The sequence below is a fragment of the Pinus tabuliformis genome, chromosome 7 (assembly GCF_031772625.1).
Source record: "Pinus tabuliformis cultivar Carrire ecotype Pingquan chromosome 7, CPIR1, whole genome shotgun sequence".
Lineage (NCBI taxonomy): Eukaryota > Viridiplantae > Streptophyta > Pinopsida > Pinales > Pinaceae > Pinus > Pinus tabuliformis.
In genome coordinates this window covers 604,686,199-604,830,377 of record NC_142293.1, presented here as the reverse complement: position 1 = coordinate 604,830,377, position 144,179 = coordinate 604,686,199, and positions in this window count along the sequence as shown.

Here is a 144,179-nt window from a genome sequence, read left to right as displayed (position 1 = left end):
CTAAAGCTCTACCTGTTGCTGACAAGTGCTCCCTCTATGACATCTGCGCTACTGCAACATCGCCATGTATCTCGCACCATTGCACACCTCTCTGTGCCACCTAGCACTGTGCAAAACACTTGTGCCTCTCGCATTGCTGTAGCTTGCTAGCTATGCGTTGTCCTGGGATTCCCTACACTGTCGCTCTCTCTGCTGCTCCATCCGCATCTGTCTCTACCCAATCAATCAGTTCCTGCTACTACACATTTGGGGCTCCCGTAGCAAGGTCTCATCCAAGAGGCTGGGTACCTCAAGGATCTTGCCCCTCCTCCTTGGGACAATCAGTCCACATCACCCCACCTCCTACCTGGAGGTATGGCTGCATGCGATCCCTTAGCCCACCTGGCTCAAAGTTTCCCCCTACTGAAGGTCTCTGGATGAGTAGATGTCTCTACTTGATCTCCTCTCAACTTCCCTTGTTGTGGCTCTCCAAAACCTCCTGAAGCTGCTGCACCAATCGTGGCTCCTCCACAATCGTCTGAGACTTCTTCTGGCTCTACATGTTGAGAGGTAATATACGCTCCCTCTCAATCACCAAGTCTCCATCAGTTTCCTCGCTGCTCAAGGCTTCGCATGCATCTTGAACCTCAAGAGCATACAGGTTCCTGACCCGTGAACCAATCTCATGACAACGAAAGCATCTCACCTTCGACTTGTCAACCTTCTTCCCATCACTGGAAGAACTGGATTCGGAAAGAGAAACCTTCTTTCCCTTCTTCGCCTTACTCGCTAAGGCAAGTTCTCCTCATCATGCATAGATGAAGAACTGTCTCTGGTGCTCCGTCTAATCTCCTCTTGCATCAAATCCGACCATAGTCGTTCCCAATTTGGCAGTTTCTCCCTTCCATTCACCAAGTCCTGGTAGCTATGCCAACTCTTAGGAAGGTCGAGGAGTGCTAGACTCACCATCCTCATCCGACAGTCACCCCCACACTTCCCAGCTCATCCCGGCATTGGGTGAACTTCGTGAGATACTAGGGCATACTGTCTCGATTCTCACACTGAATGTTTCTGAGTTTTATCTCTTGCTTTGGAATTAAATTCGAATTCCACCAGCTCAAAACTCAACCGCTTCTGATCTAAAATTCTTGAGAACAAAGTATTTTTCGTACAGAGATCGACTGTATGGGCATTCACTGGATATCTCACCTTCCAAAAGAAGGATGAATCCAGAGGCTACCTGGCCCAATTACAGACTCTGCCTGAAGAAATAAAATGTAGTCACTTTCTGAATAATAGATCCGATGATCAATCCTCGCTTGATATCCTGTAAAAATCACTTCTACAAATCAAGCACCTCCGATACCATGTAGAAATTTTGAATAATATGACACATATTCACAGAGATTATCCTGATTATACACTTATAAGTGGAACATGCATAATACATAACCTCCTCTACGTTGATCATCAATTTACAGAAGCAGAAACATTCATAGGCATACATAGAAGCATCAATCACACATATCAACACAGTATTTTCCCGGGGAAAGCATCTCGCTAAAAACCCCAACTATTTGTATATTATATTGATTGAATCATGTAAAAATACATAGTACAATACTCATCCCAAGTACTCAGTACTATCTCCTCATGCTACACACAATACAGCTCAGATTTGATCTCCAAATCTCCCCCGCTGCTTGCCTGCCTCCACAGCTCAATACCTGCTCAAGAACTGATGAGAATGGCTCACCAGACTCATATTTGACCTACAAATAATCACTCACACTCTGTTGGACGTGAGCACAGGCTACAATACTGGGAAAATACGTGAGCAAACTCATTGGCATACTCAATCCCTTGATTGTGCAAGATCTGGTGCACAACTATAGTCACAACTGATAGCAATCTGATTCTCTACCACCTGTCCCTGTTGAACTGAACATGCACTGACATGCAACTGAGTTAACTGATGTATTCTATAGTTGCATTATGAGTTAATAACTTGTGAATTAATTAATAAATAATTCACCCAACTCATCTCTAGTCTATTGATCAGTTAGACTAAATACAACTAGTTTAACAAAGCTAAACTGAACACAACTCCATCAACTACACAATCAACTCCACCAAACTCAACTTATTGAGTTCTAACTGAATTCATGCATGCAACAACTCAACTGACTCATAAGAAAAGCGTATTTCCTTCTGACAACTGCATGTGCCACCTCTGTAGCTAAAACTGAAGTGCTCCAAGAGAATAAGATCAAGTTTATAGTCCAAATATTATTATGAGACAATAATATTTAACTTTTCTATTTTTGACAGCCAGTCTAAAAATAGACTTTGATCACTCACACTGTGATCACTCACACTTTGATCAAAAATAGAAGTCCATCTATTTTTCCCAACTTGACCAATCATCCATAAACAGCAACCTGCAATCCATAGACATGATCCACACTTTTCAACACACTCCACATATCTCACTCACGCATTGAAAATAAAACCATTCACATGCTTATGTTTAACCCCAACTTCTCAATCACATCCTTTCCCAAAATTTCTTTAAGTCGTTTATCATATTTCTTATAATTTGTCTTAACAAAAATATAAATTAATATAAGAAGACATTCTTTTTCTTTCACGAGTTTCTAAATGACATAATAATAATAATAATATCCTTTATGCAACCAATATGCTTCAAAATCAACATACACAACAATTCATCATGCATGCAAAATAACCATTCATGCATCAACCTACAACCAAGCATATCAGCCCATTAGGCCCTAGTGTTACGTGGCTCTAATAACATATGTAAGGTCCCACCTTACCAACCATCAATATTATAGAGAAGTAACGATCACATCGAATACTATTACTGAATTTTTGTTTTTTGTTTTTTATGTTTGTTTTACTCATAATATGAATAACTTAGTTATCATGTAATCATGTTACTTCATCTATTTCAATGTAAGAATATAACATAAGAAGTCGGGGATAAATTTATCTTAATATCACAAAATATATTGACCCAACAAAATTTCCAAATTCATCAACTAAAATTCCCAATCCCAATTATTAAGCTAATGCTTCAATCGTGAGAATTGTACAATGAATGTTGCAGCAAGAGAAACCAATGTTACCATTCATAATCATATAATTCTTCAAAACGTGTCAACTAAAACAATGGACCTACATAAATTGGGCACACATAGTTGTTTTATAGAGTCATTGAAGCACAAGAATGCACCCATGAACACACCCAACTCATACAAAATTTATTATGCTCATTTGAACAAATTCCTACTGAATTAGTCATTGTAAAATTATTTCCAACAAGAACAATTTTTTTAAATGAAAGATTCAGATAATAAAAGTAACAATTTTCTTATTCTCTATTCACACTTCACCAACTTATTAAATTCATTTTCAAATTCATACAAAAGCTTGCAGACATAGGAAGCCACATCTATTAAATAATATATTCATAAATTTTCTTGTGCATGAAAGCTACAATAAGTAGGACATTTACTCTAACAATTTGTATGCACGAAAACTACATCCATTGAAGTTTTGACAGACACTTTGCAAGCATGCAATCTAAAAACTACATCCATTGAGGACTTTTTAGAAACACTCTGCAAGCATGAAATCTACAGCCATTGAGGCCTTTTAATAAACACTTTGAAAACATGCAATCTACAGACATTAAGGCATTTTATCAAACACTTAGAAAACACAATCTCTTGAGGAAATATAAGATTCTCGCTCAACCTATTTAGATCATAAAATTTATATATTTATTCTTCAAATGACAAAATCTTAAAACAATGAGTAAATCATCTTATTCTTTCACCTAAAACTTGACAACAAATGCATAGAGTTGGTAGAAGTAATCTGAAAAAGCACCCAGATTTATGATCTGGGCTTTGAAAAGTGATTTTTTGGAATCAAAGTGGTGGTACAATTACAAAGACATGGATACCCCCTGATGTTGTCCTAAATTGGTATGGAACAATGCACAAATTAATTTTTAAAAACAACAAAATATGTTGACTCCCAGAATTTAATTTACAATTTTTCTGAGACCAATGGCATGCAGGATTGAATATACACCTATGCAAAACAAATGACAACATATAATTAAATTATAATTACTTATTTATTGTTTAAATGACTTTCAAAATCATTTCATCCACTATAAGTGAATTGAAGGGCTTTGAGATTCATCAACATTATTTTCATTCAATCATTCCTACAAACCCATGGCAAGCATCTTGAACTATTGCAATACATAATGATTGAAACTTACCTCAACGAGTCTCTTTAAAACTCTTGTCTTCCATCTTTTCTTTTAAACATTTTTATTTAAACGACTGATCTAGTGAATCCTCCTCGTATATTTTAGATCTGCACCCATTTCGTACTGTGGTATGCTGCAATTTAACGCTTATTCATGCATAATGATAAAAATAATAATAACATTTCTCATTCACAGATTTTGAAAAATAATTTGCAAAATATCCACAAACCTTTTCTAAAACATTTCTCTAGTTACATGAAACAAAACCAAAACTCATGAACTCTTACCAAAGTCCTTTGGAATCTCTTTATTTCCATTACCTTCAGCGATATTTGTCTTTCCTTTATCAAATTCTACAATACCAATATTAGTACAATAGAATACACCAATAATAATTCCATAACATATTGAGATCTAAACATCCATTCATATAGACCACTCTTAGTCTTGATTTTCAAGTATCCAGTAAGATTGCAAAAAACATAATCTTAAACCAAAATTAGATTCTTACAACAATTTAAATTTCTACATTTATTTTATGCTAAAGGTGTTTTAGGACAATAAAAACTATAACTAAAGAGATATCCAACTACAATCACTAAGAGTGTGATCCACCTTTGATCCCTTAATCAACTCATTTGAACCATATGGTTTTCCACCCAACCATATCTAGGGAGAGCTTCTCCCCTTCGAACCCCCAAGCTGTAAGAGCTCACAGAAAGTACCAAAATATAGTAGTAGAGAGATATCCAAGGTTGAGGAAGATAAGTTTCACTTCCTCCCAACACCACTCATGGTTAGCTCCACTAGGTAGAGCTACTTGGTAATTTAGTTTAGGAATTTCAAAATCATTTCCAAAGCAATTGGCTACTCTTCAAGTCTATCACTCTCATAATGTTTTTCAAATCTCTCCAACTTTTGGCATCACAATGCACCTCCCTCTCGACCGCAAAGTGAGAATACGCAAGACATATATATAGGACGAGCAATAAATTCTTGTCATAAAGGAGTAATATGCATGCCTTGTATTTCATTTAGGGGAGTGTAAGTTATGCCATTAAGGAGAGGTGTGCATTTCTTAGTTAAGGAGAGTGTAAGTTATGCATTAAAGAGAACATAAGAGGAAGCTTTTATGACATGTATTTAATGAGTGTAAGAGGAATATGTCATTGTTTGAAGAGTGCATAAAATAGGGTGTAATGTATTATTAAAAGAGAGAGATTTAGATAGAGCCATGAGAGTCATCAGGTGTGAAGTGATTGAGGAGATTAAGGTGACTTGTAATTTATTTTTAATAATAATATCATAGTCTCATAAAAGATAATAATAATATTAATAGTATTAATAATATTGAGGATTAAGTTGAGATTGAACTATTAGGATTTATTAATGACACGTTAAGTGATTTTCCTTCAGCTATACTTGATTGCCAATTTATGCAAGGTGACTTACTGTTTTTGGAAATTCATGCTTGAGATGCTGGACATGACTTTCTATTTTTAGAAAGTCACTCTACATTTGTTAGAAAATCAGTTTTATTAAGGAAATTCATTCATGAGCTGCCCATGAGTGGTATTTTTCTTTAGAAGAATAGGTATTGTGCACCCCTATTTTGTGCATCTATGTGCCTTAGTAGATTGAGGACTCCGAGCCCTAATCTACTCTAAAGATCCAAGATTGCACACCTTGATCTTTTGAAATATTTAGGACTTCACGCCTTAAACATTTTGTTATAGATACAAGACTCTGCGTCTTTATCCTTCATGGATTTAGGACTCTGCGCCCTAATTTACATGGCTTCTCATATACTCTACTTTGAACCTCCATGCTTCACCTTAAGGTACTGATTATGCACTCATACCCATCTGATGGTTCGTTGGTAGGGCCTTGCTCCAAGACTTGCAAACATCAAAATCTCATAGATCAAATGAATCAATGAATTTCATAATTAACTTATTCACATTTTACCAAAGATTGTGCATGACTTCCACAACCATTTTGGTTCTAGAGAAATGACATCCATAGCCATTTAAAATTTTAACATCCTTGTTCGAAAATAACCACGTTCCATATCACATCTTTCTCAATACAATATTAAGCATTCAAAATCATAGAAATCATGTATCATGACGTCCTTAGTCACTTATAATTTGAGTGTCTTTGTTTGCAAATAACTAGGTACCCTGTCACATCCTACTTAATACAAAATTAAGCATATATAATCATAGAATCATGTATCATGACTTCCACAGTGATTATAATTTGAGCTATCCTTATTTGCAAATAACTAGGTCCCCTGTCACATCCTTCTCAATACAATATTAAGAATATGGAATCATAAAAATAATGTATTATACATAATTAACCATATGTTCCACATCACCACGATCGTCCATGGATCTATGTGCCTCAATCCAGAATCACCATCCATTGTGATACAGCGATGTCTAAGCTAGGATACAAAAAGATAAAACATCATTAATATGCTCTTAACCAAAATCATTTCTTAAAGACACAACCATAGATATTATACTAAGCACACGCCAACTAGGTGACACAAACCAAGTCTATAGGATATAAGCAGGTACATAAGTCTGTCATGCATAATACTATATTATTGTATCAAAATCACCCTCTCTAAGTGTCATCAAAGTTATCTCAACAAGAAGGGACACTACAAAACATTAGAAATAATTATCACTAGAATCACATCATCCAAGTATAATACTCATTATATATCTTCTAATTTAGTGATAAAGACTTTACATTGACAAACCACCTTATTATATATAACACAGTTAAATTATTTTCTTAGCTTAAGGTTTTTAATTTCTTGCTCTTTATTTTCACCTTAGTGTTGGTGATTTAAGGTTTAATCTTAACACTTGGGTATTGCTGTTAATATTTTTTATTGATTTTCCTCATCATGAGGGGATTGATTATCACTATCGGTTAACAAATTTTTCTCAGTATTCTTTACACAAAGATATTATCAATATAAAGAAAACATTATTAAAAAAAGTCAAAAAAATCCATTTGATAGATTTTCTCATTTATTAATAATCATTTTAAAGATTGTGGATATCAAGTTGGAATTGTCATTTTATATCTTAAGAAAAAATGTTGAAGGGTTGCCAAACTAATGACGGAGGAGAAAATCACAATAGTGACAAATGATAAAACAAAATTAACCACGCAAATAACTTATGGAAACTACCCAATTGAGTTGTAGTTCTCAAATTCAAATTTATTCAATTTTTTAACAACAAAAGTATGAGTAAACAAAATATATTATGCAGAGATCGTGTAGGATGATCTTAGTATGGTAGTCATAAACACACTCTATAATTTTAGCTCTTAAATGCATACTATATTGTTTCATAAATTTAGGCTCTATGCATCTACATGTGAGTTGGGAGTAATTATATCTAATGCACTCCCTCTTCATTACAACTATGTGAGTTCTATAAAAACTATAGAATTCCACGTGAGTTCTATAAGAAGTATATTCAAGAAAGACGAGTAATAACAAAATTTTAATGATATTTCTTTTGAGAAAGGCTTTTATACGTTTAATATAAGTGTGACTTTATGAAGTTTGTTCTTCAAATGAAATAATTATGATACTATATAGAAAATTGTATTGAAAATGTTGTAAACATATTAAATAATTTGAATTTGAATTATATATTATAAGAAGTATATTCATCAAAGATGAGTAATAACAAAATTTTAAATGATATTTCTTTTGATAAAGGCTTTTATACGTTTAATATAAGTGTGACTTTATGAAGTTTGTTCTTCAAATGAAATAATTATGATACTATATAGAAAATTGTATTGAAAATGTTTTAAATATATTAAATAATTTTAATGTGAATTATATATTATAATTAAAAAAAATTGAAATAGAACTTAAAAATAATATTGTCATTCATTCTCCATAAATATTTTGTATATTTTGACTTTGTTTTATTTAAATCAATTGACATACTAGAAATAATAATTAAATTTTTATTTAATCAAATTTTTATATGGAATAAAAATTTAATCCAAAAAATACATACTTATCAACGTAAATCCTTTATTATTGAAGTTTTTATCCAAAACATACATACTTGTCCAATTAAATCCTTTATTATTAAATTTTTTATCCAAAACAAGCATACTTATCAATTTAATTATTGTGAAAAATTGTGAAAAACAATTATTTATATATTTGGAAGTATTACAAAATAAGAAAGCCTCAAGGAGAGGTTTTGTTGGTATAGGTTGTTATATGGGGAGCATTGTTTCCTGTCATATCCGACTTCATAAAACCGACTACTCCGATTAGTACATTTGGATCGAGATCTCTGATTCTAGAATTAATAGGATCTTTCTTGTAATCCGCTATTTTGCTGCTATCAACTCTACAAGTTATAATAAAGCAATCTGGATAAGAGTTGTTCTTTCAATAGAAAATTATATCTACAACCCAAGGAATGAAGGTAATATCATTTTTCCTGGGGACTTTAGTGCTCTAACTACTACTAACCAAGCAATTATGTTAAGTAACAACTCCAACCTTGAACCCTTATGGCTTGATGAGGATGGTAACTTAGATAATTGATTCAAGACAAACTTTAAAGACATTATCAAGAACTTATTCAGAAATGAGCTCCTCAAAGTTTCTACTTCCCATGACCTAATTATTTGTAATGGTATTAAGATGTGGCCTCTCTTTGATTAGATGACCTGTTTCAATGGGATGGGTAGTATTGTTGTAGATTATGTGATTTCTAACAACCATGTTCATAAAACTAAAGATAATCATTCTATCCCCTTATAAAATTTGGATAACTATCTTAAGAAGTTGTATAACTCTCCGCAAACCATGGGAACCATCTTAAACGCTCTTATTAAGGAAGGTATATTTTCTCTGGAAGATGTTGACTCTCATATTAATAAGCTCGCTAATGGGAAAGCTAAATATAATGGAGGATACCAAGTTGAGATCTTTAAAATGGAAATATATATCCTCATTCGTGATCTCCAGAAGCTTCTCAACTTGGTTGTAAAGCATGTCTTCCCCAAGCTTTGGACATAAAACCTTATATTGCCTATCTTTAAAAATGGGGAAAAAAGTGTTCCCTCTAACTGCATGACCATTATGATTAGCCACATCCTAGCCAATCTTCATGGGCTCAGTTTAGAAAAGAATCTTAGCCTTTGGCTTGAGAATCAGGGAAAAATAGCTAAAGGGCAAGTTTTTTAGGGAGACAACACTCGACTATTGACCACATTGTCACTCCTAGGATCATTGTACAAGAATGTCACAATAGTAAAACGAGTCTCTTCTACTATTTTATGGACTTTAGAAAAGCTTTCAACACTTACCCTCAAGATAAGCTTTGGGAGAGACTTGAAAAGATAATGGTTCATCCTGAACTGAGGATTATTGTGATACTATCATTTCCAAGCTTACGAGCAACGAAGGGTGATATAATGATATTAAATGTTTAGATAATAAATGCAATATCATGGTTAATCAAGGGCATCCCCTATCCCCTACTGTTTTTTGTATTTACATCGATAAGCTAGTGGGGTGTCTAGAAACTGAATGTTGCAAGGGCATTGAGCTCATTGGAATAATCATTACTCTTCTCCTTTGTGTTGAAGATATCATTATTCTTGCAAAAATCCATGATTACCTAGACAAGCACCTTAGGACTCTTCATGACTACTTCTCCAAGATGGGTGTGACAGTTAATACCAACAAGACTAAAGTCATGATAATTAAATCCAAAAACATCAACCATGGTAGTTTCATCTATGATAATCATTGTTTAGAGCAGGTTTCTTTTATAAATATTCAGATATTGATTTTCCTCATCATTTCAACTGGAACTATAACATCGAGAAAAGAATTATTGCAGGCTAGAAAGCTTATTATGAGTTTGGAAATAATTGTAATTCAGTCAATCTTTACATTTGGAGAAAAAAAGGTTCCTCTTTGAGACTCTCATCACCCTTATTGTCTTATATGGATGTGAATTTTGGGGTCGTGATATATCTAGAGAGTCACAGAGAAATATGGAGATGTTCCAAAAACAATTGATAACCTATAACCTCAAGATATTAAAGGGAAATAATCTCTATCATATCCTCTTGATCAAAGTGGGTTTGTCCCCCACTAAAAGTAGGACTATGTTTAGACATATGATGTATAAGAAGAAGCTTTACAACATGGAATCCAAGAGGGTCCCAAATATTTCTTCTAATTTTAGTCAAAACCCCCACCTGCGCCTCAAGCGTGGGTGGCATAGGGATGCCCAGTCTTGGCTCAAACATTGGAGGATTAAGGAGGAGCTCGTCATGGGAAGAAAGGATAGTGTCAAAGATAATATTAACTCCAATTTTAAGGACAATATGTTGAATGGTAAGGGGTTGGAAGGTAAAATGAATCTAAGATACTCTAAGGAGGTGACCATCCCCACCTTTGATAACCAAAATAATCTCTCTATGTTTACCAACACTAAGAAGAAATGAACATTGATAGGATAAAAAATATTTCCCATGGGCTTTGAAGTGTGACCTGGCAGTGCTCTACCTCCAAGACTCCCTCTGACGATAGAATTTGTTAGATTTGTGATATGAAGAAGGTGGAAGATCAAAAGCACTTCCTTTTAGACTTCCTAACTCTTTCCCACATCCGATCTCAATTCCCTATCATCAGTTGCACCTCCAATCTTCTTGACATATTAATCCAACCAAATTATAGCGATCTTCGAGTGCTTCTTTCCCTTCTCCTTGATCACATAAACATGATTTCGAAGGATCACAATTAGACTATCTTTTTCTTTGAGGGCCAATAAACCACATTTGTCTTAATGGACGTTAATCATCATCATCATCCTCATCATATATATATATATATATATAAATTAATGTGACATAAACCAGCATATGATTACCTTTTAATATATAAATTTTTTATATAAAATAAATATATTAATAAGAATAATAATAATATTATGAACATTTTAAATAAATAAGCATATTTTATTAATTATAATATTTATAAATTTAAAGAAGAGTAATTACATAAAAAAATTTATATCTTAATTATAAGTATTATAATATCTGATAGCATTAAATATTAATTTAACCATCTTTATATTCATTTATTAATATTAATTAATATGTTTATATTAGAATTAATATTAAAATTAATTATTATAAATAAATAACCTTAAATAGATTATTTATATATAATAAATTATTTTATAATTATCATAACTAAATTATAATAAGTATTAAGTAAACATTATATATAATATTTAAATTAAGTGAAATATTAATAAATATATTGATATATTAATTTAAATAATATTTTAAATTTTTTTAATAATGATAAAAAAAGTTCAAAAAAATTTAAAATAATATACTAATATTAAATGATTGCGCCAAGAGGTTCTCTCCAACCTATTATGGTAGCGATGATGTAATGTAATATTTAACATTTTGATTAAGTCAAATTACATAAAAATAAGAATAAAAAATAAAATAAAATTAATGTAATGTAAACATTTTAACTATGTCAAAACAAAATAGAAAAAGTAAATAAAAAAAATAACATAAAAATAACAATAAGAATGATCCATGTTATTGAGGACCCATGGTTTTCATGTTGAAAGTAGTCGATTTAAAGGGAAAAATCAAAACCAATGTAGATCCATCTTAACTCCTGATCTACCAAGTTCTGAGAGGGATCAAATCTCTTTGATATGCAAAGCTCTTTTTAGAGTGAAAAGAGATTTGATCCCTCTCAATGCTTGACAGATTTAGAGTGGAGATGGATCTAGATTGGTATCAATATTAATTAATTAGTATTATCATCATTATTGTTATTGTTATGAAAAGGGTATTATTAATATTAATATTAAATAATATCAACATTAACATTGGTATTATATTATTATTATTATTATTATTATTTAATATTAATATTCATCCCTTAATATTAATTAATATTTTTGGTTTATTATTTCATTGGGTTTATTACCTCTTGAGTTTCTAATATCAATCTATTGGGTTATTAATCTAAGGGTTCATATTCCTAGGACATAATATTATTAATGATGTTTATAATATTAATTTAGGGTTTAATATAAATCCCTTGGGTTTATAATCATGGTCAACCATTGTCCAATGTTGCATTGAGAAAAATATTGTCTCAATATCAAAATCAACGATGTTAAACCATTGTCATCAATCCTCAACCATGGTCGAATGTCACATTCTGACAAAGATTGTATTAGTATAAAAATTAACTACATTCAACTACGATATAATGTCGCATTGTGATAAAGATTCTCTCAATATGAAAACAAATCATTGTCAGCCTAAGTTAACTGTGGTCCAACGTCACATTGTGACAAATATTGTCTCAATATGAAATTCAACAATGGTCAACAATTTTTATTTTACCCTTTATAATATTTATCATATAGTTTATATACCTTGGTTTATAATATTTATCTTAGGGTTTGTGAAAGGATTTTCTCATTGTGAAACTCAACTGTGGTCAATCATGGTCAATCATGGTCAACATTGGTCTAACATGGTTGACCATGGTAATTATGGTGAATCATGGCTAACCATGGTGAAAAATGATCCAATGTCACATTATGAAAAAGATTGTCTTAATATGGAAATCATCCATGGCCAACCATGGTCCAATGTCACATTCTTACAAAGATTGTATCAATATAAAAATAAACCATGGCTAATCAAGGTCCACCATGGTCCATAATATGATCACATTGTGACAAACATTATCTCTTTTTCTAATGCCGCACTGTGACAATAATTGTCAACCATAATCCAACATCACATTGTGACAAAGATTATCTCAATATAGAAATCAACCATGGTGAATCATGGTCCAACATCGCATTGCGACAAAAAAGATCTCAATATCAGAATCAATCATGGTCAATCATGGTAAATCATGGTCAACCATGGTCCAAGTGCACATTGTGACAATCATGGTTAACCATGATCATTAAACATGGTCAACCATGGAGCAACATCACATTATGAGAAGGATTGTCTAATAAGAAATTCAATCATGGTCAACCTGATGGTCCAATCCTATATTGTGACAACCATGGTCAACCATCGTCCAACATCACATTGTGACAAAGATTGTCTCAATTGGAAATCAACCATTGTGAACCATGGTCCAACATATGATTGTGGCAATGATTTTGTTGATATGAAAATCAATCATTATCAATCATGGTCCAATGTTGCATTGTCAAAATGATTTTCAAATGAACCATGGTCAAGCATGGCCATCCATGTTTATTTTAGGGTATATAATATTTATCTTAGGGTTTACATATGTTGGGTTTATATTATTCCCTTAGTTTTATAATTCCTTGGGTTTTTAGTATTAATCCCTTGGGTTTAATAATATTTTGTTGGATATATAATTCCTTCACATTTTAGTAGTAATTCTTTGGGTTTACTATTCTCATCGGTTTATAATATCAATCCCTTGGGTTTATTTATCTAAGGGTTCATATTCATAGGTTATAATATTATTCATAGGTTTTAATATAATAATGTGTGTTTATAATTATAGTGAACCATAGTCAAATATGGTCGTGACAAAGATTGTCTCAATGTGAAAGCCAACCATGCACAACCATTATCAACCATGTTTATTTAATAATTAACATAGTGTTTATATACCTTGGGTTTATATTATTCCATTGGGTTTATAACCCCTTGATTTTTTAGTATTAAGTCCTTGGGTTTATTATTCCCTTGGGTTTATAATATCAACCATGGTCAACCATGGTCCAACGTCACATTGTGACAAAGATAGTCTCAATATGAAAATAAACAATGGTTAACCATCTTTAGTTTTGGGTTTATAATATTTTTCGTATGGTTTATATACCTTGGGTTTATTCATACGATTTATATACCTTGGGTTTCTAATTTTAATCCCTTGAGTTAAATATTATTCCCTTGGGTTTATTAATATAATGGTTCATATTCTTAGAGTATAATATTATTCCTAGGTTTATAATATTAGCTCTTGGGTTTAAATAATTAACCATAATAGATATATATATATATATATATATATATATATATATATATATATATATATGATATATAGATAATAAACAATATTAATAATTTATTAATAATTTTTATTTAATTAATTAACTAATTATTATTATTAAATAATAATAGTAATGAACTATTAATAATAATTTATTATTAAATTAGAAAAATAGTAATAATATTATTATTATTATTATTAAAAAATATAAATTTATATTTTTAATAAGTAATAGTAAAAAAAGTTTATTATTATTATTATTATTATTATTATTAATAAATGAACAAATCAAGTATTTAATATTTGTTAATTTATAATGATATTATTATATTGAAATAATAATGTTATGTAATAATATTAATTAATAATAATCATCATAATATATTAATTAAGAGTAACAATATTTATTTTAAAATGACTATAATAATAGTTAACAATATTTATAATAATAGTTAACCCAAAAAAATATAAAATTTTTAATATAAACTAATAAAAAAATATGATAATAATAATAATAATAATATTTTTATTATAATAGTTATTTTTGTAATATTGTTATTATTTTTATTATTATATATTTATCAATATGAATATTAGTGTTATGATTAATATTAGATCGATACCATTAATGCTTATTGACCTTTTTGAACGACATTTACTAATATAGTTGTGAACCTGATTAATATACGCATGTTACCATATATCAATAACATTTATTAATATAAACCTATTAACCTATATAAACAATATTTATTAACATAATTGTTCTAGTTTATTTATAATCCATTGATATAATTTGAAATACATCATAAATTCACTATTTCCAATTTTTTAAATGGATAAACAAATATAATGACTATATCATTGTTTGAGTTCAAAAAAGATTTCAGACGTAAAACCATTTTCACCTACAATTAAGTCAATGATATTTTGTATTAAAGTTGGATTTTCTATTCTCAAATGTGAAAGTTCTAAAAACATGGGAATCTTAATGGGGAAGTGGCCAAGTAAATTTCAAATTAAAAGAAAATAAAGAACAATAAAAATAAAAATATTATATTAACTAAACTAATTTTATATATCCCATTAAAAATGTTTTTCTATAATATATGTTTAAAATATTTAGATTAATTTTAATTTAAAATTTATTTATAAATATATTGATTGAAATGTAAACTTCGAATGCATAATATATATGATCATAGTATATCTATATATATATATATATATAAGTTTAATTTAGTTGGTAATAAGGTATATTTTAAGAATATATAGTTGACTCACATCTCAATAACTGTAGTAGTCTATATTTTAGTATAAAAGTGATATGTAATTTCTTATATTATCATTAAAATACATATTGTATTTTTAAACCTATTAATATAATTAACATATTTTCACTTTGCGTCTTAATATTTAGGTTCATTGCTGGTAGGGTGCATTTTTAAGCTAAGTAGGTGGTCTAAACCTCAACTATCTGAGTGTGGATAGGCATAGAATAGAGGTTACTGCGATGGGAGGATTATAGAAGCATGTGTAATTTCCATGGTGACTCATCTAGAGTTGACATGTATTTCATATATATTTATTTTAAATTAAAAAATAATATCAATTATAATAAAAAACAAAAATTAATATATATGTTTAGTCAGCTAAAATATTATAAAATTTTAATATAATATAATTGTACACTATTAGAAAAGATGAAATTAAAAAAATATATTTTCATTCTTAATAAGAAATAAATTAATTTATTTTAAGATCAATTTTCTATGTATATATAAAGAAAAAGAATTATAAATAATTATGTTTTCATGTTAATTATAATAAAATATTTTAATATCTCTAAAAGAATTAATTTTAAAAGTAAATGATTTAATTGTATTCTAATGAGAATAATAAGAAAAGTATGTGCCATTCATTTTATTTTCATATAAAATTAATGTAGCATTAAAAAATTATTAGTAATAAGAAAAAAAACCAAAGTAGGTTATAAGTGATATTCACATATATTTAAAAATATATTAATAGCAAAAAAAAATCTTTTTCAGGAAGTGATTCATAATAAAATATTTCAATATCCATATTAACTAAGGTGTTCCAATGTCAACTATGTACATATTATATATTGTAAACAATGTGGTTTATAAAAAATTATTTTAATACTCATGTTAAGTATATATATATATATATATATATATACTCTTGTGCTTTCTCAATTAAATATTATTAATTATTATATAAATATACTTAAATATTTTCCTTCATATGTTAGATCAATATTCATTTATATTTAAAAATATATTAATAACAAAAAAAATGACAGTAAATCTCATATTAAAATATTTCAATACATATGTTGAGTAAAATATTTCAATGTAAATTATTTATATGTTATATATAGTGAACAATATAGTTTATAAATAAAATATTTCAATGCTCATGTTTATAAAAATATTCCAATCTCAATTACATATATGTATGGTAAAAGAAAAAAATTATGTATATATATAACCAATTAAGAAACAAAATTCTTACATTTTCTCAATTAAATATTGTTATATATAAATGTTTTGCTTTAATATCTTGAATGGATGGAGGTGGTTTATCGACACATTCAAATGAAAAGAGGGTGACGGCGGAGTGATAACAGTGAGAATGTATAGAGTGCCCAGAGATAATGGAGGACAATCGAGGGCGAGGGAGTCAATGGAAAGAGACCCAAAGACCGGCGAAGCTATACTGTGTCCAAGATAGGAAACCATCGGCATAGAGCTTGACTAAACATAGATGGATGGGGGAGATGAGCCTGAAGCTAGTGAATATAGGTTAGGGTTTCTAAAAATTACGCGGTTGGGAAATGGTTCCTCAGAGTAATCAACCTCCTCAACCTCCATGACATCACCGATGCTTATAGTTGTTAACTGCCGCAGATGGAGTCAGCTGCGGTTGAAACAGGGGAGAAACGGAGTATTGTGAGTCATCCGGGTTTGGATGCCTGCAGGAGGTGCGTCGTGCTGCAGTAAAACTAGGGTTTTTCACCCTAAACCCTTATGGTGTCTTCTAACCTTGCACTTCTTCCACGAATTGAGACATGTTATTTTTAGAATAATTTTTTTCTAAATTATAAAACAATGTCAACTATAATAAAAAAATAACATTACTATTTTGTTATTATTAACATAAGGAATTATAAAACATCAATAATTCCACTCTCACTCTTCAAAAAAGGTATATTAAAATATTTTACTTTTATTTCCTTTTAAGTGTGAGAAAGATATATAATTCTTATAGTTTTAAAATATTTCAATACATAATTCAAATAAACTATTTAAATATCTATATTAATTAATTTATTTTAATATTAACATTGCTCTCTTTTATGTATATGTATGTATGTTTTAATGCGAAAGTAATAAAACTTAAAAAGAAAAAAAAAATTGGTTTGTAGTGATGATGATGATTATAATACATTAAAATTATTAGATAGATGTGTAATTCATTAATTCTTAATATAAAATTAATAGATGACATAATAATAATAATAATAATAATAATAATAATAATAATATTATAATAATTATTATTATTATTATTATTATTATTATTATTATTATTATTATTCGGTAATAAATAATATAATTTAGTATGTAACGTTCAGTGATAATAAAAATGAATTCAATATAGACCATAAATAATGTGATTAAATTTGAAAGATTAAGTAATATCGATGTGTATTGAAAGTTATAGTGAAAATAAACGAAAATGTTAATAATATAATGTAGGTCATAAATAATATAATTCAATATAGAAGATTAAGTAATGATGTGTATTTAAAAATATGTTAATAGCAAAAAAATATTTTAATGTGGACAAGACAAAATATTTCAATACCCATATTAAGTAAAACGTATGAATGTCTACAATGTATATATTATATATGATTAAATAATACTATATAGAGAAAAAATAATTAAAACTAAAAGATTCAAATTTTTCTAATAAGATTAGTTAATGTGTATATGAAATTCATTTAATTCTTCAAATAAAATTATTATGTGGCATTCAAGAATTATTATTATTAATGTTTTAATGTATGTAATAAATAATGTAATTTAATATGCAAGATTAAGGAATATTGACTTGTATTTAAAAATACATCAATAACAAAAAAAGCTTTTAAATGTAGAAAATGTGATTTATAAATAAAATTTTTGAATGCATATGTTAATTAAAATATTTCAATGTCAACTATATATATTTTACATATGGTAAAAAAATAATGTATATATTATAAAAAGCAAAAACAATATATTTAAAATGTGTTAATAAAAAAAATAAAAAAGAATGTTGTGAATGTGGTTTATAGATAAAATATATCAATTCTTATGTTAAATAAAATATTTTAATCCTAACTATATATATATATATATATATATATATATATATATATATATATATATAATAAAGTAATTGGGAAAATAATATATTTCACTCTTAGATATTCTTGACCATTTTTAGGTATATCTCTCAATCAATTTTGTCTAAAATTAGGCAAATAATTGTTGGAATTGCAACCTTAAGTTGTATAGTATACAGAATCCAAGAGACCAAAGGATTTTGAAGGTGTTGAATTCATTTATATATCTAAAATATAATTCAAATAATAAAAAAATGAATATGGTGTGTGTTCTTATTTAACAAAGAATTTGCAAGGTTAATTTATTAGAGGGATGAGATATGTGGAGGTCCAAACCTCTTTTTAAATTCTCTAAGTTTTCACCACAAGAGATTTGATCCATCATTTTTCTTACCTAATCTATGGTAAACATGGACCTATATAAATAATAATAGTGGTATGAATGAACCACCCTAATACTATATATATATATATAAACACATTGGAAGAAAACTAATAATAACAACATTAATAAAATTAATATGCTTACATTCTTGAATTAATGCTTATTTTGTAAATACTATAATTTAATTTAAAAGTCATATACTTATTAGCTTTTAGATTCAAATCCCTTTAGCAAGTGCTTTGAAAATGAAGTGTTATGCAAGGGATTCAAGCTCATATCTCTCAACTTGTGCTGGCTCTCATTATAATGGTAGTCATCAAAGACAAGTACCAAACATGTCAATTCCCCCCACTAAAAAAACAAACAATTGTGACCTAATGTCTAATGCTATGATTTTTTGGATGCTACCTCATGAGCTCTAAGCTTCTGCTTCATATGCCACTGAGTTTGATTGCACTCTTTATTTCTTTTGGCATCTTCTTCTCTATTTTTTCATCTACCTTTTGCATATTCAAGCTTAGGGTATTGTTTCTATGTAGCTCCCATTGACACTTCTCCACACTTAATGTTTCCTACTTCCACATGTATTTTGTGGTTTCTAATTGGTGGTTTCATCCTGAATGGCTGTAAACTTCTTTTGGGCTAATTCCCCCCTCCTTACTAATATTGTCATTTCTTGTTCCTATGTTAGTTCTTCTACCTTTTCCTTTCCCATAAATTTGAACTGTCCCCCATGTTTGAAGTAGTGTTTCTCTTTGCTCTCCCCTCTATAAGGTCAGTTTAAAGTTCTCTCGTTGCTTATATGGAAGTAATTCATGAGATATTTACAAAGATCATCTCTAAGGTGGGAGAGGAAGTTCCATTTCAACCCTAAATCAGGTTGTGAGAGATACTAGGAGTTATATGCTTGATAATGGCACCTCTACTAGATGTGGACAAAGTTCATCAAAGTCATTCTCTATTAGCATGTAAAGAATGATCATTGGAATATTACTTATCTCTATTAAAACAAATTGTCATGGGAAGAGTCCTTATTGAAGCATCTAATACTTAATATGAATCATTCTTGGGCATTACCGATATTGTTAACAAAATAAACAACAAATATTAGGAATTGGACAAGAACATAATAGCTATAGCCTTCACTCTTACGAGAAAGAAAATGACTCACAACCACCCATCAAGGTAGACTCTCCTTCTTGATTACACCATAAGAGGAATAGGCATTTGTGTTCTAGTTTTTTCTAACTACTATTTATTTTTATCAATTATACTTATACTTTAGATGATAAATTTATCAATAGATTAAAATAAATTTTGAGATCTATTACTTATATGGGAATTCCCATATAGAAAACCTATTTTTTTTAACAAATTAATATAAATTAACTACATAAATTTATGTATAATTTTTAATATAAATATTGTTAACTTGTAATAAAAAAAAAAAAATTAACAAAGAATTTAACATTCAAATATATTAGCTCTCCTTTTATAGTATAATAAATGGTTTAACAAGGGACATAAATCAAGAGACATCAAAATGATAGCTCAATAATTCAACCCAAGCGCTTCCATATCGATATTTCCCTGAATGGAAATAGAAATAAAGCGTCAAACAAAAATCATTTAAACCCAAAAAGGAAGTGGAATTATACGTTACTGGAGAGCTGAATGATAACGTAATTTTCTTCAGCAGGGATAGGGCCAAATTGAAATAATTCTATGTGAAAGTTCCTTTTTGGGCGATATACACCAAATTCAACGTGCTACATCAAAGCAAAACCTAAAATAATGTATTCAAGAGATTGACATCCATCATCGCTAAACCCCGGCTTGACTCTGTCAGCGTTGAAATGACCTATCGGTGGGCTTACTGCCACTCAGAACTCTCTTGGATTCATTAGCGTAGGCCCAGCCAAAATTCCAACAATATGTCATTCTTGCTTGACTACGACAGACCGAGAAGATGTTATGTCCACACTGCTGTACCGGAGGAGAATCCCCATATTTTATATCATATTATGCAGTGCAACCCTATGCAATTTTTGCTGTGGAATATTGTAATATTTGAAAAAAAGATTCAAGCGCATCACATGCATCCATGTAATGACCAATGAGGCAATTATCACGCCTTTCATTTCTTTATCATTTCCCTGAAAATTTCAACGGAGATTTTTTAAGAATGCCGACCAGGACAGACAGGTGATTAAAAAAAAATTAGAGGGCTCGCAGGCGTGTTCGCTCACGCCATATCCGTCCATTGAACTAGTGGCATTGCACAAAAGCCCGTGCTAGACACAGGAAGAGCACGCGCGATCCCTGGAATAGCACGCGGGCATCCAGGTCGGCGGAAGAAACTAAGGTAGCATTTTAATCGCGTGCTGAAGAAAGGAGGAGCAGGTGGAATCGCCGGCAGACACGCGTACATCGAGTTGGACAGCAAAAGTTGATGTAACAAAAGGCAGAGTTTTAATCTCGTATTAAATTTCCAGGTTTGTATGCTCCGGTAAACCTACAAAAAGCGTTTCAATCTATTGGGATTTTGACTCTTTGTTAGGGCTTGGGTCAATTTAGAATTTGGTAGAGCTAGTGTTTGAATCGTTTTGGAATTTTTACGCTTTGTTAGGGTTTGGGTCAACTTAGAATTTTATGACTTTTTGTTAGGGCTCTGGTCAATTTGGGATTTTGACTCTTTGTTAGGGCTGGGGTCAATTTAGAATTTGATAGAAGCTTTATTAGGGGTTGGTTCAATATAGAATGAGTAGTTTAAGGAGGTAATCATAGTAGTTTAAAGAGATGTTGTCTTTGTTAGCTAAAATAATGGAATAGAATTTTGAGTAATATTTTGTTAAAAATTTAGAATTTTTTGGAATTTTATTTATTAAGGTAGAAGATTTTAGGTGCCCAGGGTTCTTTATAATGATAAATCTATTTCTATAAATATTTTTTTGAAAAAATGATCACATAAATTGTGACAAAAAAAATTTACCATCGAGGAAGCCTATGGATCTAGTTGAAGGATAATTGAACAAACTTGCAAGAAATTGAAAAAGGAAATTAGAATCGAGAATGACTTTAATTACACAACATTGGTTTGAGAATCAATACATCAAGCAACCACTGTATCTTAGTTGTACATGCAATAACTATGGATAATTAAAGCTAACTGAAGGTAAGTGTGCTTTATGTTCTGTTAATGTGTACATGCACCACATGCAAGCACTAGAGTTAATCAAGTAAAGTTAAGTGCACACCACACGTAACCACTCGACTTAACTAACTAAAACCAAGTGCACATCACATGCAATGACTAGAGTTGAACTGAAGCTACTTAAGACTAACTAGGCACATGTACAGCAACATGCCCCCTTAAGCATAATCGAAGTGAGTGTGATACCAAGTGAATGAGTCCCAGCAACAAGGCCATTTTAAGTACCCATATACAATGCATGAAAAGAGGAAAGAGGGAAAACCTAGTGGGAAGAAACCCCTCCCCCCAAAAAAAATATAATGCAAAAAGTAGAGAAAAGACAACTATTAGGTAGCCGCATCCTTCACCCCAAGACTATCTCGCAGAAATCGAAACTTTTACTTTGTGAAGTTCTTGGTGAAGACATCAATAGTGTTCTCAGAACTCGGACAATACTAAAGATTGATGATCCCATCATGAATTACTTCTCTAATGAAGTGCATGTGCATCTCAACGTGTTTGGTGTGTTGTCGCTGCACTAGATTTTTGCAAAATTTTAGTGTACTTTTATTATCGAACTTGATGACAGTAAAATGATGGACACTGATAGCAAGCTTGGATAGGAAATGTTGTAGTCAAATGACCTAAATAGTGGCATTGACTCATCCTTTATACTCGAACTCTACTCATGATAAAGCAATGGTAGCCTACTTCTTGATTGACCAACAAATTGAGTTGGATCCCAAACTAAGTACATAACTAGAACTGGACTTGTGACCAATGTTGTCACCAACCCAATCTAAATCTGTGAACCCAATGAGATCCAAAAAATAATTTTTTGCATAATGAATCCCATAGGTGATTATCCCATGGACATATCGAAGGATGCTCTTTGCAGATTTCTATTGTAACTCATGTGGCTTCTGCATATATTTGGAAACTGCTCCTACGACATATGAGAGATTAGGACAAGGGTGAGTTAGATAAAGAATACTTATCACAAGCTAACAGTACAATGTGCGATCAACTAATGGTGTGTCTTTGACATTCTCCAACTTTATCCCTGAAAAGAAAGGTGTGGTTGCTAGCTTGCAATGAATCACATGAAATTGTGCCAAATGATATCTATCATACTTTGGTTGAGAAATGGTAATACCATAACCACTTTGATTGATACATATAGTTCAAGGAAGAAATTTATCAAGCCCATGCCTGTCATAGGAAACTGCTTATGCAATGCAGTTTTAATCTTAGCAATGGGAGAAGTTGAACCACATGTTATTAAAAGGTCTTCTACATGAAGTACTATGATCAATAAGGAGTCAACCTTCTTCAGAAAATAGACATTGGAATCATATTTACAGCATACAAAATTTTGAGATAACAAATAGGAATCTGTCTTTTCATACCACACTTTAAGTCCCCGCTTGAAGCCATACAAAGACTTCTTTAGTTTGCATACCATAGATGATTTTTGCATGTATCCCTGTGGCTTCTCCATGTAGATTTCCTCATCTAGAACACCATGAAGAAAGACATTAGTCACATCCATATGATTTGCCTCCCATCCTCTTGCTCCTATGATGGAGAGAGCTAGCTGAATGGAATTCATTTTTGCCACTAGAGAAAAATTCTCATCATAGTCAACACCATGCACCTGTTGAAAGTCTTTTGCTACCAACCATGCTTTATATTGATTAACTTGGCCATCTGCTACTTTCTTGATCTGGTAAACCCACTTGCACCTCACAAGTTTACGATTGGAAGGTAGCTTAACTAGATTCAAAGCCTGATTCTCAATGAGAGAGTTTTATTCCTCATCCATTGTTGCTTCTCATTCAGGATGGGCAACTTCTTTTACATAAGTTTGTGGATCAGACACATGCATCATATAAGCATGCATGGTCATGCATGGATCCATAGCTAAGAGTTCTTGTGGATCTTCATCAAACTAAGGTATAGAGGCAGGATCATCTAAGAGATCACTCATGTTGTGCCATTTTTGTGTTAAAGGTGGTCTAGAATCTTCCGAACTACATGAAGAAGTATGATATCGACGTTCAAAAATTGGTGGTCCAATAGCTGTCACAGGCAAAGGTTCATCGAGATTAGAATTCTCGTCTAAGGTATCATCTACATACTCATCAATCAGTCGTGATGGAAACTTCGTAACAAGTTCATCTAGTGGTACATGTAAAATATCTTCGTCAAACTTTACACTCCTTTCAATAAAAATCTTTTCGATGTTGATATCAAGCAATTTGTACCCTTTGACTTCATTAGAATATCCAACAAACATGTATGTCTTACTCTAAGGCTCCAAATCCTTTCTCTTGTATACAGGAATACAGGCCCATGCTTGATATCCGAAAATGTTGAAATGACTCACTTCATGTTACATGTCAATCTAAGCCTCAAAAGGTGTTTTTCCAGTGACAGATTTATGTGGAGAGCTATTCTAGATTTATGGGGCACAATTGACAGTTTCAGCCAACAATTTTCATGAAAGTGATCTTGCATGAAAGATGAAGTTGCCCATATATTTCAGAGATCTTTCTTCCTTTCCACCACCGCATTTTGTTGCGAGGTGTAAGGAATTGTATGCTATGACTGTATTTATGCTTTGTTACAAGGATTTTGGATATCTTTGTTGACATATTCCTTTCCATTATCTGTGCGGAGTATCTTGATGAGTTTTCCAGATTGATTTTCTGCATGTTCCTTCAAAATCTTTAGATGTTGCAAAAATTCATACTGGAGTTTCAAGAAGTAAACCCAAGTGAATCTCATGTAATCATCTATAAATGACAACACATATCTTGTTTTTATCATTGAAAGTACTGGGAATGGACCCATGAGATGACTATGTACAAGCTCCAAAGGTGAAGAGTCTCTCGATGCATGCCCCTTCTCAAACTTTTCTTGTGGATTCTTTACAAGAGAAAATTCATTACAAACACCATTTGAAATTCAATTGTTTGCAATCCTTTAAACATCCTTTTCTTTCTAATTTGTTGCATATATCTGAAATTCAAGTGCCCAAATCTCTCATTCCAAATCCTACTTTCTTCATTTGTGTGCATATGTAGCAAAATACAATTTGATTGAGGAACAAAATCAAAAAATGTATACATACAAGATTGATCATTTACCTTGCTAGATGCAACCTTTAAGTTGCTTTGCATATTATAAATTCTCACGGAATTAGGGGTAAATTTCACTTTCCTTTGGTGCATGTGTATGCCATCTGATACACTGAAAGAAGATTCAGAGAAAGCCTTGGAATATGCAAGACATTCTAAAAACATCCATCTTTCAATTGCACTCTTCCTTGTCTAGTTGCTTCAATTGCAAAATTGTCCCCCATGAGAATAGGAGGTCCCAAGCATGCATGTAGAGAAGAAAATGATTCCTTCAAAGAAGTCATATGATGCAAAGATCTTGAATCTGTGATCCACTCTTTTGGTATAGAATGAAGGGCAATAAAACCATGACCATTACCTCTTGTTTCTGATGGTTTGTCCTCCATCTTCTACTTGACACTTTGTGGAAATTGATGACCAAGATTATTTTTCTCAAGAGTCTTTGCCATTAGATGAATAGTCTTCTACATGCAAGAGGATTCAGGATGATAACCTCTATTAAAATAAGGAAACTTGGATTTTCCTTTCTTTCCCTTCTTACCCTTAGAGCTATGAGAATCATCTGGAGATTTTGTATTTACTCCCTTTCTTGTATTAGGATCTCTTGCCTTTCCTTTGCCTTTGGATTACTAATTTGGTTTCAAGTTGGAATTTCCTTTCTCATGCATGGCAAGTGCCCGTGCATTTGCAAACTTTAATAAACCCATTTTGATGAGCTTATCTTGCTCATGAATGAGAGTTTCAATAAATGCATCAAGTTTGAGCATTTTCCATTTATCTCCTGTTGCAATTTAATTGTATGAAATGTAGAAACAAAAACAACACATTCAGGGCCTAATTTGGACAAAATAGAAGGATCACTTGACCTTCCTATTTGGACTTATTGATCCTGCAATCATATAATTGTATAAGTAATGATTTCAATTTCGTAAAGAAATATTGAATGTTCTCAAAGTTGTTTGGATCTAAGGAATTTACCTCATTTTTAGAATATGAGATGCATCTCATCGTGTTTTCCAAATAAATTCTCCAAGGTTTTCTAGACCTCATTCGGAGTGTTGCATGTGTCCACATGAAAACACAATGCTAGAAATATGGACAACAATAGAATACCAAAGCTTCATCGATCCTGTTGAATTATTTGGATTTTTCAATGGTGGAATTTGGTTCAACTTCTGTATTCATAATTATCCAATACAAGTCTTTGCCTATGAGGTGAAGCAAAATGTCTCACTTCCATTGGAAGTAGATATATGGAATAAGAATATCTGAAGATGAGAACCTCATTATTGCACCTTGTAGCCGTAGCAAAATTGTGGTAGTTCTCTAATATTTTCATCTGCAAATCAAATCTTCAAACAATTTCCAATTCTTTGATCTTCAAACCTGCAAAACATTGTTCATGCGCATTTTCCAAGCCCATGTAGCTTAGAGCACAAATATGGATCTAGCTGAAGAATAATTGCACAAACTTGGAAGAAATTGAAAAAGAAAATTGGAGTCTAGAATGAATTTGATTATACGATATTGGTTTGAGAAACAATACATAAAGCAACTAAGTTAAGCTTAGTTATACATGCAATAACTATGGATAATTAAAGCTAATTGAAACTAAGTGTGATTTATGTTTTGTTAATATGCACATGGACCACATGCAAGCAATAGAGTTAACTAACTAAAGCTAAATACACATCACATTCAATAACTAGAGTTGAACTAAAACTAATTAAAACTAACTAAATATACATAGTGTACACTCCTTAGACAATATCTTTTACAATTTCTATCATACAACTTACATGATAGCACCTACGTTGAGCACAAGTGTTCATGAAACAATAAACATAGTTAAAATTCATATATATTCTTCAGAAGTGTGTTCGTAAATTAATAATTGTCGGTGGCAAAAGGTTTGCTTTAACGCAATTGATTTACTCGATAGGGAAAGCAATGGGTTTTATATTGAGTGATACGACCGGTGTGGTGCAATGAACATGGATGTATTCATTTGTTATAGTGTTTGTATTTGGAAATTTTTAACTCCAAGTGTGAATGTAGACCTGTTCATGGAATCTTCTTGCTCCATCTCTGTCCGCAATAGCAAGGACCCACTATGCGTCAATACTTGACCCACCATATGCGGGGCCAGATCTAGAGAAATTGGAGACCATTGTGAAATAGTGGCCCTACTAAGGCAACAATCTGATCAGAAGCCCAAGTTTAAAAAGAAAATATTCGGCTTTGACTTCAACATGATTTCCATGTGCACATTGACAAACAATCGGCACCAGAAAGATTCTAGGATAAAATCAATGGCCATGTCTGTGTTTCCTCGACCAGAGTCGTTCGAGTCTTAGCCTCTAATGGAAGGGTGCGAGTAATAGAGAGAAAAAGTTGAATATTCTAAGCCTCCTTGCAGCATGATAGAATATGGCAAGAAATTCTTCCTATCAGGTTTCAATTTGAGCGAGGATGTAACATCTCCCATTTTCATGAACTTGAAACATTATGGAATAACTCCAAAAAGAACATATGCTAGTAGATGATAAAAATAAGTGTGTAAATGTTTATCTTTTGATTAATATAGATTGTTAATATGATAATTATGAATTTTGGAAAATTCATGGGCTGACCCCAGAAAAGAGGATGAAACTTGCCCGAATTTGAGAGGTATCAGATTCACCATGATTTCCTTCCTAAAGAAAATTATATATAGAAATATGTATAGTTGTGTTAATTCAGTGGGAGATAAAGATTGGTAATAAAATCACTGCAAGTGGAAAAGAAGGCTTTTAGATTAAAGGAAAAGAAAAACATGGAAAAAACCTAGGCTGAGGGGAAACAGAACCCTTGAAGGTAGGACACTGCTAGGAAAAAAATCTGTGAACAAGATGATGTTAAATATGCATTATCAAAGTAGAGAAAAGGTTACTCATGCAGGAGGAAAGTTGTTATAGCTCAGGGGGAAACAGAGGATTCATGGTTGGGAGGTCTGGTGAAGTTAGCTAGTGATTTTCCGAGTATAAGAATTCTTGTCAGAAAATTCTTACTATGCCTCAGAAATTTATTTCGATACATGTTAGGGTTAATATGTTTGATTTATAAATCACATGTTTTATTCATATGGTGACTCATGAGTATTTCTTGTAATGGAAATATTCTTGTGCATCATAATCAGTAGGTGATATTACTAGCAACATATGTTTTAGTATTCTCCTTAACATATTATGTTTAAGATTATTTTATGTGTGAAGAATTATTTTCCTATCGAATTATATAAGAAAAATAGTTATGTTATATAAATGGATAAACATGTCTCATGACTTAACAGTTACAAAGGAACTTTAGCTGTGTTCTTATTGAGGTTACCAATTTGTAATGGATGATTCACTATTACTGAAATAGACTGTTGAGGTTTGTATACCTTATATTATTCATATTATTATTGATCTTATAGGAGAAAATTCTTTTTAGTTAGCGTGGAATATTATGAGTACATTGGATGTAGTTTAAGCAAAATAGGGGGGAGTATTATAATAAATCATAATATGTGTGAATCCTATGGGAAGGAATTAACAACTTCTGGCATTAAGAAACGTATAGTATGTACTCGCTGGTTAGTAGAGCTATCCATAGTGGTGATGTATATAAATAAAAAAGAAGTTGAAATATAGGGACAACTAATTTTTTATAATCCTGTAAACAAATTAATGTGCCGTGAGGTCAGGGTAGATAATGTTTTAGAGTCGAGAAGAATCTGATCCGAGATCTCACCCCCAACCAGAAATCGTGGGTACAATCCCTCAAGAAATGCATATGCCAGATTCTCTAAAGGTTAAGAGAATCGGGCCAGTGATCATAGGATAGATAAAGGTATACGATATCAACATTTACACAAGAATTGTTTTACTCATAAAATCAAATAAATAAAGAAATTCAAAATGATAAATATGAGCCTTTCCTAAAACCTGTATATAGTGCCAGAGCCTTAGATCATAGAAATCAATGCAGATATTCCTAGATGAAACAATAACACATGATATGTTCTAAACCTTTTAAATGATAAGCAAGACATTGAAGTTGTTTTAATCCTAGACGTGCACTGACAATCATGAAACATAATAAAAACAACAGAACAAAGTTTATATATATGAGAGCGTACCCTAATAGGAAAATGTGGTATAATGATAAACTTCCAGTTGGCAATCACATGCCCCAGTCATAAGCATGAACAAAATTGAAAACAACTAACACATATAAATTAATATGGACTCAAGTGTATTAAAGATTCATTATGGTTTCCAAGATACATAGAGACTTTAAATAGGGTACGAGCATCTATGTGCTTTTCGTAAATAGTCATATACAAATGTCTTATTAAACTATTGAGTCCTTCAGTCGAGGGTTAATAGAATTCAATACGAAGAAAAGAAACTAAAGATTCCTGATGGTGGTAGCTAAGAGCCCAAAATGGATTGCCTGGGCCATGGCCACCTTGAAGTCTGCCAGCTACAGAATGAACGAAAACATGGCAAAATCCGCAAAAAGAGTCGTCGGTGTGCGGAGAACACCAACCTGTGCAATAGAAAAATGCATAAGGGTTAAATGCCAGCAACCAACACACAGGTATCTTGGGGACTTTTGAGATTATGATTATCTATGTGAGAAGAAACCATAGGAATTAATGTTTTATTTAATATAATGCTAAACATTAAACACACCGTATTTAATAATAAAATGAGAAATTGATTACCTATGAAGGACACAAAAGCTAGAATCCAACACCCAAACCTGTTCGCATATTTTAGGGTAAATAATAGTATGTTAGGGGAAGTAGAAGATGAGTATAAGTGCAAGGAAATCAATAAATCAAAAAAAAAAATGTGATCCAAACTGTATCATAAGGATTGACCTGGGTCAGAACAGATCCCTACCTGATGGTAGCATGAAGGAAGAATACTAATATACCCTCTGCTATGATGGAAAGGAGAAGTTCATTAAATATATGCAGGAAAAAAATAAATATAAAATTATGAATTAATTAACCTCAAGAAAGATACTACATTAAAATGGCAATTTCGTCAGTCATAGAGAAACTTACCAGTGTAGAGGTTGTTGTTCGCATGGTTCCAACACCCAACAGGCTGCATACCTTAACACCCATATTTCTCTGTAGGGGGGCTGAGGTAAATGGTCGACGACCTTCTCCCTCAGGATGACAAAGGTGAAGGGGACGAAACCCTCTTGCCTCTAGGGCTTCCATGAAAATAGACTAGAATGAAAGTAGCAGAGGTATGGTTTGAAGTGGGAGGGTAGAGTAAAGAGATGCTTAGGGGTCAGTGAAAATATATAGAACTGGGGATCTTAGAATGGATCATCTAGAGCATTGATCAATTTTTGAATACCAAAAATAAATATGGAGGTGTGTGCCATGTTAGGTGTGTATAGCCAGGGTCTTGTTCAAATTAAATTAAATGAAAACACAGGTGTCGTGCGAACTCCAAGGACCACAAGTCATAAATAACTACCTCTATGACATGAAAAGGAGTATGAACAGTGTAACTTTATACTAGTGTTAACGCTCGGAGATAATCGACCTGAGTTAAAGTTCGGAATCACGTGAGCCTTAATATTTATTATCGTATTAAATGTTGAACAGTCGTATGGGTAATATATCCGTGTCATAGGATTATTGTAATCATTGTACACAAATCGAGATCCATATGTTAAATCCAATGTTGAATAGATCTATGGTTCTCAATACTTAAAGAATTGACATCAGGACATTATTTATATTTGTTGTTTAGAAATCAAATGTGAAACATTGTATTTATGAACAGTCCCCATATGCATATACCCAATAAATTGATATGCTAAATAAAACCGTAAATGGGAAAATGCACTAACGTTGTGATGCTGGGATATTAGTAATACATTGCTTACTAAGAACACTTAAGGAAGGTCGGTTAATGCACTAAGATGTGACCTTGCCTCTATAGTGGAATGATCAAGATAGGTATGAGTAAATACCTTAGATATTTAGGTATGTTGTCAACCAAAAAAAAAAAATTTAAGGAGTTAAGAAGTATGAAATTAGGTTCGTTACAAATGGTATCGGAGCATAGTTCTATGTTGAGCTTGCATGGGCACAACCATGATAAAATGAACTATGCAAAATAAATAAAATATTATGTAAGAGTGTGCTAAGTTGTTGTTATATATCCGAACAATAAATGTTGTTGTAGGTAGAAAAAGTCAACAACAATGGAAGGGTCTTTGCTGCCAAGTTCTGGAAATGAGGAATTATATGAGGATCTAGGCAAGGTTGGCATTGTTGCTACCATGAACTCTTAGTTAGTAGAGATGGTAAAGAAACTACACACGAAGATTGTTTAGCTCTGTGAAAGTAACCAAAAATTGTTGAAGGCTAGCGACGATCGGGAGAAGCTCATCCGAGAATGGACAGAGAAGTCCAACCATAAGAGTGTAAATCAAGAAGGTACAGGGAATATAGGATCTGACAAGTCATGGAGCGAAGAAGAAACTAATCCTGAATCGTCAAAAACACACAAGAAATGAAGGAAGGTCAAATTAAAAGCAGAATGTAGAAAAATCAAGCCACCAATGTTTGATGGAGAAAAAGAGGAAGATGCAGAGGCATGGCTTCTAAATATGATAAAATACTTCTAGGTATACGAATATGAATGAAACCTGAAGGCACGATTCAAAATTTACTGATTGTAGGGAAATACTACTCTATGGTGGGTAGAGCAGAAGAGTGTCCAAGCACTGGAAGAAAAATAATGTCGTGGGAAGAATTTTAGCAGCAATTCAAGGCTAGATTCCTGAGTGAAAGATATTATGACGACAAGACTAAGGAATTTCATGACCTGAAATTGGGGCAACTAACTATGGATGAATTTATAAACAAATTTACCAATTTGGTGTATTACGTGCCTTATCTAAAGGATGAGAAATCAAAATTCAGCGCTTTCTGAAGTATTTTTTAATCCCTTACAAGGAAAGAATCGAGTTTGATAACCCAAAAAATATGGACAAAGTAATTAGAAATGAAAGGCTATCGCATCAATAGCTTAAAATGGAAAGGGAAGGTGGCAAACTATGGAAGAATAAGGATGGTGGAAGAACAGGTGGAGGAATGAAGAAGAAAAAACCACTTTATTTGAAAAATTATCAAAGAGATCATAAGAAGAGGAAAGGGAACAAAGAAGAAACATTTCTACCAACTCAGTCTCACATAGGTTCAAGAGTGAAAAAATAGAAAAACAAAAATAGTGACACCACCAAAGAACCATTAAGATGCTCAAGTTGTGGGGGACCTCATATGATGAGAGACTGCCCACATAACTCTCTATCAATGCATAACATACAAACAGTGCGGGAGGCTACCACAACAAATGATATTGTAAGAAGCATGCCAAGGATTAGCTCTGCCCTGGAAAATTGACAAGAGGATCATCAATCTACTATGTTAGATATAGAAGGTAAAATCTCAAACCAGACTATGTCCATTTTAATAGATCCTGGAGCTACGTTAAGTGATGTTATCCCTCAAACTATAGAGAGACATAGATTGAAAACATAAATATTTAGGAATGCATGGATAGTACAATCAGCCACGGGTACTAAGAGAAAAGTTATTTAGTATGTGAAATAGTGCCCTGTTGATCTGAATCGTTATTTCTCAACAATAGAATTGAACCTCCTTTCACTTGGGTTAGATGAAATACTAGTGGGAATGGATTGGTTAGAACAACAAGCTGTTGTTATAAACTATCTAGAGAAAATAGTGACCTATTTAGGAATTGATGGGGTTATGATGGTCATTAAGGGAAAAGAAAAACCACTGAAGGTTAGACAAATTTCTGCCTTATAGTTGAAAAGAAGTTCCAGGAAAGGTTACTAATTGTATTTGGTACAGGTGGAGGGAAACCATCAGAAGTCTGAGTTAGAGAGGCTAGAAATGATCCCAGTCATTAAGGAATATCTGGATGTTTTTCCAGAAGAAATTCCCGGACTACCCCCATTTCGGCATATAGATTTCACAATAAACTTGGTGCCCATGGCTGTTCTGGTTTTTAGGACTCCTTACCGCATGAGCACTCCTGAACTATTAGAGTTAAGAATGCAAATGCAAGAGTTATTTCACAAGGAATATATCATACCGAGCATATCCCCTTGTGGTCACGAGTTCTTTTTGTAAAAAATAAAGACGGTGCATACCGAATGTGTATATATTACCTTCGGTTGAACAAATTAATCGTAAAAAATTGATATCCCTTACCAAGAATAGATGACATGTTTGATCAAGTCGGAGAGGCCTCAGTTTTCTCAAAAATTGATCTGAGAACGGGGTATCACCAATTACGGATTAAGGAGGAAGATATACAGAAAAACAAATCAGAACACATTATGGTCACTAGGAGTTCGTGGTGTTACCTTTTGGTCTCACCAATCCTCCAGCAACATTTGTGTGTCTTATGAACAATGTGTTACACCAATACTTGGATCAATTTGTATTGGTTGTTGTAGATGACATCTTCGTATACTCCAAAAATGAGGAGGAACACCAAGAGAATTTAAGAATGGTACTACAAATCTTAAGGAAGAATAAATTGTATGCCAAGGGAAGCAAGTGTGAATTTTTCAAAAACAAGATATAGTACCTATCCAAGAAAGGATTATTAGTAGTTCCAGAAAAGATCTTAGTGATTTTGGAATGGCCAGTACCAAACGATGTTTCTATGGTTCGTTCTTTTATGGGGATTGCAGGATACTATCATCGATTTGTGAAAAATTTCTCCAATATATCATATGCCCTCACCTCATTACACAAGAAGGAAACAAAATTTGAATGAACCGAAAAGTGTCAGGAAAGTTTTAATGAACTAAACATAATGTTGACCACAACTCTAGTGTTACAGATAGCAAATCTGGAATAGGAATTTGTGGTATGCACAGATGCATACCTTGAGGGTGTAGGAGGGGTATTACTACAAAATGATGTTGTGATAGCTTATGAGTCTCGTAAATTGAAAAAAGATGATAAAAATTATGTTGTGTATGATCTCGAGTTGGTGGCAGTGATCCATGCGTTAAGAATGTGGAGACATTATTTTCTAGGTAAATTTTTTTTCTTAATGACCAACCACATCAGTCTTAAATACTTTTTTCGTCAAGTTGATCTGAACGCGAGACAAGCAAGATGGCCTACCTTTCTCAGTGAATTTGAATTTGAAATTAAACATATCAAGGGAAAGGAGAGTAAAATTGATGATGCTTTAAGTTGACATGCCCATGCTAAAGTCGCACATATAGGAGTGGGAGTAAACTTAGATATTGAGGAACAAGTGAGGTTGGCAAGACAACATGACCCGAAATACAAAGAATTGCATAAACAGATACATTAAGGTAGGACAACAAGGTATGTGATCAACTTAAAGGGAATGATCACTTGCTGAGGTAGATGGATGATTCCAAATAGCACAGCCCTCAAATGATAGATATTAGATGAACAACATAAAGAACCATATGCAGGACATCCTGGATACAAGAAAATGGTAACTACATTAAAGAAATAATTCTACTAGGGTAGAATGAAAAATGAGGTAGTGGATTATTTGGCGAAGTGTCTGCAATGTCAACAAGTCAAAATAGAACACCAACACCCAGTAGGGTTGTTGAATTCACTACCTATTCCAAAGTGGAAATGGGAAATGATTTCCATGGATTTCATTACCGGACTACCAAGAACCTGGTATCAACATGATTCCATTATGGTGGTAGTAGATATGCTGACCAAGGCAACTCACTTCATTCTCATACAATCAACTTTTGGGACAATACAAATAGCAAATATATTTATGAAAGATATATTCAGATTACATGGCATACCAAAAAAAATTGTATCAGATTGGGACACCAAATTCACTTTGAAATTCTAGAAGTCCCTATTCAGGAATTTTGGTACCAAGCTAAATTTTAGTACAACATACCACCAACAGACGGATGGAAAAACTGAGAGAACAAATCAACTCTTAGAGGATCTTTTGCGAATGTATGTGATGGACAGACCTAAAAGATGGGTAGACTATTTACATTTAGCTGAGTTTGCTTATAATAACGGCTACTAAATGTTCATCAAGATGAGCCCATTTGAGGCTCTATATGGCAGAAAATTCCATACTCCTCTCAGTTGGAGTCAACCAGAGGATAAGTTAATTCTTGGACTCGAACTGTTGAGTGAAATGGAAGAGATGGTGAAAAGAATTTAGCAAAATATTCGAAGAGCTCAAGCGAGACAGAAAAGCTATGAAGATGAAAAAAGAATTGTTAAGGAATTTCAAATTCGGGAACATGTGTATTTAAGAGTTAGACCTCGCAAGAGTACCTTTAGTACTGGCAGCTGTGCTAAATTAGCACCACGGTACTGTGGACCATTCGAAGTGTTAGATCGAATAGGTCCAGTAGTTTATCAATTAGCTCTACCAGCTCATACTAAAGTGCATAATGTCTTTCATGTATCATTATCAAAAAAATATGTATATGAGAGCACTCATGTAATTGATTGGCATATTTTACAAGTGGAGCTTGAAGGAGATTTATTTCCCGAACCACTCCACGTGCTGGAGCAGAGGGGAACCATACTACAGAATCGGGTCATATCTTAGGTTAAAGTGCAGTGGCGACACTTTACTCCTAAGGAGGTAACTTTGGAAAAAGAAGAGGTTATAAGGGATGCCTACCCTGATTTGTTTCACACTGAATAATAACACTGTGGATGGTGTTAAGTTTAAGGGGGGGTGATGTAATATCTCCCATTTTCATGAACATGAAACATTATGGAATAACTGCAAAAAGAACATATGCTAGTAGATGATAATAATAAGTGTGTAAAAATTTACATTTTGATTAATATAGATTGTTAATATGATAATTATGAATTTTGGAAAATTCATGAGCTGACCCCAAAAACGAGGATGAAACTTGCCTGAATCTGAGAGGTATCAGATTCACCACTATTTCTTTCCTAAAGCAAATTATATATAGAAATATATATAATTGTGTTAATATGGTCAGAGATAAAGACTGGTAATAAAAGCACTGCAAGTGGAAATGCGGGCTTTTATCTTTAATGAAAGGAAAAACATGGAAAAATCTTATGCTGAGGAGAAACAAAACCCCTGAAGGTAGGACATTGCCAGGAAAAAAATATGTGAACAAGATGATGTTAAATATGCATTATGAAAGCAGAGTAGAGGTTACTCATGCAGAAGGCAAGTTTTCATAGCTCGGGGAGAATCAAAGGATTCATGGTTGGGAGGTCCAGTGAAGTCAGCCAGTGATTTTCAAAGTATAAGAATTCTCATGAGAAAATTCTTTCTATGCCTTAGAAATTGGATTTGATGCATGTTAGAATTAACGTGTTGGATTTATAAATCACATGTTTTATTCATATAGTGACTAATGAGTATTTCTTGTAATGAAAAGATTGTTATGCATCATAATTGGTAGGTGATATTACTAGCAACATATGCTTTAGTATTCTCCTTAACATATTATATTTAAGATTATTTTATATATGCAGAATTATTTTCCTTTCAAGTTATATAAAAAGAAAATAGTTACGTTAGATAAATGGATAAACATGTCTCGTGAATTGACAGTTACAAAGGCACATTACCTGTATTCTTATTGAGGTTACCAATTTGTAATGGATGATTGAATATTACTAAAATAGACTATTGAGGTTTGTATACCTTATATTATTCATATTATTATTGATCTTATAGGAGAAAATTATTTTTAGTTGGCATGGAAGATTATGAATACATTGGATGCAAGTGAAGTAAAGTAGGGGTGGTATTATAATAAATCATAATACATATGAACCCTATGGGAAGAAATTAATAAGTTCTAGCATTGAGAATCGTATAGTATTTACCCGCTGGTCATCGGGCTATCCATAGAGGTGATGTATATAAATAAAAAAGAAGTTGAAAAACAAGGACAACAAATTTTGTAAAATCCTGTAGACAAATTAATGTGCTATGAGGTGGGGGTAGATAACGTCTTAGAGTCGAGAAGACTCCGAGATGAGATCTCACCCCCAACTAGAAATCCTAGGTAGAATCCCCAGAGAAATGCATATGCCAAATTCTTTGAAGGTTAAGAGAATCGGGCCAGTGATCATATGTTAGATAAAGGTATATGATATCAACATTTGCATAGGAATTTTTTTACTCATCAAATCAAATAAATAAATAAATTTGAGCCCTTCCTCAAACATGTATATAGTGCGAGAGCCTCAAATCATAGAAATCAATGCAAATATTCCTAGATGAAACAATAGCACATGATATGATGTGAACCTTTTAGATGATAAGAAAGATATTGAAGTATTTTTAATCCTATATACGAAATGACAATCATAAAATAAAATAAAACAATGGAGCAAAGTATATATATACAAGAGCATACCCTAATAGGCAAATGTGGTATAATGATAAGCTTCCAGTATGCCCCAATCATGAGCATGAAAAAAATTGAAAACAACTAACATATATAAATTAATATAGACTCAAGTGTATTAAAGATACATTAGGAATTCCAGGATACACAGAGACTTCAAATAGAGTATGAGCATCTATTTTCTTTTCGTAAATAGTCATATACAAATGTCTTATTAAACCGTTGAATCCTTCAGCCTAGGGTTAATAGAATTCAATATGAAGAAATGAAACTAAAGATTGATGTTGGTGGTAGCTAAGAACCCAAAATGGCTTGCATGGGTCGTGGCCAGCTTGAATTATGCAGTTGTAGAATGAATGATAATGGGGTAAAATCCTCGGAAAGAGTCTCAGCTGAGCGGAGAAGACGAACTTGTGACCCGGAAAAATGATCGAGGGTTAAATGCGAGTAGCCAACGCACAGGTATCTTGGGGACTTCTGAGATTAGGATTACCTACATGAGAAGAATCCATAGGAATTATTGGTTTATGTAATACAATGCTAAACATTAAGCACACCATATTTAATAATAAAATGAGAAACTGATTACCTGTGAAGGAAGCAAAATATGGAATCTGGCACCCAAACCTATTCGAATAGTTTAGGGTAAATGATAGTATGTCAGGGGATGTAGAAGTCGAGTATAAATGCAAGGAAATCGGTAAATCAACAAAAAAAATGTTAAGGAAACTATATCATAAGGACTTGCCTGGGTCAGAACAGATCCCTACCCGAAGGTAGCATGAAGGAACAAGACTAATATACACAGTGCTTTGATTGAATGGTGAAGTTAATTAAAAATATGCAGGAAAAAGAAAATATAAAATTATGAACTACTTAACCTAGGATAAGATACTCCATTAAAATGGCGATTTTGTCAGTCATAGAGAAACTTACCAATAGAGAGCTTGTTGTTCGCATGGTTCCAACACCCTACGGGCTACATACCTTAACATCCATATTTCTTTGTAGGTTGGCCAACCTGAAGGGCCGATGACCTTCTCCTTTAGAATGACAGAGGTGAAGGGGATGAAACCCTCTTGCCTCTAGGGCTTCCATGAAAATTGACTAGAATGAATGTAGCAGAGGTATGGTTTGAGGTAGGAGGTTAGAGTAAAGAAACTCTTAGGGGTTAGCGAAAATATCTAGAACATGGATACTAGAAAGGATAATCTGGAGAATTGATTGATTTCTGAATACCAAAATTAAATATGGAGGTGCGTGCGACATTAGGTGTGTACAACCAAGGTCTTGTTGAAATTGAATAAAATGTAGGCACAAGTGTCATGTGAACTCCAAGGACCACAGGTCATAAATAGATACCTCTATGACATGAAAGGAGTATGAACAATGTAACTTTACAACAGTGTTAATGCTCAGAGATATTCAACCTGAGTTAATGTTGGTAATCACGTGAGCCTTAGTATTTATTACCGTATTAAATGTTGAACAGTCCTATGGGTAATATATATCCACAGTATCATAGGTTTATTATTATAATCGTTGTACATAAATTGAAATCCATATGTTAAATATAATGTCGAATAGACCTATGGTGATCAAAACTTAAAGAATCGACATGAGGATGTTATTTATATTTATTGTTTAGTAATCAAATGTGAAACATTATATTTATGAACAATCCCCATATGCATATACCCAATAAATTGATATGCTAAATAAATTCATGAATGAGAAAATGCATTAACGTTGTGATGTTTTGATACTACTAATGCATTGGTTACTAAGACCACTTAAGGAAGGTCGGTTAATGCAGTAAGATGTTACCGTGCCTCTATAGTGGAATGATCAAGGTAGGTATGAGTAAATACCTTAGATATCCAGGTATGTTGTTAACCAAAAATAAATTAAAAAATTAAGGAGTTAAGAGGTAAGAAGTTAGGTTCGTTACAAATGGTATTAGAGAATAGTTCTACGTTGAGATTTTATGGGGATAGCCATGTTAAAGCGAATTGTGAAAAATAAATAAAATATTAAGAGTGTGTTAAATTGTCATTATCTATCTGAACAATGACTGTTGCTGTAGGTACAAAAAATAACAACAATGGAAGGTACTTTGCCGCCAAGTGGTAGAAATGAGGAATTATATGAGGATCTGGGTGAGGTTGGTAGTGCTGGTGCCACAAACTCTCAGTTAGTAGAGATGGTAAAGACGCTACGCACGGAGATGGTTCAACTTCGTGACAGTGACCAGAAATTGTTGAAGGTCAACGAGGACCATAAGAAGCTCATCCGAGAATGGACAAAGAAGTCAAACCATAAGAGTGTAAATCAAGAAGTTATAGGGAAGATAGGATCTAACAATTCATGGAAAGAAGAAGAAGCTAATCCTAAATCATCAAAAACACACAAGAAATGAAGGAAGGCCAAATTACAAGGAGAATTTAGAAAAAATCAAGCCACCAGTTTTTGATGGCGAAAAAGAGGAAGATGCAAAGGCATGGCTACTAATTATGATAAAATACTTTTAGGTATATCAATATGAAAGAAATCTAAAGGCATGATCAACAATTTACCAATTGCAATGCAAAGCTACTATGTGGTGTGAGGAGCGGAAGAGTGTCCAAGCACCGAAAGAGAAAATAGTGTTGTGGGAAGAATTTCAGCAGCAATTCAAGGCTAGATTCCTGAGTGAAAGATATTACGATGATAAGGCTAAGGAATTTCATCACCTGAAATTGGGCTAACTAACTGTGGACAAATTTGTAAACAAATTTACCAATTTGTTGCGTTACATGCCTTATCTAAAGGAGGAGAAGGCAAAAATTCAATGCTTTTTGAATTGTTTATCAATCCCTTACAAGGAAAGAATTGAGTTTGATAACCGAAAAATTATGGACAATTTAATAAAAATGCAAGGCTATGCCATCAACAAATTAAAATGAAAAGTGAAGGTGGCAAACTATGGAAGAATAAGGATGGTGGAAGAACAAGATGAAGAAGAAAAAACCACTTTATTTGAAAATTTTTGGCAGAGATCATCGGAAGATGAAAGGGAACAGAGAGAAAACGCTACTACCATCTCAGTCTTGCACAGGTTAAGAGTGACATAATAGAACAACAAAAATAATGACACCACCAAAGAAACATTAAGATGTTGGGGGTGTGGGGGACCTCATATGATGAGAGACTTCCCACATAACTCTCGATCAATGCATAACATATAGATAGTACGGGAGGATACCACAGTAAATGAAATTGGAAGAAGCATGCCAAGGATCAGCGCTGCCTTGGAAAATTAGCAAGAGGATCATCAATCTACCATGTTAGAAATAGAAGGTAAAATCTCAAACCAGATTGTCTCCACTTTAATAGACCCTGGAGATACTTTAAGCTATGTTAGCCTTCAAACTGTAGAGAGATGTAGATAGAAAACATAAAAAATTAGGAACACATAGCTAGTACAATTAGCCATAGGTACTAAGAGAGAAGTTATTCAGTATGTGAAACATTGCCTTGTTGATCTTAATGGTTATTTCTTGATAAGAGAATTGAACCTCCTTCTAGTTGGGTCATATGACATACTAGTGGGAATGGATTGGTTAGAACAACAAGCTTCTATTATAAAGTATCTGGAGAAAACAATGACCTATTTAGGAACTTATGGGGTTATGATGGTCATTAAGGGAAAAGAAAAACCAGTGACAGTCAGACAGATTTCTACCTTACAGTTGAAAAGAAATGCTAGGAAAGGTTGTCAATTCTATTTGGTGCAAGTGGACAAAAACCTTCAGAATTTCAAGTCAGAGAGGTTAGAAATGATCCCAGTCATTAAGCAATATGGTTGTTTTTCCAGAAGAAATTCCAGGACTACCCATGTTTTGGGATATAGATTTCATAATAAACTTGGTACCTAGGCCTATTTCGGTTTATAGGACTCCTTACCACATCAACAGTCCTGAACTATTAGAGTTAAGAATGCAATTCGAAGATTTATTACACAAACGATATATCAGACCCAACGCATCTCCTTGGGTGGTGACAGTTCTTTTTGTAAAAAAGAAATATGGTACATATCGAATGTGTATATATTACCGTCAGTTGAACAAACTAACCATAAAAAGCCTATATCCCTTACCAAGAATAGATGACCTATTTGATCAAGTCAAAGATGCCTTAGTTTTCTCAAAAATTGATCTAGGAATGGGGTATCATCAATTACGGATTAAGAAGGAAGATATATAGAAAATGGCTTTTAGAACATGTTATGGTCAAGAAGAGTTCGTGGTGTTTCCTTTTGGTCTCACCAATGCTCCAGAGACATTCATGTGCCTTGTGAACAATGTGTTACACCAATACTTCAATCACTTTATATTGGTTTTTATAGATGACATCATGGTATAGTCAAAAAATGAGGAGGAACACCAAGAACATTTAAGAATGGTATTGCAAACCCTAAGGAAGAATAAATTATACGCCAAGAGAAGCAAGTGTGAATTTTTCAAAAATAAGATGCAGTACCTAGGACATGCCATATCCAAGGAAGGATTACTAGTATGCAGAAAAGATCTCAGCGATTTTGGAATGGCCACTACCAAAGGATGTTTCTGTGGTTCTTTCTTTTATGGGGATTGCAGGATACTGTCGTAGATTTGTGAAAACATTCTCCAGAATAGCATACCTGCTCACCTCATTACAAAAAAATAGAACAAAGTTTGAATGGACCAAAAAATGTCAGGATAGTTTTAATGAACTAAAAAGAATGCTGACCATAGCTCCAGTTTTATAAATAGCAGATCCGAAACAAGAATTTGTGGTATGCACAAATGCATGCCTTGAGGGTCTAGGATGGGTATTGCTACAAAATGATGTTGTGGTAGCTTATGAGTCCTATAAATTGAAAAAACATGAGAAAAAATATGTTGTGTATGATCTAGAGTTGGTCGTAGTAATCCATGCATTAAGAATGTGGAGACATTATTTGCTGGGTAAAAAGTTTATCTTAATGACTGACTACATCAGTCTTAAATACTTTTTTAGTCAAGCTGAGTTGAATGTGAGATAGGCACGATGGCTCACCTTTCTCAGTGAATTTTAATTTGAAACTAAACATATCAATGGAAAGGAGGATAAAATTTATGATGTGTTAAGTCGGCATGCCCATGCTAAAGTCACACATATAGGAGTGGAAATAAAAATAGATTTTGACGAACAAGTGAGGTTGGCAAGACACCATGACCCCCAATACCAAGAATTGTACAAAGAAATATAGAAATGTAGGACAACAAGGTATGTGATCAACTCAAAGGGACCGATCACCTACCGAGGTAGACAGGTGACTCCAAATAGCACACTCCTCAGATGATTGATATTGGATGAACAACATAAAGAACCATATGCAGGACATCCGGGATACTAGAAAATGGTAATTGCATTAAGGAAACAATTCTATTGGGCTAGAATGAAAGACGAGGTAGGAGATTATTTAGCGAAGTGTCTGCAATGTCAACAAGTCAAAATAGAACACCAACATCTAGCAAGGTTTCTGAATTCACTACCTATTCGAGAGTGGAAATTGGAAATGATTTCGATGGATTTCATTACTAGACTACCAAGAACCCAGTATTAGCATGATTCCATTATGGTGGTAGTAGATATGCTGACCAAGGCAACTCACTTCATTCCTGTGTAGTCAACCTTCGGGACAACAGAAATAGAAAATATTTTTATGAAAGATATATTCAAATTACATGGCATACCAAAAGCAATAGTATCAGATCTGGATACCAAATTCACTTCGAAATTATGGAAGTTCCTATTCAGTAATTTTTGTACCAAACTGAATTTTAGTACAGCGTACCACCCACAAACAGATGGAAAAACTAAGAGAACAAATCAAGTATTAGAGGATCTTCTACAAATGTATGTGATGGACAAACCCACAAAATGGGAAGACTATTTACATTTAGTCGAGTTTGCTTATAACAATAGCTACCAAGCTTCCATCAATATGTGCCCATTTGAGGCTCTATATGGTAGACAATTCCATACTACTCTCATATGGAGTCAACCAGAGGATAAGTTGATTCTTGGACCCAAACTGTTGAGTGAAATGGAAGAGATGGTAAAAAGAATTTAGAAAAATATCCAGATAGCTGAAGACAGACAGAAAAGTTATGTAGATAAAAAAAGAAGTGTTAAGGAATTTCAAATTGGGGAACAAGTGTATTTAAGGGCTATACCTTAGAAGAGTACCTTGAGTACTCATATCTATGCTAAATTAGAACCACGGTACTATAGACCGTTCAAAATGTTAGATCGAATAGGTCCAGTAGCTTATCAATTCGCTCTACCAACTCATATTAAAGTGCATATTGTCTTTCATGTATCATTACTAAAAAAATATGTTCATGATAGAACTCAAGTAATTGATTCGCATATGTTACAGGTGGAGCCTGAAGGAGATTTGTTTCCCGAACCACTCCACTTGTTGGAGTGGAGGGAAACCATACTGCAGAATCGGGTCATATCTCAGGTTAAAGTGCAATGGTGACACTTTACTCCTGAGGAGGTGACTTGGGAAAAGAAGAGGTTATAAGGGATGACTACCCTAATTTGTTTAAAACTGAATAATAACACCAAGGATGGTGTTAAGTTTAAGGGGGGGGTGATTTAATATCTCCCATTTTCATGAACTTGAAACATTATACAATAACTGCAAAAATAACATATGCTAGTAGATTAAGACAATAAGTGTGTAAATGTTTATATTTTGATTAATATAGATTTTTAATATGATAATTATGAATTTTGGAAAATTCATGGGTTGACTGCGGAAAAGAGGATGAAACTTGCCTGAATCTAAGAGGTATTAGATTTTCCATGATTTCTTTCCTAAAGCAAATTATATAGAGAAATATATATAATTGTGTTAATCTAGTGGGAGATAAATACCGGTAATAAAATCACTCCAAGTGGAAAATGAGGCTTTTAGCTCTAAGGAAAAGAAAAACATGGAAAAAGCCTAGGCTGAGGGGAAACAAAACCCCTGAAGGTAGGACACTGCCAACAAAAAAATTTGTGAACAAGATGATGTTAAATATGCATTACCAAAGAAGAGTAGAGGTTACTCATCCAAAAGGCAAGTTGTCATAGCTCACGGGGAATCAGAGGATTCATGGTTGGGAGGTCTGGTGAAGTCAACCAATGACTTTCTGAGCATAAGAATTCTGGTTAGAAAATTCTTACTATGCCTTAGAAATTGGATTAGATGCATGTTAGGATTAATGTGATGGATTTATAAATCACATGTTTTATTCATATAGTGACTGATGAGTATGTCTTGTAATGGAAAGATTTTTATGCATCATAATGGGTAGGTGATATTACTAGCATCATATTTTTTAGTATTCTCCTTAAAATATTATGTTTAAGATTATTTTATATATGAAAGATTATTTTCCTATCGAGCTATATAAAAAAACGGTTATGTTAGACAAATAGATAAACATGTCTCATTATTTGACAGTTAGAGAGGCACTTTAGCTGTATCCTTATTGAGGTTACCAATTTCTAATGGATGATTGAATATTGATGAAGTAGACTATTGAGGTTTGTATACCTTATATTATTCGTATTATTATTGATCTTATAGCAGAAAATTATTTTTAGTTGGCATGGAAGATTATGAATACATTGGATGCAGGTTAAGTAAAGTAGTGGGGGTATTATAATAAATCATAATATGTGTGAATCCTATTGGAAGGAACTAATAAGTTCTGGCATTAAGAATCATATAGTATGTACCTGTTGGTTAGCAGAGATATACATAGAGGTGATGTATATAAATAAAAAAGACGTTGAAATATAGGGACAACTAATTTTGTATAATCCTGTAAACAAATTAATGTTCCATGAGGCAAGGGTAGATAACATCTTAGAGTCGAGAAGACTCCAAGCCAAGATCTCACCCCCAACTAGAAATCATCAGTACAATCCCCGGAGAAATGCATATGCCAGATTCTCTGAAGGCTAAGAGAATCAAGCCAGTGATCATAGGATAGATAAAGGTATATGATATCAACATTTACAAAAGAATTGTTTCACTCATAAAATCAAATAAATAAAGAAATTAGAAATGATAAATCTGAGATTTTCATCAAACCTATATATAGTGTGACAACCTCAGATCATAGAAATCAATGCAGATATTCCTAGACAAAACAATATCACATGATATGTTCTAAACGTTTTAGATGATAAGCAAGATATTCAAGTCTTTTTAATCCTAGATATGGAATGACAATCATAAAACAAAATAAAAACAACAGAACAAAGTATATATACGAGAGCGTACCATAACAGGAAAATGTGGTATAATGAAAAACTTCCAAATGGCAATCACATGCCCCAGTCATAAGCATGAACAAAATTGAAAACAACTAACATATATAAATTAAAATAGACTTAAGTGTATTAAAGATTCATTAGGATTTCCAGGATAGATAGAGACTTCAAAAAGAGTATGAGCATCTATGTGATTTTCATAAATAGTCATATACAAATGTCTTATTAAACTGCTGAATCCTTCAGCCGAGGGTTAATAGAATTCAATACGAAGAAAAGAAACTAAAGATTCATGATGGTAGCAGCTAAGAGCCCAAAACGGCTTGCATGGGTCACGGCCACCTTGAAGTATGCCAGCTACAGAACGAACACAAACAAGGTAAAATGCTCAAAGAGAGTCTTAGGTGAGTGATAAGACCAACCTATGCAACGGAAGAATGCATAAGGGTTAAATGCCAGCAGCCAGCGCACAGGTATCTTAGGGAATTCTGAGATTAGGATTACCTATGTGAGAAGAAACTGTAGGAATTAGTGTTTTAGTAATATAATTCTAAACATTAAACAAACCATATTTAATAATAAAATGAGAAACTGATTACCCGTGAATGATGCAAAAGCTGGAATCCAGCACCCAAACTTGTTCAGATAGTTTAGCTTAAGTGATAGTATGTCAGGGGAAGTAGAGGATGAGTATAAACGCAAGGAAATTGGTAAATCAACAAAATAAATGTTAACCAAACTGTATCATAAGAACTTACTTGGGTTAGAACAGATCCCTACCCAAAGGTAGCATGAAGGAAGAATACTGATATACCATCTACTCTGATGGAAGGGCGAATTTCGTTAAAAATATGCAGGAAAAAAATATAAAATTATGAACTTCTTAACCTCACACAAGATACTCCATTAAACATGGTGATTTTTTTAGTTATAGAGAAACTTACCAATGTAGACGTTGGTGTTCTCATGGTTCCAACACCCTACGAGCTGCATACCTTAACACCCATATTTCTATGCAGGTGTGGTGAGGTAAAGGGCCAACGACCTTCTTGCTCAGGATGACAGAGGTGAAGGGGACGAAACCCTCTTGCCTCTAGGGCTTCCATGAAAACAGACTACAATGAAAGTAGTAGAGGTATGGTTTGAAGTGGGAGGGTAGAGTAAAGTCATGCTTAGGGGTTAGAAAAAATATCTAGAACCAGGGATCTTAGAAAGGATCATCTGTAGCGTTCATTGATTTCCGAATATCAAAGATAAATATGGAGGAACATGCCATGGTAGGTGTGTACAGCCAAGGTCTTGTTGAAATGTTGAAATTAAATAAAATGCAGGCACAGGTGTCGTGTGAACTCTAAGGGCCACGGGTCATAAATAAATACCTCTATGACATGAAACGAGTATGAACAATGTAGCTTTACAGCAGTGTTAACACTCAGAGATAATCCACCTAAGTTAAAGTTGGGAATCATGTGAGCCTTAATATTTATGACCGTATTAAATGTTGAACGTCAGTACTATGGGTAATAGATCTCCAAAGTGTCACAAGTTTAGTTTTATAATCATTGTACTTAAATTGAAATCCACATGTTAAATCCAATGTCGAATAGACCTATGGCGATCAAAACTTAGAGAATTGACATGAGGACATTATTTATACTTATTCTTTAGAAATCAAATGTGAAACGTTGTATTTATGAACAGTCCCCATATGCATATACCCAATAAATTGATTTGCTAAGTAAATGCGTAAATGGGAAAATGCACTAACGTTGTGATGTTGTGATAATAGTAATACATTACTTACTAAGAGCACTTAAGGAAAGTTGGCTAATGCACTAAGATGTGTGATGAGCCCCAATTTTGGTACAATTTGGGCTCATTTTTGGCCTATTTTGCTTGCTCAAACCATTCATTTTTATTGTTTATGCATACACTTCTTAGTTTATTCATGTTGTTTGTAGGAGAAAGGATAGGCACTTTATCTACGTAGCTAATGCATTGTGATTCCAGGTTTTGGCATTAGAAGGGAGCAAAAGACAACGAAAAGGTGGCAAGGAGACAACGAGTTGGCATTGCTGACGTAAGGAGAGGTTGTCCACGGTCTTGGGGGACATTCCTCGTGATCCTCACCAAGAACTCCGAGCCCCACTCCATCCTCCCTCCGAGCTTAATACACGGCCAGCTGTTCTACAAGAACAGCAGTTTAAAACTGCTCTACAGGAAACAGCATTTATGATCATCCTACAGGATCAGTAGTTAAACTATAGATTGAACAGCCGAGCTCCTAGAATCATGGATACTTGTTGGAGCATCGTTTTGTATAAGTATAGAGGCCTTAGCCTTCGTTAGGTTATTGAAACTCTCGTATTACTATTGTAATTTTGGAGCACAGCTCAAGTTTCGTTCTCTTTTGTAAGCCAATTTGGCATGTTATCAGATTATGAATAAAGAAGGCCACTTTTGAGTTAGTTCTGAGTTTTCTCAAGGAGCTATAGCTCTCAGGTTAGGGCCCAACCTGAGAGCCATAGACCTCCTCAGTGTTGTAATGCATTTACCATTAGTTCCAGCACTTGAGTTTGTTTAGTTTCCTATGCAATTCAGATTTCCAGCTTGTTAGTTTAATTGTTTTCATTAGCATAGATAGGACTGGTATGATGCTTTGCTTTCAGTATTCAAGTTTGATAGGTTGGTAGAATAAATCTCTTGGAGCTCCAACAAAAACAGGTTGTAAAGGTTCACTGCCATCTCACTGTTTGGGATTGGGGTGTAGACCATGATCAGCCACCAAAAAGAACAGCAGTCGTTTCATCTCCACGCAAGTTGCCACATGAACGTTTTCCATTAAGGATTTATTCATACATTCTCGACATTGATCCATACTGCACTCTCACGCATTAGTTTTATTGCTTGGTTTCCATTTTGGATTTATAGGTTTCATGGCATAATAGGTTAATGAATTCCTTGTTTTCATGCACAGGTCATTTGTTTTATTTACACTACTTTTGCTCAAGCGATTTCCTTCGTCGTTTTCTTCATCCACCTGCAAGTTCTATTCACCCTCTATCTCACTCACGTGCCCTCCAACTCTCTCATTTCACGTACAGCTCCATCTCCTTCACTCTCGTTGATTCCACCCTTCCAAAACATCAACCCATTGCATGCACCCTTCCTTCGTCTGACTTGCCATTTCCTAAGACATCATTAGGTCCATCTCCATCTCCCTTAGCCTCCCACACCACTCCAACACTCCATCAACTCCTAAAAACCCCCACGGCAACCATCCTGTAGACGTGCACAGCCATCCTGTAGAAAACAGAGTATCCTGTAGGATCCCCTGCAGCCTTCCTGTAGGAGGCCATTCACTTCGTTGCCGAGCTTCTGAACGTGAGGGACCTTTGTGGATGGGTGCTAAGGATCCTTAGGAACCTCTCCTAGCCTCCCCAACCTGTCCCACACTTTCCTTCCTTCTCCATCCCACCTTCACAATCAAACCCTAATTAGGCCAAGTTCACACTCATTCTACACACCTAAAGGAAAAACACAAAAACACATTTCTCATGATGCAAGTAGCTTAGACCCATGCATTTACACTTGTTAGAGGTAATGACAGCATTCATAGGAGTTGCATCCACATTCTTTGCAATATAGAAGATAGACTAGTTAAATTAGGGTTTCATGGATTTATATGCTTTTGATTCAGTTTGTCAAGCAGCGTAGCCTTCCTTTGAGTTAGCTTTCGTCCATCATTGATAAAGCTTCTTCTGTGAGCCTATAGAAGTTGGCTTAAGCCCTAGCGGACTTGTGCCAGCTGACCAAGTGACAGCTGCGACAAGGGCTAGTACTTGTGCATACAACACCGTCGCTTCCAAGTTTGTACGAACTACCGAGTTGATAAAATTAAGAGACATGAAGCCCCAAGAGTTGTAGCATTATTGCTACAATACTGGAGCTCACCATCTTTTTGGCGCCGTTACCGGGGAAGCGTCAGAGTATTAGCACCTGTTGCTTTTCCTCTACTTTCCTACTCTTACCTTCTGCTAAGTAGTTTGCTTCATTTCCATTCTGCAAAAGTAGCATAGACTTTTCTGCTTTCCTAGACTAATCTTTCCTGCTTTCTTAGATTAGTATTTCCTGCTTTCCTAGATTAGTATTTCCTGCTTTCCTAGATTAATATTTCCTGCTTTCCTAGATTAATATTTCCTGCTTTCCTAGATTAATATTTCCAATTCCGCAAATTTCATTTGAGTAATCTAGTTAGTTGTAGATCACTTTGTTTCAGTTTTGGAGGTACAAGGAAAAAACAAAAGCACTAAAAACAGAGAAGCGTCCTTTCCCTTTCATGCCTCGTAGGAACCAAGATAGATCAGGAAAATTCCTACCAAACACCCCCACCACATCACTAAGTCACCCTTCTCTCTTCTTTGGTGACAGTGACCCAGAGGAACCTATAGGTGAACATCCCGAGATATACCAAGACCCTATAGAAGAAGAAGAGTTAGAAACCACTCCATCTGAAGCCATGGCTGATAACCGGAGAGAAGATGAGAGAATAGAAGGAGCTTTCCCCATCCGAGAGACCAATGGGGATATGAAAATGAAAAACATTAGCCCCTCTGCCTTGCCCCACTTCCATGGACTGACCACTGAGGATCCTGATACCTTCTTGTTTGAGTTTGCTGTCCTTTGTCAAACCTATGACTATACTGAGGATGAGAAAAAGTTGAAGCTTTTCCCTTCCACTCTTAAGGATGCAGCACTACGCTGGTTCATGGGATTACCTGGGAATAGCATCACCACTTGGGCTCAGATGCAGCAAGCCTTCAATACCAAGTATAGGGATTATTGTAGGTCCAAGGAAACCAAGGGAGAGATCTTTCGAATGACCATGGGGAATGATGAGTCTTTAGAGGACTATGAGGAGAGGTTCCAACTTAGCTATAAACGGGCCAGATGCACACTTGACCCTGAATCCCTCAAGTTGGTTCTACTCCGAGGAGTCCCTGAAGATCTCCTAGACACCCTTCACATGTTAGCTGGGGGGGACATTTACCAACTGCCTTATGAGGACATCAAGACTGTGTTTCGAAATCATTCCAGGGCAGCTAGAAAACGAGGTAGAGGAAACCTCCTCTCCACCGATGTCCCTTTCTCCAAACATGAGCTTACAAACCAGTTAGAAGATCTTAAGAGTGAGGTGAGACATACCATTGCCATGCAGCTGGACACATTTAGGATCCAGCAAAAGAAAGAGGAAGCTGAGAGAGCCTTGGCTATCTTCTTTCCTAGGTGCACCAGAAGACACCCTAAGAACGAATGTCCATTGCATTCGGTCGAAGTGTGTTTCGTTTGTGAGGAGGACCACCCAACAAATCAGTGTCCAACCTTGCCTGGGTTTAAAGCCATGTACCAAGGAACTGAAGCCCCCACTGAACCTCTCTACTTCATCAACCAAAGGAGGCCTCAAGGATCTAGACCTTATCAGCAGGGGATGCAAGGGGCATCTCAAGCTTATTACAACCCCAACCACTTGACTCCCATGCCTTCCTGGGGTCCCCCTGCTCATCCTTCTTGGTCCATGCCTCCTCCATGGTCTTATCCACCTCAGTACCCTACTCAACCTACTTCTCATCCATATCACTCACATACCCAGTCGCAGCCTCAATGGAGTTCTCCTCAGTCGGGGTGGAGGCCCCAATACAACACTCCTTCTGCCATTCTGCCTCCACCACCAGTTCAACCTCAGCCTTTACCTCCTACTCCTCCAAGGCAACCTCAGATGCCTGCTCAACCGAACCCGAACCCCAACAATAGACAGGCTCAGCAGGTATATACTGGGGAGACCTCATGCCCTACCTATGCTGTGGAGATCCAGGAGATCAATCTTAGATCTGGAAAGACTCTTCCAGATCGCCAACCTCCTCCCCCAGAGGATGAGGAAACCCATCAGGAGAGTGAACCAAAGCCTACTCCACCGTTTCCTGAGAGACTAACAGCCACCACACAACCGAACCCAGAAGAAGATGAGCTTTTGGGTGAGCTCAAACAGTTGTGTGTAAAAATACCACTTCTCCAAGCCATCAAGGATGTGCCAATATATAACAAGCTGATTAAGGAGAAGTGTTTCAAACACCCAGGCAGACGGAAGAAAGATGCCTCAACTATCAATGTCATAGGACAACTGTCTGACCTTATGCTAGGACAAGTCATCTGCCCAAAGTACCTAGATCCTGGAAGTCCTGTAGTAGATGTACACATCAATGGCACCATTATCCCCCACACCTTGATTGATCTGGGGGCAGCCATCAATGTGATGACCAGGGATACCATGCTTAAACTCAATCTTCAGGGTTCCTTGAGAAAGACCTCGACAGTACTGCAGTTAGCAGATCGCTCCACCGTGACTCCCGAAGGGATTGTGGAGGATGTCTTGGTCTCAATTGATTCTTGGGAATACCCTGCGGATTTCCTGGTCCTGCAACCAAAGGCCAAGCTTACTGGATATCCTCTCATCTTGGGAAGGCCTTGGTTAGCTACTGCAGATGCTTACATAAGTTGTCGGGCAGGAAACATGACCATCAAGAATGGTCCCATGTCCAAGCAGCTAGTCCTATACCCTCCTGCCCAACCCTCTTTAGAGCATGATTTACCACTCTGGTTGGAGGACCGAGAGGAAGACGAGGTGTACTCTGCACCTCTGTGCACCCTAGATACCGCTAGAAGAAGTTCTCCTACCGAGGATGATTTAATTGAGACCCTGATCCAGAATCCACCTTCCAGTGCACTATCTTTAGAGAAGTTGGTGGAGGATGCCCAAGCTAGCACCTTAGTGGACCTTTGTACAACCAGCCCTATCACTCCCAGAGTCAAAAGTGTGGAGTTCGGCCCTGAGAGAGCGTTAAAGATCAGCTCCTCTCTATCTCCTTCCCAGGAGAAGGAGTTGTGTAGCCTATTGGCCAGCCACTTAGATGCTTTTGCTTGGAGCTATAAGGAGATGAAAGGAGTCCACCCCTCGGTCTGTACCCATCATATATACATCAAAGAGGATTGTAAACCAGTTAGGCAACCCCAGAGGAGAATGAATCCAGCCCTTAAGGACATTGTCAAGGAAGAATTGCAAAAACTGTTGGATGCCGGATTCATTTACCCCATCTCAGATAGTGAATGGGTGTCCCCTCTAGTGTTGGTTCCGAAGAAGAATGGGAAGTGGAGGATCTGTGTAGATTACTGGGAGATGAACAAAGCTACCAAGAAGGACCATTTCCCTCTACCTTTCATAGATCAAGTGTTGGATGGACTAGCAGGAAAGAAGTTATTCTCTTTCCTGGATGGGTTCAGCGGGTACAATCAAATCCAAATCAGCACGGAAGACCAAGATAAGACCACCTTCACTTGTCCTTGGGGTACCTTTGCCTACCGAGTCCTTCCCTTTGGGCTATGCAATGCTCCTGCTACTTTTCAGAGAGCTGTCTTGAGCATCTTCTCGGAGTTGGTCCATGATGCAGTGGAAATCTACATGGATGACTTTACCCCTTATGGGGCCAACTTCCAGGAAGCATTGTCCAACTTGGGAAAGGTCCTAACCAAGTGCATCGAGATGAACTTGTCCCTTAGCCCTGAGAAATGTGAATTCCTAATGACTGAAGGGACAGTGCTAGGCCATACCATTTCTTCTCAAGGATTGCAGGTGGATCCTAACAAAATTTCTCTCATCAAGAGGGTTCCACCTCCTCAAAAAGTAAGGGATGTCCGGAGTTTCTTGGTATTAGCAGGATAGTACCGGAGGTTCATTAAAGACTTCAGCAAGTTAGCCTCACCATTGTTTGGTTTGTTGGCAAAAGATGTGGAGTTTAATTGGACTGACGATTGTCAGAAGAGTTTGAATGAATTAAAAGACAAGTTAGTGTCAACTCCAATCCTAAGGGGTCCAAACTGGGCCCTACCTTTCCACATCCACACTGATGCCTCGAACAAAGCCATAGGTGCAGCCTTAGGACAAGTTGAGCAAAAACTTCCATATGCCATTTACTTCGTTAGCAAAAACTTGTCCAAAGCAGAGCTGAATTACACTGTAACCGAGAAGGAATTCTTAGCTGTGGTTCATGCACTGAACAAGTTCCGACATTACATTACTGGTTATCAGACTTTTGTACATACTGACCATGCTGCTATTAGATACTTGATGAATAAACCAGATGTGAATGCTCGTATTATTAGATGGTTACTTTTATTGCAGCAGTTTGATCTAACCATTGTTGATAAACCAGGAAAAGAAAATGTTGTTGCTGACTTCTTGTCTAGATTGGATTTGTCTGCAGATGAAGATGGGACGGTGGATGACCAGATGCCTGATGAGCATCTGTTTGCTATCTCAGTACTCTCTCCATGGTTTGCTGATATAGCAAACTACCTTGTTTCAGCTCAGTTCCCTCCGCACCTCTCTTCAAAAGAGAAGAGCAAAATCATCAGAAAGAGTGCCTCATTTACATGGATTGGGGGCAACCTGTTCAAGCTTGGCCCCGATCAGATCTTAAGGCGTTGTGTAAGGGAGGAGGAAGTCTTTGACATTCTCCTCACCTGTCATGATGGGCCTTGTGGAGGACATTTTGCATCAAAGAGAACTGCCTTCAAGATCCTGCAGGCAGGCTACTATTGGCCCACACTTCATCAAGATGTCAGAAGATATGTTAGCCAGTGTGACCAATGCCAAAGAATGGGGAAACCGACCCAAAGGGATGAGATGCCTCTCCAACCTCAAGTGACTCTCGAGCCATTTGAGAAGTGGGGCATGGACTTTGTGGGCCCAATCAATCCCTCTTCGAGGCAGAGATCCTACATCATAGTGTGTACTGACTACTTGACAAAGTGGGCAGAGACTAAAGCAATCAAAGCAGCAACTGAAGAAAAGGTGGTCGAGTTCTTAAGAGAGAACATCTTCTACAAGTTTGGCTACCCAAGAGAGCTGGTGACCGATCAAGGGAGCCAGTTCACCTCCAACATGGTTGAAGATCTATTAGCTCATCACAAGATCAAGCATAGGACTTCCACCCCCTATCATCCTCAAGCAAATGGGCAGGTGGAAGTCACCAATAGAGCTCTAGAAGGGATCTTGACCAAAGTGGTAAACAGCAGCAGAAAAGACTGGGCAGATCGCCTAGTTGAAGCCACATGGGCTTACAACACCACTTGGAAGACCACCACCGGTTTCACACCTTATGAGCTGGTCTATGGGAAGAAAGCTTTGCTGTCCATTGAGTTTGAGTATAACACTTTGAGGTTGGCAGCTCAGCTGGACCTAGATCTCAGCCATGCACAACAAGAAAGGTTATTGCAACTGAATGGACTGGATGAACACCGCATGCAGGCCCTCCTTCACTCAAAAGTGGTTCAACTTCAGAGGAAGGTGTGGCATGACCAACATCTCCATGACAAGCAATTTCAGCCAGGAGATTGGGCTTTGTTGTATGATTCCAGATTCAAAGATTTCAAGGGGAAGTTAAGAACCAGATGGCTAGGACCATATGTGGTGGAACAGTGCCATGACAATGGATCTGTCCTCATTCGAACCATTGATGAGGAATCCATTCCCATGCTTGTCAATGGGCACCGATTGAAGATCTATAGAAGACCTCTCTCAAGACAAGAGTTTATCAGCACTATGGAGAAATCTGTTTTGGTCATAGAGAAGGGTTCTGCCTCCACTTTGGGCATACCCTGAAGGATCTAAAACACAAAAAAAAAAAAAAAAAAAAAAAAAAAAAAAAAAAAAGAGAAAAATAAAGATCCTTGGGTGAAAACCTCTCTGAGGCGCCCAAGGCAGGCAGTAGGGGTGAAAACCTCATTGAGGCGCTCCTATTGTCTTTCTAAAAAAAAAAAAAGAAAAAAGAAAGAAAAAAGAAAGAAAAAAGGAAAAAGCAATCAGCACCATAAAAGGTTTGCATGCAGATGTTCTATGGAGGAGAAGAAGCCTCTCCACTCCAAGCCAGGGGCCTTCATCATGCTAGCAAAGGATGTCATCAGCACCTCCTCCAAGAACAACAATGTTTTTTAAGGTATGTGCAATTATTATCATGCTTTGGATCTTCTACAGGAGGATACAGTTTTTCTACAGGAACAGACAGTCTTCCTACAGGAAGACGCGGATCTTCTACAGGAAAGTGCCAATTTTCTACAGGAAGCTCTGTGTTCTACAGGAAACTTCCTGTAGAAGGTTACGATGGCCGAAATGTGTTTCAATTGAAGATCTAGCGACTGAGGAGTGGATTGAATGCATGCATGCCAATGATGGCACCCCTGAACATTGCCATTATCGTACTCCACCATCCTCGTCGCCATGCAACCAAGATCCCTGCAGCAGCACAACAAAGTAATCAGTTCTCGTGAGAAAGCATCTGTCAAAGAAAAACTAGGCACCGAGAACCATACCACATCCACGTTGATACATCAGAAGCGCTGGGATCGTGATCGAGAAGCCAGAACCGCCAGCATGCAGCATACACCCGAGGAGAAAGAACGGTGACAAGACCCCTCGCGGGGATCCTGTAACAGTTCAACCTGCTCAAGTGAAGACCGTTCACAGCACCGCCATCTGAGATCAAACACGGGCGCATGAACGCAGAACCATTCACTCCATCGCCAGCATCCTGTAACCACGAGCCTACAGGAATGTGCAGCCACATGCGGCAGGAAGATCCATCGCTCAAAAAAACTGGAAATCATGTGCAGCCGCGCGCAGGTAAGTGTTCTAATCCTTCTCTCCATCAAACTGCATGATTATTACTTCGATTTGTTTTGCATGGCATAAAGGTGAATGGTTGAGCGGCCTAAAGGCCAGTGATTGGCCACGTCGGTTAGTAAAGGGATAGTCAAAGGACGAGGTGGCAGCCACGACGAAAGAAACACGCAGCAAGCACGTGAAGATCAGTCCCGTCAACCGAGAAGTGAAGTTTAACCGAAAAGGGCGGCGGCAGATCTGTGGGAATGAATGCGGCAACAAACGAATGTGCAGGTGGATGATGGGTGACGTCACCCAACGGTCCGGCGGGGACAGCTCACCCCCGCGCCACGAGCTGCGCCGATTCAAAATCTAATCGGCTCGATTAAGCGTGTATCTCCATCAACCTCACTTCAAAACTCAAGTAGATCCTCTGCTTACCTCTGCATGTTGATACGCCGAGCTCTCGGCTACCTGAACGCTGGTAAAGCACCTCTCGACCGCCAGCCAACTAAAGCTCTTCCCGAAGCCTGCGCACTGCTCCTACAGGAACAGTTTCTACAGGAACGCCGTCCTACAGGAAGCAGTTTCTACAGGAACGCGGCTCTACAGGAAGGTGAAGTCTTCACGTAAAAAAGGTGGCAGAAAAGAGGTAACCCTGCAACTCCTTCCGCAATTGTTTTTTTAAAGGTGGCAAGGCCATTAGTCACAGTGTGGTCATAAAGAATTGGATTGCCGTGCCTATACTATCGCTCCTACAGGATAGCTGCATAATTAGACTGTGGTTTTGTGAATTCATTGCATACTCTGTCTATAAGACCAAATTTCCTGTGTATCCACCACCTCTGGTATAAACCACTGTGTTCATCATGCCTGGCGGGTTTATCAGGCGAGAGCCCACTAATTCAAATGCATTAAGGAGAAACCCGGCAGTGGTTGAGCTCTTCACTAGAGCACAATGGATGCCTTTCTGTGATAAACTACAGGGCTACGATGAGGAAGTAGCCGAGGAATTTTTGCGGGCTCTGCAGCCTAAATCACAGACATTGGCCACGGTAACCTTCAGAGGTCTCAGCCTCAAACTCACCCCAGAGCATATCAGTCGGATTGCAGAGCTGCCCATGGGTCTGCCGTGGGACAAAGAAGAGCGGAAGATGAGCCAGCAAGCAAAGAAGGATTTCTTCCCACCTGAGGAAGAATTCTCAGAGGATAAAAATGGGGTAAGAAGGACGAGCTTAACACCACCGTGGAATGAAGTCAGTTTGCAAATAATGAAGTATATTACGTGTGAAGGCCGGTTCAGTATAGTATATGCATATCATTTCCGGCTCCTCACTGAGTTAAGGCACGGAATTGACGATCCTGTAGACCAAAAACTAAGCATCCCTTATTATCTTCTACAGTCCCTCATGGAGTGTGCTACCAAATTAAGACAGGGCATCCCTGATCAGATAGCCCATCATGGGTTAATAAAATTGCTTGTGGAAGATGCCTTGCACTCATATAAAGTTCCCCTCTCCTGGGAGTCATTTAGGAATCTGACACGAGATGGAGACATTAAAATGCTGATCGAAGAGAGTGGCTCCTCCAGCACTGAAGACAAGGAAGAGGTGGCTGAGGAAGAAGAGGCTAAAGAAAAAGCTAACTCCCCCATCCTGTCAGCAAGAGAAATAAGGTCAAAAAGCAGAAGAGACAGAGTCGGGGAAAGCCACGTCAGCCCAATTACCTCTCCAGCACTCGCAAGCAAACATAAGGATCAAACCCCCGTAGAAAAAAGAGAAAAAGGGAAGACACCTACCGCTACAGGAAAGGAAAAGCAGGCTTCTACAGGAAGCCCAAAAGCAAAGACCAAGGCTTCTACAGGAAGCCCGACACCAGCGTCTACAGGAAGCACAAGGGTGCAAGAACAGGCTTCTACAGGAAGCCATGCACAACCAAAATCTGAGAAGCAGAAGGTGGACGTTTTAGCCAGAGAGGCAGCGGCTGTATTAGCTGGCCTCAGTACGCCACCTAAGCCAAAGAGAAAAAGGAAGAGGGACCCTCCTCTCTACTTCAAAGCACGGAGAAGTGTTCGGATGAAAACAGGGAAACGACAGTAGCAGTCCAGCAGCCCAATTGTCATTGAGGACACCCCTGTTTCTCCCAAAGACAAATCCCCCTCAAAGGTCATAGTTACCTATGAAAACGGCAGCTCGAAGAAGAGCACATGGCAAGACCGAGTGGACCTGTTGGACGAGAAAACCAGGCTACAGGAAGCTGCGAACGTCCTACAGGATACCTTAGCTCGACTACAGGAAACCGAACAGAAAGAAGAAGGAGGACCTTCATCACCCAGGGCGGATGAGGCAGAACCCCCTCAAGAAACAGCAAGAGAGCATATACCTGAACCCAGTCCTTCACCCAATCTGAATTCATATTACACTTTCTTGGAGGCAGGCAAGATCATCCCACAAAAATTCACCGTACCTCTATTCTTCGAATTGGAGAAAGAAAGAGTCCGCTCCCATACCTGGATGCAAATTGCCAAATCAAAGGGGGTGGGGGACATAGGCCCTCTACAAGATCAGCTCAGGTAGGTCAGAAGTGAGTTCACTATGGCTAAACATGTGGCTAGCTGCCAGCAGGCACTTCTGCAGGAAGAAAACCAAAAGCTACGGTTGCAGCTGCAAGAACTCCAGGCAAAGGCAGGACTATCCTCCAAGGGCATCACATCTGAACAAGAAGGCAAGAAGGAGCTGACCACCAATATTGAAGGACCAAAAACAGTTCTACAGGAAGAAGAACAGCAGCTAAGAATTGAGGTGCAAGCCTTAAAGGAGCAGCTGCAACAAAAAGGGACGCAATTGGCTTGCATGGCTAGTTGGGCCATGGAAGCCTTGCAGTGCAGACATCCTGCAAAGTCCTATGGGCTGTACTTAAAGGATCAGTGGCTACAATTCCAGATCAACACCCTAGCACAAAGAGGTATTGAGCAAATTCATGACCCACAGCAGTTTACTGAAGTATGCAACACTAGCTCAGCAGAGGATAAAGCTAAGCTAGTAGAATTTTATATCCACAATCTAATTCTGCCCAATGAGGTCTATTGGGATCCCAATATCGCCTTGGGCGATATGCAACTAATGGCTTTTGCATCATGGCTGAATCATGAGGATCAGAGAGCCACTGAAGAGAAATCGGTCATGAACCGGGAAGTGAGCGAACCACTGTATATTCGGGCAGAACTAGAAGATCCGGTTGCCCTCACCTCAGCCCGCCAACAATTATCCAATGATCCTGCAGCTTCCTTGAGATTTATAGACCAGCAAGCCCAAGAAATAACCCATTTTGAAGACATGGACAGACTCTTGGGAGAAACTGCTGGCCATGCTTGTGCACGTAGATGGCATGCTTTGGCACATAGCTTGAAAATCAGGGAATACCATACCCCGACCAGAATGAGGGAAGCATTTGCAAGGGTGGACCTGTACAAGAAATCAGTGCAAAGACTTCAGGCTAGCTGGATTGGCCTCAAACTCAGCCCTCCATTGTTGCTAGGATTGGCTGAAGGAGGTACAGGAAAGGAAGAAAGGGCACAATGGGAAAAAGTGGAAAATACAGCAGGGTTTCATATCAACCATGAAGACATCACCACAGAAGCTTGGGATGTAAGGGGAGCAGTAAAAGCCATGAAGGATGAGGATCTTGACTAAGTTGCTCAAGGATGAGCAAATGGTTCAGCTGGGGGGTGATGATGAGCCCCAATTTTGGTACAATTTGGGCTCATTTTTGGCCTATTTTGCTTGCTCAAACCATTCATTTTTATTGTTTATGCATATACTTCTTAGTTTATTCATGTTGTTTGTAGGAGAAAGGATAGGCACTTTATCTACGTAGCTAATGCATTGTGATTCCAGGTTTTGGCATTAAAAGGGAGCAAAAGACAACGAAAAGGTGGCAAGGAGACAACGAGTTGGCATTGCTGACGTAAGGAGAGGTTGTCCACGGTCTTGGGGGACATTCCTCGTGATCCTCACCAAGAACTCCGAGCCCCACTCCATCCTCCCTCCGAGCTTAATACACGGCCAGCTGTTCTACAGGAACAGCAGTTCAAAACTGCTCTACAGGAAACAGCATTTATGATCATCCTACAGGATCAGCAGCTAAACTATAGATTGAACAGCCGAGCTCCTAGGATCATGGATACTTGTTGGAGCATCGTTTTGTATAAGTATAGAGGCCTTAGCCTTGGTTAGGTTGTTGAAACTCTCGTATTACTATTGTAATTTTGGAGCACAGCTCAAGTTTCATTCTCTTTTGTAAGCCAATTTGGCATGTTATCAGATTATGAATAAAGAAGGCCACTTTTGAGTTAGTTCTGAGTTTTCTCAAGGAGCTATAGCTCTCAGGTTAGGGCCCAACCTGAGAGCCATAGACCTCCTCAGTGTTGTAATGCATTTACCATTAGTTCCAGCACTTGAGTTTGTTTAGTTTCCTATGCAATTCGGATTTCCAGCTTGTTAGTTTAATTGTTTTCATTAGCATAGATAGGACTGGTATGATGCTTTGCTTTCAGTATTCAAGTTTGATAGGTTGGTAGAATAAATCTCTTGGAGCTCCAACAAAAACAGGTTGTAAAGGTTCACTGCCATCTCACTGTTTGGGATTGGGGTGTAGACCATGATCAGCCACCAAAAAGAACAGCGATCGTTTCATCTCCACGCAAGTTGCCACATGAACGTTTTCCATTAAGGATTTATTCATACATTCTCGACATTGATCCATACTGCACTCTCACGCATTAGTTTTATTGCTTGGTTTCCATTTTGGATTTATAGGTTTCATGGCATAATAGGTTAATGAATTCCTTGTTTTCATGCACAGGTCATTTGTTTTATTTACACTGCTTTTGCTCAAGCGATTTCCTTCGTCGTTTTCTTCATCCACCTGCAAGTTCTATTCACCCTCTATCTCACTCACGTGCCCTCCAACTCTCTCATTTCACGTACAGCTCCATCTCCTTCACTCTCGTTGATTCCACCCTTCCAAAACATCAACCCATTGCATGCACCCTTCCTTCGTCTGACTTGCCATTTCCTAAGACATCATTAGGTCCATCTCCATCTCCCTTAGCCTCCCACACCACTCCAACACTCCATCAACTCCTAAAAACCCCCACGGCCAACCATCCTGTAGACGTGCACAGCCATCCTGTAGAAAACAGAGTATCCTGTAGGATCCCCTGCAGCCTTCCTGTAGGAGGCCATTCACTTCGTTTCCGAGCTTCTGAACATGAGGGACCTCTGTGGATGGGTGCTAAGGATCCTTAGGAACCTCTCCTAGCCTCCCCAACCTGTCCCACACTTTCCTTCCTTCTCCATCCCACCTGCACAATCAAACCCTAATTAGGCCAAGTTCACACTCATTCCACACACCTAAAGGAAAAACACAAAAACACATTTCTCATGATGCAAGTAGCTTAGACCCATGCATTTACACTTGTTAGAGGTAATGACAGCATTCATAGGAGTTGCATCCACATTCTTTGCATTATAGAAGATAGACTAGTTAAATTAGGGTTTCATGGATTTATATGCTTTTGATTCAGTTTGTCAAGCAGCGTAGCCTTCCTTTGAGTTAGCTTTCGTCCATCATTGATAAAGCTTCTTCTGTGAGCCTATAGAAGTTGGCTTAAGCCCTAGCGGACTTGTGCCAGCTGACCAAGTGACAGCTGCGACAAGGGCTAGTACTTGTGCATACAGCACCGTCGCTTCCAAGTTTGTACGAACTACCGGGTTGATAAAATTAAGAGACAGGAAGCCCCAGGAGTTGTAGCATTATTGCTACAATACTGGAGCTCACCAATGTGACCTTTCCTCTATAGTGGAATGATCGAGATAGATATGAGTAAATACCTTAGATATTTGGGTATTTTGTTAACCAAAAAAAAAGAATTAAGGATTTAAGAGGTAAGAAATGAGGTTCGTTACAGAGGAGTTTGTGATAATGAAGCTTTCTCATAATGGAAATGAGCGACAATGAAGGAAGAATTTGAATGATCTTTATGGAAAGTTTTGATCTTTACTTCCGAATTCCACTTTTAATATGAAGGTAAAGTCAATGTTTTTCTTAACACAAGAGGTCTAGATTTTATACAAGTGGTTTGTGTAGTGTTTGTTTATAGATTTAAATTTCATGAAAAATGGGTTTAGTTATTTTTGGATAAATTGAACTATCTCAAAACATCTAAACTGTGCAAAATTTTACAGAATTATAGGTCAAGTTTCATGGAGAGTCGTTTAAGAAGGGAATAACCTTTCAGTTAATTAAACTATCCCAAGGGTGTCCAAGCTCCACAAAGCTAAGCTTTGTAGAATCCTAATTAAAATTTCATGGAGAGTCATGGGGTTTAGGAAGGGAGCCACCTTTGAGTTAATTCAACTCTTCTAAGGGTGTCTATATTTCCAGAATCCTGGTTCAAATTTCATGGAGATAGATTTAGGAAGAGAACTTTGCAGAATCCTAGTTCATAAAGAAGAGTTTAGGAATGGAGCAAACTTTGAGTAAATTAAACTATCCGAAAAGCATTCAAGCTCCATGTAACTTTAAAAAATCCTAGTGACAAAGGCTTTACTCCAACTACATTCACCCTAGTTAGAAATAAAAAGAAATGTGAAGCCTATTTTTTTTTATTGCAATATATTTGTTTTTCTTCTAAATGATTTAAAAAAAAGTAATTATTATCTAGCTTTGCACTGACAAAGATGGCACAAGTTCAGTTAGAGTTGAATCTGCAAATCACCGAGCTATAGCCGAGAGCCTAGTCCTCAACCCCACAAGAAGTAAAGGAACAGTCGGTGACCGCTGTCACAAAGGTATTCGTGGCAGAGGGAAGTGCAGTAGCAGACTTGACGCAGTTGTTCGAGCAATCATTTGAGGTCCTGACAAGCTTGCAAGAGGACCCAAATGTATAGAGGGTGGAGACGGAAGTGTGGGAGCTACAACAACACTATGATTAAGTTAAGGGCACAATGCGAACCATCACGCTGACACAGAGGCTTGCCAAACTACAGGACGCCAAGCACCTGAAGGAATAGGTGGATGTATCACTGCACAAGGAAGCATTGCTGAAGGCACGACTAAATTCCTAGATGGAGGAAGCCTACACAATCACAGAAAATATTGAAGGCAAGCTTGTGGCTTTGAAAGCGATGCAAAAAATTAATATTCAAGATCACAGTGTAGGAGCAGTGACCGAGAAGACAGTGGAAGATGCAAAGCAGGCGACATCTCAGTGCACATCTGAGGTAGAAGTCATACAGGTTGAGCTAGATGGGGTTCATGCAAAGATCTCCATGCCTACCAAGTGACTTGAGGGTGAGATGATGTTTGTGTTGGGGGCCTGTTGGGAGCAAGATCCCCTATGCAAAGTTTTCGAGCTAAAATCCCATGTTTAAGTCAACTTTTGTAATAAAAATATAAAGACTCCACATTTTGTGGTGGTAGAGAATGAATGTGTTATGTGTCATAAAGGGTAGTCTACCCTTAGTTTTGAAAAGTAAAGTCAGCTGTAAGATATCTACCCATGGTCTGCGGACCATGGGATTATATAAAAAGAGCTAAGCTCTAACTATTAAAAGGCATCAATAGAATGATCAAACATGTAAGAGAGGCGTTGCTCTGAAGTAGGAAGTCTACGTCTTGGGTTGCAGTGTAGGTAGAGGCTTTGCAGGTGAGTGCGCAGAGGCCTAGGGTAGAGGTCTGCAACTGTGTGCATGGACCCCCATCGTTGTGTGTGTAAGGTAGACAGAGTTGTAAACACATTGAAGATATTAATAACGAAAGATATTCTGCAATTGCTGTGTCTTTGTTCTGTTATTGCATCTTTATATGAGATGTATGAATTTCTTTTATTATGCTTATGTGATGCTTGAATGAATGCAATTACATTGAATAATTGGACACAATTATGATTATTTGTTTACATGGGGATAACTATAATTATTGGTTAAGATAAGCAAGTCACGTAGAGTAATTTGAGAATCTGCACGACATACTTCCATGGTAGTGCGAAAGTACCTGAGTAGTAGGCTAGGGCTGCGTGAAGGTCGATCATACCCTTTCATGGAAGTACTAAAGGACATAATAGAGGGCTCGTCTTACAAGCCCTAGAGGGAATTAACATGCGCGAAGGCAAGAATAGAGGGAATCAAATGACATCACAAGCATCTTATGGTGCAGAAACCTGGTTCCAGCATCCCCCCATACTACTTTGGGTGAGACTTCGGTCCACGCTTCATGGGATGATGTTGAAAGAACCAATTGTGTAGGGATTTGTTTGGGTAATTAACATTGAACCTGGGTTAGGCACCCTCAAGCTAACAAAAGGAATTATGTATCTACCTCATACCTAAAATGGAATTTTCCACAGAATCTTGGATAGATGGTGGTCGAGTGCACTACTAAGGCAGTCCTTGATGTGAAGTCACTGGTTCAATTCCCCACCCCGATCAGAGTGATATATTAGACATGATGAAGATGCAGTCCTTCAAATCCTACAAAAACAAAAAGTAAATTCATTTCTTTATACTTTTAATTACTTTATATCTCTAGATGAACTCGATGTAAATTGAGATGAAATTTGAAGTATTTTATTGATGGATGACTTTAATTTTTCCTAATTGTTACCATTTAGTAGTTTGTTGATTTAAGTATTATTCTATTGTTTATGAAATTTAAGGTATTTTAGTTATGTCTTACTTTAATTTTTTTTAGAGTTACTAAATTTTAATTTGTTGATGTAAGTATTATTTTATTATGTATCAAAAAAAAATCAATGGATAAGAATTATACAACTTCTTCATACTAAAAAGTAATTGGGTTGTTCCCTAGTAAGATTTATTATTAGTTGGTAAGCTCGTAATATCAATTGGTAAGCTCTATTATCATAAAAAAAAAAACATAATGGGTCATTGTTTCTTGCATAATTAAATATCAAGTGGTAAGCTCTATTATGATAAAAAAAAAGTATAATCGATCATTGCTACTTTCATAATGATAGTTATTCTTCTTAATCTCTATAGTGACATAGTGGTTATTCTTAGTCAGAAAGTGGTCATGTCTAGCCATAGCCATGGAGAAATCATCTCTAGCCATTTTCAAATATTAATTTCATATTAAGAATTGAATGAATTACAAATTTTGTTATTAAAAAGTAGTTGATTTTTTATATTATTTTTTCTAACTTTCAATTACTTAACTTTTTAAACATTAAAATATTTTACTATGCACAACATTAAAGCACTCTCTCTCTAAGAAGTTGGTATTGAAATATATGAGTTAACATGGATATTGAGATAGCATATTTAAGTACTATATTAAAATATTTTGAATTATAAACCTTCTTTACATTTAAAAGTGAAAATACAGGTTGTGTTTTCTTCTTTTTCTGTTAATTACTTGATATCTCTTTAAAGTTTGATATAAAATTAAGTTACTTAGTGTTTGTCAATTTAGTTGTCTTAAATTGTTACATAAATTATCCACTAGAGTTTTTAAACTTGTGAAATGCATGTGCAATATATATGCTAGAAGTCCTTTTTGTTAAATGATATTATTAATGTGCATGATTGAGTTATTGAAAATTAATTCTAAGGATATTTTTCATTCCTATATTACTCTTCAAAGAAACTGAATTTAACACATTAAATATTCCTATGTGCCCACTCCTTTCTAATGAAATAAAAAATTCCCTTCGCAACTGAAAAATGAAACTTAAAGAAAACTCACACTATATCATTAAGGAAACTTAGTTCTAAAGAAAACTCACACTATATGATGACACCAGCTAACAGAGTTCTAAATTAAGGTTCTAACAAATATCAAGATATTGATTGTTCAGAGTCCCACTCGATTGTTCAGCAACAAGTTGACTTTACCCTTTGACCATGCAATCAAAAAATCGTTTGATGATTAGTTCAGATAAATAGGAGGAAATTATTAAAGGGGTAAATCTCCACCAATCCATATCTTTCTCATCTTAGCTGGCACATCCGATCCTAGGAAACCTTGGAATTGGTTACAAAGACATACATTAGTTGCAGAATTGTGAAAGTTCGGTAGCTAATGCAAATATTAACTCAATAATAAGGAAAAATATTAAATATGGAAGATATGACAATTAAATACCTTACCATGTCAAAAACCTTGTAGTTTGATTCCTATTTAGTTGATGATGATGGTCAAGGAAAGGAAAAATAGGTAAGGGAGAGTGTCAAAATGAAGAAATCATGAGGCTCAACATTCGCCCACATGGAGGTCATTGCACGTCCTGAGGAAAAAATTCAAAACTAGAAGTCTTTCTCTGTCACTTCTCTCTCTCAAAAACTTGAGCCAAAACATCCAAGTTTGTCCTTCATATCTTCTTTCTTGCAACTAGAACAAACCTCCTTAGCCCACCTAGAAAATATGATTTAGACCACATAACATTTAAAAATTTTGTATCAGTTACAATTAAGATTTTGTTGAAATGTGCAACAAGAAATGCTAAAAATAGCACTGCTATAAATAGCCGGGCTATAAATAGTAGATCAGCCATTGGAGATCTTAGTGACAATGGGTGAAAAGTGAAAGAGCTAAAAATAGATTTTCTAAAGACAGGATTTCAGGATCCCTTCTTATTTTAGTCAGTCCTTGGACTAGACATAGGAAGTAAAATTTGAATTTGATATTAACAGCAGTTTGTAACTTTATTAATTAATTCATCTTGAGTTAATTAGTTAAGGAATTATGAACTTGAAGTCTATGTGAGGACATGCAACAGCTTCTTCTTTGATTGAGGGAGTTATCCATCAGTTAAAGAGATAAGGATGAGTTGTAATTAGTTGGCTTAGTTAACCGAGTCAAGTCCAGTTAGATTAATTTAACTGTTTGTTAAATTAATGAGAGTTCATTTAGTTAATGCTTGCATGCATGTAACTACTATATTTCAGATAACTGAAGATTCACTTATGGATAACTCATGCATGTCAGTTCAGTCAGAGACCTAGTTGAGATCAAATGGAGGGACAATGTACTATTAGTTGCTAGGATATTCCTTGGTGAATATTCCTTGCATGTAGAAGGAAAATTATTCCTTAAGGATTGTGTAGTTAGACCTGAGGTTACAATGAGTGTGATGAGACCAATTCACACATGTGATATCATTGGACCCCAATCAAAACTATGCAAGGAAATAAGAGGCTTGGACAGCTTGAGGAAGATATATTCTATGTCCATTGAGTCTATGAGTTGTATTGTTTGATTGCAGAGAGAGCAGGATAGCTTGACAGATGATTCTTTTTGTAACTTGAACAAGATTTCCACTTGTATGATAATACAAAGTTGGGGTTTTACGTTGGTTCTTTCCTTAGTGTTATATCCTTTGTGTTATGGTTGATTACTTCTCATTCTCAGTTATATCTATTCATGCCTGATGTTGCTCATGTTTGATTAAGCTTCTGCTAAATTGTTTGTAGAAGTAGATCAAGTGTTTTTCTTTAGTACATTGCATTACCAAGTGATCTACAGTAGGAAAATATACATGGTAGCAGAGCAAAGGTGATCAGGGAAGAACAATATACAAGCAAGAGAAGTTTGAAATTTGCTTTCTGAATATTGAATTGAGTTCTTATCACATCTATTTCACCGATGGTGTTCCGTGGTTCGAGACTCGAATATGCCATTGATGGCATTTCAAATTATATAGCCTGGAAGGATCTCATGGAGGCAGTATTAGAAGATAACAGTCTAAAGGACTTTGTTTATCAAGAAGTCAAGAAGTCGATTGATGCTACTCAATTGGCAGAATGGAAAAAGTGTGTGGATAGAGCAAGGAGAATCCTCCTTGAGGGACTTCGAGATCACATTGTCTTGACCCTCCATGGGAAGGAGACTCTGTTTTTGATGTGGAAAATATTGAAAGATCTTCATCAAAATAGAAGCGATGAGAGGAAGTTGGCATTGAAAGATAAACTTCCAAAGATCAAGTGCAAAAAGGGCGACACAATCTCTACGTTCCTGAACAAGCTCACCACCTATAGGGATGAGCTTGGAAGCATAGGGATTGTGACAACTGATGATGATATGGTGCATGTTGCACTCCTCGATCTTACTAGCAGTTGGCATAGCTACTAGGACTAGGTTAATGGAAGAGAGGAACTACTAGATTGGGAGCGACTTTGGTTGGATCTGATGCAGGACGAGATAAGGCGAAGCACCAAGAATGGATCTTCATCAAAACAAGATGATGAAGAAAATATAGCATTACAAGTAAAGCTAAGAAATGGAAAGGGAGGAGTCCCAATCCAAATATTTTCATGGAGGGAAGAAGGTTGACAAGTTGAAAGTGTGATGCTTTCACTATGATGAAGTGGGCCATTATGCTATGAATCGTACATAGAAGAAATCCAAGAAAGGTTCCTCAAAGGGATCTGATGGTGATGAACTAGCTACACAATTTGAGCTAGATTTCTCGCTTATCACATGCATGGTTTCATCCATGGTGAGATATGTTTGGTACTTGGAAAGTGGAGCTTATTTCCTCATTTCGGGTAACAAGAATCTTTTCAGTACATTGGAGGAGAAGGATCTCCAAATGTGGATCGAGATGGGGGATGTTGGAAAGTATTGTGTCCTTGGTGAAGGTATAGTTGTGTTTCAGAGGGAGCATGGTGCTCCTCTTACCCTATTTGCTGTTAACTATGTACCAGGTTTGAAAAAGAATCTTGTGTTTGTTGCTATGCTAGAAGATAAAGGCTATGATGTAGTCTTTAGTGAAGGAAAAGTTTTCCTGAGGCATATTGGCACCAAACAGACCCAAGCAAATTGGGATTCGAGTAAATAATCTCTACAAGGTAGAGGTAGATGACTCTGCTGCGTTGAGTTCCAAAGTAGAGGTAGTGCAAAGCCAAGATGTTGGTGAGCTATGGCATAGGAGACTAGGCCACTTGCATCATGGGGTCTTGAATATCATGCAACAAATTTCTACCAGCTTACCCAAGGGAAAAATGGAGCAAACAAATACATGCAAACGATGCACCTTGGGTAAGTATGCAAAAGCTTCCTTTCAGGATCAGGATAGTAGAGCTGGAGCAATGCTAGAGTGAGTTCACTCAGATGTATGTGGACCATTATCTACAACCTCCATCGCTAAGAAAAGGTACTATGTTATTTTTATTGATGATTTTTCTCTTAGATGTTGGATCTACTTTATGCAAAATAAGGATCAGACCTTCTTGAGCTTTTGTGAGTTTAAAGACTTCTGTGCAGTTGAAGGAATTAAACGGGAACTAATGGCACCTCATAACCCACAACAAAATGGGTTGGTTGAAAGGAAGAACAGATCTATTTTGGGAGCAGCTCAAGCGATGTTGCATGACCAAAGCCTACCACTTCATCTATGGGTTGAGGCATTCAATACAATAGTGTACCTTCAGAACATAAGTCCTCATGGTATTTTGGGGATGAAGACACCTATGGATGCCTTTTTGGTGAAGCAACTAGATGTGTGTCACTTCTGTATCTTTCGTTCACCAGTTTTCTGTCGTGTGACAAAAGATGCTAGGAAGAAGCTAGACCCAACAACTGAGTTGGGGATACTTGTGGGGTACATAGATACACCCCACAACTATCGTGTGTTTCTGCCTATGTGTCAGAGGACCGTAGTGCACAAGGATCTAAAGTTCGACAAGCAGAGAGCCATGTGAGTCTCACTTGAGAGGGAACTCAAGTTGCATGGTGATGAGGAACTTTTAGTTCCAAAGGAGGAGGAGCCTCCTGATGATGTGGATCAGCCACATGCAGACGATCCAATAGTGGATACCACCACTCCAGGGAAGTCTTCCAGAGATGAGTGGAAATGTTCACGGGAAGCTGACAGATTGATGCTAGATGTGAGAGAGAATGTGGGGAAGCCATCCTCTCAATGCAGATAGAGAAGATCTCCTGAGAGATACACTGGATACATGGCCCTCGTTGGGGAGTGTGTAATGACCAAACCTTCTTATTTTCAGGAGGCAGTATTACAACTAGTCTGGGTTGATGCAATGGTAGAAGAGTACGATTTTATCAGATGGAACAGTGTGTGGGATGTTGTCCCTAGACCTTGGGACAAGTCAGTGGTTAGTTCCCAATGGCTTTACAAGGTAATGTAGGGAGCTGATGGCAGTGTTGAGAAACACTAGGCAAGGTTTGTTGCCCGAGGCTTCTCATAGGTTGAGTGGATTAACTACGATGGGACCTTTCCTCCCATAGCATGGTACTCATCTATCAGATCGATGCTAGATCTATCATCTCAAATGGGTTGGAAGATCCATTAGATGGATGTGAAGACGATGTTCCTCAATGGGAAGATTGAGGAAGAGGTATACATTGAGTAGCCTGAAGGATTTGATACCTTCGATTGTGAGTCGCATGTTTTCCAACTGAAGAGAGCACTATATGGGCTGAAGCAATCACTGCATGCTTTGTATACCATGATCGACAATTATTTCACCAGGTTGGACTTCACCAAGAGTGAAGCAGATGTGAACCTTTACCACATCATGGTAGAGGTAAGCCATTGATTATTGTACTTTATGTCGATGATATGATTTTGACAAGTGATGATCAGCTGATCAAATCGTGCAAGGAGGACCTTGCAAGAGAGTTTGAGATAAAGGACATGGGCCTCATGCACTACTTTCTAGGCATGGAAGTGTTATAGAAAGATGGGGAAGTATTTGTGTCTCAAGGCAAGTATGCGAATGAGATACTCAAGTGCTTTCACATGGAGAAGTGCAAACCCATGTAGACTCCTCTAGCTGGGAACTAGAGGAAGGAGGATACTACTTGAGGTGAGGTAATAGCTGCTACTGTTTATCAAAAGCTTGTGGGTTCACTTATGTATCTAGTGAACACACAACCCGACTTATGCTTTGCGGTGAACCAACTGAGTCAAGCCATGGTTTAGCCTACCAAGTTGTTTTGGAAGGTAGTGAAGCATGTGTTGAGATATCTTAGAGGCACTACACAGTACAAATTATTGTATAGATGGACAGAGGGAGTGAAGCTGCAAGGCTTCACAGATACAGATTGGGTTGGTAGTCCATTAGACTAGAAGAGCACTTCTGGTGGAATCTTCAACCTTGGTTCAACTGCAGTTTCTTGGTATAACAAGAAATAGAGATTAGTTGCACATAGCTTAGAAGAGGTTGAATACATGGTTGCCAGTCAAGCAACATGCGAGGCCATTTGGATGCGGAAGATTCTGGCGGGATTGTTTGGCTAGATGATGGATCCTATGGTGATATACTATGATAACCAGAGCTTCATAAAACTCTCTAAGAATCCAGTGTTTCATGTTAGGCCCAAGCATATAGATATCCATTACCATCATCCATGGTACCGTGTGGTCAATAGGATCATGATGTTGTAGTATGTTTCGACTGAGGAGCAGGATGCAGATATTTTGACTACGGCATTATCAAAATGCAAGTTTGACTTCCATAAAGATAGGATTGGGGTTACTGATAATCCCCTTCCTGTTGAGAGGGAGAGTTGAAATGTGCAACAAGAAATAATAAAAAAAGAAGATGCTAAAAATAACACTACTATAAATAGCCAGGCTATAAATAGTAGTTCAGCCATTGGAGATCTTAGCTACAATGGGTGAAAAGTGAAAGAGCTAAAAATAAATTTTCTAAAAATAGCATTTCGGGATCCCTTCTTATTTTAGTTAGTCCCTGGACTAAACATAGGAAGTAAAATTCAAATTTGATATTAATAGCAGTTTTTAAATTGATTAATTAATTCATCTTGAGTTAATTAATTAAGGAATTATGAACTTGAAGTCTATGTGAGGACTTGCAACAATTTCTCCTTTGATTAAGGGATTTATCCATTAGTTACAGAGCTAAGGATGAGCTGTAATATTGAGTTGTAATTAGTTGGCTCAGTTAACTGAGTCAAGTCCAGTTAGATTAATTTAATGGTTTGTTAAATTAATGAGAGTTCAGTTAGTTGATTCTTGCATGCATGTAACTACTGTATTTCAGATAACTGAAGATGCAATCATCGATAGCTCATGCATGCCAGTTCAGTCAGAGACCCAATTAAGATTAGATGGAGGGACAATGTACTATCAGTTGCTAGGATATTCCTCGGTGAATATTTCTTTCATGTAGAAGGAATATTATTCCTTAAGGATTGCGCAGTTGGACCTAATGTTACAGTGAGTGTGATGAGGCCAATTCAAACATGTGATATCATTGGACCCCAATCAAAACTCCGCAAGGAAATAGGAGGCTTGGAGGGCTTGAGGAAGATATATTCTATGTCTATTGATTCTGCGAGCTGTATTGTTTGATTTCAGAGAGAGTAGGATAGCTTGAGAGGTGATTCTTTTTGTAACTTGAACAAGATTTCCACTTGTAAGGTAATACAGAGTTGGGGTTTTAGGCTGGTTCTTTCCCCAATTTTATACCTTTTGTGTTATGGTTGATTACTTCTTATTCTCAGTTATATCTATTCATGCTTGATGTTGCTCATGTTTGATTAAGCTTTCGCTAAATTGTTTGTACAAGTAGATCAAGTGTTTTGCTTTAGTACATTGCATTACGAGTTGATCTACAATGGGAATTTCTACAGATTTCATAGTTGTCACTAGTTCAGTGAATCAAGGATCATAACTACTGTGAGAGATCTAGGTGATGAGTCACATATTATGGGTGTAATATCATATGCTCTCTCGATATGGAACCCTTACCATAACTTTATGTCTTCATGCAATATTCCAAGTAACAATAGTAACGCATTTCCTGTGCACATGGGCATACAAAGCTACTACTATTTAGTATGCACATGCAACATTACCTACACTCATTCTCAACCAGTAGAACATTTAGATCCAGTTGTCAGAGTTTATAATTCACAATAACCCTTAAGGAAAATCATAACATACGACCATCAAAATCTTTGAAAACCCCCTTCTTAGCACATAATACAATATATCTATGAGTCTATTGCATCTAATTGATATAGCTCATGAAGGGCATAGACAATACTACCTCATTATACAATGAACAACATTACTCCATAATTGTTTGCATACACTGAAGTCTTAAGGTATAAATAATATCAGCTAAGTTAGAGACACTCTATTTTCCTTGAGCACCTTTAATGAGGTCAGAGATTAGATTCAACAACTACTTCATCACTATTTTAAGTGAAATAATAGTTATATGCATACATTCATTGACTACACAACTTCTATACTCTTGAGCTGAATTATTTAACCATTCTAACAATAGGAAATAGATATAAAGGTAGGAAATTAACCATCAGCATATCTGAGCTAAATGAGATAACTTCAAGTATGGATAAATATAAACACGGTCCCATGCAAGTGAATATCATCAAAATAGAGGAAAACACTATTTAATCTATTAGTACTTAAGCATATGTAATTCATTCAATTATTCTTAGAACTAAGAAAACTCCTGTTGGGTCCCTATAATACTAGTGATTACCCCATTACTATTGTATTTATACCCCTTATTAATATTGTTGTGCCCCTATTGCCCCCATATTGTTATTACTGTGCCCCATAGAATCCCTCTATTGTTATTTTTGTGGCTTTATATTATTATTGTTAGGTCGGCTGGATTATTTTGTGACTCAGACTCCTATATATAGAAAGGAGGTTTTGTCATTTGAATCATCCAAGAATTGTTCATTTATGTAATGTAAAGGAGGTTGCCCCCTTGAAGAGGCTGAATTCTAAGGCGTTGATCTATCTTTTCTATCTTTTCTTGAGTTGGTTTCATAACATTTGGTATCAGAGCTTTGGATTCTAGGGTTTCGCTGCTCCAAACAGGTCATCGTGGCATTTTCGCTATAAATTTTTTCTATGAAATTTCAGAAGTCGCAAAAAAAACCCATTTGAGAAGAAATCGCACTGAACCCTGGGTCTGAATTTCATAGCTTTTCGCGCGATATTTGTGGAGATATGATCTGAGGAAGTTGGTCTTTTTGCAGACTCCTAAATTACATTCAAAACAGGTGACCTGGGGAAAATCGTCATAACTTTCTCTCTGGGGGTCGGATTGAAATTTTGTAAGAAGGTACAAAAGATGACGGACGGTAGTTTATTGTATGAATTTTTCAGATCCATAGGTGGAAACAGTGACTCGTGGCACGTTGTACAATTTCGCTCTACTGAACTAGTCTATAATCAAGTCACTGTGGGAGATTTCGCATAACTCTTCCTTGGAGAATCCAATTTGGGTCAGACTTGTGGCATTGGAAATAAGACACAGAAGGCTACTACAGGTTGCAATTTTAGAATTGGAGGATCTGGAATTACAAAGATACATCAGATTCAATATCAGGCTTCTACAAAGTGAAAAAAGGTGTGTAGTTTTTTTTAAATTTTTGTGTAAGCTGGGTTTGAAGGAATTCAAAGTGCATAGTAAAGAATTATTATCGGTAACTGATGCCCCGAGGAAAGAAAATGCAAACACCTAGTAAGGAACCTGAAAGCTCTAGCATGACTCATGAAGAAGAGGACGAAATGCTACATGATATATCAAAATTACAAGAACAAGTGCAACAAATGTCACACTCAGAAAAGCTAACAGAAGCTAAGATAAATGGCATGGAATCTAAGATAAAGGGCGTGGAAGCTAAGATGGATGATTGGAAGATAGATTTGAAGATAGACATGGAAGAATTGAAGATAGATTTGAACACAAACTTGAAGACAGGCATGACAAATATGAAGACAGATTTGACAAATTTTCTACAAGAAATACTTACTAATGATGAAAAGGTAGTAAAGGAAACTCATGATGCGAACAAAAGAAATGTTAATCATGATATCATAGACTCTAATGTTGGATTGAAGACCCACCATATTCCAAAAATCGATATGAGAAAGTTTGATGGCAAGGATCCCGCAACATGGATATTAGAGATGGAGCAATTTTTCGATCTCAATAATGTGCAAAACACACAAAAGGTACGTATGGCAACTTTATATTTGGAACAAAATCAGTTTGTATGGTATCAATGGCTTTGCTCTCGTAAAAAATTTATCACTTGGGCAATTTTTACGGAAGAATTAATAGCACATTATGAGGATATGAAAAGCAACACTTTTTTTAGCCAATTGATAAGTCTCAAACAAAAGGGTTCAATAATGGAGCACATTGAGGAGTTCCAAAAATTGAACATAAGGGTAAAAGATATTCCAGAGGAGCATAGGATTGATGTGTTCATAGGGTCTTTAAAGGATAATATCCAACATGATGTTCGCCTTTGGGAACCTGATTCAATAGAGAAGGCATTCAGGTTAGCAAGAAAAATGGAAAGCAAAATTATGGCAACCAGGAAGCATACCACTCACAACTATAAACATGGAAGTGTTGTTGCCCATAGTCTTCCACAACCTATAAGGTTGACACCACAACAATTGGAAGAAAAAAGAGCAAAAGGGCTTCGTTACAGTTGTGATAGAAAATACACTAAAGGTCATAAGTGTGCTGAGAAGAAATTATTCTACATAGATTGTGAAGAGGAAGAAGAAAAGGAGAAAGAAAGGTCAAAAGAAGAGGATATACTCCAGGAACAAAGCCTAGATGAAGAACAAATAAATCCGACCATATCTTCTAATGCATTGGCAGGAATTACCACTCCTCAAACCATCAAGATAGAAGGACAAATCAAGAAGAAAAAGGTAATAGTGTTGATTGATTCAGGAAGCACCCACAATTTTACTCATTGTAAGGTAGCAAAAGAATTGAATTGCTTCCTATATCCAACACCAGAGTGTCAAATGATGGTTGCAAATGGAGGAACAATAAATTGCTCTGGAAAGTGCCATAATATCAAGCTATCCATTGGAGAATATGTATTGACTAGCCCAATGCTTTCCATTCCAATGGGAGGTGCTGATGTTGTACTAGGAGTCCAATGGCTACAATCCTTGGGTACAATAGCTTTTAATTTTCAAGAACTTTTCATCAAATTTTCTACGGAAGGAAAGGAAGTTGAATTAAGGGGTATTGTAGGGAAACCAAGAAAGGTAATTAGCTCTAATAGTATGACAAATCTCCTAAAAAAGGAGGAAAGAGGTGTAATTGCACAATTATGTTCGCTAGATGTTTCCACATCGGAATCATCTATTTCTTTAGATCTCCAAAAAGTCGTGGACAATCATTCCAAGGAATTTGAGACTCCCATAGGTCTCCCACCTATGCGTGATCATGATCATGCTATTCATCTGATTCCAGAAAGTGTTCCTCCAAACATCAGGCATACAGATATCACTATGTCCAAAAGAGTGAAATTGAACGTATGGTTGCAGAAATGCTAGAGGCTGGTATAATTCAACCGAGTCAAAGTTCTTTCTCTGCTCCAGTAGTATTGGTGCACAAGAAGGATGGATCATGGCACATGTGTCTGAATTATAGGGAGCTCAACAAGCTCACTATTAAAGATAAGTTCCCCATTCCTGCCATTGATGAATTACTGGATGAATTGCATGGATCAATTTACTTCACCAAGTTGGATCTTCATTCAGGATATCATCAAATCAGAATGAAGATTGAAGACATTCCGAAAATAGCATTTAGAACTCATGAGGGTCATTATGAATTTTTGGTCATGCCTTTTGGGCTTACCAATGCACCTTCAACATTTCAAGGTTTGATGAATTCAATTTTCAAACCATTCCTTAGAAAATTTGTGTTAGTATTTTTTGATGATATACTAATCTACAGCAAGTCTTGGAAGGATCATGTTGAACATGTTGACAGGGTGCTACAACTATTGGAGGAGAAACAATTATATGCAAAAAGATCCAAATGTTTCTTTGGAGTCCAAGAGGTGGAATATTTGGGTCATATTGTATCTCATGAAGGAGTTAAGGTAGACCCTAGCAAAATTAAAGCCATTAAGGAATGGAAAATCCCCACATCCATAAAGCATCTGCGAGGATTTCTTGGGTTGACAGGGTATTATCACAAGTTGTTAAGAATTATGGGAGAATAGCAGCACCTCTAACAACATTATTGAAGAAAGATGCATTTTCATGGACTTCGGAAGCAACAAAGGCCTTTGAACATCTTAAAGAGGCAATGTGCCAAGCACCGATCTTAGCTACACCAGACTTCACAAAAACCTTTTTTGTGGAATGTGATGCTTCAGGAAATGGAATTGGTGCTGTTCTAATGCAAGATGAAATACCCATTACTTTTGAAAGTCGTCCAATCAAGGGAAGGTTTTTAAGCAAAGCTATTTATGAGAAGGAAATGTTGGAAATACTCCATGCACTTAAGAAATGGTGACCCTACCTAATGGGAAGACACTTCAAGGTAAAAACAGATCATGATAGCCTTAAATACTTTTTAGAACAAAGATTATCCTCTGAAGAGCAACAAAAGTGGGTCACAAAGATGTTGGGTTATGACTTTGAAATCATCTACAAAAAAGGGAAGCAAAATGTGGTGGCAGATGCACTCTCAAGAAAGGATGAGGATGTGGAAGCATTGTTGTGCACCATTTCTATTATCCAACCAGATTGGATAAACGAAGCAAGGGAGGAATGGAAGAATGACGAAGAAGTGTGGGCACTTATTCAAAAGCTACAACAAGATTCCACTACGTCCGATACATTTAGCTGCCAAAATGATTCGTTATGGTACAAAGATCGCTTATACCTCTGTAAGAATTCCCAGCTAAAACAAAAGATTCTTATGGAATTTCACACTTCTCCCTTAGGAGGGCACTCAGGATTTCTAAAAACTTACCACAGGGTTAAGAAGGAACTTTTTTGGGATGGCCTTAAATCAGATATTCAAAAGTTTGTGGCGGAATGTTTGGTTTTCCAACAAAATAAAGTGGAAACAATTAAGACATCGGGTCTATTACAACCTTTATCCATTCCAAGCCAACATTGGGGGGAGGTTTCAATGGATTTTATCACAGGTTTACCCAAGTCTGAGGGAAAAAGTGTCATCATGGTGGTAGTTGACAGACTTACCAAGTATGCACACTTTTGTGCATTATCACATCCATTTAAAGCTAGTACAGTTTCTACTGCATTTATGGAAACAATTCAAAAGCTACATGGAAACCCAAAGATTATTGTAAGTGACAGAGATCCCATTTTCACTGGAAATTTTTGGACAGAATTATTTTCTTGGCTTGGTACTCAGTTAGCTCATAGCTCATCTTATCATCCTCAATCTGATGGGAAAACTGAGATAGTAAACAAATGTGTGTAAGGATATCTTCGTTGCTTTGTATCTGATAAACAGACACAATGGGTCAAATGGTTGCCTTTGGCTAAATGGTGGTATAACACTTCCTTCCATACAGCAACAAAAATGACCCCATTTATGGAACTTTATGGGTATCAACCACCATCCATCACATCATATTTAAGAGAAAATTCTAAGGTTCAGGCAGTGGAACATCACATCGAACATCAACAACAAGTCCTCCAACTCTTAATGGATAACCTCGTGTTGGCACATAATAGAATGAAACAACAGGCAGATCAACATCGTAGTGAAAGAAGTTTTGATGTAGGTGATTGGGTATTCCTATAGCTACAACCATATAAGAAAATTTCCCTCAAGCAAGCTAATAAGGATAATAAATTATCACCAAAGTATTATGGTCCATACAAGGTGTTGCAAAAGATTGGTACTATGGCATACAAATTGGAGCTTCCTATAGCCTCTCGATTGCACCCAATTTTCCATGTTTCATGTTTAAATAAGGTTATAGGCGACAAGCTCACAGTTCAAACAATATTGCCAGAACTTGATGAGGAAGGAAAAATTATATTGGAACCGGAAGCAGTCATAGAAACAAGAACTCGACAGCTAAGAAATCGATCAATTTCAAAGTATCTTATCAAGTGGAAGAACTTATCTATTGAAGATTCCACATGGGAGGATGAGAATTTTATGCAGAAGTATCTAGAACTACTCAAGCGTTGAGGACAACACATTTTTGAAGGCGAGGGGCATGTTGGGTCCCTATAATACTAGTGATTACCCCATTACTATTGTAGTTATACCCCTTATTAATATTTTTGTGCCCCTATTGCCCCCATATTGTTATTACTGTGCCCCATATAATCCCTCTATTGTTATTTTTGTGGCTTTATATTATTATTGTTAGGTCGGCTAGATTATTGTGTGACTCCTTAGACTCCTATATATAGAAAGGAGGTTTTTTCATTTGAATCATCCAAGAATTGTTCATTTATGTAATGTAAAGGAGGTTGCCCCCTCGAAGAGGCTGAATTCTAAGGCGTTGATCTATCTTTTCTATCTTTTCTTGAGCTGGTTTCATAACAACTCCTCATAGGAAAATTGGAACAATAACAGAGAGAGAGAGAGAGTAAGGGTCAACATACAAACATTCCATGCAAATGAGACTAACTAAATCTCACTTGGAGGGAGAAGCACCACTACCCAGCCATGAATCACCTCTAATTCCCCCTAAGCCAAAGATCTTGCCAAAGATCAATTGTCCTCAATTGATCAATGCATTGAGAATTTAATACCCTCTTTCATGATTTAGGCACCATTAGCGGCATCTCCACTTTATGTCTTTTTCCATTTGCCTAGGTATTATCCAAAAAATCATGTCTTTACTCCCACGACGCTTTTCCACATAAAATCTTGTCTTTATCTCCCGCAAATCTTTTATGTCTAATGGATCTTTATCTCCCATCCATCTGATCGATATACAATCCATCCAAGCTTATATAGAATCACATCTAGAAGCTTATAATGAAAGATTCATCTCTATCCCTTTCCTCATGGGATTTGGCAAGCATCTCCTCTCTCTTGGTGCTCCACCCTCCAAGTGATTTATTTTTTAAATTTATTTAATAACACATTTTATTTTCATATTACATATCACCTAGCTTTCCTCAACTTAGGTTTTGAATAATTTAACCCTGAAAGGATGGTATTACCTAGCTTTTCTCATCTTACGTTTACAAACATTTAACATACAAGGGAGGATATCACACCTAGCTTTAACTTAGCTTAGGTTTACAATAATGTAGTACACAAGGGATGGGTGTTACATACTCCCCCCCTAAATTTTTACACCATCCTCGATGTATCACTGCATCATGTCCTCATTCATAGGTAGATGGTTTCTAAATCAGTAGCTCTCATGGCTTCACTATCTTATGCAATTTTTTTCTGATGTACATCTATCACAAGGAGTGCTCCCAGCGCCTCTCCTTCCATAACTACATTGGTCTCAAGGAATTCTTTCCTTTCATAGCTACCTATAACATTTTTTTCAAACCATTTGTGAGAATTTATAGATGCAAAATTTTAACTATGGTAAATATCACAATCTGTTAATTAATATTATTAAAGCAGTTATCGCTTATTAGTTATTTTATCTGAGGAATGCATGTTCTCTACTTGCATTATTTCAATACTTTGTGTTCTTGTCGAACACCTCCTTCTTGCAGTCTCTCTACATACAATACATCAGTTAGCATGTTTTACACATTAATATGCCTGCAAGGTCAAAAGAGATTATTTCACATCACAGTATTTATTCATATACATATCTTGGTCTTTGCAGAGTATACCTGAGATGGCATCATACCCACAATCAAGGCTTCTTGGGAATATCCCTCCTCCTCTGGCCAATGCATTGAGGAGGCTTGGAGACATGTGATCCTTACCTCTTGGTGAGTCAAGTATCTTGTCCAAGCTCATATTATGATGCAGGTGTTTTACCAGATGACACTGGAGGGTCATCGTTGGGAATATTAGTAGGCAATAGGATGGGTTGAGTAGTAGCTCCCCTATATCACATATTGTTCGATATGGGGTCACCGTAGTAGCCCCCGCATGAGATTTCAGGTTGAGATTGAGCTCCCCGATGTGGTTCAAGGTTGATATATGCTTCCTAATGATATTCTCTCTGATGATGATGCTAGTCGTAGATCTGACTCTCTGCCAATATTCCTAGATAGTAGCCTATTGACAAAGATTATGGGTAGTAGACCGATGAATAGAGGGTGTTATCATATGCTCCCCTTCAATGACAAATTCTTCTTCTTCTATATTCAAGAATGTTTAGCATATAAGCAGGCACTGTAATTATATAGAGATGAATGAACAGGAGGTGAATTAATATGATTGGTGATGATAAATGATGATGAGATACTTGAGATTCGATATGATATGATGACATGATACAAATGATATGATGAAAGTGGAATTCTCCTTAGTTGAGCGGGAGTATTAGAATATTAAACTTCAGAAAAATTTTAGTTTAGAAGGTTCAACTGATGGAGACAATGATTGCATTAGATTCGCCTTTTCGAGAGGACCAAAATTGACCTAAGAATCACTCAAATCAGATAAGCGAAAATATACTTATGAAGGAAATCCCACATGTGCACATTCGCGAAGGTCAAACCTGGAGAAAAGTGGAACACCTTGAAAGGATATAAATATAGGTTCCATCTACCTCATTTAGTAACAATGATGAGATACTCTTGTATCTTTTTTTTGACTTGAATAGGTTTGAGACTCATCCGTGAAGGAATACATTCATTCAGAGGTGAAATTGCAGGGTTTGAAGCTCAAAATTCAGATCTAGGGTTTTGCGCCACAGACACAACACAAGATGGATCCAAACATAGTCACTCCCACAAAGGATCATGTGTGCAATTGGAGCCTTCTAGACACACAAACAACTCACTATGCATGCTACTGGGAATCAGAATTTCTACAGTATAATTCTGACCTGAATCACTCACTTACGCAGCTTATGCAAGCAACAAGGAAGCTATAGTCAGTTACATAACTCCTCCTCCATATGACAATGACCAAAAATATGAAATTTCATTCTTTCAAATATTGCGCTCAGTGACTGGAGGATTTGGCAGTTGACTGTAGACAATGGAAACTCATTACAGTCTTCAGAATGAGATTTTAGCATAAGCTTTGTTGGGTTCATTTATGGATGTTGTATTTGTTTTTTCTAGTTAGTTTCAAAGATGAAGATATGGATCATTGCACTCTCTTTTTCTGAATCATTTGATGACAATATAAGAAGAATAATTTGCAAGGGTTCCCCATAGTGGGTTTTTCTCTAGTCTCCGACCAATCCTGGTGTCTCTATGTGTGAACATTTTTCTTCTATTGTTCCTCTATGTTCTGCTGCATTGATGATGATGATATTTTTCTTTCTACATAGTTGAATATGTTGTTGAATAATGATGTAAATATGAATAATGTTATGATGTTTTATGGTAAAGTTAATGTGTTAATGATGAAATGTAATTATCAAAGCAAAGAAAAATATAGCGCTAGGAACAATTAACACGTCTTCATTCATCTCAATATACTCTATATAGGTATGATGCTCAATATTAGATTCTTAGAAACATTTGGAATTTAAGTATTTTAAATTTGATTTATTTTCTATAGTATACATTCTAATAATGTATTAATACTTGTTATAGTGCCTTCGATGTCATGGTTTCTTCTCGTTCTTTTATACATGTGAAATTCTTACCTTACCTTAATTTTCTCCCTATAATACTACCTCAATGATAATTCTAGAAAATCTTCCTTTTTTGGGTTTCTTATAGGTTTGACTTACTTCTCTTTTGAGGTGAATATCCACTATTAGATTCATTTCCTAAGGGTTCATATAGTTGGTTCATCAATCTAGGTTCTTACCATATTTCTTCTCTGCTATTCCAGGTTATGCCAAGAGGCAAACTATGTGTGCTTTTATCTTACCTTATGGCTAGGATAATACCCACATTGGCTGACATTTTATCTATATTATATGTTTTTTTCACAATTTTATGGTTATGGCCTTGCAACCTTGATAGCTTATTCTTCTCTTTGTTATAAATGCAGCCCATTGATAGAGGGTTTTGTCTATGGCATTCCTAGTTGACGGAATTAGACAATTTTATTTCGTTGAATATTGGGGTTTTACAATTGAATCAAGAGGAAATACACTTTTTTTGGGCCCTTTGTACATATAGAAAGTTATGTCGTTCTCTCGGCCATGTGGTCCTTATTTACCCATCACTAAAGGTTTAAGTTAATTATATGTTTGATGTGTTGAAATTAATTTTTTACAAAAAAATTCTTGAAAGAAAAGCCCTTGTTGTCTTTTATATTTACTATTATTGATTCAAAGGTTTCTTATGTCTATAAAAAATGAAGTGAAATGAATGTTTTAGCCAGATTTTTTCTTTCTTGTCTTTTTTATGACTCACAATAATTTTGCTAAGACAATGGTGATCGAAATTTTTGGTTTTCCTCTATAGCCCTCTACATATGAGTTATATAAGGAAATTATTGTAAGCATTCCTAGATGTGTCACATATTAGAGTGTGAAATGGTTAGAAGGAAATTTTTCTTGTAGTAATCAGTGAAAGTGACTTATTATATTTCTATAACTCAGCCACATTTTGAGAAACCAAATTCCTTTTTATAAAAGGGTCTTATATTGAAAGACCATGCACATATTCCAACATTTTTTTTTAGTTTGTTTCACAATGCATGAAGTCAAATTTATGTTTAATGTAGTCATATTCTTCTTTGAATTAAACAAAATGGTTATGAGAGTTTTAAAAGAAGTAAAGCATTTACCATAAATTTTATCTCATTTCTTTTATTATTTTATTAGTTGTTTACTAATTATATGTATATGTACACACACACACACACATATTCACTACACGATTTTAGGAATTTTACTTAATTTTATTATAGCATGAGTAACTAACCTATCTCAAAACATAATATGTATTTAAATTTATATTTAAAATATCATAAACACAAAGAATGAACATATCATTCCTTCAATATTTTTTTTAGAACCACTCATTTTTAGAAAACACCACTGATCTATTAGTTGAATATAGTTTGAAAATGAAAAATACAGTGGACAAAAGGATGCTCCAACCAACCAATGAGAATTGGCACCCTCTAGTAGACCCCCCCTGAGCCAATTCCACACCCAGAGTAGCTATTTCCTAGAAAAGATCTCACCGAGACAAGGATAGGGTTCCTTCTGGTAGTGTACTACCTCTCTTAAACAACATAATGTTCTAACAAAATAACAGAACAACTAATTAAACCTATTGGGACACCCACCAACTAGTCTATAAAGCCACAAGATTACGTATGGATTTTCCCCTATCAACCTCTTGGCCAACCGTTTTCTTACTGAGATAATTTGTCTCTATGTGAGGAATCTAGGCATAAACTAACCTTGCCCATATACCCTTCTTAGTATTTCCCTAACTATCTTCTTAACTATGTTGAATGTGAAATTTTTATCTAGCATCTTTTTCCCACCAAACGCTTACATGACTGATGAAATGCAACTTTTATTAATATAAAAAAAAAGCATTTATTTACATTCACATTAATTCTTGTCCCCTAGCATGGGTACATTATCTATACAAGTAAATTCAGATGAAGGTAAATATGATATTTAAAATTCCTTGTGGGGTATTACGTCGCCCCTTCCCCCCCCCCCCCCCCAAAGTGAAAAACCATCCTTGGTGTTTCCATAACCCTAGAATAGACTAGGGTATGCCTCACACATAAAATTGTCATCTTCCCACATAACCTCTTATGGGATAAGTCCCTCCACTCCACTTTAACCTAGGTGATTACTAACTTATGTATCATAGTTTCTCTCTGTTCTAATATTCACAAAGGCTCGACCAAGAATTCTTCGTCTAGCTCGGCCTACATCCATAACCATTATGCGAGTCATTAGTTTCTGTGATTTATCATTTAAAAAGAATGAATATATATATATATATATATATATATATATATATATATATATATATATATATATATATATATATATATATATATATATATAAGCAATTCAACTTCCTTGTTTACTTGCACCTCTTACTAATTAATAATATGTCTAGGATAATGCACATATGTTCTTAGCAATGAAACATGAAATAAATTATCCACACATATGTGATTAGTTAAAGCTAGTTGACATGCTACATATATAATCCTTTGAAGTATATAAAAAGGGCTATAGAACTGGGGATCCAAATTTGTGAAGGTCCTTGACCTTAAATTACTTTTCTAAGGTTTGAACTTCACATATATGTGTTCTCCCACTTGGAATTCTTTTTAAGTTCACTTTTTATCTACATATGATATATGTCAATATCGGAAAACTTTTAAATTTCCCCACAACCTTTTTATAGTTTGTCCCATTTCCTTGAGCATACTGGGTCCCATCATTAGTCTATATTCATCATGACTCCAATCGAGAGGTGTTTTACACTTTCATCCATATAGCACATCGAATGGGGTCATTTTTAAAGAAGCGTAATAGCTATTATTGTATCCAAATTCCACTATGTGGAGATATCCTCTAATAGTTGTTTTACCTTCTTTGCGTATGGATCTATCTATGGATGGTAAGAAGTATGAAATTTCACTTGGGTGCCTATTCCTATAAATAAAGCTTTCCATAAAGCAAAAATGAAATTTACAGCTTGATCAAAAAACATTTTTTTATGTACACCATTCAAAAATAAAATTTCTTTCATAAATATATTAGTAATTTGTATTGCTTTATAACTGGATTGTAGATGATTAAAATGTGTTGATTTGCTCAACTTACCTACCACAACCATTATTGCATCATTCTACCTCCTTGACTTCGTTAAACTTGTAATCAAATCTACGGTGATAGTTTCTCACTTCCACTCCAAAATGGGGAACAGATGAAATACACTACCTAGATGTTGATGTTCAAGTTTCCCTTTTTGTCATTCAAGACATTTTGTTAGATATTTGGACACCTCCCTCCTCATGCCTAGAAAAAAAAGTAATCCTTCCTCAAGGTAGTGATCTGTTTTTGGTATCAAGTGTGCCCATCATAAGGAATTCGATGATATTCATCTAAAATCAATTGTTTAATATACTATTGACTAGGAACATAAATTTTATTTCTATAGATCAAAAAAATTTCATTGTTTTTATCATATCCTAGTTGCGTTTTGGTGCTATTTTGTTATTTTTTAAAAACATATATTCTGGGTCTTTTAAGGTTACATTTTTAGTCTGATCTGAAAAATCGGATTTCACTTGACTAAAGGAAATTTCATAAACAAAATTCAACCTTTTACTTAAGGAATCTTCCACACAATTTTCCTTACCTTTTAAGTGATTTATATCAAATTCGAACTCTCTTAGGAAAGTGGTCCATCGTGTTTGTCGAGAGTTCATGGTAGGTTGTCTAAAGAAATTGGTGAATCTACCATGATCAGTCATTAGGATAAATTTATTTCCTAGTAGATAGTGGTGCCATACCATCAAAGCATGGACAAATCTCATTATCTATAATTCATAGGCGGAGTACCTTTTCTCGTGTTCATTTAATTTTCAAGTCTCATAGGCTTCCACTCAATATATTTGCATTAACACTCCTTCGACGCCTTCATGACATGCATCAGTACAGATGACAAGTTCCTTTCCAGGGTTTGTAATTCTCAAGACAAGTGTTGTAGTTAGCAAGTGCTTTAGCTGGTGGAAACTATCTTGACATTCTGTTTTCCATTTAAATGATCTCACCTTCCTTTTTAAGGAGGTAATGGGGTAGGATACTATAAGTCGATTGAAGTAGCCTGCTCAACCTACAAAGGATCAAGTATCAACAAGATTCTTAGGAATATGCCACTCCATGATTGATTTTATCTCTTCCAAGTCTATTGGTATCACTTAATGGGTGGTGACATGCTGAGGTACTATATTTTATATTTAAAGAACTCATATTTTCTATACCTAGCATATAGTTGGTGTTCTCTCAGAGTTTGCAGAACTATTTTTAAATGTCTCTTATGCTTTTCTAGATTCCTGGAGTAAATTAGGCTTTCATCGATATAAATTAACACTAATATATATATATATATATATATATATATATATATATATATATATATATATATATATATATGTATGTATATATATATATACATATATATACATATATATAGAGATATATATATATATATATATATATATATATATATATACATATATATATATATATGTATATATATGTATATATATATGTGGGTGGAATATATTGTCAATCAAGCTGATAAACATGGTTAGGGTGTTAGTAAGCCCAAAAGGTAGGGCCATGAACTCATAATGTCCATAGAAAGTCATAAATGAATTTTTACAAATTTCCTCTTTCTTAATTAGTATCTAATGATTTCTTGATCAGAAATTATTTATCAAACAAATCGTTGATTTTGGGAAATTGATGCTCACTTAAAATGGTTAATTTATTCAATTATTGGTAGTCAATAAACAACCTTAAAGTACCATGTTTCCTTTTGACAAAAAATAGGAACTCCACATGGCAACACACATGGAAAATGTACCTTTTTTCTAGCAACCCCTATAACTACAACTTTATCTATGTTAATTTTGGTATGCTCATATGATAGGGTTCCTTAGATAGTGGGATGGAATCTGGGATTATCTCAATTGTGAAATCAATATCTTGTTTACGGGGAATCCCAATAATTTCTTTAAGCAACAGATCTACAAAGTCTAGAACAAGAAGTCGATTTTCCAAGGTTCTTGTATTTTCTTTAGAGTTAGAGTAACTCACTTGGACTGCATAAACTTGACAGCCTCTCCTAATAATTTTCTTCAGTTTAAGGCTATAATTTTCCTTAACCTCATAGGCCTTAGTATCCCTTGGTTCTCGTAGCTAAAACATTTCTCATTAATGTAGTTGTTTTCTCTTTACAATTTACAATAGACGAATGTTTTTCAATCCAATCCATAGAAATCAAATATCATAAGAAGGCAAGGGTAAAATGTTTAAGTTTTCCTCTATTGGTTGTCCTACTACTTTTAGTGGACAACTTTTAACTTTTGTTGTTACCATCCTTTTTGCTCCATTGACCAATTGAACCTACCATGGTAGTTTAAATTAATTAACTTGCAATTTACATGAATCCACTATATTGAGGAGAACATAAATTAGACTTTCCGTAAGGTCTATTAAAATTGACACAACATGGTTGCATATTTCACCTCCAAATTTGATCATTGTGAATTGCTGCTCACCCTATTTGTCTTCTAGGGTATCATTAATTCTTTGCATACTACCTGCTACCTCTTCTACCATATATTCTTCTTGAACTTTTTATGTGTTTTCTGTTTTTTGATCACTATTAATGTGGTCCCCCACAACCCCAACACTATAATTAAGGTTTCTGAACCTTATTTAGATCCATTTTACTAGATATTTCCAATTTTCTGGACCCACTTTGGGATTGGGTTTTTTGATCGTTTTTCCCCATATGTTTATCATGCTTCCCTTTATTGAAATTTTTAAATAATGCACCCTTTATACTCTTATTGGGTGGAATATTTTCCTTTTCCTTCTATATCGACCATGTTTTATTCATTTTTCCCTTCTATTTTTGTTGTTTATAGTAAATTCATGCCTTACAGAGGGCTTCATCCATGATATTAGAATTATCAAATTCCAACCATTCTTTCATAGATAATGGTAGAGTAGTTACAAAACATTGTAATTTCATTTTTTCCTCCCATATATGGGGAACATACCTCAATAAATAAGTGAATTTCACAACTTATTCGTTCATCGACAACTATCCATATTTGAGGTCATGAAATTCCTTGGCTTTTTCATCATAATATCACTATTTTGAACACTTATCTTTTAAATGTTATTGGAAATTATTCCACATTATTCCATGTTAATCAATTCCATGAAAAACCTTTACATTTTCCAACCATAAAATTGATTTCCCTTAGAGCCGATAAATTGCTAGATGAGCCTTCAAATTACTATTATATTTATAAACTTGAAAGTACTTGTTAATATTTACCAACCATGATTATGTTCCTTCCTCAGTCTCACTGTCAAACATTTGGGGTTAAATTTTCTTCAATTCCCCTTGAAGCTCCATTTTCAATATTTTTGTTAATTTATAAGAGTCTCCTTGAGAAGTATTCTAAGATGCTTCCTCACTACAAGGAAAAAGGTCATTGGTGAGGGTCATGGTTGTGATGAACCTTTGAGGTCCATCACCAATGTCACATATGGTGACGGTCTTTAAAAAAGCGTTGTTGTAAGTGTATATAGTGATGGTCCTTTAATGTTTGTCACCAAAGCCATTTTCAGTCACACTTCTGGTGAGGGTCATTAAAGGCCCATCACTAATTCTCTCTTTGGTGACACTTTTGGTGAGGGTCGTTAAAGGCCCATCACTAATTCTCTCTTTGGTGACACTTCTAGTGATGATATTTTATTGATGATCGCCAATGATATTTTTGGTTACTTTTGGTGATGGTCAATAAATGTTCGTCATCATTGACCATTCCAATGAGTTTTTGATGATGCTTCATTCATGTGACGGACCTTTAAGGTCCATCACCAATGTCTCATATGGTGACGGTCTTTAAAAAATCATTGTTGTAAGTGTATATAGTGATGGTCCTTTAAGGTTTGTCACCAAAGCCATTTTCAATGACACTTTTGGTGAGGGTCGCTAATGGCTTGTCACTAATTCTCTCTTTGGTGACACTTTTGGTGAAGGTCGTTAAAGGCACATCACTAATTCTCTCCTTGGTGACACTTATAGTGACGATCTTTTATTGACTCTCACCAATGCTCTTTTTGGTTACTTTTGGTGATGGTCAAAAAGTGTTCATCATCATTGATCATTCCAGTGAGTTTTTGATGACGCTATGTACCTGTTAATATATTTTTTGTCAAAATATAACGATTTAAGACCATTGTTGTGGAGTATTTTTAATTATATGTCCAAGGTCATAGTTGTTATAATGGTTAGCAATTTTTTTAAGAAGTAATTAGTGTGTATCTTTTTCCTCAAGTCATAAGAATATAGTCTTCCTATGAGTCTGTTGGGCCTCACAATGGTCCCTATTTTCACTCCATTATTCACCAATATCTTCACATTTTACCTTCATGTCACCTCCATTCCACCTCCACATCATTCCATTTACCTCATTATTGGGTTATAACTATGCTTTTCCAAAGTTTATTAATTCTTAACATTTTTAAGTGAATTTATGGCTAAACTTTAGAAAATAATATGCTTATACTTATACCTAACAATTAGAATGAGTTTTTTGACATGTGTAGGCACAAAGGAAGCTTCCAGGGCATCTTTATGTGGCCTTGAATGATCAAATTCGAATTTGATAAGATAAGCCTCATGGAAAAGATCATGGAGAAAATCATGGACCTCATGGAGGAAATCATGGAGGATAGGGTTATGTGTCTAGATGGTTGAGAAATAAATGGAACTAAAGAGAGATTAGTGGATAATCATTATGAGTTTGTTATCTCATCTCATTGTATAAATAGGAGTACCTCCTCCATTCCAAGAGGAGGACTCTTAGAGCATTGTATCCAACTTATGATGGCATAGAATAAAGCTTCATTTTTCATACATTTCCATTATGTAGTTTTATTTCCATTATGTAGTTTTTAGATATAAGTTTCCTTAATGTAGTATATGGAATAATTTGTCCTGTTCTTAAGAGAATTGAGCTCACTCTAAAAGGATGAGAGAAACATGTTATTTCATATTAGATCTTATTTCATTTACTTGCTTAGATGTTTGATGTTTGAGGATTTGTTTGTGATTGATGAATGAGTTTTAAATTAGAATCTAATCAGCATATGAGAGGACAACTAAGAGTCTAAGTTAGACTCTCTCTCCATTTGATTTGCATGATAATTGAAATTCATTCTTTTGCTTTTATGTTTCAAGTATCATATGAGGAGATAACCAAGAGTCTAAGTTAGGCTCTCTCTCCATTGATTTATATGGTAATTGAAATTCATCCTTTTACTTTCATGTTTCAAGTTATTTCATTTCTTATGCTTGTGGATGAATCTTAGTTTAGTTTGGATTAGTACATGAGAGGACAATCAAGAGACTAAGTTAGTCTCTCTCTCTACTTGAATCTGAACAATGATTAAGTTCATTCTCTTGTCTTTATTTTAAGATTCTGGTTTTATGAATGATTTCTCTATGATACTGTAGGGAAGGACAACCAGGACCTCCTTAGTTAGGAGCCTCTTCCCTTGCATATTGTATTGAATCTTAAATAATTTCATTAGACATAGAGTTAGTTGCCTACTCTTGCATATATATTTCTGGCACCATCACAAGCTTACGAGTTTCGCTGGTCGATAATTTATGCAGCAATTTAAGCCCAATAAATTGCCCAATAGAGTCAAAACATGATTCATCTCTATTGGGTTTATTATCTAGCAAATTTTCTTTAAATACAGTTCCATTAGTGTGTGTAGGAACTATATTATTTAATACATAATCAAGCTCTGTCGGTTCTATTAATGACAAAGACCTAGCACTACTCAACAATCATGGCACACCTTAACATGCTTTGGAATAGTACACTAACATTTCTTGGCACCTCGCATGTCTTGGAACATCTTTGCACTTGGAACATCTTTGTACCTATAACATCTTGCCATGAGTAGGATGCCCAAGCACATGTTGGCATGCCATAGCATAGCATAGCACTCCCCTATCATGTTTTGGCATTCCTTGTATTCCCTAGCATGCCCTAGAACTCCTTGGCATAATATTGCATTGACAAACATTAGCACCTGGCACACATTGGCACCTAGAATGTATTGGAACATATTATTAGTCTACCTAGCATGCCCCGTTTGAAAAATATAAAGTCCTAACTTGTTAACGCTCTTATGTGTTTATCTCCTTGGGTTTTAGCTTGGTTATTCCTTTTGTTGCCTTGAAACTCCTTGACACATATTGGCATACTTTGGTACCCTGCACATCCTAACATGTCTTAGCACCTAGCATACCTTGGTACTATTCGGCACATGTTAGCACAACCTGGAACTACCTAACACACTCTAGAACTTCTTGACATTCGATGATATTCCCTAGCATGCCTTACCTATGCTTAGAATGCCTTGTCGCTCCCTCCTTGGCATGAAAGATAGCACTGACTGACACTCCCTGACACACCCTCATATTCATTCACTTCTATGCATTTTGACCTAGTGCTCAGGTGTATTTCCCTAGTACTCCCTAACACTCCTTAGCATGCATTGGCACTCTCTAGATCACCTTAGCACTCATAAGTGAAGAACGAAACTTTAACTAATGTTACCAGACTCGCAATAAACAATAAATTGGTGAGGCAAAATAGCTAAGAGTTTTAATCAGATTGGGGAAAAATCAGAAAAAAAGTGGGAAAAAATCAGTGAATTCAATAAATAAAAATATACACATGTATATTGAATTAAAAAAAAAAAACATTGATATTCAGTAAATCCATGTCCAAACAATTAATAATATCAATATATGTCCAAAATATCAAGAATGAATAAGCATCTCATATATGTTATGAGTCTAAGCATGATACAAAGTACCTGGTCATGACTCCTAACTAGTGACTACATAGGACTAGAAGCAACTGCTTCTAAAATTTTACAAACAAATGCATACTAATTAGAAAAAAATTAGTAAGTAAGAGTCTAAGACTCTAAAGAGTGAGAAATAGAAGTGATTCCTCCCACTCCTTCACTTGCTTGACTCTCGAAGTTCTTCAATTCATGTAGGCTTAAAGGAGGAGCCTCCTCTAATTCGACCCAATCTGTTGCATTTGTAGTTTTAAAATATATCTCTTCAATGTCTAATGATCCAAACCTATCATTATCATGAGAAATTGAAATGTGAATTTAAGTTTTACTTTGAGCTTTAAAGCTTAAACTTTAAATTTCAAATCAGATTATGAAACCTTCAAATTCAAGCTCTCACCTAGTATTTGCTTGTTGCGAAGTCGTAGATTGTAATGGATAAATACAAGGTCATCTAAGTGATTTTGTGTCAATTAGTTGTTCTTCTTAGGATGTATTCTCTAAAAGATGCTTCAATTGCACTCACTACTTGAAGCATTGCATGCTTGGTTTGAGATTCAGATGGCGAATCTCTTCAAATTTGGTGTATCACTACAAAATTTTTTCCACCAAATGCCTAGCAAGTGGCAAGGGTTAGTGAATAGACGTACTAAATACTAAATAGTGAAAGCTTAAAAATACAACAAAAATTAATAAAACATTTAACATACAAAATAAAATTTAAACAATTTTAATGAATTGATGAAACCTTCAAGCCACAAAGGGTACTTGACAACATCTTAGATATTTCTCATATAACACTGGTATAGGAAAATAATTTAGCTGGTGCTCTATAATCCTATAGTTGGGAAAACACACAACTTTGAAACTATGGATCAGGGAAGCACCCTTCCATGCATGTCATAAGTCCTCTGTGAACCTCACCATCCTCATTAAATTTTCTCTTATCATAAAAACATTGTGGGTTTAAGAAGTACCTAGCAACATGTAAGGTGGAACACAATTTCCTATCCCAACATGCATCGATAATGTCCCAAAGTAGCATATACTTTGTCTCCTCATCCCCATATCTTCTTTTGATGGCCTCCTTTGTGAGATCCATTGCATCATAAATGTAACCCATAGTAGGTTTGTCACCATCAACCATCCTGAAAGTTCAAGCTTTCAAATTTAAATAAATATGAAACATTGAAAATAAAAATAATCTTGAAATGAAATTCCAAACATGAAAAAGTTAAAAGACTTGAAGTACTTGAGAACTCTAACAAGGGACACTATCACGACAATAATCTCTTGAACATCTTTCTAGAAACCATCATTAAACACAAGTGAAACAACTTCAATGCCTTCAAGGGTCTTGGAATGTTTAGATTCCATCCACTCAGGTCCCAAGAACATCCTCTTCAGATTTCTTTTTCTCAAACACCAAATACAAAGATATGAAATTTGTTGCAAATCTACTCATTGCAAGTCAAACAATTTCTTTACCTTTAGTGTATTTTATCAAGGTGTTTAGGACAATAGTGTGGTTGTATAGGTATTTGGTTATGGATTTTTCCTTCTCCACAACCTCATGTATCCAATAAAGCTTACCAATGTTCTCAAGCATTAAATCTATGTAATGGGAAACACAATAGGTCCAAGAAATAGTGGGGTGCCTAATCTCAAAAATTCTACCAGTAGCCATATAATTAGCTGCGTTGCTGGTGGTAATTTGTACAACATGTACTTCTCCCACTTCTTGAATGACTTCCTCCATCATTTCACAAATAAGTTGTGAAGTCTTAACCTTGTCAGAGGCATCCGTTGATTTGAGAAACATCATACCTACTGGACAAGATACAAGGAGATTTACTAAAGTTCTATTCCTCTTACCTATCCATCCGTCACTCATGATGGTGCACCCTATTTCTACCCATGATGAATGAAACTTAGATAACACAATCATGACATCTTCAACACTTTGTAATAGAAAATTTGTCCTAATGCTCTCTGATGAAAGGGCTTTGAACCCAGGACCTACAACAACAATTTCTCCAATCATAGCATACCAATAAGGAGTTATGGCATAGTGGAAAGGTATATCAGAATAATACCAAAATTTAGCAATGGCATTCCTTTCCTGACTATGGATATTTTTTTCCAACTAGTGGTATCCAAGGTAGGTTGGGAACCGAGATTTCTTTGGGGAGAAAAAAGGGTTTTTATGTTTCCACCTCTAATTTTTAATGCAGTAGGATTCATTTGGCCTGGAGTTTGACTGGGACTTGGAGGCATGTGTGGGAAATTTGGAAACCACATTGAGGCTTCAACACAGAGAGATGACAATGGGGTAGTGGAAGAAAAATTGTCAACTCTAGGAGTTCCTATTTCTTTTTTTGCTTTTATTTCTTTGCATTGTGTTGACTAAACATATCAATGGCCAAGGTTGCTTGGTGTTTTACATTTTCATCAATGTTTTTGCAGAGATCTATATCACGGTTTTGTATTTTTACAAGGTGGTACTTGAAACTATAAATGCTTCCACTACATTTCACTTTGCAAAATTTACAAAGGAACTTTGGGTCTCCAAGAATCTTTTCACAATAAGCCCAAGAAAAGTCCTTCTCCCTGGACATTGTTGTTGTTTTCGACTTGTGTTTAAATTGCAGCTTCTATTTAGATTTGGACTTGTGCCTTCTATTTAATTTGGCTCTTGTAAAAGACAATAAAAAATTAAAATTAAACATGCCATATATAGCTTCACAAAAAAGAGGGTTGGTTTTAAAGCATATGAGGTTTTGTTAAGGATCAAAGAGGAGTATGTCCAGCAACACAAGCACATTTGGACCTAATATATGATTATGACCTTGAAATACAATTAGCTATATATGGGGAAATGCTACCTAAAGGAAATATTATCAACATATATTGCATTGTAATCTTGAATATGCAGGTTCATTTAGCATAAGACAACTGAACCAATATATCAATAAGAGATTCTGGAAGAGAAAAAATACCCAAAGTTGTGAATTCATGGTTAAAGCCTTTGGAGTGGGCAAGATATCGACCAAGGAAGGAATGATTGATGACGCATCAAGTGGTTGGTATGAAACCATTTCTTAGTGAATTTTTTAAATCTATTTAAGCCCCATTTATAGGATTGAAAATTCATAACTAAAGGAACACACCAAACATTCGATTGTTGAACAGTGAAACTTGAAACTTGCCATTGAAAATGGCATTGAAACTTCAATATAGTAATATACCTATTATTTAAGCCAAGTGCCAGCATACCTCAATTGTTGAATACTCAAGTGGCTAAGCCAGAAGGTAACATACACTGAAGGTGATGAGAAATTACCTGAGGTTCAATATGGAGTATGGATAGCACACATGATGGCAACTACCTGATATGGGGTCACATTGGCGGTTCCTCAATATGGATTCTGGACTTAGGCTCACGCTGGCAGTTCCCCAATATGGAGCCTAGACTGTGTAATAGTGAGTATTGATTGATTACTGAAGGTATCGACATATGATTTTCAGGCCTATGAAATGAAAAATAAATTTTGGAATGACCAAAGTTTAGTTTTTAGCAATGCGACATACCTAAACTTGAAAACGTCATGCTTGTCGATTCAATGCCAAAAAATCGAATAAATAGGAATCAATAGTAGGAATCTGCTTTAGTCAGATAGTCTCAATTCAAACTTGCATTGACTAGGAGTTAAACTTGTTCAATGTGAGTTTGAATCACAAATATTTGGATCGGATCGTTTGGAGAGTGAGTAGATTCCGACTCATGATTAATTGCAATTGATCGGTGGGTCTTTTTTTACTGCTTGTAACTAAAATCTGAACTAATAATAGGAGATCTTAGAATTGAACCTAATTGTGAATTTTCTAAACTCAAATTAGCCCATCGGCATCATTTCTATTTGCGGCTAGGTGCGTCAATGGAAGAGATTCATTTTAAATCAGGTTCATGGAGAAAATATTTTATGGCAGGTGCCTTTTTTTTTATGTCGAAGAATACATAGTAATATTTTTTATTAAATTTGAATAACAATAGTATCTACTCTATATCTCCCATATCTCATTATTTTTATCTCTTGTAACTCATACAAAAAGTGGGTTAATAGTGGACATGTAGGATCAAGCTCCACTCCTTTTAATCCAAAGTTCTACATGCAAACCTTTGTGTCACTTGCGCTGTAAATACTTTGCTGTAGAGTGTGGAGTGAACACCTACCCCTACATGACAAAAAATACACATACCTTTTGACTTGGTTTTTTCACCTTTTTTCCATTCTTTATGTGGATTCTGGGACAACAAGCTCCACATGTTTTCCATACCTCTATGTGAGTGTAACTTTGCATATTTTCTTTGCTTCAACCAATATCAAAATCATTTGTGAGATTCTTTCAAGGCATGAATACATGCTTCAATCATGGAAATTAGAAAAGTTTCTAAAGCAAAAAATAACCATGGAGTTAACCTTTTCCATTTAAAATATGTTAGGATTCTATTGAGAGTTTTTTAGAGATAATTATTAACTAGCCCTCTACCTTTCCCTTTTTCTTAATATAAACTGCATTTCTTATTACATTTCTAATCAATAGATTTACATCAAATACTAGATCAAAGGGCGAACGACTTTTCATAAATGCTTCCATGTCTAGTAGAAGAATAAATGGTCAACGTGTTAGCTTCGCTCCAATTTATTAGGAATTAATAATTGTTCTGAGAAATGACTACTTTTGTTTGAATCTAGAACTCTGTTTAAGTTTTGAAAATGGATTTTCCTCCAAATTGATCTTGGAAAGGTCCTTATTAAAGGCTTCTCTATACCTCCTCCACTAGAATGAATGGCTTGTATGATGAAAAGTATATAAGAGCTCACCTCTAAAGATCCTGATCATCCCATTGCCACTAAGAGCTCCTCCTTTTCCCCAAATTGGACCCAAAACAACATTGAGTACTTAATTATGATCCAACATGAGAATTTTTTATTGACACTGCAACTCAAGAGATATTAAATTTAAAGTGTGCTAATAGGGTTCATCATTATTTCATTGAATAAGTATATTGTTTTTCAATTTTTCATTTGTGCTTCTAGTATGTGGTACTGACCTTGTTTCACGTGAAAGGGTTTTTATTCTTGGATTATGAAAATTCTAGTAAGATTTAGGCTTTTTGTAGTATTTGTACCCCATGATCATTTTTGCAAGATGTATGTCCTGTGTGGAAAGAAATATGCATTTAGTTATTACCTCCTAAACTAAAGCATTGTTTCTTTTATTAGGTTCCATGTAACATCCTCTACAAATTGAGGATGAATTGGACATAATATCCTATCCATCACCATAGGCTATAGTCCTCCATAAAGGGGAAAAAAACCCCAAAATACCCATTGTTGGGCCATTTTTAGGGAAATTGGGTTTAAAAACCCCAAATTTGGTGTTTGGAGTAAGGTTTACTCAATCAATTAAGAATATGAAACCCCTCTGGAAAATCTATAAATAAAGAAGGATTGAATTCATTTTGGATCACCAAGTGTGGATTAATTCATTTGTTCTTGGGCATTAGGTTTGATAGTTTTTTACCCTTTCTATCTCTTTTCAATTTCAGTGGTGAAATATTTCACCCTAGTTGACATTCCCTTATTATCTCTCTATTTGGGCACAAGAGTCTCTGGCTGGTCAGCAAATTCTGTCGGATATTAGTCTCTTGTCTTTTTCTGTGCATAAGATTTATGTTGAAGATGAATGAATTTGGAGGATAGTGCGAGGTAACTTAGTTTTGTTTGGCATACACCTCTCTTGAAGGAAGAAAAAAAGTTTCTAAGTCCTTAATATCTTGTTTTGGTCAAAGAACTTATGTTAGGTAGTGGATTCGTTTCTGGCACCTGGAGTAGTGAAACTCTTTTCTTTGTTTAGTTCTTACATGCACAGTTAAAAGGAGCACATCCCTAGTTATTAATTCTCAGCCTTAGCTAAGGAAGCATGTTTTCATATTTGATATCATATTTAGTAGAGGTAAGCTTTTATTGTCTTGTCTATCCATGCAAGGAATGTGCATTAGGATTAGGAGTTAAGAAAGTTGATACATTGTTGTACATGTTTCCATATTCATTCTACCTTCTATAGTAAAGGAAAAGTGAATATTAGTGTTTAAAATATTTAGTTCTTTCCTGTTTCAAAGAGTAATAAATAGTGATGTGATTTGAGTTTCAAATATGTGTAATTTTTGTTACATTCTTTGGTGGCATGTGCTTCCCTATTCAGAAAAAGGGGTCCTTTTGTAGTATCTAGCCTCCAAATCTTCTTGAATGCAAACTAAATATCAAATCATGTCCTCATACTCCAAAGCATCTAAGGCATCACCCTAGAGAAGCTCCAAAGTAGACCAATGAACTTTGACAGGCCAACGCCAACCCCATGTCATCATATAAGTGTTGACAGCACTACGACAAAAATTATTCTGAAGTGTTGCATCCTACACCAATTGCTAAGATGGATGCACAAAAGGGTTCTAGAATGAGGCTCAACCCTCATTTCCAAATTTAAGGCTTTTCAAAGGGACCAGTCCCTTTCAACCATACCAATTTTTACACTTTCACAATTTGGCCCTGTTCCTATCAATTTTATATTTTTTATTGAAAATTCAGTCCTATTCTACCTGTCTATTAAATTTAGGAACAATTATAGGTCAGCTCCAGCAAAATGTCAACAAATTTGTGGGTTAGGTTGGCATTTCTCCAAATACTATCACAATGTATATATAATCACACATTCTCCTTTTTAAATCTTGATTGGATGAACAAAAAGGTTTGTTGCTTGTGTAATTTTGTCCCATACCTCCACATCAACACTCATAAATAACAATCTTCTTAATTCTTCATCTGTGTGTGCATTAAGGTCCCTTTTTGTTGGTATTTTTGATTCAGCAACCTCTAAGAGTACACATTTTACCATAGAGATGTTGTTATTGGATAGAAATCTCCAAAGGAGTCTTACACCAGACATATAAATGGTTAGTGTATATCACAATAATAAGCATTAACATATGAAGATGTGGAAGACCGTAAACTTTATGCATTCAATCCATTCCTTTTTCTTTCATGGAAGATTTCATTCTTCATAGTAGATGTGTTGTGGAACTTAAGTGTGTTTGCATAAAAAATTCTAAGGCCAAACCCAGATTCTCATGTGTCATGGAAATTCAACATATGCCTTGTTCACCTAAGAACTACTTGTAACTCATATTAGGGTACTCATGTATAATCTCAACTCATCACAGTTAACAAGTTACCAAGATAAGGATCATCACATCCAACCTTGGTCTACAACAATTAAGCAACACAATTTAAATATTGTCATGCCATAGTACCTTACATCCCTTAGAATGGCTTGGCACTATGTGGCATGCATTAACATCCCCTACATTCCTTGGCATTATTTGACACTCCCTAGCACACCGTGGCACTTCCTGACATGCCTTGGTAGTTTAGCATACCTTGGCATTTCCTAGATTATAACCTTGTCACTCCCTCCTTAACAAACCTAAAACTCATTGAAACTACCTCTCACACACTCTTATTCATTCATTTCCATGCATTTTGACCTAGTGCTTCATTATGTTTCCCTTACACCCCTTAACACTCCCTAGCTCACCCTAGCACCTGACACATCTTGGCATACGACCTTAACACTCTAGCATTCCTTGGTAGTAGATAGTATACCTTGTCACTCTCTCCTTAGCATGCCTAGAGATCGGTGACACTCTTGGTAAAAAACTCTTATTCATTCATTTCCATGCATTTTTACCTAGTGCTCCCTTTTGTTTCCCTAGCACTCATTATCACTCTTTGACATGTGTTGTTACACCCTAGCACCTATGACATATTGGCATGTTTCCCTAGCCTCTAGCATGCCTTAGCACGTCCTAGCATACCTTGTCAATTTGTCCTTAGCACACCTAGAACTCCCTGAAAATTCTAACCAAAAACTCTTATTTGTTCATTTCCATTCATTTTGACATAGTTCTCGCTTGTGTTTCCCTGGCATTCCTAGCTAACACTTCCTTGCACACATTGGAACATCTTGGCCGCATGTCGCCCTAGAACTCTAACATTCCTTAGCAATACCAAGCATTCCTTGTAAATCCTCCTTAACACACTTGGAACTCACTTACACTCCATGCCACACACTCTTATTTCTTCATTTCCATGCATTATGACCTAGTTCTCCCTTGTGTTTCCTTAGCACTCCCTAACACTCCTTGGCATTTGTCACATCTTAGTAGGCTTTCCTAGCACTCTATCATCTATTGTTAGTGCTTATCATATGTTGCCACTCCCTCCTTAGCACACCTATAACTTGTTAACACTCCCTATCACACACACATTCATTCATTTACATGTAATTGAAATGAGTCCTCCCTTGTGTTTCCTTGAAAATCCCTAGCATGTGTTGGCACCACATACTAGAACCTAGCACACATTGGCACATTAGCACTTGGCATGCCTTGACATGCCTAACATTCCTTGGAACTTTGTAACACGTGTTATCACTTCTTGAAACTCCTTGCACACCTTGGAACTCCCTAGCTTTCATGCCCTCATAGATAACCTTACTTTTTTTGACTTGGGAACCTAACCAAGTCATTGAAAAAATAGTGTTGTGCCTAGAATAAAGTATCTCTTTGTCTCAAACTTCTTTTTCCATCCTCTTATCACAATTGTAGGAGTTCCTCCTACAAGTCCTAATATGAAATTCTCCTCACATACTTCTTCCATGGGACACCTAGAATTCACTGGCACTCCTTGGCATAATCTCTTATTCATTCATTTCCATGCACTTTGACCTAGTTCTCCCTTGTGATTCTCTGACACTCCCAAACACTCCTTGACATGCATTGACACTATCTGACATAGATCAACACACATTTTCATTCCTTGGCATGCCATGGCACTCCTTAATTACCATGCCCTCATAACTAACCTTATTTTCTTTTAGACTTAGGAACCCAACCAAGTCTTGCCTCGACTACAACATCTTTACCAAGTTACATTTACTACAACTAGACTATGCCTTATTCCGCTAATGTACTATAAATCATCTTAGGCTTCTCATGCCGAATCTTAACTCATCCCACTTAAAAAGTTAGCAAGTCAAGGCTGACATCCAACTGTGCCCATAAAACAACTAAGCAATCCAAGCATAGTTATTTGCGATGTATAACAATCCGTTAGCACTACATGGCACACATTATCATCCCTTGTATTCCTTACCATGATTTTCCACTCCCTAATAGACCCTACCACTCCCTAACATTCCCTGACACTCTATCATGCCTTTGAACTAACTAGCATATACTCTTGTCATTCCCTCCTTAACACAATTGGAATTTGCTGACACTCCCTATCACACACTCTTATCCATTCATTTCCATGCAATTTGAACTAGTTCTCCTTTGTGTTCTCGTGGCACTCCCTCACACACATTGGCACACCCTAGGACTTGGCACGTCTTGACATATCGCCCTAGCACTCTAGCATTCCTTGGAACTACCTAGCATACCTTGTCACTCCCTCCTTAGCACACCTAGAATTCACTAACAATCCCTATCACACTCTTATTCATTCATTTCCATGCATTTGAAACTAGTGCTCCCTTGATTTTACCTGGCATTCATTGGCACACCTTAGCACCTAGCACATCTTGTCATGTTTCCTTGGCCTCTAGAATGCCTTAGCACTACCTAGCATACCTTGTCACTCCCTCCTTAGCACACCCTGAAATCACTGACACTTACTCTCTCAAACTCTTAATCATTCATTTGCATGCATTTTTTTCACCTAGTGCTCCCTTGTGTTTCCCTAACGCTCCCTAATACTTCCTGTCACTATTTGGCACACCTTGGCACCTAACACATATTGGTTGCATGTCACTCTGGCACGCTAGAATGACTTAGCACTGCTTAGCATACCATGTAACTCCCCTCTTACCACACCTAGAACTCATTGACACTCCTTGTCATAGACCTTTATTCATTCGTTTCCATGCATTTTTACCTAGTTCTCCCTTTGTTTCCTTAGTACTCGCTAACACTCAACACACATTGGCATGCATAACTACAATGAGTTTCATTAATAGTTAATCCAAAAACCCTTCAAGAGTCTAGCTAGTTACTTGTTCTTCACTAAGATATTAGGGTTAAGTTTATTGTAAATTGTTCAGTGTGAAAATATTACTAGGTGTTTCTATCGCATTACATGGAAGGTGACTAACCCACAAGTATGACGGTAAGGTTCCTGAATCTTGGATTTTAAAAGTAACCAACAAATATAGGAATATAAGATCTTTGAGAAATTGTAGTTTTCTAAAGAGATTCATGGTAGTTATTTTCCCATTGGGCTAGACCCGAGAACTCGATTGTTAATTAGATGCAGAGAATTGGTAGTCTAATGCCATAAATGTCAAATGTACAGTTCAACAACATGATGGAAACTTACCTCTAACATTAGAATTTAGTTTGTTATCTTTATGGTGCAAACCCCACGATGTCCAAGTGTGACACCCTCCTTGAAACAACACCCTTCGAGTACTTACCCAGTGACTTCCTTGCCTTTGATTTCCCTCTCATCATCTTTCTCGCTCTCAGTTCCTTATCCCTTACTCTCCTCTCACTGTGCTCTTTTGCTTCCTGTTCTCCTTATCCCAGATTCTCTTCTCTTTCTACTTCTCACCCCATCCTTCTAGTTACTTAGGGCTTGGCTAATTGGATTTTCCCTTTCCTACCATTTGGCCTCCCATTTTCTCCCCATCTGTCATTTTCCCTCTTCCTAGGTCTGTTCTAGAATCGACAAGGTGTGAGGGAGGAGAAAAATCCATTCATGTGTGCTAATAGGTTGCAAAATATCTCCCCGCCCTCATTGACTGCATCAAGGCCTATAAATATTATGTCTATGAGTGTCTGTGAGTCTCTTCTTAGGTCTTGGGTCGAATTATTTTTACTCTTTCAACTATATGAGTCGAGCTATATTATCTTTAACCCCCTTCTTAATATAGCTCCTTATACGTGTATCATATCGCTAGTATAAATACATATGTATAGGTTATTATGGTGTATGTTGAACTTTCTGTATTACCCTCAGCTTGAAGTCATTGAGGATCCATATAACTCACCCTAGTTAATACAAGGTTCATTGAGTTAGAAAAATGTGCCATAAATAATTATAAGTAGTTACCTTAAGGAAGGACCATTGATTTAAGACTCATCAATGGAGATTGGGTCGATGGTTAGGGTTTTGATTTAGTTAGACACTGTTCACTATTATTTTTGTGGGTATAAAGTAATTATGATCCTCACCATGTACATAAGGATAATTGAGAAGTGTTTCCCATAATCATGCAAGTGGAACTTCAACATGTACATCAGGGTAGCCACAAAATATTTTTCATATTTATACAATGCAAGGTGATAGGAAAATATTTACATTATATACATGAATGTACCAAGATCGGGACCATTAGCATCATATCTACATATTTACCACAAGAGGAGGATCATTGCAACCCCTTAAAAATAGCCATATGGCCTTCCTCTTTTGCAGTTCCTTAACCGCAAGGCTTTAATTGAAAAACACACATTTCCTTTAAATATTTGTGGGTTGAGGCAACCACTTCAATCACATGAACTTAAATATAATAAAATATTTACAATTTGTTATGATAATAAGTCCATTATGCACACTCGTCATCGTAGAGTTGGGTAGAGAGGGAGAATACTTGATTGGGGCCAACCTTGTAAATGAAAAACTTTTCCTACTCAAGGGTTGGAGTCTCCACCACTAGTTAACACCACTAATGCACACCAAAAGTCCAAGATACCCATAATATGTGCCATACACCGAAGGGCTTAGACACACCTCCATAAAATGTACCTTCAACTCTAGATGTCCCAAAATAGTAATATCCTAAACCTAGCCTATTTGTTATATTTTTGTAACTTTCTCCTTAACTAACATTTGTTTTTAACTATTTAATCCACTTACCATATACTCTCCCTTGTTTGCACCCACCTAGTATACAAGAACACTTATGTTTTTAATACAACCAAGTTAAGAGGGCATGTTTCTTTCTTACACTTAAATGTTTTCAATACACCCAAGTTAAGAGCACGTGTTTCCTTTTAAAATTCCAAAAGTATAACATGTCTATCTCTATAAACTAACAACAAAATCATTGCATAAAAAAGGTAAGCTTAAAATTAAATTAAAAATAGATTATATTATTATGATAAATACACTAAATATGGAAAAAATGTTTTGAAACACAACCATAAAAACAAGTGTTAGTTTATCAAATATAACTACAAACTTATTAATCCATCCAAGATCCATCTTAACCCAGATCTATCAAGCACCGAGAGGGATCCAATCTCTTGATGTGAAAACCTCTTTTTTCGCGCTTGATAGATCTAAGTTAAGATGGATCTAGGTTGGTTATATAATACTATATAATATCTATATTTTTATCTATGTGTATCTTTCTTATTCCCTCCCTCTATCTCACCCCCCAAACATACACACTCTCTCTCCATATCTCTCTCTCTCCCTCCCTCTTCCTCTCTGCATCACTCTCTTCCCTCTATCTATCCTCTCTCCATTGCTCCCTTGTCACACCCCCTCTGTCTCTACCTTTGTCACTCTATGTCTTTCTTCTTCCTTTCCTCTCTCTCCCCCTCCAACTTCATCTCTCTCCCCTCTCTCTTAGTCCTCTCCTTCCCTTTCTCTCTCACCTCCCTCTGTCCCCCCCATCACTCTCTCTCTCCCTCCTCCATCTTTGTGCCTCCCTCTCTTTCTCTTTCCCTTCTCTCCCTACCTTTATCCCCACCTATTCTCTCTCTTACCTCCTATCTTCTCTACCTCTCTCTCTATCCATCTATCCCTTGTCACTCCCTCTCTCTCTCCACCTCTATCTTCCTATGCCTTAGTTCTTTCCTCCATCTCTCTCCCCCTCCAAATCCATATCTCTCTCCCCCCTTTCTTCTTATCTCTCTCCCTCCCTCTCTTCCTCTCTCTCTCCCCTCTGTCTCTTCCTACCTCCTTCTCTCTGTATTCCCCCTTCGCTCTCTCACTCACTCTCACTCTCTCTCTCTCTCTCTGTCTCTCTCTCTCTCTCTCCACCCTCCATCTTCGTCACTATCTCCCTCCCCTCTCTTCCCTTAACATTGCTTGCTAGCATCACTTGGATCCTTAGTTAAGATAGACCTATGTTAGTTCTTACTAATATTTGTATTATATAAATTTCACATCTTTAAATACAAAAGTATTCTCATTTTTTATTTTATTAAAACCTTAACTTAATTTATATGGGAATAATTTTACTAGTGTTGAGGATAGAGGGTTTATATATCTCTCAAAATTAATTACAACAATTTTCCTATTAGTTTCACATAAAAAATGTTATAAAATTAAATTAAATTAAAATATTTTTATTGTGAAATAAGTTATCATTTTTGAGCATGTGGTATTGATAAGCCAAAGTATTGACCCATGGTATTGTAACAAAGCCTATTTACAAGTTAATAATATCCATAGTGAAGTGGAAGTGAATATCAATGCTTAAGAATCTTGTCATATTGTTATAAAATATTTAGATTGTGAAATAAGATGTGATTTTTTGGCATGTGGTATTGATAAGCCATGGTATTAGCCCATGCTATTGTAACAAAACCTATTCACAAGTTCATAATATCAATGAGAAAGCGGGGTGAATATCCATGATTAACAATCCTGTCATATTCTTATAAAATATTTTTATTTTGAAATAAGTTATGTTTTTGGGCATGTGATATTGATAAGCCATGGTATTGGCCCATGGTATTGTAACAAAGTCTATTTCCAAGTTAATAATATCCATGGTAAGGTGAGAATGAATATCCATGGTTAAGAATATGTTCATATTGTTATAAAATATTTTGATTGTGAAATAAGTTATGTTTTTATAGCATGTGGTATTGATAAGCCATAGTATTGGCCCACAGTATTATAACAAAACCAATTTTTTACAAGTTAATAATATCCACTGTAAAGTGGGGAGTGAATATCCATGATTAAGAATTTTTTCATATTGTTATAGAATATTTTGGTTGTGAAATAATTTATGGTTTTTGGGCTTGAGGTAATGATAAGCCATAGTATTAGCTCATCGTATTCTAACAAAACCTATTCACAAGTTAATAACAATATCAAAATATAACAAATTGAATTTTATTATTACTATTACTATTATTATTTAACTGAGCCCATATTTAGAATTGTTTACATACTTACATTACATCTACACATATACTCTATACTCTATAAATAATGTATTTATTGTTTTTTAGGGAGTGAAATTTTAACATTTTTGAAAAAAATTAGCCTTAATTTTGATGTAACAAAGACCTCCCAATTCCAATCTTCATTTACGTTGTAAAAAAAGTAGTATAGTTTCACTTTTCATAGGGCAGAGGGAAAACGAGTTGATATTTTCACCTTTCACAGGGTAGGAGGGAAAACAGGATTGAAGAGAGTTTTGAATTAAATTTTCACTTTTCATAAGGCAAAGGGAAAACGAGTAACATATTTTCATTTTTCACAGGCAAGAGTGAAAACGAGATTGAAGAGAGTCATGAATTAAGGTTTTACTAGTAACAGACTGATATCGAACCCCACCATTGGATCTTTAATCGATTAATGGCACCTAGATATGTTTCTTTCTAACCTCACTGCATTTCTACCCAACTTTTAGTCTTCTTCCACACAGGAAGGAGTACACACACCTTAGATCTCTAACTCGACCATTGGATCTTCAATCCATTAGTGGCACCCATGTATGTTTCATTTCTAATCTCACTACATTTCCACCCCACTTTTATTCTTCTTCCACATAGGGAGGAGTACACACACATCAGATCTATGTTTTGAAATTTACTATTTTTTCATACTTGCTTTTAAGTTTACGAGTAGCATATTTTCACTTCTCACAGGGTAGGAGGATAAATGAGATTGAAGAGAGTTGTGAATTAAGGTTTTACTAGTAGCATACTGATATCGAACCCCACCATTGGATCTTCAATCCATTAATGGCGCCCAGGTATGTTTCATTTATAACCTCACTGCATTTCGACCCCACTTTTAGTCATCTTCCACATAGGGAGGAGTACACACACCTCAGATCTCTAGTTCAAAATTCACTATTTTTTTAATCCTTGCTTTTAAGTTTACGAGTAGCATATTTTCACTTTTCATAGGGTGGGAGGAAAAATGATATTGAAGAGAGTTGCATACAATGATTCTTGTATCACGATTTATCAACTGAACATTGTCCTTAAACAAGCAAAGTAGATCCTTAATGCTACATGTTTGCATCTCATGGAAGTTACCATCCTAACAAATGAGGTGAAATTTAAGTGTTTCCAGAATCCAAATCTGGTTTTGTGAATTCACTCATATATGGTCTTGGAAAAGTGAAGTGAAATTTGATTATTTACAAATCTTAAGTTGTGTGAATTCATTCATATTTGGTGCTAGAATATTTTGAGCAAACGGGAAGAATTTCTTTTAGTTTCATTCAGATTTTCCAAAAATAATACTAAATTTCTCCTCGACTAAAATTCTCCCTGAAATGGCTTTGGGATTGAAAATTTTGTAAATATTTTTTGGGAAACAACCCAAAATACTTTTTCTAGATTATATTTTTATAACACTATGTACTAAAACAATCTTCTATTTTCTACTGCAAGTGTCTGATAGAGTCTGCCCAGAAATTGATCAAAAAATTAGAGAGATGTGTTGGACGTACTAAATAATTTTGAATCAATAATCACTTAACATAAATGATATATTAGGTTCCATAAATATATAACTTAGAAGCATGAACTCAAGAATAAATCTCATATTCTTAAATGAGTTGAATGAGGCCAGGAATAGCTTTGACTAGAGGGTGTTGAAAATGGATTTTGTTATGGTTGGATAGATTTAGAACTAAAAATCAGCAGTTTTCCTGCTTGCATAACTTGGGAAGATTTTTGTATCTCAACTCTCAACCTTATTGAATACTATGATTTATGCATTGGGTTGTTGAGATATGTTGTGATACCTCTTGCTAGTAACCTAAACACTTTGCATGAAAATTTAGCTGTGAATTTTACTTCCAAAATATATAAGTGACAATATAGATTAATTGTCCCATATGTAGAATTTCCTTGAAATTTTGCTACTGCTTGAATGAATAAATTTGAAACTAATTGTTGCACCAAGACAAAAAAATATCTCTATCAATTTATAGTGGAATAGAAAAGAAATAAAACATAATCACACTATAGAAAAAAAAAAACAAACAAAATTTTCTAGGAATCCAACTAGGAAAACCCTCTGCTAGTTGTAGAAATTTAAAATATTATCCATATTAGACTTTGAGAAACCTTCTTCAAGACCAGGCTCATTGATGCTTATTGATTTCCATATTCATTTTCATAAGCATTAGGGTTATTGTTTGTCAAATCAGAGTAGTTAGAAAGTGTCTCTTTGATTTCAGAAAGTAGATCAGGATCAACCTCATCCATGAATCCCCTTGAAAGCTCATCAACAAAAAGAAGAAAGGTATTTTTTAATTTTATTTCATCACATGCATCCATCATAATTATTGATTTGTCTTCATTTCTTTCATAGTCATTTTCAATGTTAGATGCAAATGGTAATTTAGTATGATATAATCCTTAGGTAACCAACCTCAAACATATTGTTGGTTAATTTATGTTGTTTGAAGTTTATTGAGTTTGAGTTTTATCACGAAACAACTAGAAGTGTACTAACATGGGTGAGTTGATTATCTTCATAACAATGTTATTGTTTTATCTAGTCCTTGAAAGGAACTTATAGCTGATGGTCAAACTTTCAAATTCCTTTCATTTTTTAATATTCGCATATAACAAATATCTTTATGTTATATCCTCTAGCTAGATATATATAGTCATGACCACTCAGAAGTTGGATACCATAATTTTGGACCTTGAGCTTACTCAACTTACCTTTTTTTGAGTTGAAAATGTCATTATATCTCATTATATCATCCATTGCAGAGAATGAATCCAATTTATATTTGTTTCAGTTTAAAATGTAATTAGATCTTGCTATATAATCTTTTGTAGAGAATGAATCCAATTTCTCATAGTCCATTTGCTTGTGGTATAACAAAGCTACTTTAATTCATTAAACTTACTTTTCATATTCTATTTGTTGATTATGATTCTGCACGCCACGTCTGTATTGGAAAAGGGGTATATTTAATGAAGTGTGGAAGGAGAGGGAAGCTTTAGTTATGTCCTTTCAAACTTTCTAAGGTATGTAATAAAATTTTTACAAAACACTCCATAGAATATTGTGCTTTAACTTTTTCTTTTAATAGTGGATTATTCATGTGATCTCCCCTCCTTTACACATAACCAGAGTCCATATATACATGGTTTTTTGTGATATGTGGATAATGGAAAGATTTACGCTAGCCATTTATCTATAAATTTACATTATAGAGGATCTAACATTTACAATTGAATATTTCCTTGCCACTAAATTAGAGTTGAAGGGTTATACTCCTATTTGTCAGGCATATACCTCACTTTTTAATCAATTTATTGCTAACTCTATATAGATCTTCCATGGGAGGGAAAAGAGTGATCACTACCATTGCTTAATCTTTCTGCAAACCAAGTAAAGATTCCAAATGTGTATAAATTAGTGGCTCATTGGAGAATCCCAAGGGTGGCGCTATTGTAGCAACAAGAGTTTCGTTTATTTTGAGTTCTTCATTAGCGCATTGATAGTATATTGTTTATTCCATATAATACCTCAACAGTGTATGATAAAATTACAATTAAGCCTGTCATAATGTTTTTACTTACCCTCTTTTAGAGGGAAACTAGAGTCTGTGTCAAGCTTGCATGTCACAATTGTATCATGAAAAGTTTACCTGGGACAATTTTTTTGGATCTAAGCAACAAGATACCTGTTGGAATTCAAGAGGAAACAGTAATACAAAGTGGGAAAAAGGTTTCACAATTAACTTGCCTTTCACATTATGGTTGGAGTTGGTTTGTTAGCAAGATGTTGGATACCCCAACTTCCTTTTTATGACTGAGTGCAAGATTGAATCCTTCGACATATTCCTCATTCAATTGTCATTAAGTGATGGGTTTTCTCAAAAATGCTTCACACCTATAAACTTTATTAGAGTTGTTCTTGATTCTTTGGAGGTGGTTAGCTTTTCAAAGCACACACGTACAAGAAGAGGAGAAATAATATGCGTGGCCAATTTGAAGTTATCTACTTGTGAATAGGGTGTTCCCATTCATAAACCTAATGACTTGCTCTACTTCTTTCTAGTGAACAACTTTGGGACTTGCCATGAATCATGAGAGAATTCCAACCCCATAACTATAAATTTCTTATTTAAATCTATACCCAATATATTAGAATCTGCACAAGGAGAATTCCATTCTTGTTTCGAAAGAACCTGCAATTGACTTGTACCATGCTATTTAATCTTTTCTGTATTTATTCGCATCCTTGGTTTGTGACATAAATATGCAATAGGCTACCTTGCATTTTCTATACTAAAACTCCTAAAAGATAATAAAGTATCCTCAAATATATCATTTCAAATGATCTATATAGCTCACCTTTTGGTTTTCCAATTATCGAAGTTGTTACCTATATTGGTAAGATCTTATACAACTGATACCACAATGACAATATATGTTATAGTTTTATTTATTTTTCTCTAAAGGCATTTCTCCTTCAGTAGAGAAGCAATACACTGCAATTTGCATTTAGGGGAGAAGTGTACCAAGTAGCAGCCTTAGATTGTGTGCAGATGAGTTGAATGCACATTAGTTTCTATCTGTTGTTTTGAAGGTGCTTATCCTTCAACAATAATTCATCTCAATAGATCCTTTGAGTCTGCACCTTTAGTTGATGCATGCAGCCTTGGGATACATGTAGATTATAGTTTTCCTATGATGTTTTAGTAGCAATGAAATAAGTACATCGATTTTAAGCATCTTGTGGTTGTTGTATGAAAGCATGTTTATTTAGTGTTTCTCAAACTTAGATACAACCATATCTAGTGTGCTTTCATAGTTTGACTTAGATGCTCACTTTTCTTAATTTAGGTGTTTTCCTTAGTTCTATTTTATGCATAGATTTATCTTTAAGAAAAGTGCATAGTAGGGAAGGTTTCTATATTTTGAGCAAGGGACCCACTTCTAGGTAGGAGGTACTCTATTCTAGGAAGATTTTTCCATGTAGGTTAGGTGCTTTATCTGAGCATCCTAAGAGGGTCTATTGTAGCAATAAGAAATTCATTTATTTTGAGTTTTTCATTAGTGCATTGATAGTATATTATTTATTCCATGCAATACTTCAATAGTGTATGATCAAATTACACTTAAGATTGTCATAATATTTTGACTTACTCTCTTTTAAAGCAAAACTAGAGTGTGTGTCAAGCTTTCAGGTCACAATTTTATCATGCAGAGTTTACCTGGCATGAGTTTTGTGGATCTAAGCAGCCAAATACCTGTTGGAATTCAAGAGGGAACAATACTACAAAGTGGGAAAGAGGTTTCAGAGTTAACTTTCATTTCACATTATGGTTGGAGTCAATTTTTTGGCAAGATGTTGCATACCCCAACTTCCTTTTTATGACTGAGTGCAATATTTAATCCTTCGACATATTCCTCGCTCAATTGTCATTAAGCAATGGGTTTTCTCAGAGGTGCTTTACATCTATAATCTTTACTAAAGTTGTTATTGAGTCTTTGGATGTGGTTATTTTTTGAAAACACACATGTACAAGAAGATGAGAAATAATATGCCCAACTAATTTCAAGTTATCTTCCTACAAATAGGTTATTCCCTTCCATAAACCTGATGACTCACTCTGCTTCTTTCTAATGAACAAATTTGGGACTTTTCATGAATTGTGAGAGAATTTCAACCCCATAACTATCATTTTCTTATTTAAAGTTATACCCATTAGATTAGAACCCACACAAGGAGAATTCCATTCATGTTTCAAAAGAACCTGCAATTGACTTATACCGTGCTATTTAATATTTTATGTATTTCTTCACATCCTTGGCTTGTGACATAAAGACACAATAGGGTACCTTGCATTTTCTATACTAACACTCTTAAACAATAATAAAGTATGCCCAAATCTGTCATTGCAAATGATCTATCCATCTCACTTTTTGGTTTTTCAATTATCCAAGTTGTTACCTATATTGATGATATCATCAATAACTGAGGCCATAGTGACAATATATGTTAGAGTTTTATCCGTGTTGCACTAAATGTCTTTTTTCTTCAACAACACTACAATACATTATAGGTTGCATTTAGCGGAGAAGTGTACCTAGTAACAGCCTTGGTTTCTGTGCAAATGGGTTGAATTCATAGTAGACTTTGTCTATTATTTTGAAGGTGTTTCTCCTTCAATAATACTTCATCTCGGTAGATCCTTTCAATCTACACCTTCAGCAGATGCACACAACCTTGGGGTACATGTTGGGTCCCTATAAACTAGTGATTACCCCATTACTATTGTAGTTGTATCCCTTATTAATATTTTTGTGCCCCTGTTGTCCCTATATTGTTATTACCGTGCCCCATAGAATCCCTCTATTTTTATTTTGGTGGCTTTATATTATTATTGTTAGGTCGGTTGGGTTATATTGTGACTCCTTAGACTATTATATATAGAATGGAGGTTTTGTCATTTGAATCATCCAAGAATTGTTCATTTATGTAATGTAAAGGAGGTTTCCCCCTCAGAGAGGCTGAATTCTAAGGCATTGATCTATCTTTTCTATTTTTTTGTGAGTTGGTTTCATAACATTCAGTATCAGAGCCTTGGATTCTAGGGTTTCACTGCTTCAAAGAGGTCATCGTGGCATTTTCGCTATAGCTTTCTTTCTGCAAAATTTCAGAAGCTAAAAAAATACCATTTGAGAATAAATCGCGTTGAATCTCACGTCCTAATTTCAAAACTTTTCATGCTATACTTGCGGAGATATGATCTGAGGAAGTTGGTCTTTTTGCAAACTCCTGAATTACATTCCAAACAGGTGACTTGGGGAAAATCGTCATAACATTCTCCCTGAGCATCGGATTGAAATTTCGTAAGAAGGTACAGAAAGAGGATGGACTGTAGCTTCCTGTATATATTTTTTAGAGCCAAAGGTTGAAACAATGACTCATGGAAGGTCGTAGAAGTTTGCTCTACTAAACTAGTCTATAATCAGGTCACTATGAGAGATTTCGCATAACGCTTCCTTGGAGAATCCAATTTGGATAAAACTGGTGGCATTGGAAATAGGACACAGAGTGCTACTATAGGTCACAATTTTAGAACTAGATAATCTGAAAGTACAAAGATACATCAGAGGCAATATCGAGCTCCTACAAAGTGAAAAAAGGTGTGTAAATTTTTTTAAATTTTTGCTTAAGCTTGGTTTGAAAATTTATTTTGAAGGAACTCAAAGGGCATAGTAGAGCATTTTATCCGTAACTAATGACCTGAGAAAAGAAAATTCAAACACCTAGTAAGCAACCTGAAAGCTCTAGCATGACTCATGAATAAGAGGAAGAAATGCTACATGATATATCAAAATTACAAGACCAAGTGCAACAAATGTCACGCTCACAAAAGCTAACAGAAGCTAAGATAAATGGCATGGAATCTAAGATAAAGGGTGTGGAAGCTAAGATGGATGATTTCAAGATAGATTTGAAGATAAATTTGAAGAGAGACATGGCAGTTTTGAAGACAGATTTGAGGACAGACATGGCAGATTTGAAGATAGATTTGACAAATTTTCTACGAGAAATACTTGCTTATGGTGAAAAGGTAGTAAAGAAAACTCATGATGCAAATAAAAGAAATGTTTATCATGATTTCATAGACTCTAATGTGGGATTGAAGACCCGCCATATTCCAAAAATCGATATGAGGAAGTTTGATGGCAAGGATCCCACAACATGGATATTACAGATGGAGCAATTTTTCGATCTCAATAAAGGTACGTATTACAACTTTATATTTGGAACCAAATTAGTTTGTATGGAATCAATGGCTTTGCTCTCATAAAAAAATTATCACTTGGGAAATTTTTATGGAAGAACTGACAACAAATTATGAGGATACAAAAAGCAACACTTTTTATAGCCAATTGAAAAGTCTTAAACAAAAGACTTCAATAATGGAGCACATTGAGGAGTTCCAAAAATTGAACATAAGGGTAAAAAATATTCCAGAGGAGCATAGGATGATGTGTTCATAGGGACTTTAAAGGATAATATCCAACATGATGTTCGCCTTTGGGAACCTGATTCATTAGAGAAGGCATTCAAGTTAGCAAGAAAAATGGAAAGAAAAATTATGGCAACCAGGAAGCATACCACTCATAACTATAAAGATGGAAGTGTTGTTGCCCCTAGTCTTACACAACCTATAATTTTGACACCACAACAATTGGAATAAAAGAGAGCAAAAGGGCTTTGTTACAATTACGATAGCAAATACATTAAAGGTCATAAGTGTGCTGAGAAGAAATTATTCTACATAGATTGTGAAGAGGAAGAAGAAAATTAGTAAGAATGGTCAAAAGAAGAGGATATACTCCAGGAACAAAGCCTAGATAAAGAAGAAATGAATCTGACCATATCTTGTAATGCATTGCCAGGAATTACCACTCCTCAAACCATCAAGATAGAAGGACAAATCAAGAAGAAAAAGGTAATAGTGTTGATTGATTCAGGAAGTACCCACAATTTTATTCATTGTAAGGTAGAAAAATAATTGAATTTCTTCTTATATCCAGCACCAGAGTGTCAAGTGATGGTTGTAAATGGAGGAACAATAAATTTCTCTAGAAAGTGCCATAATATCAAGCTATCCATAGGAGAATATGTATTGACTAACCCAATGCTTTCCATTCCAATGGGAAGTGTTGATGTTGTACTAGGAGTCCAATGGCTACAATCCTTGGGTACAATAGATTTTAATTTTCAAGAACCTTTCATGAAATTTTCTGTCGAAGGAAAGGACGTTGAATTAAGTGGTATTGCAAGGAAATCGGGAAAGATAATCAGCTCTAACGGTATGACAAAGTGTCTAGAAAAGGAACAAAGAGGTGTAATTGCACAATTATGTTCACTAGATGTTTCCACATTGGAATCATCTATTTATCCAGATCTCCAAAATGTATTGGAAAATCATTCCAAGTTATTTGAGACTTGCAAAGTTCTCCCACCTATTCATGATCACGATCATGCTATTCATATGATTCCAGAAAGTGTTCAGCCAAACATCAGGTCGTACAGATATCCCTATGCCCAAAAGAATGAAATTGAATGTATGGTTGCAAAAATGCTAGAGGGTGGTATAATTCAACTGAGTGAAAGTTATTTCTCTGCTCTAGTAGCATTGGTGCACAAGAAGGATGGATCATGGGGCATGTGTCTGGATTATAGAGAGCTCAACAAGATCATTATTAAAGATAAGTTTCCCGTTCCTGTCATTGATGAATTACTCGATGAATTGCATGGATCAATTTACTTCACCAAGTTGGATCTTCATTCAGGATATCATCAAATCAGAATGAAGACTGAAGACATTCCAAAAATAGCACTTAGAACTCATGAGGGTCACTATGAATTTTTGTTCATGCCTTTTTGCCTTACCAATGCACCTTCAGCATTTCAAGGTTTGATGAATTCCATTTTCAAACCATTTCTCAGAAAATTTATGTTAGTATTTTTTGATGATATACTAAGCTATAGCAAGTCTTGGAAGGATCATGTTGAACATGTTAATAGGGTGCTACAAATATTGGTGGAGAAACAATTATATGCAAAAAGATCCAAATGTTTCTTTAGAGTAAAAGAGGTGGAATATCTGGGTCATATTGTATCTCATGAAGGAGTTAAGGTAGACCCTAGCAAAATTAAAGCCATTAAGGAATGGAAAATCCCCATATCCATAAAGAATCTATGAGGATTTCTCAAGTTGACAAGGTATTATCACAAGTTTGTTAAGAATTATGGGAGAATAGCAGCACCTCTAACAACATTATTGAAGAAAGATGCATTTTCATGGACTCTAGAAGAAACAAAGGCCTTTGAACATCTTAAAGAGGCAATGTGCCAAGCATCAGGCTTAGCTACACCGGACTTCAAAAAAATCTTTATTGTCGAATGTGATGATTCAGGAAATGGAATTGGTGTTGTTTTAATGCAAGGTGAAATACCCATTGTTTTTTAAAGTCATCCAATCAAGGGAAAGCTTTTACACAAAGCTATTTATGAGAAGGAAATGTTACAATACTCCATGCACTTAAGAAATGGCGACCCTAGCTAATGGGAAGACACTTCAAGGTAAAAAAGGATCATGATAGCCTTAAATACTTTTTAGAGCAAATATTATCCTTTGAAGAGCAACAAAAGTGGGTCACAAAGATGTTGGGTTATGACTTTGAAATCATCTACAAAAAAGGGAAGCAAAATGTGGTGGCAGATGCACTCTTAAGAAAGGATGAGGATGTGGAAGCATTGTTGTGCACCATTTCTATTATCCAACTAGATTGGATAAATGAAGCAAGGGAGGAATGGGAGAATGACAAAGAAGTGTGGGCACTTATTCAAAAGTTACAACAAGATTCTAGTACGTCTGATACATTTAGCTGGAAAAATGATTCTTTATGGTACCAAGATTGCTTATACCTCTATAAGAATTCACAACTAAAAAAAAAGATTCTTATGGAATTGCAGACTTCTCCCTTAGGAGGGCACTCAGGATTTTTAAAAACTTACCACAGGGTTAAGAGGGAATTTTTTTGGGATGGCCTTAAATCGGATATTCAAAAGTTTGTGGCAGAATTTTTTGTTTCCAAAAAAAAAAAAGTTGAAACAATTAAGACATCGGGTCTATTACAACCTTTATCCATTCCAAGCCAACGTTGGGAGTAGGTTTCAATGGATTTCATCACAGGTTTACCCAAGTCTGAGGGAAAGAGTGTCATCATGGTGGTAGTTGGCAGGCTTACCAAGTATGCACACTTTTTGTGCATTATCACATCCATTTAAAGCCAATATAGTTTCTACTGCATTTATGGAAACAATTCAAAAGCTACATGGAAACCCAAAGATTATTGTAAGTGACAAAGATCCCATTTTCACTAGAAATTTTTGGACAGAATTATTTTCTTGTCTTGGCACTCAGTTAGCTCATAGCTAATCTTATCATCCTCAATCTGATGGGAAAATTGAGATAGTAAACAAATGTTTGGAAGGATATCTTCATTGATTTGTATCTGATAAATAGACACAATGGGTCAAATGGTTGCCTCTGGCTGAAACGTGGTATAACACTTCCTTCCATACAGCAAAAGAAATGACCCCATTTATAGCACTTTATGGATATCAACCACCATCCATCACATCATATTTAAGAGAAAATTCTAAGGTTCAAGCAGTTGAACATCACATCGAACATCAACAAAAAGTCCTCCAACTCTTAAAGGATAACCTCATGTTGGCATAGAATAGAATGAAACAACAGGTAGATCAACATCGCAACGAAAGAAGTTTTGATGTAGGTGATTGGGTATTCCTATGGATACATCCATATAAGAAAATGTCCCTCAAGCACACTAAGAGGGATAATAAATTATCACTAAATTATTATGGTCCATACAAGTTGTTGTAAAAGATTGGTACTATGGCATACAAATTGGAGCTTCCTGCAGCTTCTCGATTGCAACCAGTTTTCCATGTTTTATGTTTATAAGGTTAAAGGTGACAAGCTCCCAGTTCAAACAATATTGCCAGAACTTGACGAGGAAGGAAAAAATATATTGGAACCAGAAGAAGTCACAAAAACAAGAACTCGACAACTATGAAATCGATCGATTTCAGAGTATATTATTAAGTGGAAGAACTTATCCATTTAAGATTCCACATGGGAGGATGAGAATTTTATACAGAAGCATCCAGAACTACTCAAGTGTTGAGGACAACACTTTTTTAAAGGAGAGGTGCATGTTGGGTCCCTATACTACTAGTGATTACCCCATTACTATTGTAGTTGTATCCCTATTTTCCCTATATTGTTATTATTGTGCCCCATAGAATCCCTCTATTGTTATTTTTGTGGCTTTATATTATTATTGTTAGGTCGGTTGGGTTATATTGTGACTCCTTAGACTCCTATATATAGAAAGGAGGCTTTGTCATTGGAATCATCCAAGAATTGTTCATTTATTTAATGTAAAGGAGGTTGCCCCCTCGAAGAGGCTAAATTCTAAGGCGTTGATCTATCTTTTCTATCTTTCTGTGAGCTGGTTTCATAACATATAGATTCTAGTTTTGTTGTGAGGGTATAGCAATGATGAAAGAATTGCATCAATTTTAGGCATCTTATTGTTGTTGTATGGAATCATTCTTGTCTAGTGTTTCCCAAACTTATATAGAGCCATATTTATTATACTTTTATAGTTTTACCTAGATGCTCACTTTTCTGGATTTAGGTGTTTTTCTTAGTACTATTTTCTGCGTAGATTTATCTTTAAAAAAAGCACACAATAAAGAAGGGTTCTATATTTTGAGCAAGGAACACTCTTATAGGTAGGAGGTACTCTATTCTATGAAGCTTCTGTCATGCATGTTAGGTGATTTATCCTAGACAGAGTTCCAAGTCCTTACCTCCTTGGTAAAGACCCTACCGGACAAGACACCAGTGGATAGAGTTCCAAGTCTCTAAATTTTCCAAAAACCCACCTCAGCTTAGCTATCTAGCCTAAAATCCATTACATTCTAGTCATCTATTGGTTATGATTCCATAGAGAAGCCCGATCTAGTTTGGTAGGGCTAGCTACCAAACAAAAAGCTTTTTTTAGTGGTTACCTCTATCGATCTCCTCATCAGCCTTAGACATTATGGAGGATAACAAAGGGCATGACAACTAGGGAGTGCCAAGGTGTTCTAATGAATGCAAGGTTCCCAAGTCATGGAAAAATGCAATGCTAGTTGTGAGGTGATGACTGCCAAGGTGTGTTAGGGAATGTTAGGGCATTCTAAGATGTTCTAGATAGTATGAGAACATGTCAAACAAGCTAAGAGTGCCAACTGCTAAGGCATGCCATGATGTACAATGGTTCCAAGTCCCTGCATCCTCTTCTTCCATATGCTATCCACTTATGATATTTCTTTCGAAATATTTGGTGCATTTGATAGTTATAGATCATTTATAGGTTATAAATGTCTTCAGAGTTTCACTTCTATTTGAGTATTTAACTGAACATATTGATTCTCTTATACATAACTATTTTTCCCTCCACCCAAATTTCATAAATTCAATAACCGTTAGGTAGGGACCTATAAATTCAATGTCACTTTGCCTGTTTAGTAAAATATTTCTGAGACTTAATTTATTGAAAGCTGTAGAATTTATAATTTATGAAGTTTCAACGTCTAATTTTTAAAAATATAATTCTTTAAAGGGTGTTAGCTCAATGGAAGAGCATCTGCTTTACAAGCAGGAGGTTTGTGGTTTGATTCCATTGTGCCCTAACATCCATATGGAATGGCGATGATCAATTTTTGGTGACGAAGGCTCTTTTAAAAATCACCAATGAGCTTTGGTGAGATTTTTCGACCCTCACCAAAAATATGAAATGGTGATGGTCAACGAACACCACCATATATATGCATCAATAATGACGACCCTCAAAGGTCCGTTACCATAAATCATTGTTGTTGATATGAAATGGTGATGGTCATTGTCCATCCTTATAGTCGTTATTCATGACGGACTTTGAATGTGACCATAACACCTATACTTCTAGCAATGCATCTTTTGCTAAGAGTCAATGAACATCACCATATATATGCAATAATAGTGACAGCCATTAAAAATCCATCACAATAAATCATTATTGTTCATATGAATGGTGACGGTAACTATCCGTCATTATAATCAATATTCGTGACGGACCTTGAATGTCACTATAACACCTATACTTTTCATGATGCCACCTTTGGTGATGTTCAGTTTTTGGTAACCGAGGCTATGGCATGTCACCATTACTCATATGCAATGGTCACAGTCACTATCTATCATTATAAATCATTATTGGTGATGAAGTTTGAATGTCACTACAACACCTATACTTTTGGCAATGCCACCTTTGGTGACATTCAGTTTTTGGTGATAGAAGCTACAGTCCATCACCATTGCTCATATGAAATCACAACAGTTGCTATCCATTATTATAAATCATTATTGGTGACGAACTTTGTATGTCACTACAACACCTATACTTTTCATGACGCAACCTTTGGTGATTTTCAGTTTTTGGTGACAAATGCTCTTTTTACCATCACTGATGAGCTTATGGTGACATTTTTCACCCCTCACCAATGTCCTTTTTTCTTGTAGTACCTCCTCAGTTTCCTTACTATGCCCAAATTCATGAGTAAAAATTCTCCCGAGAGCACTATCCTCTCTCTTCCTATATGACTATACATTGTTTCCATTGTCAGGAGTTGGTCCATAAGTATTTTTATTCCACTTGTCAATTAAACTCATGATTATCCTCTCTTGGTCTCTCAGCAATCCTTCATTATCAACCCTCAAGCTAGCCATCTCAGCTCTAAACTAATGCACTATCTCAAAGAAAATCATAGAGGTGGACCAATGTTACTCACCAAAATGCACCCACATTCCCAGATTGGGCCACAGAAAGGGTGCATAAATTGGTCACGTGGGTAAGGAGCTCATATTACCAACTACTCTTTCTGCAATCCTCTCTGTGAAACATCAAGTAAGATTTTATTATAATTTATTTAATTTACCCTTAAATAGGCGATAGTGTTGTAACTAAGGCTTTGATACCACCTGTAACATTCCTCCCATAATTTGTTTTTCATAATGATAAACATTAACTCCATTTAACATTCATTTGTTGCATAAATTTATTTTTTTAGTCATTTACCAAGGTTAATTATTAATACAATAATGTTTGACATAGTCTATATTTGATCTCTCTCTCTTTTGTTGTATATTACATGCAATTTTACATCACGGTAAAGATTTAATATCATGTGCATGCTATTGTTTCATAGATCTTACATAGTATCTAGTTTGTGTACATAGGTTCATTATGGAAGAGTTAAGGTTGACTAGAGTCACAAATTGCAATTGCATATGTTTTGTATCAGCATGGGTAATGGTTGTAAGGTTTGATTGATAAAATTTTACAAGCCACCTTAGTTGAAATTGGCTTAGGAAAATTATAATTTTCTTATGTTTATTCCACCAACATTTTTGGATGGTTAGAAGCCCACATGATAAGGTTATGGGTTTCTATTCTTGAGTCATCATTGATCAACGGTGCTTAGGTTTCAGGGGTGTGGTTGATGGTGGAGGAATGACCTTCTTATTACAAGGTAACTAACTGCCCTCTTTGTACACCACACCATTTCCGATTTACATTGTCTGGTCTTTTGGGCAATCTCCACAACCCTCTCTGAGCCCGTAACTAGGTTCAACTACTGTGAAGATGTTGTGGTATACTTGACCCTCTTTTCTAGCTAGTACCATTCACAACAAAGCTAGAAAATGTATATCCCTTGTTTTGGTTAGGGTGGCTTCACTCAAGTTTGTTTTCTACCATATACCTTTACCTTATTTCTGCTCCCTTACACCTTGTACGAATTGGTCATGGAAACATTTCTTCATCCATTTGAGTTGGATTCCTAAGTGAATTAAATGGAATTCCTATGGTTGTGAGGGAAGAAATACATAGAGTTGTTTCAAGCTTCTTCAACCAACTCAGGAAACTCTACAAAGGGATGATGGTCAATCTTGGATCCCCGCAGACATTCACAATTTTTGTCTTTTACATCTTAGTTATTCTCCATAGTATTCATTCTAATAATGTATTAACGTTTGGGATAGAGATTTGAGAATCAAGGTTCCCTAAGAGTCTTATATGCATGTTATATTCTTACCTTACATTAATTACTCGCAATACTACTACCTCAATGATAATACTAAAAACTATTCCTTTTCTAGGTTGCTTGCAGGTCTAACCTTCTTCTCCTTCGAGGTGAATATCCACTACTAGATACATTTTCTAAGGGTTCATATAATTGGTTCATCATTCTAGGTTCTTACCATATATCTACTTTTCTATTACAGGTTATGCCTAGATGAAAATTGTGTATGTGTGTATCCTTAGTTACGACTAGGGAAATACCCACATTGGCCACCATTTTATCTATGTTATATGTTTTTTCATTGTTCTATCATTATGGCCATGTGACCTTCATAGGTTTTTCTTCTCTTTTTGTAAATGTATCCCATTGATATATGGTATTGTCTCTAGCATTACTAATTGGGGAAATTAGCTAATTTTATTTGGTTTAATGTTGGGGGTTCTAAATTGAATCGAGAGAGCATTGTTGGGTATATGTTATATTCTATCCATGACTAGTTGCAAGTGTGAAGGTGGGTAAAAATTCCCCCTATTCATTGTGTCGAGTGCAACGGGGGGGATCATAGGGGGTACAGAGCCCCCCATTTCGCGGGGTTTCAAGGGTGCAGTAGCCCCCCTGCACGAGGTCTAGGGTACCACCCTAGGAATTTGTTTTTGGACTCTATATTTGGTCGACAGACCTACCTATGCTTTTGTGCATGGTTTTTGCACATGGTTTTTCCCATGATGGTTTATTTCCCATGGTATTTTTTAGATCTGGTGAAGGGAACTATGATTATTTTCTAATCATGGGTTAATGTATTTGCGTTTATGAATGCTTCAACAAGTATATATATGTATTTTAACATTGAAAGGAACATAATGAAAAATCAATCTGGTAGTCCCGGTTTTGGGATCCAGGCGAAATATTTTTGTATTTGTTTTATATTCTCCTCATTTTTTATTTTATGTTTTTAGGTTTTGTGTGTAGGTAATTTCTCTACATTGGTTAAAGCCTACAAGAGTACACTTTTCAGGTGCCCTCTTGACATATAGAGAGTTAGGTCTTTCTCTCAGCTATGTGGAGATGATTCACATATCAGCAAGGGTTTAAGTTAATTATAAATATGATGTGTTGACATTATTTATTACAAGCTTTTTCTTGAGAGAAAAACTCTAGATAGCATTTATGGTTACTATTTTTTACTCAGAGACAGTTTATGTCTTTAAAAAATTAAGTTAAATGAATGGTTTAACCAATTTTCTTCTTTCTTTCCTTTCTGATGGCTTATAGTAATTTTCTTAACACAATGGCTATTAAAATTTTTGGTCTTCCCTTGTAGCACTCTACATATTAGTTATCTAGTGATCTAAATTTGAAATATTATTTTTCTATCCTAAGATCCTCATTAGAAATAAAAAAAATATGCTTGAGGTTTGTACTTGAAAATAGTGAGTAAAAATATGAGTTTTTATGTGTTTTTTCTTAAGTAAATTTCATGAAAATATTTAAACATGAAATCAAAACACTAAATGGAAGCATTAATAAATTAGTAATAGACCAGCCATTGTCAGAAGAGTTCAGCCCTCCTGGGCTACATCTCCTTGGATCAGCTCTAGCGGAATGAACCCTTATCATTATGCTCAATATTTAGAAAAAGAAGAGTACATAAGGTGTTGAAATTGAATGGTTAGTTTCTCCTCGAAAGAAACAACTTTTGTAGAACTTATCACTCCATACACATGTTAACCTACAGGAAAACATGTAAATTTTCAGCAAACTTAGGCATCTTACACCAAGACCCCATACTCCAACATCAAAGACCATCAATAGTACCACAATCCACTTAAAGTGCATAAACAAGTCTCTTCTCCAAAACACATATAGAGAAAAGAAAAATAAAAGTTAAAACATTGATGTAATGGTTGTTGAAAAAATCAAATGGAGGTTGGAAAACCCCTGCAAGGTCATCTCCATCTCCAAACTCCTCCATAAATGGAATCAACACTCTGGTTGACCATGGAACCTATAGGCTTCAATTTTCAAAAGTCCTCCTTTGATCTGGAAACCTACTCCAATGAGTCTAGGATATGCAAAATGGGATACCTAAACCCTTTTTGCATCAAATTTCATCGAAAACTTGAGAATTTATGACATCTCCTAGTTTCTCCACTACCCGCTCTACAATTTTTCACAAAATCTGGCATCATCCTACAAATTCGCCCCATTTTCCAGTAACAAAGCGACAAAATCCCCAGATTTTAGGTGGATATCTAGGACCGTTAATTTTTTCGCCGAGGCCTTAAAACCAAAAGCTTGGTCATATTAATCGTTTGCAAGCATGTTCACATGTGGTTCTTGGTCTTATGATTAGCCAGTAGTGGTGACCTGGGTGGTCACAAAAAATAGTTATTGTTGACAGTTTCGGTGCTCACATAGGGGGCCGTTAAGTCCACCTGCTCCCCCATTCCTTGGTGGCATTAGTCTTTAACATTAACTCGCATCCATAGTAGGTTAAGAAACATAGTGTGAGCATGTTGGTAAGTCATTGGCCTCTACTGTGTGAGGTCACAAGGTCGAGCCCGACCTCTGCCCTGTTTACCATACAAAATTTTGAATGCCATTAGGACGACACATGGCGGCCTCTGGATTAGCCACGTGTCACCTCCTCATTGGCCCAAACCAAAACACATGGACTAATAGGATGATGCCAGATCAACAAAATATTTTGAGAATATTCAAGGAATATTCCCTTTTTCACCTAGGTAGTATGGACTCCCAGTCAGCATCCCTGTGAGCCACCTGCAAATGTTTTTCCTTGTTTCACAAAGTGAACAAATAATGTTTCTAGGAGTATATGACATGCATTTTGCACTAAATGATTTGCATCGGATTCAGGATGACGATATCTACGTGGTTGTTCAGGTTCTAAACCATTCTGACAATTTTGAATTTATGGAAAATTTTGAGCTCCTGATCACTCTTGCCCACTAAAAATTTTTGGTCCCCAAAAGTTCACTTTAAATTGTTCATCATTTGAATGTAAAGTTCCTTTTCTTTTCAAAACTCAACCCAATTGATGATTGTAGTGCCTTGAATTGTACTTTTCTTTGCTCTTCCTCAAGTTGAACTTGAAATATAACCTAACCAAAGAATTCAAGTTCAATGTTCTTCTCAGCTTGTCCTTGTTGCTATGGCCATCAAAAGAAACATGCTTCCTAATAATATTTCCATGTTGCTATTTTGAAAAATCCTTATCAAGTATAAGATTCCAAAATACTTTGACAAATGAATGAAAACAAGTTTCACATGGTGAATACTTGTATAACTTTAGCACTTAACAAATTTGTAATATAATGAATGTGCTACAACTACTCATACAACAGTTTTAGAATGCTTTGTTAAAATACAAATAGAAATGAATTTTACAAGATGGAATAAAATTGACTCCCAAATTTTCCATTCAAATTGACTATCAAAAAGCAAAACTAGCATAACAATGCCCAAAGAAAACATCGTTTCATCTAAGTGATTTGTTAATGAACATCACTTTTACAAATTTCCCAACTATGTGAATATGAAACTAGTGCAAAACAAATATTTACAAACTTCAGTTGGAAAAATAGTCTACCCATTTCTTCCAAAACTAGTAAAATGAACCGTCTATTTGAAATTTTTCTTCTTTTGAAGCTTCTTCAGGGATGGTTGCATCTTGCACCAGTTTTTCTTTTTTCTCTTCATCTTCTGGTTCTTGCATAATTTTCTTGCCCTTGTGAGGATGAAGTTGTGCAAACAATTTCCAACACTTCACCACCCAATTCCCACTGATAATGCAGCGTGTGCAAAATTTCTTTTAAGCTTCTCTTGGCTCACATGTCTTCAAACTTGGATGAGATTTTTTTCTTTTCAGTCTCAATTCCAATAGACATAAACATATTATTGATGATTGCTTTCATTTTATCACACTTATCTACATAATGGTTAGATGAAAGAAAAAAGGTGCATGGAAACACATTCCTCAACATGTTATTCAAATCATCATGTTGTTTTCCATTATGAAAAGCATTTGAATTAACAGGATGATTATACCTCTTTTTGTTGTCCTTTGGCTTATGCTTCTCGTGTGAGAAACTCACATGGAAAGAAGAACTTAGCTTTGTTTCTTATTCAACTTGTTCATATCTCTTTGGAGATGCTTTACAGTTTAGGTCCTCCTTATACTTGTGGAACCAAGCAGGTACCAATTCTAGATGGAAATCCCAACATATTCCCTCCTCATGCCCTCTTTTATTTAAAAAGGAACATGATACCCCTGAGTTGTCACTACAAGACAATTATTCTTTTGCAACATAGCCTAAGCCTTCATATTTAAGCCTCTCCTTTGCCTCAATTGGATTTTTAATGCCTTGATGGTTCAATCCAAGGCCTCCTCCCTTGTAACATATCTTGGTCAAGAGCTTGGATCCAATGGGTTTACTATGTTTTTCAAAGGCTGCAAATGAATTTACATCAACACTTTCATGTAAAGAAGAAGCATGTAAATGCCTACCATTTGCCTCATCTTTTGATTAATGTACAAAGATGTTTTCAAACTCTCTTTCGATTCTGGATGTGTCCTCTTGGACTCTTTTGCTCTCTTCTTTTAGCTCCTTGAATTTGGTTGCCGATAGAATATCATCCTCAACATCATGTGGACAAAAGGTACAAACTTGTCCATCTACCTTCTTTGAGGGACTTTCTACACTAGCATATTGCATAGGAGTTGTAGAAAAGCATGAATATTATGAAGAAGATGGTAGTTTATCACCATTCATGTTACCTTCTTCCCTTGGATATCATTCTCCTCTTTGAGGTCTAGAGATTTCACCTTGAAATTTGGTATTCCTCTCTTCATAGAGAACTTTCACCATTTCTTCGATGTTTATGAAAGCCTTTCTAAAAGCCTACACATCCTCTAGCATTCTTGTAATCTCTCCTCCTTGGGACAAGCTTTTCTTGAAGCTTATACTACAACTTGAGGTAGGACTAGTGGTAGAGATTGTAACAATCTTCCTATCTTTCCAAACCCTTCTCCTCACTTGAGCTTCAAAACACATTCACTTGCAAAAAACACTAAATTCCTTCTTGCAAAAGGAAAACGAGCACTATGATACCAACTTGATCTGAATTTGGTATATTAGTTTTCTATGCTAAGATTTTCATCTGAAATACACAAATGTGCTTGAGGTTTGTACTTCAAAATAGAATGTAAAGAAATGAGTTTTTATGTGTTTTTCTTAAGTTAATTTCATGAAAAACATTAAACATGAAATCAAAACACTGAATGGAAGCATGCACCAATCAGTATTACACTAGCCATTGTTAAAGGATTTCGCCCATCCTGGGCTACATCTCCTTGGATCAGCTCTAATGGCATGACCCCTTCTCATTATGCTCAATGTCTAGAAAATGAAGAGTACATAAAGTGTTGAAATGGAATGATTAGTTTCTCCTTCAAAGAAACAACTTATGCAAGAGTTATCACTCCATACAAATGTTAACCTAGAGTCAAACATGTAATGTTTCCGTAGACATAGGAATCTTACACCAAGACCCCATACTCCAACTTCAAAGAGAACGAGCAATACCACAATCCACTTGAAGTACATAAACAAGTCTCTTCTCCAAAACACATATATAGAAAAGAGGAATAAAATCTACAACACTAATGTAATGGCTACTACAGAAAGCACATGGATGTTAGAAAATCCTTGTAACGTCATCTCCATCTTCAAACTCCTCTATAAACTGAATTAACACTCTAGTTGACCATGCCACCCATCGACTTCAATTTGCAAAAATACTATATAGAAGTGCACCTTTCATCTTGAAAGCCTACTCCAATGAGTCCATAATGTCCAAAAATGGCTACCTAACATCTTTTTTCATCCAATTTGGTCCAAAATTGGAGAAGTTATGACCTCTTCTAGTTTCTCCACTATTTGCTCTATAATTTGCACAAAAATCCAACATCATCCTACAAATTTGCCCCATTTTCCATTAACGGAGCAAAAGATTCCCCGAATTTTAGGTGGATTTGTAGGACTATTAATTTTTCCACCAACGCCTTAAAACGAAAAGCTTGGTTATATGGGGAACATGCTCCCAAGGTTTAGCCCCCAACGGTGGCTCCCTCCCTCCAGTGGTCACAATAACCATTTACAAGCATGTTCACATGTCGTGCTTCATCTGACAATTAGGCAGTAGCAGTGACCTGGGTGTTCACAATGTACAGTTATGGTTGAGGGTCTCTGTGTTCACATTGGGGGGGGGCAGTTAAGTCTGCCTGCTCCCACCAAACTTGGTGGAGTTAGTCTTTAACATTAACCTGCATCTGTAGTTGTTTAAGAAACATAGTGCGAGCATGTTGGTAAGTCATTGAACTATGTTATTGGAGGTCATGGAGTTGAGCCCAGCCTTTGCCTTGTTTGTCATAAAAAATTTGAATGCCATTAGGAGGACAGGTGGCAGCCTCTGACTTAGCCACGTGTCACCTCCTCATTTGCCCAAACCAAAATACATTGACCAGTAGGTTGATGCCAACTCAATAGAATATTCTAAGAATATTCAAAAAATATTCCAAGAATATTCCCTTTGCCACTTAGGTAGTACGGATGTCGAGTCAGCATCCCTGTTAGCCACTTGCAATTTTTTTTTACGTCTTTGACAAAGTGAACAGATCGTGTTTCTAGGAGAATTCAATGTCTGTTTTATGCAAAACAAGTTGCATTGGATTTAGGACAACAAGATCTACCTGGTAATTCAGGTTCCAAACCATTATGACAACTTCGAATTGTTGAAAAAATTTGAGCTCCTGATGGTACAGGGAAAGTATTCTAAGTGTACCTGGTTGTGTCTCATATTTGTGTGAATAATGGTTTGAAGTCATGTTTTCTCCTATTATTGCATTACCATCAATGACAATGGTTTATTATATTTTGATAACTCACTCAGATTTTGAGAAACCAAATTCTTTGTTATAAACGGGTCTTACTCTTAATGGCCATGCATATATTCTAAAAATTCTTTTTTGAGTTTCATTCATAATACATGAAGTCACATTTCCGTTTAATGCACAATCATACTCTTCTTTGAATTAAGTGTAATGTTTATCAGGGTTTTACATGAAATTTTATCTCCTTTCTTCTATTATTTTATCGGTTATTTATTGATTCTATATAGAACACTAAATGTTTTATACATTCAACAATACGAACTCTAGAAATAGAAATCTTGACACCAATTGTCTTATATTTTCCAGAACTATTTTCCTAGAGATGTGGACTGCTACTCTACAAGATTTCAAGAATTTTAATTTATTCTATTATAACCTCAGTAACTAACATGTCTCAAAACATGATATTTATTTCTATTTAAAAATATCATAAGCATAGAGAATGAACCTACCATTCTTTCAACAAATTCTTAGAATCATTCATTTCTCCAAAACACTACTTATATGTTAGATGAATATAGCCCTCCAATGAAAATCATAGTGGAAAAAATGATACTCCACCCAACCAATGAGAACTGGTATCATCTACCAAAACCCCCTAGGCCAATGTCACATTTAGATTAGTTGTTTCTTGACAGAGACCTCACCGGGTCTAGTATAGGGTTCCTCCTACTAGCATCCTACCTCTCTCAAACCACATTTTTTTCTGAGAGAATAACTCAACAACTAATTAAACTTGCTTGGGAAACTACCATGTAGGTTCTAAATCCACAAGGTTGTCTTAGGATTTCCCCTCTCACCCTCTTGGAAAAACCTATTCTTACTTAGATAATTCAACTCTAAGTAAGAAGTTTGTGCAACATATACCCTTTCTCATCTGTCATTATTGGGATTTCCCTCAATAGATATGGAACGTGAATTTTTTCTCTCGCATCATTTTTCCATGAAAATTTTACATGGATGACTAAATGCAGCTTTTATTAATATAAAATACAAACATTTTTTTACATTCACATTCAAGTGTGGCCCCAGAATGGGTCCACTATCCATCAAAATAAATTTACATGAAAGTAAATACAATATATACAATTCACTAAGGAAACCTTTCCTCAAATTTTGCACTCAAAAAAAAAATTATTCATGAGATATTTGATCCTTATGAGTGATTAATAGATCTAGGGTTAAGAAATATTTGTGCTCAAACAACCTTGCCACACTGTATATAAGGAAGTATTCCCATAAACACACCTAATGACTATGCGCAACTCACATCAAGTAGATCAAACTTCACAAGCTGCAAGCTTCCATGTCCCTCAACCTATTAGCCAAGTGGGGTGGAAAAACCCGCCCCTTTCCTCTCTCTCAAAGAACACCACATTCATGGAATTTTACATCAACTTTATATCGAAAGATAAAGTAGTCAAAAGAAAAAAAATACTTTTCAAAATTAGATAGATATGTAATTCTTTAACCATTTAATACACACAAAATATTTTTTTATTGATATTTTCTAAATGTTACATGTGTGTTTAGCTATTTCTATATATGTGTGTGTATATTAATTTATTTATTTTTTGTCTCAACTCCATTTTATATGTCATCATGTATATTAAAATATTCTATTTGTGATCCACATTACATCTTTTTGTTATTTTTTTCTTAATATATTTTGTTATAAATATTACATGTCAACTAAATGTAGAATGAGTTATATAACCTATGATATCATTTATTAAGTAGTGAAGGAATTATATATGTTCTTCATACCAAACATTAAATTGTTTTTTTTTCTAGGTTTAATTCTTTTATCTCTATAAAATTGATGTAAAATTAAGATGAAATTTGAAATATTTCATTTATGGCCAACCTGTTTTTAAATGTTACTATTTTTTATTTTTTTTAATATAAGTGTAATATCTCGTGACATCTCCCTCATACTGAATTGTACAATGCCTCTCTGGACAATATAGTCATACATAAAATATTTCAATGTCAAATAGATATATATATATGTGTGTGTTTCTTTATTTTTCTAATCAATATATTCATTTGGATATGTAATTGAAAGTATATATATATATGTGTGTGTGTGTGTGTGTGTGTGTGTGTGTGTGTGTGTGTGTTGATCTAAAATTATTGTCCTCAAAGGAGTATTTTACATTTTAATATGAAGGTGATGTGTAGTTCTTTCCCTTCCCAATCTTGATTTGGTGTTTTCCCTCTTTAAAATAACATTAACGTATCCTCTAAATGAAAAATAAAAGAAAAATATTTGTTTATAATAAAAAACCATAATGAATAAGAACATTTAATTAGTTTAATTATAATTATCCTAAGAATTCAATGATCCTTGTATCACTCTCATGTATTACAACCTAGTATAAAGTAGATGTGGCAAAAATATTTCATTTTCACTATCACCCACAAATAAGAGATGTCACCGTGCATATAAAGTAACATGACTTTATAAGAAAGATAAAGTAATGGTATTGAAGAAAAATTAAATTTTTAGTTTTAACTTTGATAAAGAAATATAATTCTTATATTTTTAAAAAATGTCTCATTAAATAACTTAATCAAATTATTTAAATATCCAATTTCACTAATTTATTTCAGTATCAACTCTACCTATAAAATAGAAAGATATTAAAATACTCATTTTAATATTAAACATTTTAAATATTTTAATAGCCAAGAAAATCAACTAAAAGTTAAAAATTCAATTATTTATTGGAACAAAACAAAATGCAATTCATTTACCTTTTAATATTAATGTAATGTATAGTATTTAGAAAATCATGACCCATAAAAAAAACCATTAAAAATCATAAATAATATAATTCTAGATGTCAAATTAAGCAATATAAGTATCTGACCAAACAAAACAATGTAACTATAAATAGAGTGTTTAAATACACTTTAAATTTATATTTATATTTATATATATATATAATTTTGAATAATTTAATAGTTGGCTTTTCATGCTAGAACTAATATACTTCACCTATAACCTAAGCTTATGCATAAGTAGACAACTATGCTTTACACATTTTTAATTAATTAAATTAAAAAATAATTTACATTATGTAGATTCTTCTTTTATTTTAATATAAAAGAAAAATGCAGAAGCACGTTAAGAATCTGTCGAGAATATGAAAATTTATTTATTTCTTCGTAACCTTAGCTTATGTATAACTAGACAACTATGCTTTACATATTTTTAACTAATTTAATTAAAAATAATTTACATTATATAGATTCTTCAATTATTTTAACATAAAAGAAAATGCAGAAGCACATTAAGAATCTGTTGAGAATATGAAAATTTATTTATTTCTTCTTAATTAATGGAAGATAGAATGAGAAATATGTGAATTATAAAACTTATTAGGAAGGTACATGATACTATAATCAACCATTAAAATAATGTGCTAATCATACTTCAGATTCTTCTCTGTGGTTCCTTTAAATTGCTGCTAATAGAATATAAACACCTTTCCTATGGTCTACTACATTTGTAATGCGCTAATTATTCTTTACTCTAGAATCTTCTTAGTGATTCCCTTATTGCGTAACATATAAAAGATACGAACTCCTTTCCTTCGTTTTCGGTGGGAATTTAACATATTTTATTTATCCTTAAGAGTACGGTTTTAGATCTTCATGATGCGTGTAAAAGTATCTAGTGAATTATCATACATTAATAAATTGATAGGTCATAGCTGATTCACTTTGCAGTCAAGGGGATAGCATGAACCTCTGAATCTATAATTTTTAGATACAATTTAACTATGAAGGAAAAAAAGCGTCATTTGAAGTTGTTAATGAATAAAAAAGAGTGTAAAACTCTACGATAGATTTGAATAACGTTAGAGATACCAAAGATATTGTTCTCTAAATATAAAATGGGAATTTTTGGTTGATTGCATATATATATATATTAGTACAATCACATTAAAAAATGCAGTCTATATATTTCGATAGACTTATAGCAATTCACAACCAAATTAGTAAATGTGATAGAGAAACACCAATAAGTATTAATAATATAAATCTAATATATTTTTGTGTAAGCTTGATAGTACTTCCCTCTTCTATTAATTATCTATAAGTAGGTAACAAAATATTTTTGGTGGCCTCAACCTGCTAGAAGGAAACCACGGTTGTTGGCCATCGATAAGCATCAAAAGCTGTCCAAAATTTAAACAGTTTGATCCTTACCATCCATGCTAAGTTTGCAACTGTATCTACTATATACTTAATGCTTTGATTTGTAAAATAAAAAATATGCATTAAAAGCATAAAATTTAATTAAAATTTTGTAATAAATTGAATAAGGGTCATACTAAATGAGTATAATATAACTCAGATTATAATAAATATTAGCAAAAATTAAAGCATTAAATTAAAAAATTAAAGAGAAGAAGAAAATTATAAATACCTTTTTTTTTATTAATGGTATGACATAAAAATAATAATAATAAATCTATAAAATAAGTAATTATTTACCTTAAGCTGGTTGGATCCCCACTTTGACAACACTCCATTTCATATTTATAATGCCATTTCTCTTCTTTGTAGATTTAGTCCTTACGATGAGTCTTGATCGACACTCGAAACGTAGATAGCATAAAAATGAATATTGTGGAATATCCGAGCCCAAAGTCTCAAAAACCACACGACAGAAATCTACAAACAATTAAATGAAATGTTATTTGTCATAATAATAAAAATTAACTTTCTAGTACTCTGCATCAGTCATCAAATGACCCAACAGGGGTCAGGTCTTTAGCACTTGACCTAAGCACTTCGTTCTGTTGCGAGGTTTGGATCTTCTTTTCCATTCTCCCAAAATGAAGGTTTTGCTGATATTGTTGTACCTGTACAACATCGATTTCCTTCTGAATTTCCTTTAAACTTGGTTCCTCCTGCCTTGCTTGTTTTGTTTCTTCTCTGACCCTATATGTTGTCATTTCCCTTGCCAACAGATTCTTCATGGCCCAGTACTGCTGGATGGTCTATCTGAACAGTTTTTGGCGGCCTCTAATATGTCCCAGGTAAATAAGTAATGGCTCCCAATCTTCCATTAGAATTTCTTCGTTTTCTGCTTGGCATTGAACTTTGTCTTTGACATTGCTATTACTTTTAGTTGTGCTGGGGTGATTGCATGATAAGCATGCAGTATGTTATACATACTTTCGCCCCCTATTTTTCTTCTACTTTTTCGCTAGTTTTTGCTCGTTGAAGCCACCAGAGACTTTATTGTCTTCTCTTCTTGCTTACCTACTCGCTGACCTCCATTCCTTCGCTATCTTTATTCCTTTTTCACCATCTTTTCCTTCAACAATACCTTTAGTCCCCATCCCTCTCGCGTTCTCACATGTTCCTAATGTCGGAGTGCCAGGGAATGAAGAGTATAGGAGTTAATTAAGCCTGTAATGTTAACATACGTGCATACATTAAGACCAATCCTAATTTCTTTCCTAACATTCTTTCGTTCCTTATAATTCTTCTTTACAACAATCCTACTACAATTTTTCTTCTCAGTAGCTGGCTACCCCCAATTCTCAACAACAGCAGGGTTATAACTTCTCTCCTAAGTTCTAAGGTCCCCATGGATACCATCAACTGGAATCCCCGCAATGGTCCCTCTCCACTCTTAAGAGCTGGCCAGCAAGGATTTCAAATTCCAACGTCAAGAAAGCTGGGTTTTGGCTCTGATTCCACCAAGAGGGCAGACCCTTTACACTTTATATGCAGCAACCCCTCCCTCTTCTCTTTTTGAGGTTCGGGCCACCCTTCTAGTCCATCTCGACTCAGGGTCATTGAGAATGGATTTCCCCTAGGCCATGTCGAGTCCCCCTAGTCTAGATTCCCCCCATTCTTAGTTCCCTGAATCTATTTCCTTCCCTTGGGGTTTGGTAGCCCACCAGTAGCTAGAGTAACCTCATAGGGCATGTCTTACATTTCCCATTCCCCCCCTCTCACCCTCCACTGATTCTTTAAACTACTAGACCTCTGCAGGCTGACAGAGGAGTCATAGCCTCTTCTTAATCTGATACTGCAAAATTTCCCTATGACAATTATCAATTTCTTTCCCCCAGTTCTGAGTGACCCTTCAAACCCTCCGCACCCCTGCCACCTTCCATGAAATGCAGTCAACTCATGTCCATACATTAACAACAAACAATTGAACCCAAATTCACATATTTTTTTAGTTCTTTCAACAATTAAGAAACAATACATCAACATCTTAAGAAAAGGCCAACATTTTCCTATTACGTTCGACACTACCCTCCTTTTATGCCAAACTTTCCTCCAGTTTTGAGACATTGGTGCCAAATCTTAGGGAAGTTTGGTTTACTTACCAGTTTTGTTCCAGGTTGATGTGGGTTGAATCTAGATGCCGATGACGCCCCCTTCTCCTACTCTCCTCTGAGCTTCCACCCGCAGTGCCTGCCTCTCGTTCCCCTTTCACACTTTGCATGCATTCACCCATCTCTCTTGCCAACTTTTTTATTTAATGTTCACCCACCTACCTGTTTGCATTCCCAAGGCATCCTCCACTTGCCTCCTTTTCTCAGCTTCTTCCACCTCCTTCGTGTAGGGTCCTTGAATGGGCCATCCACATACTCTCTTCATTATTCCTTCTGTCATAACAGTATTTCCTCTAGATCCAGGATCCCTTCAAACCCTGATTGGCGGTTTTGTCCCCCTTCCCTATCTTTTCCCAGGATCTCCCTAAGAATGTTCATTCCTTTGTTTTGATTTTTCCTTGTTTCCAGAGATGTCAAAGTTGCTTATCGGTTTGACACATCCCCAATTTACTACGAAATCAACTATCGGTTTGACACATCCCCAGTTTCCCAAGATCATAGGACATGTGTGAGGATGATGTATTCTATCCCTTGTACCAGGATTCCTATTTCCTGGACTAATCTAGCCGTTCTCCAGCTCTTGCTTATTTTTTCCCATTAGGTTCCCTCCTGGAGTTTTTTCACTCTGTCAATAACTAATGTGGAGTCCCCTTCCACCACCATCTTCTAATATCTTTCCCTTCAATAGATTTCTAGTCCATGTTTGAGTGCGTTGAATTTTTCTTCATTGTTTCTCACTATTCCACAGTCCATTGAAAACAACCAGATTGTTTGGCACTGGTGATTTCTAAACACTTCTTCTAGTCCCTCTTCTCCTAGATTTCATTTGGTAGCTTTGTCAAAGTTTAGTTTTCTAAAATCCTCAGGAGGGAAATCAAGGTATGATAGCGATTGAAGGGGTGTAGGTTTCAGCATCCAGGAGTTAGGTATCAGCATTTGTGGATTCAGATTTAGCATCTCCATTATTCGTCTCTCCTGTGGTGTTGTTTCCTAGTACTATGGGTACCATTTCTCAGCCAAAATAGTTTCACGGATATTCTGAATTATTAGGTTCCATACCTCCGTAGCTATCCTTTTTTCGTCTTTGAAGATTCTTCATTTTCTTTCTTTCAACACCACCCACAAGAAAAATCCTAAGGAGATGTTCCAGGCTCGGTTAAGGATGGGGCTCTGGTAGATTTTATTCCTCCAATTTTCCATTATTGTTTTTTTGCTTTAGTAATCTCTATCCGAGTGTCCAAATAAAATTTCATGATTCTACCATAGGGCATTGCTCTATATACTGATATTTAGTATATGTTCGATTATTTCCATTTTTCCATGCATGTGCAACAAACAGATGGTCCTTGCATCCCTCTTTTCTGTAGTTTGTCCCATGTTAGGGTGCGGCCATGGAGGACCACCCACAGGAAGAAAGCTACTTTTAGCCATAGTTGATCCTTCCATATTCATTCCCATATGCGTAAATCTTGTTGTTTTTGATGTTCTGCTTCCAGGTAGTACCCTTCTTGTATAGTAAACATTCCTTTAATTTTATATCCCCACCATATAATATTGCTTCTCTCTATTATCATTATTCTTCTAGAGGCCACCTCTTTATCATAGGTTTCTCATTGGAGAGAGTTTGGTGTATCTGTCTAGTATTGTTTCCTCTTCCATTTTCTCCATATTAATCCTTCTTCTGCTTCCCATAATTTATTGATCGTTTGATTTGTTGGTTGGTTTGTGTTTAATAATATTTCCACTAGGTCCTATCTACTGAATAGTTTTTCCCTCTATTTCTAGGCATCTCGACAGAGCTTGGCCTTATCCCCTCCACTTATCTCCCAGAAGCAGTGGTTTCTTATCAATTCTCTATTTTATACTACTAGGTTCCATATAGCCGGTCCCTTTGTATTTTCTTGGGCTCTCAGACTTCCTTCGGTCATCCTAGGAATTTCGTATTTTCTTCCATAGGTTTCTTTCCATGATTCATTACCTCATTGTATCCATATCCACCATAGTTTTTCCCCCCATAATCTGGTTCAGAGTCTACAGGTCTCAAAGGCCCAGAACCCTTGCTTTTGTCGGCTTCGTTAGTGAGTTCCAGGAAAGAAGAGCCTATTTATTTGTTGTTTGTGGCCCTTGCCATAGGAATTTATTAAATATATTTGTCATATCACTGAAAATAGTTTTGGGCACTTCTACAATTAAGAGATGGTAGATAGGAAGTGATTGTAACACTTCCTTTAGAATGATGACTCCATTATCCATGTTAAGTGCTCAAAAGGTCTAGTTTTGAAGGTGACCTTCAATCTCATCCAAGAGAGCCTTCCAATTTGCTAATCTAAGTGGGTTAAAGCTTAAAGAAATCCCAAGTTCTTTCGATGGTATGGTTCGTATTCGAAATCCCATTACTCTTACCAGAAAGGCTTGAGATTTAGCAGTTGTATTAAAGAAAAGGATATCAAATTTATCTTTATTGATTTGAGCTCCTGATGCATTCATGAAACCTTGTACTGTGGCCAAGATGGACATTCATTCCTTGAGAGTAGCTTGATAGAACATTATAATTTCATCAACAAAACATTGATGAGTTAAAGGAATATCATTTCGCAACATGCGCAGAACTTTAAATAGTCCTACTTGAACTTTTTCTTTGACATATCTTCCTACAACTTTAGCTGTTAAAATGAACAGAAAGGGGGATATCAGGAATCCTTGCCTTAGCCCTCTTGTTTCGTTGAAAGCCTCGGATGGTGCTCTATTCAGTAGGATAGAGAACACAAGGCTCAATATTAAAGAAGGGACCCAATTTATCCATCGAGGGTCAAATCCAAAGTATTTCAGGCTACTTTAGAGGTAGGTCCAGCTTAAACGGTCATATGATTTCAACAAACTTATCTTGATCATCATCCCTTTGGCTTTGATGTTCTTAAGGAAGTGGATTGCCTCTTGAGAAGAAACTATACCATCCAAAAGTTCCCGCCCCTTAGCAAAAACTAGTTTTCTCTTAGGAGATTAATGTTGGAAGGATCAGTTTGAGATGATTTATCATTATAGTTTAGAGGACTTTATAAATTACATTGCATAATGTTTTAGGTCTAAACCCCTAGGGCTCTTCAGAGTGATCATATTTTGGAATAAGAGAAATAAAAGTTGAGTTTAGGGTAGAATGTACCTTTTTTGTTATTTTGGATTCTTCCACTACTACCAGGATGTATTTTCCTAGAATCGTCCATGTTGCCTGAAAATATTCTGTCGTGAAGCCATCGTGACTAGGCACTTTTTTCTTTGCCAGTCCTTTGACTACCTCCTCTACTTATTCCAAGGTAATAGCCATCATTAGTGCTAATTTATGGTCCCTTCTTACCAAATGGAGGATATGCCTGGTTATCCTATTTATTGCTTTTGACCTGTCACGTTTCAGTTCTGTCATTATGTTTTAGAAGTGATTCACAACCAAATTTTCCATCTCATCATTTTGCACTAGCTAGTTTCCTCCCTGGTCTAGTAATCAAAATATTCAATTGTACTATATATGTTGTATCATTTCTTTGTGGAGGAATATGGTGTTCCTTTCTCCTTCCCAGAGCCATTGGACTCTCAATTTCTGTTTCCACAAGATTTCTTCTTGCTTCCTCCTTCCCTCAATCCTAGTTAGTAGCTTTCCTTCTTCCTCCACTAAGGGTTCCGAGTGGCCATTTGTTATCATCTATTGTTGAACTTGTTGCATCCTAGTTTGTAGCAGTTCCTTATCTTGCTGAATATTTCCAAATTCTTCTTTATTCCATTTCTTTATTTTTCCATTGATTTCTTTCAGGTGTAGCTGAAATGTATACATTTTATTCCTCCCTTGTTTTATACTTGATCTTCACCTTTCCTTCAATTTTTATAAGAAGGCAGGGTCATGAATCCATAAAGCTTTGAACCAGAATGTCCTATTGTTCTTCCCTTGTTTCATGTCTACTTTCAGCCTAATTTTCTAGTGGTCAGATCCCATACATGGAAAGATTGACACTTCATAGTATACATCCCTACTTATTAAATTTTCCATTGCAAATAATCGATCTAACCTTGAAGCTACTTGGTGGGTTCCTCCTTTACGGTTGTTCTAAGTATGAGTTCCATTGATGATCAGAATATCTACTAGATGTAATTCTTATTGCATGTCCCTAAGCTACTCCATTTTTTGTTCTTCCCTTCTTATCCTACCTTTTTTTACTTCCAATGATGTTATTAGGCTAAAATCCTCTCCTATTAGCCACATTTTTTCTGCATGCATTTGGCTGAGTTTCTGAATGCTCTAGATAAAGCTTTCCTTCTCTTGGGGAGTGTGTGGGCCATATACTTCTGAAATGATGATCCATTATTTGGACCCTATGTTAAGAAAATTTTCAATCAAAATTCTCGTCATTCCTATCCAGTAATCCACCATTTCCTCGACAAGATTCCATAATATTGTGATTCCACGTACACTTCATTTTGCATATAATGCTACTACTTCATATATTAGTTTCATTTTATGTAGTATCTCCTCTATTGTTTCTCCTGATACCTTTTTTTCCTATACGAGAACTATTTGAGGCTTTTCCTCTTCCAAATGATCTTGAAAGTACCTATGTTTTCCTCAACTTTTAAGGCCCATTATGTTCCATGAGATCACTATCATTGGTTAACTTTATTAAGTTTTTGGAATACTGCTAAGAGCGATACTACCCTTCCTGTGTTTACCAGCATCTCTCCCATTATGAATTGACTCCTGTAGATTTATTCTCCCCATTTTCTTTCCTCCTTTACTTTGGCTATGTTGTTCCTGGGAAGTTTCATGTTGCATGCCGAGTTTCTCTGCTATGTCTCCTTGTCTCTATCCTTGGGTAACCATGTATTGTTGGAAAGTTTCTTTGTACAATTTATTTTGATCCTATGGAATGAATCTTTCATCGAGGTGTCTCCACTCATTCAAGAGTCTTTCTAGAACTTCTTCTTCCATGCTCAACTCATCCCTCACTGCATTAGCTTCCATTGTGGTGAGATCTACTGGATATTGCTCTACTTTTTCTGTCAAATCTATTTGGGAGTTTATCTTTGGGGTGGTCGATGATTTAGGATGAATGTTATCCTTTTCTTTTTCATGATTCTCCATTGTTTCTATCCCATTTATTGTTTCTTCCTCTTCTTGTAGCACCTCATATCTATTATTGTTTTCCTTTTCCTTTTGGTTATGGTTTCCTAGATTTTGCTGCACTCTTTTTGTCTTCTTCTTATGCATTACCTCTTTGAACACCTTGTTTGCCTCTTATGGGGGATTCTTTTGTTTCTCCTTTAGGTTTGGCTGTTCTTCTTGGTTCATCGAGCATGCCTTGTATAACTGGCCCTACTCATGACATTGGTGGTAGTAGAACACGATGTACTTATAATCAAAGGTCTGCTGCCATATTTCTTCTTGATATTCTAGTTCTACCAATTTAAGGAAGGGTTCCGAAATATTCATATAAAACATATCCGGACACATGAGGTATATCATCCCCTCCGTGTGGATTCTTCTATTTTTTCAAATATACCTATTGAATTACCTATTCCATCTAACATTTATCGGTCCCAAAAATCCATTGGGAGTCCAAAGAGTCAGACCCAAACAAGGGCTGCTTCCTCCTAATATCTCATAAACATCCATACATCATGTTCAAAATATGGACCATTTTAAAAGACCCTTTCCTTATCCTATAGGTTTAAGAATATCGATAAAAAATCCTCTAGCTCCCAGCTTGAGTTCTACATGGCATTTTGGCTTCTATTTTTGTTGGATCCACTTTGTCAGTTCTTTCTCCATCGGCCAGACTCTAATGAATTTGCAAATCATCGCATGATCCTTCATATAACTACGATATTTCTCCAGTCTTTTCAGAGGTATTACAAATCTTGGCTTCTCTGTTGCACATCGAATGCACTTCCCTCTACTTAATGCTTGCCATCAAGCTCTGAGGACATGACCATCATTAGGGTCGATGAATTCATGGGAACCTAGCTAATTTCTAGTTTCCTCTCTTGATTCACCTATTGTTACTTTCCGATACAAGGGTATCTCTCCCCTACCCCACCACAGCCCATTGAGGCTTGCATGTCTCCTCTATCGATCCGCAATCATTCGTTTAAAGGTTGTGCCTTCAATATTGTCAGGGTTTTAGAGGCCATCAAACCCTAGGTGTATTTCATCGCTTGCAGAGCATTCCTTACTTTGTTACCTTTAATATAATTGTAAATTTAAATATAAATAAAGTATAAATCTAATATTAATCATGATACTAACATTCATATTAGTCAATATATAACAATAAAAATAATAACAATATTACAAAATTAACTACTATAATAAAAAAATTACAAATTTGTATTAAAAATGTTAATCATATTAAATATTAGATGGTGTTAACTCTTTTTCTATTATTGATTATTGATTATTTAATTAACATTTATATTAATTTTGATATCAATATTAATTAATAAGTATTAATAATAATCAATTAATAATATTAATTAATTAACTAATACATTTTTTTTTTTTTCCAAAGAAAAAACGAACTTTTTTTATAAGAAGTAAAAAAAGTTACATGCAGATGAGTTAACATTCTGAAATGTCTGCCTAATAAAAGGCCAGCCTCCTCTAGAGAGGATCCTCAGCACACCTACCTCGTGCTGCCCAGAAGTAAAAACACAAGCCCTCGGCCTAGACAGCCGAAACCAAAGGATGAAAACATAGTCCAGATGACCCAGATCCAGCTGGGCCTCCTTTCAAAAGGAAAACAACCCAGCTGATCCATACCCAAGTATCATAAACACAACAACTCAACAAAAACGGAGCATCAATGTATCTGAAAGTAGTAAAATAAACAGGAGTTTTTTAGACTAGTGCTACTAGATTTCCATGAAAAAACAACAGAAAGAACTCTAGAGCAACTAGCAAAAAGAAAAGCTATGCATATGGAGGGAGATCCGACACACGGATCTGTTCCTGGATCTGCTCAGTTATTCTCCACGAGCCTAGATCTTGTTGTAGACCTGCCTTAGAAAGCCCATCTGCGACCTCATTGAATTCCCTGTATATATGTTCAATGGAGAAGACATTAAA